This window comes from Schistocerca gregaria, chromosome 7 (assembly GCF_023897955.1).
Source record: "Schistocerca gregaria isolate iqSchGreg1 chromosome 7, iqSchGreg1.2, whole genome shotgun sequence".
NCBI lineage: Eukaryota > Metazoa > Arthropoda > Insecta > Orthoptera > Acrididae > Schistocerca > Schistocerca gregaria.
In genome coordinates this window covers 104,714,453-104,858,631 of record NC_064926.1, presented here as the reverse complement: position 1 = coordinate 104,858,631, position 144,179 = coordinate 104,714,453, and the positions used below count along the sequence as shown (strand labels likewise).

Sequence of the window (144,179 nt, the reverse complement as noted above, 5' to 3'; positions counted from 1 at the left end):
CTGGATTGCCATCTGAGCTCTTGATATTCATACACGTGGTTCTCTTCTCTCCAAAGGTCTCTTTAATTTTCCTGTAGGCAGTATCTATCTTACCCCTAGTGAGATAAGCTTCTACATCCTTACATTTGTCCTCTAGCCATCCCTGCTTAGCCATTTTGCACTTCCTGTCGATCTCATTTTTGAGATGTTTGTATTCCTTTTTGCCTGCTTCATTTACTGCATTTTTATATTTTCTCCTTTCATCAATTAAATTCAATATTTCTTCTGTTACCCAAGGATTTCTAGCAACCCTCGTCTTTTTACCTACTTTATCCTCTGCTGCCTTCACTACTTCATCCCTCAGAGCTACCCATTCTTCTTCAACTATGTTTCTTTCCCCCATTGCTGTCAATTGTTCCCTTATGCTCTCCCTGAAACTGTACAACCTCTGGTTCTTTCAGCTTATCCATATCCCATGTCCTTAAATTCCCACCTTTTTGCAGTTTCTTCAGTTTTAACCTACAGGTCATAACCAATAGATTGTGGTCAGAGTCCACATCTGCCCCTGGAAATGCCCTACAATTTAAAACCTGATTCCTAAATCTCTGTCTTACCATTATATAATCTATCTGATACCTTTTAGTATCTCCAGGATTCTTCCATGTATACAACCTTCTTTTATGATTCTTGAACCAAGTGTTAGCTATGATTAAGTTATGCTCTGTGCAAAATTCTACCAGACGGCTTCCTCTTTCATTTCTTAGCCCCAATCCATAATCACCTACTATGTTTCCTTCTCTCCCTTGTCCTACTGACGAATTCCAGTCACCCATGACTATTAAATTTTCGTCTCCCTTCACTACCTGAATAATTTCTTTTATCTCATCATACATTTCATCAATTTCTTCATCATCTGCAGAGCTAGTTGGCATATAAACTTGTACTACTGTCTGCCTCCTATGAACTGTGAAACATTGGTAATTAACAGAGCTAGTTGGCATATAAACTTGTACTACTGTCTGCCTCCTATGAACTGTGAAACTTTGGTAATGAGTGTAGCCTACTGATCTGGTTTAATTTTTCATGTAATCCTATAACTAAACATATACATCAACACAGATCTGTTGACATTATCGATGACTACTACTAACTGACTGAAACATTGTGCTACACAGCTACATAGAGATGTACATATGAATAATAATCAGACTTTGTTATTATATTTTTATTTACAACAGGAAAGCGAGCAAGGTTGTAGGATATAATTTTATGATAAGCAAAAAACAAGTCTGTTTAGCTATGATCTGGGTAACAAGAAAATTACCAAAATTACAGGAACTACCTATCAAAAATAATTTCATCTTTCACTGTAATTCAGAGTGCACCAAAAATGGCTTAAAAATGAAATTTTCCCGACAGAGTAATTGACAAACTAAGAAGACTTTGTTGTGAAAAATAGACATTTATGAAATTCAAAAAATCTGAGCTGCAAAACTATTGCAGTGGATTCTGGAAATAAACAATAGTTATGAGTCTGTTCTTGAACTTTGATTAAGAATCATTTTTGAAATAAAATGTTTATGGAAAAAAATAAGATGTTAGAATGATGCTAACGGTTACTGTAACTAACTTGAACATTTATCTCTCTTACTTGCTGGTGTCTTATGAAATAAACAGAAAACAGCTGTCCACTCTACACTATCTAAGCAATGTCTCACTGAATCAGATACCAAGTGATCTTTGCTTCCTTATCTGATACACACACAACACTTGTAATTACCCTTCTTATATCCGTTCGGTTGGTAACCACATGCACTGATGAGCAAAACTTTTCCATTACTGTGATGTCTCACATCTCTCCATTGACAACAGGCACACACACTCACATACATCAACTCATACCATAAAACAAAAATATAAATACAGAAGAATAAATTACAATAATGATAATTGCTTAAGTAAATGATATAGTATGTGTTAATTGCTAGATGTTGTCTCTGTTTAAGTTCAAGCAGAACCACAAAAAATTGACATTACAGCACAGAATTCCATAACATGAATTTACAAAGCTTAATCTGTTTTTAATCTTCCAAAATTGTCATAAATAACCTGAACATATCTAACTGCACATACAAAGAAGTAGTGTGTCAAATATCTGTGCGAGGGATCACTATTACCATGCACTCTAAGTCAGGCTGAATACTGATGACATGATTAATTTTCTATAGTTTTGAAATGTGAGTCTAATTTAATTTAGTTGCCCACTTCCTGTTTTAAAGAATTGTTTCTGATAATTCATTTATTAACTAAATTGCGCTGACATATCAGTGTTTGCATCATAGGGAATTGATGTATAATAATTTCTTTGTCATTGATTCACATGGAGTTGCTGGGAGTGGAATCAGAGTGATGTGATTCACTGACCACATCAGTGCTACTGGACCAAGATGGTGACAAGATAGCATCTGCTCCTCCTTCAGACTAAATTCACAAATAAATACTTCCTTCGAAATTGAGGCTATGATACTCCACTCAGTGATAATAAATGTAATCTCTCCAGGAAATGTCTGAATGGGAGTTAGATGTGGAATATGAGTAAAACACAATCTGTCTTTAGTAACAATGTGCTTGCACAATAGATACATTTGATGAGTGTAGTCCACTTTTATTTAAAATTCCACACAATGTACTTTGCACTCTTAGCAAATTAAGCTGATCCAGTTTACCTTGTGAACACGAAAGGCCATATAAAGTTCAACTTTTACCAAACCACAGTCTGTAAATTTGTTGCAATTCTTCTTCACTGAACACTTCAAATAAGGCTTTCCCCACTCTGAAAAATAAAGTTCATGTAACTAGAAACTACATAAAACACAGTCACTCACTTTCTGTGAGTTAGGTTTGAATCAGAGTCCAGTTAGCTACTGAGTTTTTCAAACACACGATATCTGTCATCTGAATTCTTGACCTCTTTTCTTCTTCCTATGTCTCAAACTATTTACCAGAAAGTTAATTTTATCTATTCTTCTGTCAGTTGATTCTCTTTTCTTTTTTTCTTGATCCATCTCCGTAGTTTCCTTATAATTCATTTATTTGATGTTTGATTAAACGTTTGCCAACACATTCCACCAACACACGTTACTCAGCCTCTGACATTACTCATTGAAAGCTTGCCAACACATTCCACCAACAAACATTACTCAGTCTCTGACATTAATCTTTGTTACATCTGCAGTTTCTCCAGAACTACTTCACTTTGATTTCTTCTCATAATAGTGCCTTGTTCTCCCTCTTCTCCACACATTACAGTGAAAACTTCGTTTGAAAGTAGTGGTTTTTATCCTCACCATATGAACAATTCCTCCCTCAATGTACTTCTGATTTCCCTCACCATCTTCCCACTCTCAACTGTCTTATTTTCCATTACTGGCATAGATGTTAATTTTGTCCTAACAGTCATAGTACTTCATTTACATAAATCACAACTATCTAAATTAATATTACATAAAAGCACAACAACAGAATACATTTGCAAATAAATATTCAAATATAGTCCATTTACATTTGGCATTAATAAAAATCACTAATAAAACATAAAATATTTCAACACTGAAAGCAAAGGTAACTAATGAAAATGTATAATCCTCTACGTAATCCTCTATGTAATCAAAAACATCTGGACAGCCCCACAAACATATGTTTTTCATATTAGGTGCATTGTGCTGCCACCTAATGCCAGGTTATCCACATCAGCGACCTCAGTAGTCATTAGACATTGTGAGAGAGCAGAACTGGCCGCTCCGCAGAACTCACAGACTTCGAACATTGTCAGGTGATTGGGTGTCACTTGCATCATATGTCTGTATGTGAGATTTTCACACTTCTAAGCATCCCTAGGTTCACTGTTTCTGATGTGATAGTGAAGTGGAAACGTGAAAGGAGACATGGAGAACAAAATTGTACAGGCTGACCTCATCTGTTGACTGACCAGAGGCTGCTGACAGTTGAAGAGGGTCGTAATGTGTAGTAGGCAGAGATTTATCTAGACCATCACACAGGAATTCCAAACTGCATCAGGATCCACTGCAAGTGCTATGACAGTAGGGTAGCAGGTAATAAAACTAGGATTTCATTGTCAAGTAGCTGCTCATAAGCCACACATCACGCTGGTAAATCGCAAATGATGTCTTGCTTGGTGTAAGGCGCATAAACATTGGACAACTGGACAGTGGAAAAACATTGTGTGGAGCGACAAATTATGGTACACAATGTGGCAATCCAATGACAGGGTGTGGGTTTGGCAAATAACCAGTGAACGTTATCTGCCAACATGTGTAGTGCTAACAGTAAAATTTGGTGGCGGTGGTGTTATGGTGTGGTCATGTTTTTCATGGAGGGGGCTTGCACCCCTTGTTGTTTTGCATGGCACTATCACAGCACAGGCCTACATTGATCTTTTAAGCACCTTCTTGCTTCCCACTGCTGAAGGGCAATTTGGGGGTGGTAACTACATCTTTCAACATGATGGAGCACCTGTTCATAATGCATGCCCTGTGGTGGAATGGTTGCACAACAATAACATCCCTGTAATGGACTGGCCTGAACAGAGTCCTGGCTTGAATCCTACAGAACATCTTTGGGATGTTTGTGAACACCATCTCCATGCCAGGTCTCACCGATCACCAGTGATACTTCTCCTCAGTGCAGCACTCCATGAAGAATGGGCTGCCATTCCCCAAGAAACCTTCCAGCACCTGATTGAACATATGCCTCTGTGAGTGGGAGTTGTCATCAAGGTTAAGGGTGGCTCAACACCATACTGAATTCCAGCATTACTGATGGAGGGCACCACGAACTTGTATCTCATTTTCAGCCAGGTGTCTGGATATTTTTGATCACCTAGTGTATTAGTTACATAGGAGAAAAAAAACTTGAGCATAATGTATACAGAAAGAGCAGAAGGAGGGTTTTCGAATGAGGTATATCAATTCATAAACAAACAACTATTTGCTTATGAAGAATTTGAATTCCATGTATTTCTTATGAATTTTAAATTATGGATATCTCTCTGTAAAAATTACTATCAGTTAAGCTAATTAGACTACTGTTATAAGTAATTAAGGAATTAGACACTAAGTAATAAACCTTTATAAATCCCTGCTTGAATGAGGAAATAGCTAATTTGTGTAACTGTTATATATATATGCTTTTCACAAAATAAGACCAAATAAGGAAAAAAATATATTACTGTCAGGAGTGGTACAAGAAGAAATAGGATAGTTCCACTATTCTCTGTTACATTATGCACACCCCTCCCCCATAATAATGACAACAGAAATTATGATACACAGTATGTAAAACATGTTTTTACAAAACAGACAATGCAGAAGATGAACTCAAAGCTGATTATCATGTAAAAAAAGTTCAAGAACAAATTAAAAATTTCTTACAGTTGTTTTTCACATTTTAATTATTTGCACTTTCTCCTTTCCCTAGGAGTTTTTTCTTAACTTGACCTGCAGCATTCACTAGCTATTGAGGAGACTTCTTTGTAGTCCACTATGCACTTTCGTCACACTACGCAGAGTCCATATTTGCAGACGCAAAGAAAATAAATTAAAAAACCCGGATAGTCTCAGGACCAAAGCATAATACTTAATTTCTCAAATTCACTTTTATTGTTACTGAAACCTGTTGCTAAACTCTGTCAAGTTTCCTTCCTATTTAATCAAATTAATTATCAATTAACACTTTTTCATAGTACATCACAACCTGCAATCATTAGTGCAAAAAAGCATTAACGGCTGTTTTACATCATAGGGGAGGTAAGAACATCAGTTTCTTGAGGAAAGATCTGCACCACCACTATTGTTGTTGTTTTTGTTACTCCAAAAAGTGGCAGAAAATGGGGCTCTGGTGAAGCTGTGATAGGCCTAGCCAACCAACAGTGGATCAACAATCTGAAGTGTTTCAGGTTGGCTTGGGCTACATGGTGGTTTGTTATACCTCACCTTATGCACCAAACACTTAAATACTGATGTCAGCATCTGAAATTTAAAACACATCCCAACAGTCGGGTGCTCACCACTTATCTCGACTACTCTCAGTCACAAACAGCTTTTCTCTGGTATATGTATTTAAGGCCATGGTGCCTCTCATTTAAGGAATGGGATGCATCAGTACAAACCAGCTTTCAACAAGGGAACTAACCTCAGAAGGGATGGATATAAAAGCCAACAACCTGGTGAGGCAAATGGGCTGCGCATTATAGCTTTGAACACTGTAACACTGTCAGGAAAGGTAAGGAAGATAGGGGATATGATACGATTGAGGAAGATAGATATGTTAGATATGGGAGAGACAAAATGGAATGGAGAAGGCAGTAGGGAACCGAGGAAAGGTGACAGATCATAATGGAGTGGAAACGATGAAGGAAGACAAAAGGGAGTGGAAGTAGTTATGAGGGATGGTCTAAATGAAGAGGTACAAAAAATAATCAATGGAGATCAGAATAATCACAAAGGGAAGAAGTATGGGAGTGGTTCAGGTTTACGTCCCTCAAGTTGGCTGTACATTTCAAGAGAAGAGGAGAGGGACTTCAAGAGAGAACTACAGAAACAGTTGAATGGACAGGATAATAGTCATGGGAGAGCTGAATACACATGTAGGGAGTCAAAGACAAGAGTATGAAAATGTACTGGGAGCAGGGGTATGGGAAAGCTGAAATGAAGAAGGAAAGAGCATGCTGGAATTCTGAAAGAGAAATGATTTAGTGACAGCTGGTTTCGGAAGAAAGTGATCCACAAAATAATGTGGTACAGCAATAATCAAGCAAAAAAGTCTTTGGTGGATTACATGCTCTATGACTGGGAAATGAAGAGGACTATAAATGATAAACAGGTACTACCATCTGAGCCATAGGAAAGTGTCCACTGGCTACTGGTGATGAGCATAAGAATCCTTAAAGAATGAAAGAAGGCAGAGAACCAGGAAAGAAGAATAAGAATATGGAAACTGAGGGAAGAGGAAGTCAAGGAGAGTATCAGGAGATTATAAGGGAAAGGTTAGCAAAGGATGAACCAAAAACAGGAAAAAAGTAATGGGGACAATTTAAAAGTGCTATGGTAGAAGCTGCAGTAGCTGTATGTGGAAGTACAAGTGACAGAAAATGGTGGAAGGAGACACCATGGTGGAATGAAAGAGTCAAGGAGGTATTGGGAAGAAAGAACAAGGCCTCCACACCATACTTCCAAGAGAGCATGAAATTAGCAAGAAAGGCATATCAGAAAAAGAAGAAAGAGGCAAATAAGAAAATGGCTGAGAAGAGAAGAAAGTGGATGGAAGAATGGACAAAGATAATGAATGAAGGTAGAGGAGGATGTAAGAAAGGGCTATATTGAATGTCCAAAAGTAACAGGAGAGGTCTGAGAGAGGATGCAGCGATGAAGGATAAAAATGGGAAGGAGGTTATTAACAATGTGAGAGTGAAAAAAGTGGGGAAGGAGTAGTTTGTGCACTTGCTATATTCAAACAGATATGAAGATGAGGATGGTAGATTAAAGGGTTAAAGGAGGTAGAAGTAAAATTAGGAGGGGGAGGGGGGGGGGGGAGGACCAGACATGAAAAGAAATGGAAATGGGGCACTGGATGAGGTGATTAAAGAAAAGGAGGGAAGATAACAGGTATGGATGAAGTAAGCATCAAAATGGTTAAGGCAGCAGGGTAGGTTGGGAAACGGTGCCTGTATCAGGTGGTGAAGATGTTGTGGAATAAGAAGACTGCATAAGATTGGAAGAGGTCACTAACTGTCCCTATATCCAAGAAAAGGAGTAGAAAGGATTGTAGAAACTACAGGGGCTACACTGATACCACACTGTGCAAAGGCATATGAAAAGATCCTGTATTGCAGAATCTGAACAAGGAACAGCACAGCTTCAGACCTGTGAAGTCAATTCTTGATCTTATATTTGCAGTGTAAACAACAAGCAGAGTGGAGGAGACGTACAGTGGAAGTCTGAGTTCCATGAAAGTGGGAAATGAAATGACAGGTTTCAGAAAACACATTATGTGAAACAGGGCAGTGTGTTGTCACCTCTGTTTTTCATTGTGATCTTGGATGAGATGATGACTAAGGTGACAGAAAAAACTGGAGAAAGCAAGAAAAAAGCAATGGTGGTCGCAGATAACTTAATGATCTGGGGAAAAAAGGAATAGGGGATGATTCAGGAATAGCTGGATGCTTGGGAAGAAACTGTGAGATAGTATGGAATGAAATTTCATGTAAATAAATGTGAAAAGCATCAAATAGAGATGGGGTGAGGAATGAAAGGGTAAGGGAAATAGTGAAAGAGAAACCTTGCAGAATGTGATGGAACCATCAAGGCTAAGGTGGCATGGACACTTAAAGAGAATGGAAAATTATAGGATACCCAATAGGATGCATTAAGTGGAGATGCAAAGGATACCAAGAGGGGGATAGGTGACTGAAAGGTGTGGAGGTGTGTGTTGAAAAAAGAAGCAAATATTGGACCAGAGACAAGACAGAAAGATGGTATGAAAGCAGGACTTAATAGCAAGGCTTATGTTCCAAAAATATCCAGCCTGGGCCTGAAAACTGTTTAGGATGATAATAACTATCATTTCCTATTTAACTGTTAAATAATTACTTTATCACTTTTTCATTTTCAGTTAACTTACCTGGACTCTTTCAATAGCAGACCTATCTCTACTTTTCAGAAATTACTAAACTGTTTTAACCATATTGCCATAAATCTCACATTTATTAGCAAACTATTGCCTCATATCACATAGATGTTTCACCACAGCATAGATTATCTCTTGCTCATAGTCATATTTTAACATTTATCACTATCTGTAATGTCATTTACTTATTTAATTTACTCACAATTTGCTGACTGATGAAGTGCATTCACAAAAATTAACTACTATGAAGAAAGGGCTCTGAACTAGTGTTCTAACCATTGCTGCATTATGTAATACCTCATAATTTCCATTAATAACTTCCTCATCATTTCATTATTGTATGTATTTCATATTATTTTTTAAAACATCATGATTTCATATACTTCATTATATCTCATCATTTCCTATACCTTGACGTTTCAACTTCTTCATTAATTCATTTACTTCATAATTAAAGTTTAAATCTCTGCTTTGTCTTACCTACAAATTGACTCTAAAGAATGATACTTCACAGCAACAAACAAGAATAACTCACACTGGCAACCAATAACTTCTCTTTACCTAACAGGAATACACAAGTTAATTCAAGTAATATTTCACTTTAAACTATCTGTTTCCCTTTACTTGAGCCTCAAAGGTTATACTGTCAGACATTTTACTGGAAACACACTTTCATTTAGGCAACTGAACTTAATTTCACTTGAATTTGAATACTACTATTATTAGACCCAAAGACAAAACAAAGCATTTTTCACATAATTTAGCTGACTTCACTGAAATATTCCTTTCCTTCCATTTTCTTAAACATAGTTCATAATCACTGACACAGGAATTTTTATTTTAGTTTGAACTGAGCATCTTAGAAGATGATTACATTTCTCTTGCACTTTAAAGACAGGATAGAAAAAGGGAGTTAACCAGGACATGAAGAATGCATTTACCCAGCTTGGGAGACTTTACTGAATTACTGAAAACCAGGCTCACGAATTACTTAGATGCTTAAAAACTTCTGAACTGCCATCAACATGGCTTTCGCTCAGGCCAGAGCACAGAATCAGCTGAAGAGATTGTCAGGAATCTCAACACTAAAAAATGTGTAGTGGGAATTAACTTAGATCTATCTAAAGCTTTCGATACAGTAAATATAACACATAATTATCCAAGAACTCATTTTAGGCCCCTTTTAAAACAACTACAAATACTCTCAATACCATCATTGTATATATTTAAAAGCATTCATTGTACAAGAACACATGTGAAAAATCTATGTACAAATGATAGATACAAAGCCTATGCCTACCACAGTAGTACAAGTTTATATGCCAACTAGCTCCACAGATGACGAAGAGATTGATGAAATGTATGATGAGATAAAAGAAATTATTCAGGTAGTGAAGGGAGATGAAAATTTAATAGTCATGGGTGACAGGATCTCAATAGTAGGAAAACGAAGAGAAGGAGTAGTAGGTGAAATATGGAATGGGAGGAAGGAATGAAAGAGGAAGCCGTCTGGCAGAATTTTGCACAGAGAATAACTTAATCATAGCTAACACTTGGTTCAAGAATCATGAAAGAAGGTTGTATACATGGAAGAAGCCTGGAGATACTAGAAGATTTCAGATAGATTATATAATGGTAAGGCAGAGATTTAGGAACCAGGTTTTAAATTGTAAGACATTTCCAGGGGCAGATGTGGACTCTGACCACAATCTATTGGTTATGAACTGTAGATTAAAACTGAAGAAACTGCAAAAAGGTAGGAATTTGAGGAGAAGGAACCTGGATAAACTGAAAGAACCAGAGGTTGTAGAGAGTTTCAGGGAGAGCATTAGGGAACGATTGACAAGAATGGAGGTGTGGGGATCAAAATGTTACATACGGTAATATCGGACCCAACGTTAAGTATTCACTCATTTATAATGAATTAACTTTATTTTGATCATGTCAGTACAAACACATCCACTCGAATACAGAGTTTGGAACACACAGAGATCAACAGTTTTAAAAGAAGTTTGTTCTCAAAGATGAGGCGGTCGACTCTTGCAGTCAATAACTGCCACAGAGCCCCCACCAGTAATGCGGAGCATGGTAAGGATGATGAGAGGCATGTGTGCACCTGGCCAGCTGATGGCGCAGATGTGCATGACCAATTGTGTCGTGGCAGGCGCTAGTGCGAGGCACGATCGGACAGTTTCTCGATGTCTTGATAGGCACAACCAGTGAAGGGAAGGAGACATGCAAGGCATCCACAGGTTGACCGTGCCATGCTGCTGATGGCACGGTGGAAGCAGAAGGCGGCAGCGTGTCAGTGGGGAGAACATCGTCGTGCTGAGGCCGTGCGGCGCAGTGGGGTTTTGATCTGATCGAAGGTGCAGAGTGCGTCGAAGATGCGATACGATGTATTGCCAAAGTATTTGCTGGTGAGCACCATGGTAAGTGCAACGTGTCCGGTAACAGTTTGTTATTGGCTGTATGACATAAAGTAGCAAGCATGCTGTGGCTTAACAGGTTGTGTAAGAGATGCCGGATGAGCAACACTCGCAGTAATGACAGAGTTGTAGAGGCGCTTGATGTCGCAGCAGGGGAGAAAACAGCAAGCTGCACATGTCTGACCTTGGCAGCAGATGACTTTGGTGTAGATGGAAGCATCACCTTAGAGTCTATGGACGGTGGGTGCGTTGCAGCGGTAGATGGTAGGATTTTCCAAGAGGAGTTGACAGTGTCGTTGTTTTGATGTGCGAAACAGCCATGATCGAAGGTTAGGGGGCACGGCAGTGAGCTCTGTGCATGAGGCATGGCGACAGCAAGAGGTGGTGGAAGGCAGACGTGGTCGGCTAAACCGTGGTGGGAGCAGGAAGGAGATGAGACGTAACATGAAGAAGTCGAATCGGGAGAGGAGGGGGGGGGGGGGGGGGAGGAGAACTACTGGTCCGTGGCAGGGAGGCGACACAGTTTGATGGAACTGTGTGTGTGCTGTCACTGTTGGCGCTGCAGTCGAGTCGTAAGGCTGCAAGCTGCTCGCACGAAACTGCTGCACGATCATGTGTTGGAGCGGAAAGATGCTCACTCGTTGAAGCAGAAATGGAAGATGTGTTGGTCATACATTGTGGAGGAAGTGAAGAGGGCGGCAAAGCAAGCAGCACTGGAATGCGGCTGGTTATGCCGTGACACAGAAACGAAATGTCTGGAACTACCAAGGAAAGGTGGCAGCAGTGTAAATAAGTTGCTTGTATCACATCAGTAACGTAGAATTTCCACTTGAGGTGGCGTGATGATGACAGTTGTGACATCTGTGACATAGATCCAGCGTGATTGTCAGGGTATTAGTTGTAGCTGGTAGTAACAGTGAAGGATCATCAGCAGTTGGAGGCGGAACAATGACAGGAGCATCTCGTTGCATGTTGTGCTCGGTCGGTGCCGGCTGCAGCATGTGTAACTAATCTTGTACCACCAAGTTGTATGTCGCAATTTGCTCACATAGCTGTTGCAGTTGTTCAGGCGAAAATGTATGTCATGGAGCAGTCTGCCGTGTGTCATTGAGTAAGATGGGGTTGAAATAAGAATCTGTCTCTATAAAAGGATAACCTGGCCTACAAGACAAGGTCGGCGGCACAGTATTGACATAACAGTTCGAGTAGAAGAGATCGTGTGCGCAATCGCGAATGTGAAACTCAGTACTCAGTGGTGGCAGAGTGAGAACATGTTCACTGCTATATGAAGCATCGATACGACTGAAATCGTGTTCTGGCGTGGGTGAACAAGTTGTGAGTGTGATCGAGTAGTGAACGGCCGGGTGGTAAGCATGCGTAGTGTCGGCGAGTTGTTGACAAGATGCGGGTGCGGTAGCCGTGGCGGGATCGTATGTCATACAGCTGTTTGTTTTGACTGGGTCGAGGTCAGTGAGCCAGCAGGTGGCAGCCGTGACATCGCTGTCGGTAGCGGTAGGGCAGAGTCGGTGCAGCTTGGGTGCTGTGCAGAGGGAGGCGTGGCACGTCCAGTGTTGTACTGAGAAATAGCCGGCATTGTCATCAGTGTAATTGGTGCATTTTCGTTGATTGGCAGGATGCCCTTGATGAAATTGTTCCTGTGATGTTAGTGACAGGTGCTCACTTAAAGTGGCTTTCGCTCTGGTGTACTTGTCACTCAAATTGTCACAGATAATGTCTATAATTATATAATGATAGTCCTTTAGGTGCCTGAAGAGTACAAGGTATTTTTCACTTTCATCAGTGATGCCTTAAGAGGCGAATATATACTCCATGGCCAAGAATCACACTGGAAGTTGGTCTGAGAGAAATGTTGGTAGTTGAATGCTGCAAATGAGGGACAAGCACAGAGAAGCAGTGGAAAAGTTGGCGCGAAGATTTGAACTCTGGAAGACGGGCTGTGCGGAAACCGGGTTGAACAAATTTGCATGCGGCACAAAAGATTTGTTAGCCATGACGAGCGTTTGTGAATTCGACCAGGCATGCAATTTAGCCGTAGTTTGGAGCTCGTGCGAACTGGGATTTGCAACATAGTCCTCGTTTGTTGCAGTTCATTGTTTGGCATGATTGTCCGTTGTCGAAGCACTGCACAAAGTTAATTAATTACATAAAAGCAAGTCAAAATTGTTCAAATTAATCAGTGAAGGAGCACTGCACTGCCTGGAAGTGAAATTACCGACGTGTTGAGCGGGTTTTGATGGACGACGTGTGCACCTCGGTCGCATTGTCAATGTGTGAGAAGGAGACAAAAGTTACCAAAAAGCACGATTCACACAAGAGTCAGGAATTTACACACTAATTACACTTCCTGTACACTGCATCCAGATGTGGGATGATGCGAAGTTGATGGACGTAGAAATCCAACAAAGGGTTACTGCATTGTTTGTCCATGGTGATGTTCTGTACACATTTCTGGCATCATAGGCAACGTTCGTGAGCATCGTGGTCACCAGTGTGGGGAACGAGATGTTATGTACGGTAATATCAAACCCAACATTAAGTATTGACTCATTTATAATGAATTAAATTTATTTTGATCATGTCAGTACAAACACATCCACTCGAATACAGAGTTCAGAACACACAGAGATCAACAGTTTTCAAAGAAGTTCGTTCTCAAAGATGAGGCAGTTGACTCTTGCAGTCAATAACCGCCACAGGGGAAAGAAATACAGTAGAGGAAGAATGGGTGGTTTTGAGAGATGAAATAGTGAAGGCAGCAGAGGATCACGTAGGCAAAAAGACGGTGCCTAATAGAGATCCTTGGGTAACAGAAAAGATATTGAATTTAATTGATGAAAGGAGAAAATACAAAAATGCAATAAATGAAGCAGGCAAAAAGGAATACAAACGTCCCAAAAATGAGATCAACAGGAAATGCAAAATGGCTAATCAGGGATGGCTAGAGGACAAATGTATGGATGTAGAGGTGCATATCACTAGGGGTAAGACAGGTACTGCCTACAGGAAAATTAAAGACACCTTTGGAGAATAGAGAACCACTTGCATGAATATCAAGAGCTCAAATAGCAACCCAGTTCTAAGCAAAGAAGGGAAAGCAGAGAGGTGGAAGGAGTATATAGAGGGTCTATACAAGGGTGATGTTCTTGAGGACAATATAATGGAAATGGAAGAGAATGTAGATGAAGATGAAATAGGAGATATGATACTGTGTGAAGAGTTTGACAGAGCACTGAAAGTCGAAACAAGGCCCCAGGAGTAGACAACATTCCATTAGAACTACTGACAGCCTTGGGAGAGCCACTCCTGACAAAACTCTACCATCTTTTTTTTTTGGTCATCAGTCTACTGATTGGTTTGATGTGGTCCGCCACAAATTCCTTTCCTGTGCTAACCTCTTCATCTCAGAGTAGCACTTGCAACCTACGTCCTCAATTATTTGCTTGATGTATTCCAATCTCTGTCTTCCTCTACAGTTTTTGCCCTCTACAGCTCCCCCTAGTACCATGGAAGTCATTCCCTCATGTCTTAGCAGAAGTCCTATCATCCTGTCCCTTCCCTTATCAGTGTGTTCCACATATTCCTTTCCTCTCCGATTCTGCGTAGAACCTCCTCATTTCTTACCTTATCATCCACCTAATTTTCAACATTCGTCTATAGCCCCACATCTCAAATGCTTCGATTCTCTTCTGTTCCGGTTTTCCCACAGTCCATGTTTCACTACCATATAATGCTGTACTCCAGACGTACATCCTCAGAAATTTCTTCCTCAAATTAAGGCCGGTATTTGATATTAGTAGACTTCTCTTGGCCAGAAAAGCCTTTTTTGCCATAGCGAGTCTGCTTTTGATGTCCTCCTTGCTCCATCCGTCATTGGTTATTTTACTGCCTAGGTAGCAGAATTCCATAACTTCATTGACTTCATGACCATCAATCCTGATGTTAAGTTTCTCGCTGTTCTCATTTCTACTACTTCTCATTACCTTTGTCGTTTTACTCTCAAACCATACTGTGTACTCATTAGACTTCATTCCGTTCAGCAGATCATTTAATTCTTCTTCACTTGCACTCAGGATAACAATGTCATCAGCGAATTGTGTCATTGATATCCTTTCACCTAGTATTTTAATTCCACTCCTGAACCTTTCTTTTTATTTCCATCATTGCTTCCTCGATGTTCAGATTGAAGAGTAAGAGCGAAAGGCTACAGCCTTGTCTTACTCCCTTCTTAATACGAGCACTTTGTTCTTGATCGTCCACTCTTATTATTCCCTCTTGGTTGTTGTACATACTGTATATGACCCGTCTCTCCCTATAGCTTACCCCTACTTTTTGCAGAATCTTGAACAGCTTGCACCATTTTATATTGTTGAACGCTTTTTCCAGGTCAACAAATCCTATGAATGTGTCTTGATTTTTCTTTAGGCTTGCTTCCATTATTAGCCGTAACGTCAGAATTGCCTCTCTCATGCCTTTACTTTTCCTAAAGCCAAACTGATCGTCACCTAGTACATTCTCAATTTTCTTTTCCATTCTTCTGTATATTATTCTTGTAAGCAGCTTCGATGCATGAGCTGTTAGGCTGATTGTGCAATAATTCTTGCACTTGTCAGCTTTTGCCATCTTCGGAATTGTGTGGATGATGCTTTTCCGAAAGTCAGATGGTATGTCGCCAGACTCATATATTCTACACACCAACGTGAATAGTCGTTTTGTTGCCACTTCCCCTAATGATTTTAGAAATTCTGATGGAATGTTATCTATCCCTTCTGCCTTATTTGACTGTAAGTCCTCCAAAGCTCTTTTAAATTCTGATTCTAATACTGGATCTCCTATCTCTTCTAAATCGACTCCTGTTTCTTCTTCTATCACATCAGACAAATCTTCACCCTCATAGAGGCTTTCAATGTATTCTTTCCACCTATCTGCTCTCTCCTCTGCATTTAACAGTGGAATTCCCGTTGCACTCTTAATGTTACCACGGTTGCTTTTAATGTCACCAAAGGTTGTTTTGACTTTCCTGTATGCTGAGTCTGTCCTTCCGACAATCATATCTTGTTCGATGTCTTCACATTTTTCCTGCAGCCATTTCATCTTAGCTTCCCTGCACTTCCTATTTATTTCATTCCTCAGCGACTTGTATTTCTGTATTTCTGATTTTCCCGGAACATGTTTGCACTTCCTCCTTTCATCAATCAACTGAAGTATTTCTTCTGTTACCCATGGTTTCTTCACAGCTACCTTCTTTGTACCTATGTTTTCCTTCCCAACTTCTGTGATGGCCCTTTTTGGAGACGTCCACTCCTCTTCAACTGTGTTGCCTACTGCGCTATTCCTTATTGCTGTATCTATAGCATTAGAGAACTTCAAACGTATCTTGACATTCCTTAGAACTTTCGTATCCCACTTCTTAGCGTATTGATTCTTCCTGACTAATGTCTTGAACTTCAGCCTACTCTTCATCACTACTATAATGTGATCTGAGTCTATATCTGCTCCTGGGTACTCCTTACAATCCAGTATCTGATTTCGGAATCTCTGTCTGACCATGATGTAATCTAATTGAAATCTTCCCATATCTCCCAGTCTTTTCCAAGCATACCTCCTCCTCTTGTGATTTTTGAACAGGGTATTCACTATTACTAGCCGAAACTTGTTACAGAACTCAATTAGTCTTTCTCCTCTTTCATTCCTTGTCCCAAGCCCATATTCTCCTGTAACCTTTTCTTCTACTCCTTCCCCTACAACTACTTTCCAGTCGCCCATGACTATTAGATTTTCGTCCCCTTTTACATACTGCATTACTCTTACAATATCCTCATACACTTTCTCTATCTGTTCATCTTGAGCTTGCGACGTCGGCATGTATACCTGAACTATCATTGTCGGTGTTGGTCTGCTGTCGATTCTGATTAGAACAACCCGGTCACTGAACTGTTCACAGTAACACACCCTCTGCCCTACCTTCCTATTCATAATGAATCCTACACCTGTTATACCATTTTCTGATGCTGTTGATATTATCCGATACTCATCTGACCAGAAATCCTTATCTTCCTTCCACTTCACTTCACTGACCCCTACTATATCTAGATTGAGTCTTAGCATTTCCCTTTTCAGATTTTCTAGTTTTCCTACCACATTCAAGCTTCTGCATTCCACGCCCCGACTCGTAGAACATTATCCTTTCATTGATTATTCAATCTTTTTCTCATGGTAACCTCCCCCTTGGCAGTCAGGGGACTGCCAAGGGGGAGGTTACCATGGAGATTCGAATGGGGGACTCTTTTGCCAATGGAGAGATCATCATGACACTTCTTCAACTACAGGCCACATGTCCTGTGGATACACATTACGTGTCTTTAATGCAGTGGTTTCCATTGCCTTCTGCATCCTCATGTCGTTGATCATTGCTGATTCTTCCGCCTTTAGGGGCAATTTCCCACCCTTAGGACAAGAGAGTGCCCTGAACCTCTATCCGCTCCTCCGCCCTCTTTGACAAGGCTGTTGGCAGAATGAGGCTGACTTCTTATGCCGGAAGTTTTCGGCCGTCAATGCTGATTATTTATCAAAATTTAGGCAGTGGCGGGGATTGAACCCGGGACCGTAGACGTTTTGATTATGAATCAAAGACGCTACCCCCAGTCCACGAGTACACTACCATCCGGTGAGCAAGAAATACCCTCAGACTTCAAGAAAAATATATTAATTCCAATCCCAAAGAAAGCAGGTGTTGACAGGTGTGAAAATTACTGAACCATCAGTTTAATAAGCCATCGCTGCAAAATACTAACATGAATTCTTTACAGACGAATGGAAAAACTGGTAGAAGCCGACCTCGGGGAAGATAAGTTTTGATTCCATAGAAATGTTGGAACATGTGAGGCAATACTGACCCTACCATTTATCTTAGAAAATAGATTAAGGAAAGGCAAACCCACATTTCTAGCATTTGTAGACTTAGAGAAAGCTTTTGACAATGTTGACTGGAATACTCTCTTTCAAATTCTGAAGGTGGCAGGGGTAAAATGCAGGGAGCGAAAGGCTATTTACAATTTGTACAGAAACCAGAAGGCATTTATAAGACTCAAGGGGCATGAAAGGGAAGCAGTGGTTGGGAAGGGAGTGAGACAGGGTTGTAGCCTATCCCCGTTGTTATTCAATCTGTATACTGAGCAAGCAGTAGAGGAAACAAAAGAAAAATTCGGAGTAGGAATTAAAATCCATGGAGAAGAAATAAAAACTTTGAGGTTCACTGATGACATTATAATTCTGTCAGAGACAGCACAGGACCTTGAAGAGCAGCTGAACACAATGGACAGTGTCTTGAAAGGAGGATATAAGATGAACATCAAAGATAATGTAGTATAGCATCTTTTTGCAAAGTTGATTGTGAAAGAGACTTTGAAATCTTAGCTGCTGAGTTAGTGTCTGTAAAAACTATTATTTTATGTGTGTATGGATCTACTATTAGCAACATAAGTGTTTGTTTTTTTTTTTTTTCAAAAAATTGTGCCTTGATTCAGGAAAACTTCAGAAAACCGGGAAAACAGTGTAACTATGTGGTGATTTTAATATTGACTTTCTGAGCCACAGTCCTCACAGGGAAACGTTTTTAAATATTATAAAAGCCTACAATCTTTGTCTGAGTGTCAGCTCCCCAACACATGTAACAAAAACTAGTGTCAATCTCCTTGATCAGGTATGTGTAAACATGGACAAGTGTACATCAGAAAACTGATACCGCCTAAAGCAACTACCTTTCGCTATTACTGACCAAACCTGTAAATCACAATTCGACCAGTATAGAAAATGTCATCCATAAAAGAATCTATAGTAGGAAAAATACTGAATACTTCCAGTACCTAATTAGCAAAGAACCTTGGAGAGAAGTATATGATACCTCTATTACCAACGAAAAGATGGAAAATTTTTTGAACGTTTTCAAGTTTAACTTTGACATAGTTTTTCCACGAAGGAAATTTATTTCCAAAAGCACAGATAGATTCAAAAACTGGATTACATCAGGCATTAGAGTATCTTGTAAAAGGAAGTGGGAACTTTTTCTGCAGTCAAAAACTCACAGCAGTCCAGAATTTAATAATTATTTCAAAAAATACAAGTTAGTTTTGAAATGGGTTATAAAAGAGGCAGAAATTATGGAAAGTGACAAATATATTGTGAAGTCATCCAATAAAACTAAGTTCATGTGGAAAGCTGTGCAGGATCTTACGGGGAAGAAGACAAATCACAAAATTATTGTGATATTACATGATGGCAAGAATGTCACTGACCCTAGGGCAGTTGCAAACAGTTTCAATTCTTATTATGCAACTGTAGCTGGAAAATTAGTGATGGAACAATTTGGAAATCCACCTGATACAACATGGAAAGAACTTTCGTCTATCTAAATAAATAAGAGATCCATGTTCCTCAGTCCAGTAAGCCCAACAGAGTTCGTAAATACCATTAATTCACTGAAGAGTAAGTGTTCAACTGGTATTGATGATATTCCAGATTATATTATACAAATAATATTAAGACAAATACTTTAACCTTTATTGGACATATGCAATTCATCTTTATCATGTGGTGTCTTCCCTCAGCAAATGAAAATGACAAAAGTAATACCCCTATATAAAAAAGGTGATCATCAATGTATGGGTAACCATAGGCCTGTGTCTCTATCATCAGGGTTTTTGAAAATTATTGAAAAAGTGTTCCTTTCAAAACTAATTACATTCTTTGACAAGAAGAATATTATTTCTGATTGTGAACATGGCTTCAGACCACAGTGATCAATTGAAACAGCCACTTTCAATCTGATAAACCATGTCTTAAATGCAGTGGACAACCACAGGAATATCTTAGGTTTATTCTTGAACTTAACAAAAGCTTTTGATGTGATCAATAATTCTATACTCCTGGGGAAGCTTGAAGGGTATGGGATTCATATCCAGGATCATCTTAAATGGAGCACTCATATCACATCACTAAATTCAAAACTAGCAAAAATGAGCTATGTAGTAAGAATTATCTGCAACAGTTAGGACTGTATACTTTGCTTGTGTACATTTAATACTGAAGTATGGTACCATTTTCTGGGAAAATGTACACCAAGCCATAACAATTTTCAGGAAACAAAAGGCAATTATAAGTATAATGAAATGAATGAAAGCGCAGTAAAACATGCAAGAGGAGGGTAAAAATTGTAGAGGGTGACCAAGAGATGGATACACTAAGCAGATTCAGAAGGATGTAGGTTGCAGCAAGTACTGGGAGATGATGAAGCTTGCACAGGATAGAGTAGCATGGAGAGCTGCATCAAACCAGTCTCTGGACTGAAGACCACAACAAAAACATGTACAAATGAGGACTGCCACAATTATAATACAAGAAATCATAAGAATTTGTATGTAGAAAGGGTAAGGACAACACAAACCCAAAAGCATGTAAGTTATTTTGGAAAAAACTTTACAATGCTCTGCCAGTGTACATGAAGGAAATAACAGATGAAGTAAAATTTAAGAATGAGTTTAAAAATTACCTTTTAAGAAAAACCTTCTATGACATAGATGAGTATTTTGATTGTGTCTAAATTTGTTACCAAAAATTTTAATTTATGTGTCTAAATTTGTACTTTTAAAAAATGCCTTGAAAGCAATATTCCATTGTTATATTTGTAGCAGTTGTACTTGTATGATAACTTTGTTGTGACAATTCCTACATCATTGATGATTTACAGGAAGATAATAAAATGAAATGAAAATGAAATGAAATACTCACCTAGTAGTATTGATCACTAAAGAACAATGTGTATATTCATTTATTCATAGTTCATCTGACCTCCACCTACCCAGGCTTGTCTTACAGCATTGGATGAAACCTAACATTTTCCAGCCAAATCAATTGCAAATCCAACCATATCCAAATCAAACTCCTTGAACCTATTACAATTTATACAGGGTTTGTATCAAAAGTAGTGTGACTGAGCTTGTGAATAAAAATTTATTGTAGATGACCCTTGAGAATCAATCTGTATATTGAGCAGGCAGTAAAGGAAACAAAAGAAAAATTTCGAGTAGGAATTAAAATCCAAGGGGAAGATATTAAAACTTTGAGGTTCACCAATGTCATCGTAATTCTGTCAGAGACAGCAAAGGGCCTGGAAGAGCAGCTGAATGGAATGGACAGTGTCTTGAAAGGAGGATATAAGATGAACATCAACAAAAGCAAAACGAGGATCATGGAATGTAGTTGAATTAAGTCGGGTGATGCTGTGGGAATTATATTAGGAAATGAGACCCTCGAAGTAGTAAATGAGTTTTGCTGTTTGGGGAGCAAAATAACTGATGATGGTCAAAGAAGAGAGGATATAAAATTTAGACTGTCAATGGCAAGGAAAGCATTTCTGAGGAAGAGAAATTTGTTAACATCTAATATAGATTTAAGTGTCAGGAAGTCTTTTCTGAAAGTATTTGTATGGAGTGTAGACATGTATGGAAGTGAAAAATAGACGATAAATAGTTTAGACAAAAACAGAATAGAAGCTTTCAAAATGTGATGCTACAGAAGGATGCTGAAGATTAGATGGCTAGATCACATAACTCATGAGGAGGTATTGAACAGAATTGTGCAGAAGAGGAATTTGTGGCGCAACTTGACTAGAAGAAGGGATCAGTTGGTAGGACATATTCTGAGGAATAAAGGGATCACCAATTTAGTATGGGAGGGCAGCACAGAGGGTAAAAATCATAGAGGGAGACCAAGAAATGAATACACTAAACAGATTTAGAATGATGTAGGCTGCAGTAGGTACTAGGAGATGAAGAAGCTTTCACAGAGCTGCATCAAACCAGTCTCTGGACTGAAGACCACAACAACAACAATGAGAGTCAACAACCAACAGCATGTGAGATTTCCACACTTAAAATGCTGCCACAAATGCTGAGTCTGGAATGGCCTTCAATGCCCTCATCATGGCGGCTTGGAACTCCACCAGGGTCCCATGACGGTGTCCTTTCAGGGATGTTTTTAGTTTGGGGAACAAAACAGATGTCTGCTGGGGCCACATCAGGATTCTAGGGGGGCCAGGGAATCATTGGAATCCCTTTCTTGGCCATGCAGCTTCGAATCATCAGCAATGTCTGGCCTCACATGATGGACCCTGGCTTTCAGTCTCTTGAGCACTTCACAATAAAAGCACCCTTGACAGTTCGTACTTGGGGCACAAACTCATGATGAACCATGCCCCTGATGTTGAAAACCATAATCGGCATGGCTTTCACCTTCGATTTGCTCATGTGGGCCTTTTTGGGACGCGGGAATGCTGTGGTGTGCCATTCAGCACTCATGCACTTCATCTCCGGGTCATACTGACACACCCAGATTTTATCTCTGGTGGTAGTGTTGTCTAAAAATTCCAGATCAATTTCAAGGCTCTGGAGATTGTCTTGGCAGGCATCCACACATGCTTGCTTTTGAATGTCTGACAAAATCTTCGGGACCATTTTGGTGCAGATCTTACTCATCGACAATTCCTTAGTGATGATGTTGTCCTCTGTTGTCATTTTATCATGTTCAAGGTCATCTGCTATCATCCTGACACTCATCCAATGGTCAGTGTTCATTAAAACGTGAACACAGTCGATGTTTTCGTTAGTTTTGATGGTTGACGGGTGTCCGGAGTTGTCCTCGTCCTCAACGCTGTCCTGGCCCCCTTTAAAGCTCTTCCCCTACCTGAAAACCTGGTTTTTTGACAGCAAATCATTGCTGTAGGCTTGCTGACACATATCCAATGCATCCATATCTGATTTTCCTAGTTTCATACAAAATTTGATGGCCCAACGTTGCTCTATCATTTATTGCATATTGTGCCACAACCGACGACTTTGTGATGTGCCCCGACAATGCTGCCAAGACAATAACCCACAGGTGCCTGGCATCCCATGCGTTTTTGGCCAGACAGGCCCCACCACCAATCCCCCCGGCCCCGGGCGAGCGCACAGTCGCGTCAGCAAAAAGTCAGTCTCATTACTTTTTATACAAACTCTGCAGATACAATTCCATTAAAAAAACTGTCCTCACAATGAAAGCTACATAATGCACACTGATTACTTTGCTGTTACTTTCAAAAATCTAGGATATATTTACTGATGGTAATTTTGTGACATTTTCATTGACTTTATCAACATTATCATTTCCTATATACATACATTTCATTAGAACTTTACGTACATTATCTTCAGTTACTTACAGCTTAGTTAACTTACTGAAAATTTCAAGTGTTGTATACATCTCTTCAACCTGACATTCTGTCACAACATTATCAAATGTATCAATCTTTTTGTTAACTATTTCATCAGCTCCCTCCACATTCTTTACATCAACAATATGTATTGGCTCTGTCTAGAAAATAATGTCATTACTGTTATTACAGATCATGACTATTTCTAAATTAAACTGATGAGAATTGATAGCAATTTCTATTTGCTAATTGCAACAGTTCCTAATTTCATTTTTACTAGATAACCTATCAATACCAAAAAAATTCTCTTGAACATCTTCAGTTTTCCGCTCCAAACAAAACTGCACTGAATCTAAGTTGTTATTTACTTTGAAATTAAATGAATCCATTTACTAAACTAATTCAGTTTTAAGTCGAGCAATATCACTGCTTCAATCTGACTTTAAACTAAAAAACTAACTTCTGCAATCACTACTATTTTGATCTAATTCTGCATTTCAAATACAAAAGGTTTTGGTTTCCACTCTAAAACTGTCAGTGTCACTTTCAAAACCACAACTATTGTTGTCTGTGTTTTAAATTTAAGCTCCTGATACCATTTCTGATGTCACTAAATATCTATTTCACACACTTTTTCATTACTTCAGATTTATCCTCATGAATCGACTTTTGATTAAACAGACCCCACCAATATGAGTGAAATTCCTTTTTAATCATGATGTGATTCTGAACTTTGTTAGTCAATTTGGCAATATGTACTGAACAATTAATAAACCAAACACTTTTACAATATCATATTTTTCATATGGGTTGCTACCATAAATTATTTCATTTCCTATCACAAAATTGATTTGTTGACCTCAGTCTGGGTACTTATTGTCTGATAGCCATTCCAATATGACAACAACATGCTCAACTTTCCATAAGCTAATTGCTACCAATATGGCAGCCATCTCCTCATTTTCCATTGGCTGGTTTTCAACATGACACTGTCCTTGTGTAGGCCTTCTGCAATGCATTGAATTTACCCTTGTTTCCTTTATTATATTTGTTGGTGCACTGTTCAATCTTATCACTATGTAAAGTTACTATGTGTCATCAAACACTGAAATAGTCTTAAGTTGTTTTCACTGTCAGTATGCTGAGTCTCTAAATAATAGTTATTCACTTTGGCACCTGCAGTTAGGTCTACATAAAGATCTAATGGCATTGTCCCTCTATATTTGACTGCCACCTGAAAACCTAACCAATTTTATGACAATGAATTCTTTTCAAAGTGCCAGGTGGGAAACTTGTGCTCAGCAAAGTTGCACAATTTGCAACTTACAGTATCTGATATGCTTACTGATCTTCAGTTGTCTCAGTCTGTAGTCTTGAATTACTCACCTGCTGGGTTTGACTGATATTTGTTAACCAACATACACTATACTACAGTAGACACTTTTCTTTTTAATCATATTTGTTGCAACACAGTATTGTTCAACAATGACCAGCTTTTTAACAGTCAAGACTGTCAATATTTCAACCACATCAATAAGAGATTTACTGTAATGCCAGTATGTACTTTAACTTGTAACTGACTACATGATGCTGTTCACATTATGGACTGTTCTCTGACTGTTCTTTAATATAGACACAGAGTTGTTGACATTAGACATGATGATTTTCTGGGTATTCATGGGACCTGCCAAAAATTGGCTAGAAAATGAAATTTCCACACCAAATAATTGGCAAGTTGACTGTTGTAGAACATGATAACTTTGATTATGTATAATTCATTAAACAGAAAATTTAAAAAAAAAGTTTACGGAGAAGCGGAAAATGAGGATTTTTGGATGCAGTATATCACCAAATAAGTATTTGATCATCTAGAATTTCAACTCCATGCATTCCTTATGAATCTTCAATGACTGACATCTCTTTCTAAAAATAAAGTATTATTGTCATTAGTGACTGGAAAAGCACACAGTGAGTACAAAACTTCATGACTTTCTGACTGAGTAAGAAAGTGGCTAATTTGGGCCATTCATAGAACTAGATCAAATAAAGAAAAACGTTATATCACTGTCAGGAGTGATACAATAAAAAGTAGGATTGTTCCAACTAGCTACGCCATACATGATATCTGTCTGCCTGCTACCATCATGCAGCACTACTACTCAGTTGCTGTTGAAGTACTAGATATTCTTTTTGTTTTTTGTCCCTGTTGACACACAATGTTACACCACATAATCTACCAAACAAATCTGGGACCATTCCATCAAATGTTCATATAAAATTCAACTTTTTGATACCATTCCTCACAAGTGTCTTCTACATCTACATCTACATGGATACTATGCAAATCACATTTAAGTGCCTGGAAGAGGGTTCACTGAACCACCTTCACAAATCTGTATTATTCCAATCTCGTATAGTGCGCGGAAAGAATGAACACCTATATCTTTCCATACGAGCTATGATTTCCCTTATTTTATCATTGTGATCATCCCACCCTATGTAGGTTGGTGTCAACAAAATATTTTCGCATTCGGAGGAGAAAGTTGGTCATTGGAATTTTGTGAGAAAATTCTGTCACAACAGAAAACGCTTTTCCTTTAATGATTTCCAGCCAAAATCCCATATCATTTCTGTGACACTCTCTCCCATATTTCACGATAATACAAAACATGCTGCCTTTTTTTGAACTTTTTTGATGTACTACCTGGTAAGGATTCCACACTGCGCAGCAGTGTTCTAAAAGAGGACGGACAAGTGTAATGTAGGCAGTCTCCTTAGTAGCCCTGTACATTTTTTTAAGTGTCCTGCCAATAAAACGCAGCCTTTGGTTAGCCTTCCCCACAAGCTGCCATTTTTCACCAACATGGGCATCATATGAAACATGTGATTAGCAGTATTTCTTTGGGCTTGTGGGAATAGTGCCCTGCAGAGTAACATGACTGGCAGTCAACCTTAGTCCTGTGCACGAAAATCAGTGACCTGTAGTCAGTCTGATGAATTCGTCACATTTAGTTTTTCGTACAGTGCATGTTAATATCATCAATAAAAGTGTTATACAGAGTATATGGTTCAAGTGATTATCTGTTGTAATTGTCTCCTGTACCATGTAGATTTACATTGGTAACTCCCGATGGTTATGGTTGCTTGCAAAATCAACATTCTGGACAGCAGTGCAACAACAATACTGCCAGTGTGCCCACTTTGTGTGGTGTAATTTTCCTCAAGCCACAACATCAGCCATTACATGAACACATGAACACTCCACATGCAGCTCTTATGGTGAGAAGTGACAGTAACAGTCTCCTGGACAGTGCTAAGTTAATATGTAGCACTGCCAAACAATGACAGACAACAAAAAGCAGCGTACTTTGCAGTCTCATGAAGGTCCTGTTCTCTTACCAAATGAGGCTACTCTTGAGGCACAACAATCCAAGTGGCTGGGTTCATGCTTAATTGATTTTGAAGAAACAACTGTGCAACACATGGACAGGGTCACTGTGGAATGCATGCAGCTGGCTGCATTGTCCCTGCACATCGCGCCGTGGTGTTCGTGGACAATACTTGCTGAGCTGTTCTTCCACTACAAACACTGCCCTTTCAATCTTCCAGCCACAGGACATACCTCAAACTATTGCCTTCTGGCCAGACCAACCTACTTTATCATCCTCATGTCCCTCAAGTATGACATAAAAACATGAAACATTTGAATATAATACTTACTATGCTCGTCATTTGTCAGGAGACAGTCGAAAATAAGTTAATACACTCCTGGAAATGGAAAAAAGAACACATTGACACCGGTGTGTCAGACCCACCATACTTGCTCCGGACACTGTGAGAGGGCTGTACAAGCAATGATCACACGCACGGCACAGCGGACACACCAGGAACCGAGGTGTTGGCCGTCGAATGGCGCTAGCTGCGCAGCATTTGTGCACCGCCGCCGTCAGTGTCAGTCAGTTTGCCGTGGCATACGGAGCTCCATCGCAGTCTTTAACACTGGTAGCATGCCGCAACAGCGTGGACGTGAACCGTATGTGCAGTTGACGGACTTTGAGCGAGGGCGTATAGTGGGCATGCGGGAGGCCGGGTAGACGTACCGCCGAATTGCTCAACACGTGGGGCGTGAGGTCTCCACAGTACATCGATGTTGTCGCCAGTGGTCGGCAGAAGGTGCACGTGCCCGTCGACCTTGGACCGCACTGCAGCGACGCACGGATGCACGCCAAGACCGTAGGGGACCGCACCGCCACTTCCAGGCAAATTAGGGACACTGTTGCTCCTGGGGTATCGGCGAGGACCATTCGCAACCATCTCCATGAAGCTGGGCTATGGTCCCGCACAGCGTTAGGCCATCTTCCGCTCACGCCCCAACATCGTGCAGCCCGCCTCCAGTGGTGTCGCGACAGGCGTGAATGGAGGGACGAATGGAGACATGTCGTCTTCAGCGATGAGAGTCGCTTCTGCCTTGGTGCCAATGATGGTCGTATGCGTGTTTGGCACCATGCAGGTGAGCGCCACAATCAGGACTGCATACGACCGAGGCACATAGAGCCAACACCCGGCATCATGGTGTGGGGAGCGATCTCCTACACTGGCCGTACACCTCTGGTGATTGTCGAGGGGACACTGAATAGTGCACGGTTCATCCAAACCATCATCGAACCCATCGTTCTACCATTCCTAGACCGGCAAGGGAACTTGCTGTTCCAACAGGACAATGCACGTCTGCATGTATTACGTGCCACCCAACGTGCTCTAGAAAGTGTAAGTCAACTACCCTGGCCAGCAAGATCTCCGGATCTGTCCCCCATTGAGTATGTTTGGCACTGGATGAAGCGTCGTCTCACGCGGTCTGCACGTCCAGCACGAAAGCTGGTCCAACAGAGGCGCCAGGTGGAAATGGCTTGGCAAGCCGTTCCAGAGGACTACATCCAGCGTCTCTACGATCGTCTCCATGGGAGAATAGCAGCCTGCATTGCTGCGAAAAGTGGATATACACTGTACTAGTGCCGACATTGTGCATGCTCTGTTGCCTGTGTCTATGTGCCTGTGGTTCTGTCAGTGTGATCATGTGATGTATCTGACACCAGGAATGTGTCAATAAAGTTTCCCCTTCCTGGGACAATGAATTCACGGTGTTCTTATTTCAATTTCCAGGAGTGTACAATGCAGTAACCTGGGACAGCTAATATTTACAGAATTAACAAACTGTCAGAATGAAAGACTGTTATCCACTATTAATGAATTTATCATATGCAAAATGCCTAATCTTGACTGTTGTGACCACGTGCTGTCAAAACTGAAATCTAACAGACATTTTTACTTAAGCTGACGTAACAGTGTCTGTTAAAATATTCATCTATGGAGCAGAAGGAATTTCCTATCAAAAAGTCTTTCAAACACTGTTTAAACCATGATTTATCTGAAACCAAATATTTAATGGTTGCTGGCAATTTCCTGAATATTGGACTCCTTTTTAGACCACAGTAAGTGATTTTAGTCCTTTATGTAGATTCATCTTATTCCTAGTATTGATACTGTGTACTGAGATATTGATTGGAAATAGAGATGTATTACTTGCAACAAATTTCATTAAGGAGTAAATATACTGAGAAGCAGTGGTTAGAATACAAAGGTCCTTGAACAGATTTCTACAAGATGTTCTTGAATTTGCACCACAAATGATCCTTATCACATGCTTTTGCCCCATAAAAACTTTTGCTCGGTTTTGTGAGTTGCATCAGAATATGATCCCATACGACAAAATATGCAAGTTTATTCATATTTATATCTCCTACATCTGACACCATTCTCACAGCAAATATAGACTTGTTTAGGAGATTAAGCACTTCTGTGGCATGCCCTTTCCAATTGAATTTATTATTAAGTTGTAAACCCAGAAATTTAACATTGTCAACCTCTTCAATCTGCATGTCTTCATACAAAGGAAATCTCTTACAGATTCTGAACTGCATATAGTGGGTCTTTTCAAAGTTTAATGACAAAGAATTAGCTTTAAACCATTTATTAATGTCAGTGAAAATTTGATTAGCAGCTGTTTCTAAATCTGTACTTGACTTGCTACTTATTGCAATGTTTGTATCATCTGCAAACAAAACAAGCATCTGGCAGTGTAACAGATGAGAGGTCATTAAAATACACAAGAAAAAGTAATGGACCAAAAATGGAACCTTGAGGAACACCACATGTAATTAATTCCTAGTCAGATGAAGACTGACTGCTTACTGCAGAGGTATTTCGCAATGACACCCTTTGTTTCCTGTTAGACAGATAAGAGTTAAACCATTTCGCAGCTGCCGGTTACACCATAATACTCTAATTTACTTAGGAGAATGCTGTGGTTCACACCGTCAAAGTCTTTTGACAGATCACAGAAAATGAAAGTAGCCTGTAATTTATTATCTAATAAATTAAGTAGATTCTCACTGTAAGTGTAAATAGCTTTCTCTATAGCAGGACCCTTCAGAAATCCAAAGTGTGACTTGGACAGTATATCATCTGCAGTCAGATGTTTAAGTAGACGCCTTGAACACAACATTTTCAAATATTTTTGAGAAAGCCGGCGAAAGTGAAATTGGTCGATAGTTTGATGGTATCGATTTATCCCCCTTCTTGTAAAGAGGCTTAACTTCAGCATATTTTAGCCATTCTGGAAATGATCTCTTAATAAGAGATTGATTACACAAATAACTTATTATAGAAAGATTAAAATTCTAACCTCAGAGCTGTTCCTAGATAGTTGATAGAGTCTCCTTTTTGTCCCACATGATATCTTTATTCCTTGTGTAATTCACAGTTTATTTTTTGATTTGTGTGTGATTTGAGTAACCTTTAGGGGGAAACAATTCTCAAAAGTGGAGGCAACTTTATTAATGCTTATTTATTACCCTCCTGTACTCATATTTAATAGATTTTTTTTTATCCTGACAAGTTTCAACATTTAACATGAGATTCTGCATGTCATAATCAGATAATCCATTTACTATTTATTTTGTAATATGACTTTTTCCCCCAGATTTGTCTACAAAGATATTATCTATAGCAGTCTCAGAGCATTTACATATCCCAGTATCAAAGTTCACAGTAGGAACTAAATTGAATGATAGTGTTACTGAGTGAAATAATTGTTCACTGACAGAGCTTTTCAATAAAACCACATTAAAATCTCCAGCAAACACTATTTCCTTGTTTTTTGCTATGAGCTTCCATATTTTTTGATAAAGAAGTTAAAATTTCCCGAAGGAGATCTGTATATATCTACTATTGTAAAGGACTTACTATGAAATACTTCTTCTGTTGCACAAGCTTCTAAGTGCTGTTCTGAGCAAAATTTTTTAATATCAATATTCTTGAAATCAAAATAGTTTCTGACAAATATGGCAACTCCTCCTTTTCCATATTTCCTCTACAGAAATAAGAAGCTAACTTGATTCCTGTAACATTGAACATATCTGTACCAGTGGTCACATGATGTTCAGAGAGGCAGCTTATATCAACTGGTTTGCTCAACTCTAATTCTTCAACACAAATAAGCAACTCATTAAGCTTACCCCTTAGTGCTTGGATATTCTGATGCAATATTAATAGCTGATTTTGTGCACTGGCTGCATTACAACTGGATGAACCTAATTTCCCTGCCAATTTTTGAGTATCTTTAGTTTCAATTGGAGGCTGTCTGTGTGAATTGTATACATTAACATTTGCTTTCTGGTTGCCTGTTTTATAAATGTGAATGTCATTTTCAGCCTGTCTCTGAACAACTTTTGTTTCTGCCCTTCCTACCCTAAAAAACTCCTGATCTGTCACTTGTAACCACTGGTACTTTACCACTTGTGACAGTGCCCCCCCTGCCATGCCCCTTATTTGCTATTAGCCCAAACAGTTTTCCATTCCCTTTCCTGTTCAGGTGAAGGCCATGCGTAGTATAGTCCCACCTTATGATAGAGTCAACAGGAACCACACTGATATGAGATCCCATGCCCGGTCCAAGCAGCCATTCCACCTCTAAATTAACTCTCCAAACAGAAGAATATAAATGTGGCCGGTCATGGTGACTCAGAACAGACACAACTATCTTAACCAGGTCACTCTCAATTGAATAATTTCAGTTCCTATCTATGCTGTTGCCCGGCCCACCCACTATTACCACAATGTCTTCCTTTTTGAAGTGTTTACAAAGTGAACCTACATCCTCTATCACCTGGCCTAGACTTGCACTGGGTTTAAAAAAGCTTGTGACCTGGTAATCTGGCCCTAGTTCATCCTGCAACAGTTAGCCAACACCTCTACCAGGTGAATTACCTAACAACAAAACTTTCTTCTTCTTCGCAGCTTTTTCTGAGTCCTTACTTTTCAAACACTTTTGTTGTGCCCTGTCTACTCTTACATCTATTTGTGGCTCATCAGTTTCCAACTGTGAGAACAGATCTAACCTGTTTTCCACATTCACAACCACACTGTCTGAAAATGTCTTATTCCTATTTCTTCTATAACCTGTTGTCACTTCCCACCTCTCTTTTCCCTTCTCCCCTCTTAACCTTTCCAGATCTAGTTTCACTTTATCTAGTTCTGCCTGAAGGGCAGCAATCTTCTCCTCCTGTTCCACTATCTTCATATCTCTACAGCAAATCCTGCACAACCAATGAGCCTTGTTTATTTCCCCAGTTCCCATGCCGCTATAGTCACCAACATGAAAGAAACAACAACAACCCTCACACCACACCCCAGAGCTTACAATCCTATGACAAGTCATACACTTCTCACTCATGGCAAACAAATATTAGCTTTAGTCCGAGTTAAAACAAGAATAATTTCATAGACTACTCAATAAATATTTTTAATGTCTCAGAATGTTTAGACCCAAAGTTTGGGAACTAATTCAAAACTTCTGGAGAAACAAAAACAATATAACCTGTATTGTTTACATGATGAAATGAAAAGTAAACCAAGAACTAAGCCTACACTGTATAAAGTTTCCACTCATTTTGGTATTTTTCACTTTGACTACCTACTAGAGAATCAAATGAATAGCATATAAGAATACACTAACAACACAGCTTTACTTTACTGAAATAGTCACGTAACTGACTGGATGAATAAATACATCACTTCATTTACTGTTATGTTTTAAGTGACAAGATCCCACACAACTATACCAGCCACAGAATGACAACCATCTTATGCCCAAACACACGTTACATACTCTGTAATTTGTGAAATTCTCCGTGCAGGTTCAAATGGCAATAGTTGCCTGTGAACAGGAAACATCCCTTAAGCTCACTGATTGTGTATATTCAATCATACAACACAGACAGTACCTCAGTTGTAACAGCAACAAAAGTACAAGCAACAGACAACCAACTACTTGCTGAGAAGACCCTGCCTGACTTCTGTCAATGCTGACATCACTGGCCCTGTTAAGGCAATGACCTTTGTACAGAATCAACGAACCCCCACTTACCTGTCATTGGTGCCTGTGTGGAACACAGTCAACTGTGTTCAGTCCATGACTCCACAACATACTGCTGATCACCTGTGTATAATTGACTTTTTTCTCCACAGCTGACATCCTCTATGCAATTTCCCAAACTATGTGCACTATTCACCAGAGGTGCATTGGACCATGTAGGATTTTTAAGTCACCTTGATCCCCATGATGACAAAGATGGATAGCATCTGCCCCACCACTTCCTCCATAAGACTTTTTGATATATGTAAATTGAAGCTGGAGGAGGGGAGAAAAGAAAGGAAAGGAACTATCTTGGCATTTGCCTGAAGTGATTTAGGGAAATCATGGAAAACCTAAATCAGGATGGCCAGACATGGGTTTGAATCATAATCTTCCTGAGTGTGAGTCCAGTGTGCTAACCATTGCACACCTTGCTCAGTGAAAGGGAAGGGAAGGGATTACTGATGTCAGCTGCATTGGGACATTATGCAGAATCAGTGATGACGAGTGAAAACGTGTACCAGACCAGGATTCAAAACTGGGATCTCCTGCTTATTAGGTAGGTGCATTAACCATGGGACTGTGGGTTGGCTGGAGGCATGCTGAGATAGTCTGTGAAATTGCGATAATGATGTGTCACAGATGGCACAGTGGTTAATGCTCCTGCCTAGTAAGCAGGAGATCCTGGGTTCAAATCCCAGTCCAGTACACATTTTCAGTTGTTGCTGTTGATTCTGTGTAATGTGCTGATGCAGCTGATACCAGTAATCCCTTCCCTTTCCTTTCTCCTCTCTTCCACCTTCAATTTACATAAAATATACCACCAGATTTTGATTTCACATGTTATCTGTTCTTTCAGTAACATTCAAAAGAACAGGACTTTTTGTACTTGACCGCTTCAGTGGTGGATTATACCTTGCTGACATAGGTTCAGAGGTCAGCACTTTGCCTCCCACCTCGACAGATCAAACACCATCCCATGCATTAGTTCAACTCTGTGCAGCCAATAATGCTACAATCTAAGTCTACGGCACACAAGTTTGCACACTAGACCTCAGCCTCAATGTAAAATTCTCCCAGCCATTGACAATTGTGGATGTAGCAGAACCAGTTATCAGTGCCAGCACTTCCACTTGGTTCCAGACTTGACAAATGGTTAACTCATATTGCCAGCACCTGCATTACTGCAGATTCTGTCAGCCATGCCCCTTCAGTGGCCTATCATGACAGCATGGCCTACTCCTTGTGCCAACACCTGCTCCTTGTTGACAAATCTTAAGGACAATGGTTCCTTAAGGAACAGTTCAACATCATCCACTGTATTCAACACATTCAACAACTCTACCCTGACAAGCATTAAACAAACTTCCACTTTTGAACACATTATCCGAAAACTGTCTTGAGCACCTAAATCGACAGCCAACGCATAATGGAAATATTTTAGATCTGGTAGCCACGAACAGACCAGGCCTCATGAATGGTGTCAGTGTTGAGACAGGGATTGATGTTGTCATTACGACTACAGTTACGAAAGTTAAAAAGTCAGTCAAGAAGGCTAGGAGAATATTCTTACTAGAAAGGATAGATAAGCAGTTTTTAGCATCCTACTTAGTAAATGAATCGACTTCATTTACTTCTGGTATGAAGGACGTAGAAGAATTATGGGCAAATTTTAAACACGTTGTAAATCACGCATTGGACAAGTATGTGCTGAAAAAGTGGGTTACGGACAGAAAAAACCCACCATGGTTTAACAGCGCGATTCGGAGAATGCTCAGGAAGCAAAGACAGTTGCACTCGCAGTACAAGAAAGATCAGGAGAATGAGGACAGGTAAAAGTTAGTGTTGCTGTAAAAAGAGCGATGCCCAAAGCATACAACCACTACCACCCTCATACCTTAGCAATAGATCTTGCTGAAAACCCAAGGAAATTCTGGTCCTATGTAAAATCGGTAAGCGGGTCAAAGGCTTCCATCCAGTCACTCACTGATCAGTCTGGCCTGGCAATGGAAGACAGTAAAACTAAAGCTGAAATTTTAAATTTAGCATTTGAGAAATCTTTCTTGTGGGAGGATCATACAAACATACCACTGTTTGAGTCTCATACAGATTCCCATATGGAGGACATAGTGATAGACATCCCTGGGGTTGTGAAGCAGCTGAATGGGTTGAAAATAAATTGCCAGGACATGATGGTATTCCAATTTGGTTTTACAGAGAGTACTCTACTGCATTGTCTCCTTACTTAGCTTGCATTTATCTCGAATCTCTAGCCCAACGTAAAGTCGTGAGTGACTGGAAAAAAGCGCAGGTGACACCTGTATATAAGAAGGTTAGAAGGACGGATCCTCAAAATTACAGACCAATATCCTTAACATTGATTTGTTGCAGGATTCTCGAACATATTCTCAGTTCGAATATAATAAATTTCCTTGAGACAGAGAAGTTGCTGTCCATGCATCAGCACGGCATTAGAAAGAATTGCTCCTGCAAAACACAACTCCCCCTTTTTTCACATGATATCTTGCAAACCATGAATGAAGGGTATCAGACGGATGCCATATTCCTTGACTTCAGGAAAGTGTTTGACTTGGTGCCCCACTGCAGACTCCTAACTAAGGTACGAGCATATGGGATTGGTTCCCAATTATGTGAATGGCTCAGAGACTTCTTAAGTAATAGAACCCAGTACGTTGTCCTCGATGGTGAGTGTTCATCAGAGGTGAGGATATCATCTGGAGTGTCCCAGGGAAGTGTGGTAGGTCCACTGTTCTTTCTTATCTACATAAATGATCTTTTGGACAGAGTGGATAGCAATGTGTGGCTGTTTGCTGATGATGCTGTGGTACACGGGAAGGTGTTGTCATTGAGTGACTGTAAGAGGATACAAGATGACTTGGACAGGATTTGTGATTGGTGTAAAGAATGGCAGCTAACTCTAAATATATATAAATGTAAATTAATGCAGAAGAATCAGAAAAAGAATCCCATAACATTAGAATAATCCATTAGTAGTATAGCGCTCGACACAGTCATGTCGATTAAATATTTGGGCATAACATTGCAGAGTAATATGAAGTGGGACAAGCATGTAATGGCAGTTGTGGGGAAGGCGTGTAGTCGTCTTTGGTTCATTGGTAGAATTTTGGGAAGGTGTCGTTCATCTTTAAAGGAGACAACTTATAAAACACTAATACAGCCTATTCTTGAGTACTGCTCAAGCCTTTGGGATCCCTATCAGGTCAGATTGAGGGAGGACATAGAAGCAATTCAGAGGCGGGCTGCTAGATTTGTTACTGGTAGGTTTGATCATCATGCAAGTGTTATGGAAATGCTTCAGGAACTCGGATGGGAGTCTCTGGAGGAAAGGAGGCGTTCTTTTCATGAATTGCTACTGAGGCAACTTAGAGAACCAGCATTTGAGGCTGACTGCAGTACAATTTTACTGCCGCCAATTTATATTTCACGGAAAGACCACAAAGATAAGATAAGAGAAATTAGTGTTTGTACAGATGCATATAGGCAGTCATTTTTCCCTCGTTCTGTTTGGGAGTGGAACAGGGAGAGAAGATGTTAGTTGTGGTACGAGGTACCCTCCGCCACGCACCGTATTGGATTGTGAAGTATGTATGTAGATGTAGATTTAGATGTACTATGGAGAAGTGCTGTCATTGGATGTGAGGATGAGGAGGAAGGGTATTAAGAGTTCATTTTCTTTTGCTTTGCATTGCGTATTCTCATTGGCGAAAATGGGCATTTTCTATTGGAGTTTAGTTTACTGCTTGCCATTGATGGAAATTGGAAAATAAGAGACTGAGCAGCGAATACAGCATAGCGTTGTTTACTAACTGCCTAGTATCGACTAGGCTGCATCGGTGCTCTTTGAACCCTCTGCCGCTGTGGCCCACCGCGCGCCTGTTGCTCTGCAAGAGTTGTCCTTTCGCGAAGCTGTCACTGCTGACAGCCAAGACACTGAAAGTCAGTGCCTGTCTTCTCTATCCATATTGTTGGGTCACTTGGCTATTTCTATGGCTATTTCTTCTCAAACTAAACAGCTGTTTTGCCAGTACACGGGCCTCTTGAAATACGATCATCATCCTGCACTGTTCCTGATGTTCTACCACCACTGATCTGTTGTATTGTTTGAGGCAGATATATCTATCATGTTAAGGTGCTTATTGGACGCCCAGTCTCACCTACATGCACCAGTCCACATTCGCACCTGATTTCATAAACTCCGGTGGCATGAAGCAGTCAACTGCATCTTTTGTTGAGCCAAGAATGTCTTTTATTTTGTTGTTGCTACAAAAAATTGGCTTAATGCCTGCCTGACAGAGAATTTTGCCCAGACATTCAGTAACCCCTTGTACACATGGTATAATGACAGTGTTCTGTATTTCATTCTGCATTTCCCTGTTGCCCTCCTCCTTCAGTGCTATGGTTTTGTGTATCATCCTCATGTCATAGCCATTAGCTCCAAAAATGGACGTGAGGTTCTGTAGTTCAGCTTGCAGGTTGAGTTCATCACTGATCCTGTAGGCTCTCTTAGTTAAAGTTTACAGAGACAAATTCTTGTGCGTAAGATAGTAGTGGGAGGATGCATGCAGGTACCTGTCCGTGTTGGTGGGCTTCCTATAAACTCTGTGTCCAAGCTCCCCTCTGGCTTACAGTAAACTTCCACATCGAGAAAAGGCAATACCCCATTCTTTCCTATCTCCATGGTAAAGTGAATTTTGCTGTGCTGCTGGTTGAGTTGTTCGTGAAAGTTCTGAAGCTCTGCTTCTCCGTATGGCCAGATAACAAAAGTGTCATCAACATATTGGAGCCAGCATTCTGGGCATAATGGTGCAGACTGGATTGCTGTTTCTTCGAATGCTTGCATAAAAATGTCTGCTGTGACTGACATAAGAGGGGAACCCATAGCTACACCATCCGTCTGCTCATGAAAATCCCCTTTCCACTTGATAAAGGTGGTCATCAAACAGTGGTGCACTAGATCGCAGATATCAGGTGCCATACGTTCCTCTAAGATGTTCATGGTGACCGTCATGGCTACATTTGTGAACAAAGACTTCACGTAAAAACTGACATCAGGTCCATCTCTGATACACGCTTTTCTTTCAAAAGTGCTATAAAATTGGTGGAGTCCTTGACGTATGAATCTGTATGGCTCACTAAACATAGAAAAGGCTTCTTTGTGGATCTTTAGTACACTATATATTCCTGGTGCCTGTGGCACTTGTGGAATGAGTCTCCAGGCCATGTCAAAAATCATCCTGGTTTGCTTCAGCAGCGATTTCATCGATTTCATTATCTTGGCTGACAGATCTCCCTTAAGTTTATGGTAAATGGGTTCATTAAAAAGATCCTCCATCTGCTTGTCGTAATCTACTGTGTCCAACACTATGTTGGAATGATGTTCCTCCTTACTGATGGTTTGCTTTGGAGGCTTTGCATGAGCCAAGACTTGAACTGTTTCTTGTCAGATCTTCTCTGCTTCTGGTTGTGGCAGATGGCAAATTGAGGCCTCTACTGATTCGATAATGTCTTCTTTCGGTACTAGTTTTGGTGCGATTGCATAGTTCATCACTTTGGCGAAAATTTTGTGGTGTGTCACTCAAGGTGTGGCTATATAGGTTCACTACTGTTCATCGCTTGTCCAGAATTGGTCATTCATCTGTTGTTTCCCATTTCAATTTGTCGAACTTCATAACCTGGCGACTAGTGGTACTTTCACTTGACCTTGTGGCTTTTTAGAAGGTTAACCTGTTGACCTTCTGCCAGTCATCCTTATCCAGTTTCACACTCAGAAAGAGGTGCAGTTCACACAGTTTTATGTTATTTGCATCAAGACTACCAAGAATATGGCGGATCCCTGCCCTGCACCAAAGCTTTGGTAGCCTGTACACAGATATTCCTGGCCTTGTACGATTTTATGTGGGATGTTAGCTGTAAAAATGTTGATACTTCATTGGCATCCCTACATTTCTTCAGGGTTGCAAGATAATTCAGCAGTTTACCTCTTTTGAGTCTCAGTGATTTGAGCTATTTGTGTAGATCTCCTGCCCATACAGGTTCGTTAAATATAAACATTGGCTTCTGCGGCCATTGTCAAAGTCAATAAAATTCTCTGGGTTTGAGGCCACATTGTCATCTGTGTTCTGACATTTTGGTGACTATTGCAAGGCGCCTCCCTCAATGTGTATTCCTAACTGCTGAATGAGCACTAGTTTGGACACTTATATACTATGGAGCTGTTAGAAGGTGGCTGGTTTGCTCCTCCGACAGTTCCTGGGATTCCCCCATACAATTGGTCTGTCAGGTTGTGCAGTTATTACAGAAGCCACAACACGCATACCATTATCAACAGCCACCTAGTATTAAACATACAGGACCTCACAAATTATTTAGCAAACACCACTGTTTTTAGTGTCACTGCCTGTAATATCGTGTACCTATAAATAACCTCGTGTCCAGGCGACACTAAAAAAATGGCTGTTGTCATGCCTTTAGGTCTGTGTGAATTTATGTTCGTGCTGTACAAACTTAAGAGCATGGCACAAACATAGCAATGCTTTATTGACGGTTTTCTCTACTGTTACACATATTCCCATGACATTTTAATTTTATTCTCAGATGAGGAATCTCACAGTGGCCACTTCAGATAAGTTTTTGTTGCCCTCTGTCATGTTGACATTGTAATCAATGAACCCAAATGTCCACTTCAACTCAAAGTAGTTGTCTTTCTCAGAAACAGTGTCAATGCATTGGATATCTGTCCTACACCTCGGGGTATTGAAACTATCCAACAACTGCCTCAACCACAAGACTATCAAGAACTACATTGGTTCTTAGGCATGATAAACTTCTACATAGGACATATTGTATGGGCAGCCTCCCTGCAAGCAAACACCCCTAATGCAAACCCTCACCAGCAATAATACCACCAGCAACAAAAACACATGTAGACAAACAAGATGAAGTCTGCTTTTGAAAGCATTAAGGACTGCCTTATCGAGGCCATCATCTAGGCAAATTCACTCTCTTGTGCACAGTTCAACATAACAGTAGATGTGAGAGTCACCGCTAATGGAGCTGTGCTGCAGCAAAAAGTGGGGGATAGACAGCAGCTATTCCATTTCTTTTCATGCAAGCTCATGTCAACACATGGTCTACATATGACAGGGAGTTATGGTGCTCTATGAATCAGTACACTACTTTGGACAGAATGTATTGTCATTATCTTCATGATCATCGCTCACTTACTGACTCTATTCAAACTCTACCCAAAGACACCTGTTCTGATAATTAGATTATGTTGCCCAGTTTACTGCAGGCCACCTCAAAGCCATGGAGAACATTGTGGCAAATTATTTTTCATGCACCAGCGCATTGTCATCCATCCTCAACTACGATCAGTTTGGTGAGGCACAATAACATGATGAACAGTTACAAGCCATCATTCATGACCCATCCATGAACCTACAGACTGAATTCCATCATATCCTGTGGTAGTGCACCCTATGGCTCTGTGATGTCTCACAAAACTGGACATGCCCCATAGTACTTCAACAATTCTGCCACATCATATTCAACCAGCCCCACAATTTGGCACACATGTACATTTTAACGACCACTTGACTGGGGATGGGCAGGTTCTTGTGACTTAATGTAAAGAAAGGCTGTACACTTTGGGCTCATGCCTGCATCATGTGTCAAAGGAACAAAATCGCATCACATGCAACCTCCCATAGGCCGTTTCCAAATCCTGAAAGGGCACTTTAAACATGTACATACTAATCTTGTCAGCCCACTACCTCCCTCTGACAGCTACTGCTACATTCTCTCACTGATTGACTATGTCACATGATGGGTTGAAGCATGATGGCCAAATCTACTGCCAAAGCATTTACTCATGCTTCAGCTGTCCCGTGTCCATCACAATAGACCTGGCCAAGCAGTTCATATTCGCTGTCTTCCTCAAACTGTTCAATATGGCAGGCACTCAGCACTTCAGAACTACAAAATATCATTTTCAAAGAAATTGTTTGTTCAAGTGGTGGCACTGCACATCAAAAGTGGCCTTGTGTCACAGAGGAACATGCACTGAGGTGCTACCTTAGGTTCTGCTGGAAGTTTGCATAACACAGTGAGATGCTGTGTCTTCCACTAGACTCCATGCTCAAAGAACTGTCACCTACACTTCCAGACCTTCCAGATTTAGTTATGTATTTTAAGAGTCACACAGAACACCTCCATATATCACTATCTCTCCCACACTCAGTGCCTACTGTCATTGTTCACAAAGCACTCACAGACTGTGACTTCATAATGTTACCTAAAAACCTACGCCAGTCTGTGTCAACTAACTCAAACCCAAATGGACACTTCAAGACGCCTCACCAGACTACAACCCTTCCCAAGGACCTCCACATTAACCTCCTTATTAAACGTCTGCATGCCAACCACCAGACTGCAGATAGATCCATTACAGTGCACTTCCGAAAGACCATCAAATTTCCAAAGAACATTGACACCATTTCCTTCACATCCCACATTTCCAGTGAAGCTATCATCACAATGACAGTGCCATATTTACTTCTGATGACCCCTGCACCATCGCCGGCACCACCCGACACTGGCTACACACTCTCTGCTCTATCTGCCCCCTGAGATCACAATACACTCATGTTATAACTGGTCCCCCTGCCTACTGGCCTGCCTCCACAATTATTACCTGTGTGTCATCAAGTGTACTTCACCATCTGACATCCTCAACAAGCAGATGAAAATGCATCAAGACATACCCAGCCCCACGAAATCTCTCTGTGTCGACAGTTTGTGGAGCATCCCTCACTGTGTTCTGCTTGGGGTGGTGGGTGGGGAACGAGGGGAGTATAGTGAGGGGAGGCCCCACAAGGTAATATCACTGGTGGTCAATGGAGGTCCCGCACAGGAAACTCTTTGACTGGCAGTTGGTCTGATGGCTTTGTTGCATTTGGTTGCTTGTACACTGAATGTTTGTATCATCTATAAAAGCACTATACAGCATGTACGGATTGACTGGTTATTCATCATAATTGTCTCCTAAACCCTGTGGATCTGCAGGCTCCTTACATCCAAACACTGCCATTACGAGAGTGCAAATACCCCACCAGAGAAAATGTGTTGGACAACTCCTAGGAGAAACATCCTTTATACAGTAAACAAGAAGTACCATAATTATCAATGTGAGTAAAAAAGCACTAGCAATGTTATTGTTGTTGTCTTCAGTCCTGAGACTGGTTTGATGCAGCTCTCCATGCTACTCTATCCTGTGCAAGCTTCTTTATCTCCCAGTACTTACTGTAACCTACATCCTTCTGAATCTGCTTAGTGTATACATCTCTTGGTCTCCCTCTACGATTTTTACCCTCCACCCTGCCCTCCAATGCTAAATTTGTGATCCCTTGATGCCTCAGAACATGCCCTACCAACCGGTCCCTTCTTCTTGTCAAGTTATGCCACAAACTTCTCTTCTCTCCAATTCTATTCAATACTTCCTCATTAGTTATGTGATCTACCCATCTAATCTTCAGCATTCTTCTGTAGCACCACATTTCGAAAGCTTCTATTCTCTTCTTGTCCAAACTATTTATTGTCCATGTTTCACTTCCATACATAGCTACACTCCATATAAATACTTTCAGAAACGACTTCCTGACACTTAAATCTATACTCGATGTTAACAAATTTCTCTTCTTCAGAAACGCTTTCCTTGCCATTGCCAGTCTACATTTTATATCCTCTCTACTTCGACCATCATCAGTTATTTTGCTCCCCAAATACCAAAACTTTTTTATTACTTTAAGTGTCTCAATTTCTAATCTAATTCCCTCAGCATCACCCAACTTAATTCGACTACATTCCATTATTCTCGATTTGCTTTTGTTGATGTTCATCTTATACCCTCCTTTCAAGACACTGTCCATTCCGTTCAAATGCTCTTCCAAGTCCTTTACTCTCTCTGACAGAATTACAATGTCATCAGAGAACCTCAATGTTTTTATTTCTTCTCCATGGACTTTAATACCTACTCCGAATTTTTCTTTTGTTTCCTTTACTGCTTGCTCAATATAAACATTGGGGATAGGCTACAACCCTGTCTCACTCCCTTCCCAACTGCTGCCTCCCTTTCATCATTATTATGGGAGGTTCATATGATGTAGCAAGAAATCAAGCAAATGATGCAATTAGACATATGAAAATGGTATTGGGTAAGTTAAATGACACTAAAACAATTGTTGTCAACATTCCACAGAGGCATGATCTTATGAAACAGTCTATTGTGAACCGGGAAGTTCATAAAACAAAAGACAGGATTAAAGCTCTATGTAGTAAATTTCAGAATGTGTCTCTAGTAGATGTCAGCTATCTAGAAAGGGAGCTGCACACATCTCATGGTCTTCACATGAACAGAAGAGGCAAAAAGATTGTTAGTAGCAAAATTATTGAGGCAGTCAGGCGACATTGTTCACAAAGTGATGAAAAGAAGTCCATTGCCATGGGGTGGTACAACCCACCTCAACAAAATCTGCCACAACACCAGCCACCGCTGGCAAGCCAGGGAAACTTGTAAAGCCTGCTGGCCTCACTGCTTGTCCAAAATTATCCTCTAAGGTCCAGCAGGTAAAACTCAGCCTTAAAATCATACACCAGAATCTTGGTAGTCTTAGAAATAAGCATAATGATCTAGATGTAATTTTACAGATTGACAAACCCGATATATTAGTTGTAACTGAACATTGGTACAATGAATCTCTGATTAGCATTAATCAACCATTGTGTATGAAATTCTGCACAGTCTTCAGTAGAAAAGACAAGACTGGGGAAGGTGTAGCGATTTTCACTGTAAATGAAAGTAATTTTAATGTTATTGATGTGAGTTTCGTCTGCTTGGAAGGAGTCTCAGAATTTGCTGCAATAAACCTAAAATGGGGTAGAGATAACATAACAGTTATCGGTGTTTACAGGCCACCTGCAGCAAATACAGATACCTTTTTTTGTAAATCTTTCTGACTTGCTTGTATATATAGACACAACATTTTCTGGGCCAAATGGTCATGTAAATATTATAGTTACAGGGGATATAAATATAGATTTATTAACAAATGATGTCAGCACCAAAAAGTCACATTGCCTGTGTGATGAATTTAACCTGACCCCACTCATTCGGGAACCCACTAGAAAAATTGGAAATAGTAAAACATGTCTTGACAACATAATAACAAACATGACCCACCTATCCCACAGTGCATCGGTTTTAAAACTAGCCATCTCAGATCACCATGCAGTACAGCTTAAATTGGAGCTCCATGAGGCCCCCACTGTCACTACAAAGCAACAGTTTGTAACTAAAAGAATAATGTATAATGACAGTATAAACAGACTAAACTGCATGCTAGCACAAATAAAATGGTTTGAAAATAGTAGCTTTTCATATGATACCTTTGCTGCTGACTTCTATTACTGCCTTGATACCACTTGCCCAGTTGTAATCACAAAAATGAAACAAACAAAAAATATAAACAAAAATATTTGGGTAAATAGCAATGTCACTGAAGCGAGGGAAAAATTAAAAATACTCCACAGTGCAGTGCTGAATAATAGAGAGATTCCTGAGGTAAAGGAAGCCTTCAAAATATATCAAGCACACTATAAGGACTTACTCTCACAGACCAGGATCAAATATGTTGCAAATAAGCTTCAAAACTCACACAACGTAACTGCTGGCATCTGAGCAGTCATAAACAGTTTTAGAACCTGCAATGACAAATCCTCCATGGACTTTACTATTAACCACAATGGTATGCTCATAAAAGACCAACTGGAAATTGCAATTATTTTTAATCAATATTTTTCTTCCATAGGGGAAGCCATAAATGGCAAACATAAAAACATGCACTACAGTTTTAAAGGTAATACATGTGACCATAGTATATATCTAGCCCCCACAAACTGTGCAGAAATAATGGGCATCAGTAGCTCTCTAAAACCCTCTAATTCAGCTGGGCATGATGGCCTAAATACTAATGTTTTAAAAGCCTGTAGCCAAAAGTCTCTGTACCTCTGTCTGCAGCAGTCAACAATATAATAGAATCAGGCACCTTTCCAGACAGACTCAAAATAGCACAGGTAACACCATTTTTAAGAAAGGTGACAACAACAAAATAGAAAACTACAGACCAGTCTCAATCCTTCCTGTCTTTTCCAAAATAATTGAGAAAGTTATATACAACAGGATTATAAACTTTCTTAACAAACACAACCTGATGTTCGAAAATCAAAATGGCTTCCTAAAAGGTAAATCAACTAGCACTGCAGCTGCTCAACTAATTGAAGAAGTGATAGGGGATATCGAAAGCAAGGAACATGTGGCAGGTGCATACCTAGACCTGGAAAAAGCCTTTGATTGTGTGAATGTTGACATCCTATTAGACAAGCTATGGAAAATGGGCATTAGAGGCACTGCTTATGACCTAATAAAGTGTTATATGAGCAATAGAAAACAATTTGTTCTACTTAAAACGGAAAGTGGTGTCTACAAATCTGAGATCACGTGCATAAAATATGGTTTGCCCCAGGGCTCGGTGTTGAGCTCCCTTCTGTTCTTGATCTATGTAAATGATATTAAATACTGTACTATAAATTCCAAAATTGTTCTGTATGCCGATGACACGTCCATTGTATGTAAAAAGGAATCATGTAATGAACTAGAGGCTGAGTGCAATAATGTGACAAAAGAAATTGTTCAGTTTTTAAATGAAAGCCATTTAAATGTAAGCACCAGTAAAACATGTTTGATGGAGTTTAACAAAAGTAGTTTGAATACTGAAATTAAATTATACATGGGCAACGAATTGGTAAAGAAAATGTCTAGTGTAAAATTCCTTGGCATAACAATCCAAAGCAACCTGTAATGGGACACACATATTGACTCCCTAGCAACTAAGTTGTCAAAAAATATATTTGCAATCAGTACTATTAGCAAGTTCTGTAGAGACTCCGTAGTCCTAAAGACTGCATACCATGCTCTTTTCTCCTCTCACTTGAACTACGGTATTGAAATTTGGGGGGCAACAACCAAAGCTAATCTACATAAGCTACTCATTCTTCAAAAAAAGGGGTGTGAGAATAATCTGTGGAGCAAAATATAGGGAATCTTGTCGCAACTTGTTTCCAAAAACAGAGGTGTTAACTGTTATAAACACATACATTCTAAAAGCTATAGTGCTTGTGAAAAGACTGCACCCAAACACTTATTCAGATTTCCACCAGTACAATACTAGAAATAAAGAAAGATTTTACATTGGCAGCCACAGAACAGCGCATTACGAAAGGGGGCCTCCGTACGCAGGTATAAAATTAGCTAATGCACTGCCTAGTGCAGTCATGGATCTTCCTACAATTAAACTGAAACATCAACTTAAGAAATTTTTAGTAAAACACCCTTTCTACTCATTAGAAGAGTACCATACTTATATGAAGAACAACAAATGCTTTGTGAAATTATGTGAATAGAAATCAGTAAACATCTTATTGTAATTTTGTTGTAAATTAATGCCGTATTCAGAAGAATGTGTCTTGCGTATTGTACAAATAACTTTAATCAGTACTGTTTCTTTGTACATGTGCAGTGTACCATTCGATGTTGAATAAAGCTATTATTATTATTGTTATTATTATTATTATTATTATTATTATTATTATTATTACTATTATGCCCCTCGACTCTTATAACTGCCATCTGGTTTCTGTACAAATTGTAAATAGCCTTTCGCTCCCTGTATTTTACCCCTGCCACCTTTACAATTTGAAAGAGAGTATTCCAGTCAACATTGTCAAAAGCTTTCTCTAAGTCTGCAAATGTTAGAAATGTAAGTGTGCCTTTCCTTAACCTATTTTCTAAGATAAGTCATACAGTCAGTATTGCCTCACGTGTTCCAATATTTCTACGGAATCCAAACTAATCTTCGCCGAGGTCGGCTTCTACCAGTTTTTCCACTCGTCTGTAAAGAATTTGCGTTAGTATTTTGCAGCTGCAACTTATTAAACTGATTGTTTGATAATTTTTGCATCTGTCAACACCTGCTGTCTTTGGGATTATACTCGATTTAACTTGCCAGACATAGCCTGCAGTAGCTGTTCCCATTAATGTATGACTTGATGCCTTGCACTTCCCTGAGAGATATATTTCATGATGGGCTTTATGGAACACTGTGTAACTGAATGAATCAATGAAAAATAAATGATATCAATAATTTTATATTTGAAATAGTTACTGTCAGTTTTAAGCAACAAAAATTGTTTCATTTTGTTCGTATAAGATTTTATAAACATGTAACCAGGCCCTACAATCTCCAGATCCATAGATTATGAAGCAATTTGATTATGTTTACTGCTGTGTCATTCTGGTACTGAAATATCTAACTGTGTTTACTTACAAATGCCATTAACTTTCTCATCCATCTTAGAAAACAAAGGTAAAATGAAATTGGCAAATATTTTTAAAGTCTATGTTTTTCACCTTCCTTTTAAATTGGGGTTACTGGAACTACTGCTGTAATTATGGCATTAGACATATATTCTGTGTATTTACCTTCTTGTTGTTACTTAGTGCTAATCATACTCAGCATTTAATTCTAATACCCTTATTCATTGGATATAGCTAATTTGATGCTACTCATACTCTGCATTTAATTCTAATGCCCTTATTCATTGGAGATAGCTAATTTGGTCATTGATAGATTTTTCAACAGAAAAACTTAATCATATGACTGTTGTGATTGATGGTACGGTTACTAGATGGTTTATGCTTATCATCTTTTAAGCTATTTATTACTTTCTGTTCATGAATGCCAGTGTTAACTGGATCCCTTGACACTGTATCTATATTTTCACACCTAGTTTTTAATAATAAGTCTTTGTAATATTAATTTTGAGTCGTAAGTTCTACCTTTAGTCTGTGGCTATTGCTATTCTTCCACAAGAAACAGCTTTAATAAGGTTTGGTAGGCTTAAATGGAAAGGAAATCATTGTTTGTGGAGACTTTAATGTTGAATTTCTGTCAGTTAGTACTGACCAACAGAACCAGGAGTTGTTAATATGCAGCTCTGGATTATTATCCACAGTAAAATTCCCTATGAGAATTTAAGCACATACTGCAAAAGCATGTTGACAGCTTGTTTTTTGAACCAACAACATGCAGCGATTTAGCTGTAAAGTCAACAGTCGTTGATTTATGTGATGATGACAGATAAATGTTAAAAAGAAAATGTACTGCCCAATTAGTATAGTATCAATAAATCATAAACAATGCCTCAGTCACTGTGTATAGAGAGATATTACAAGAGCACTGAGGAGCAATTTAGAAAGGAAACACTGTTGGTGGGAAATTTATCTCTTCTTAATCATATTCATACACGACTTTGAAGATGGACAAAGTTGAACAGAAGCAAGGATAAGATGTGGGTAGGCCTTGGATTAAAGGAACTTGTGCTAGGGTAAAAGTGCTACAAGTACTTCAGAAAAGCAACCAAGCAGTAGTTAAGTTTTGAATTCGATAATCACAAGTGTAGTTGAGTCCTTCATCCTGTTATTAAAAAAACTGAAATAATGCACTGTGCTCAAAAAAATAAAATACTCTAAGAATAAGAAAGAATCTATTCAGAAAATTATTAAACAAGAATAAAATAATAAAACTAGTATTCCACACTAAATTGGGCCTCCATAAAACAATTCTAGCAGAAATAGTGACAATTTTGCAGAAACACTGCAAGCAGTAATGAATAACAAAGCACAGGTATGTCATATTTACTTGTATTGGCACTGCATGTACCACCAAAAGACATTAGTTTGAAAACACAACCCCAATGAGATTAAAGAATTTCTATGGTCACCAAATAATAGTTTTTTGCTGGTTATGGTGGTGTTTCTAGCAAAATATTAAAATACTGAACTAACCTGAAAGATTACCATTAAGTGATCTTCATCATGAATCCATGACTTGAGGCACATTTCCTTACAAGCTTAAATATTCTGTAGTAGCACCCATTTACAAAACTGGAGATAAGCAAATGAAGGGTAATTACAGACCTATATCACTTCAACTCTTTCCAAAAGTATTCAAGGAAGTGGCATATGATAGCATTTAACTGAGCAAAACTTGATAATCAACTCTCAGTTTGGCTTTCATAAAGGATTCTCCACACAGAAAGCACTACAAGACCTTACAAATGATATGCTAGCAGGTCTAAACAAGAATAATTAACCTCTTGGTATATTTTGACTTTGCCAAAGCCTTTGATTGTGTTGATCACAAAGTTCTACTTAGCAACTGAAATATTATGGCATTAATGGCACTGATGGAAAGTTACCGACTTAACAGAAAGCAGATGGTCAAATTAACAAACTGTTCCTCAGGCATGAAAACCCAAGAATTGGGGAACAAAACAAATAAAGTGCCACATGGATTAGTACTGGATGCACTCCTATTTCTAACCCACATGAATGAACCTCCAGTGACTTTAAAGGGCAGATCAAAAACGATGTTTGCTGATGATACATGCATACTAATCAAGAGTCCAGACTCAACAACAAGAGATACACATAAGATGATTGTGGAACAGGCGTACAAGTGGTTCCAAGCTAACAATTTAAATTTTAATCTCACAGCCACTCATAATAAGAAATTTCAAACAACCAGTAATGAATGACCTTTTAGCACCAGAAGCAGACATTAACCATCATATACTGAAATAAGCATATTGTGTAAAATTCCTGGGGATCCAGCTGAATTGCAAGTCAACACATGGATAAACTAACCAAGAAGCCAGTTCAGCTTGAGAAACATTTCCCATTGTGCTGACACAAAGACACGACTGTTGCATATTTTCACTCTCTGTTGCCCTATGGGTCAGTACATGTGAAGTAAATAAAGTGTTTCTTCAGCAGAAGTGAGCAATAAGACAATTGTTTAAAATAGATAATCATATATCTTGCAGAATCCTTTTTATGACACTGGCCTTTGCTTCCTTGTCCAGGGTTCAGAGTGGAGTCACGTACTTTGGTGGGAAGATATTCAATAATCTATCATCTAAAAAAGCAAGAAATTGACATTCCTACCAATTCAAAAAAATTAAAACCATACTCATTCACGACTTTCTACAAATAAAATGAATATCTAGATTCAGGGACTGAAGTTTTTTAACTGCATCGCAAGTAGCAGTGTTTGCAGTGGTAGCTGGTGCCTAAAATGACAGGGGGTTCACTACTTTTACTGCATTGCGAAATTTACCTTTCCAAATAATTTAATTTTTTAATTGCTTAAAATATTTCTGTAGCTCCAAAATTACCTTAAAATAAGCCTGATGACATTTATGGGGTTTAATCTCTTGTAGGGGCATATTTATAGAGAAAGTCCATCCTCCTTTCCTTTTTCACGACAAATCTGTCTGTGACTCTCTTGTTGAAATCTAGCAACCTGTGGATCAGCGGCCTTGCCATGCTGTCTTCATCCATGGTGCTTCTAAGAAATGTTTTGATCCATGACACAGTGGAGAAACATCTTGTTCTTCACATGTTGTCATTGAGATAGTTAGTAGCTTCTAATGTCAACAATTTCACGTCACCAAAAGGTTCTTGCAGGATATTTTCAAGTAAAAACTTCAGAAGAGCTATTCTACATTACATTTCTCAAAAATAATAATGAGAATAAATGACCTGTTGTTCTGTTTTTAGCTTAGTGTTTTTAGCTTAGCTTTATTTGAAAAGGAGCATGACTATACAAAAAAATTTCAGGAAATTTATTTTACTGTGATAGGAAGTTGTGCTAGTCAACTAAATAAGAGACCAATAAGTGGCTGAAGAATTCAAAATTCTGTTTACTCTGCTGAATTTTTATATTGCATACTTTCTTTGCCACTACATTCCTTGTTGTATATATGCTCTCACATCATCTCACTGCTATGTTTTATTCTTCCTCAATTATGAAATGAATTACTTTGTCTCTCATTTACAAAATTTCATTTCGAATGATGCTATTACTCAGTTCGAGATGGGGTCAGTGGTGCCATTTTGTAATTGGCTGTACAAGATGTCCACATGGGGAATTATTTTATAAAATACCTCTAATCAAAATGAAAATTTTGCAGTTTCAACCTTAGAACGTATGCCTGATTTGTAGTTGCTGTCTGATTGATGGTATCTTCAGTGTGTTGATAACATTCTAGAATGATCTCTATTCTCATCAACTGTAAGGGCTGTTCTTGTTTTTAAGTTGTGGATGATGCATGAGGGACTTTTCATTTCAAAACTGCACCTAGAACAGCCTCTCTTTGCAGAATGAAATTTTCACTCTGCAGCGGAGTGTGCGCTGATATGAAACTATTTCAGCCTCTCTTTGAGCTGAATGGGAGAAGAATATTGGAACTTCTGCAAAACAGTATTGCTTGTTTATTTTGACTTATAGCTTGGACAGGAATTAAGTTCAGTCGGCATGCATAATAATACACATTCTCTTACAATTGTTTGGACCCCTACATATTGCCTGCATATGATGCAACCACCATACTAACTTTGAAATGTTACATTTTCTTTCTGTTGTTGGACAACATTCATGAAGACTTTTTAATGAAAGCTGTTAAGGAGGAGGCCTCGCTACCAGAGGGATTTAAAAATGTCCAAAATCTTTCAATGAGCTCTCTGGTAGATAACATATGACTGAAATTTACAAGATACTCAGAAGTTTTATCTGCTATTTCTACATTAATTTCTCATGACACACATGTAACAGACGCTCTAGTAAATCATTCTGTATATCCTTGAATGTACCCTTAAAGACTCTAGCACTGTTCATCTGCCCTTTTACAACTGCATCTGAAGCTTAAGATAAATTTATTATCAATGTGAATATTCCAGCCTTATTAGATACTGCTCTTTCCCCTCATACATGTGAATCAAGTTCAAACTCACAACAGAGCTTATTAGTCAACTATTCTGAATTGAACATGATGATTTTTCCTTAAATTGTCATTATCTCTATATTCTGTCTGAAGGCTGAGCTAAACTGCTGCCTAATTTCTGTTTTACCAAGGACTGATAAATCTAAATAAGATTTCTTACATGCAACAGATTCTTCATGCTTCTTAAAGGTCTGTGTTAGATGACTTATATCTGACACACCAGTGCATGTCTAGCTGAGCAAGCAGCAAGCATGGAAAACAATGTAGTGCATTAGCAGAAATGCAGGTGCAGAAGCCAGCAATTTCTTTTATATATATTTGCATTGAAAGCCCTGAAAAATGTCTTATCTCAGCTTTTTGCCCTTATTTTGCTTTGAGTTGATGCATTGACCTTCCAAACTGCTTTATTTTGCACTACTTGTCCAATTTTGAAGCTGAGCAATTCTGAAAGACATTGCATACTGTTTTTTATTCTCCGAAAGCAAATCCAACGACAGATGAATATGCATATGAACATTAAGCACAATAAATAACTGACTAGACCATTAAGGCAATTGTAAGAAAATCATTCCATTAAAACGAAGACACACTTGCTAACTGCTTCAGTTGTGTGCCTTTCTGTTTGGGTCAACTTGTGCATTTCCATCAGAGTTTGACTTTAATTCAAGTTGTTTCTTCCACTAGTGCAAATGCACATATTACTAGCAATGCTTCCTCTTGCCTCTCCCTGCTGAAGGAACACCCATAATCTTGCTCATGGTGATTATGAAGAGAGATTGAACCATGGCAATGCCTAGGCAACACTTCAGCACATGTGCATGCTATCTGAACAACTTGAAAGTTTTTTGTATCAAAAAAGTATTTTGTAAATGAAGAGAAAGAAACAAAGAGTAATTGGTTAAATGTATACATTTATAATTTGCACAGTCAAGTTTTTGCCAGGTCTTCACTGAACCATTGAAAGTAGCATGAGCTGCCACTAAATGTTTGTTATAAAGCTGCAAGGCAAGTAATAACATATTATAAGGAAGATTCATTATTTATAGATATCAGAGCTGACGAGATAGCTTTCTTAAGTTGCAAAATACTGAAGCAACAGTAAATTTCAGATGAAAATTCAATGAAACATACTGTTCAGATTTTAGTATTAGTCTCTCTTGTAGGCTCTTATTGATAAATCAAAACTTACATTTACTTAAGGAAAAAACAAAAAAAAAAAAAAAAAAACCTAGAGTCAGTAAGAAACAAATAATTCTTGATGGGTCCAGTTGATATACTGTTTACACAGCCATTTTTGTTTTACACTCGTTTACAACAAGCACATCATTACAATTTTTGAAGGAAATGTCTAGGCCTATGCAAGGTAACATATAATTAATTTATTATCTTTTTTTCTACTTGTGATTAGTTTATTGGTATAATTTCTATAATACCCTCAAATGCAACAAATACTTACTTCTGTCATATTATAGTTGTTACACTTTAAACAAAAATTTCTACCTGCTACTACTTTCTCTTTATTTCTTAAGGTAAAAGTATACATCTTGGGGAGTAGTGTATCCACACTATCTCATTAATATACCAATGTTCACTTATAAATGTCACAGCAGGGGCCATCTGGTCCAAAGGTGAGCTACACAAAACACTCAAATGTTACTCCTAAATGCTGCATTCTTTGTCCATCCTAAAGTTCTGAGACATTTTATTCCTGGCGTGTAAGTAGCATCAGTGGTTCAAATGGCTCTGAGCACTATGGGACTTAACATCTATGATCATCAGTCCCCTAGAACTACTTAAACCTAACTAACCTAAGGCCAGCACACAACACCCAGTCATCACGAGGCAGAGAAAATCCCTGACCCCGCCGGGAATCGAACCCGGGCGTGGGAAGCAAGAACGCTACCGCACGACCACGAGCTGCGGACTAGCATCAGTGCTGCAACTATGGTGGCAGTTTGGACTAACAATTGTAAGCAACATACAGTATATGCATTCAACCAGTCAGTTAACGAGTAGGCAGTGTCCAGCAGTGTAAGTGCGACCGAAGTGCATCAACATCGTCGAGTCACAAAACACAATGAAGCAACAAACTGAACTTTTCTAAATCAAGTGTTTGAGACATTCTCTAGGAAGTTTTGAAGAAGAGAAAAGTGTTTTAAAGTCGGTCCCACACAAATTTACTCCCAAACAAAAAAGACAATGTGCAAGTTGTTGCCACGACTCAAGAGAAAAATAAATAAGGGGTAATTCTTTTCTGGAATAAATCATCATGGGTGACCCAAGACTATATGTTATCTAATCAAATCTACTTCAAATCAACAAAGTTCAGAATGGATCTCTGATGGTCCGCCAAGATGCAAATGTGAAGTGTAAGTAACAGCATACCAAACCAGGATTTTTCTTACAGGTTCACACAGTTGCATGAGCATTCTGTGTGTTGCACTCAAGGGGGCACTATGTAGAACTTCTAAAGCATTAAAACCATCATGTTTATTTTTCTCTATTAATGCAGTCTCCAAACTTTTTGGACTAACAGGACATGGTGGTAGACACTGTACCTAACTGGTATTGGAGACAGGTGTGCATTGAACATGGCAACGTGTCACCCATTAACAGGTTTTGTTCATGGTATGATAACTGACACTAGACACACAGGTCATATCAGATTTATATAAGAATTTGAGTTTGTGATGTCAAAAGTTCCTGCAATGGATTTTCAATAACCCAGAGACTTTTCCACGTGTGTAAACTGCTGCACAGGACTGGTCAGAATGATATCTCCACAAAGCCATATGCGTCAACACCAATCTGTGATTCAGAGACCCACCAATTTGGATATGGGGCACACAATCCATTTCAACCACTGCCTGAAGACAAATGCACTGTGTAGGTTCCAGCAGCCACCTTGTGTCCCTTTGTTGACAAGACACAGAGCTCAATGACACACAGACCTGCAAACATTGACAGTGGACCATGGAACAGTGACAGCATGCAGCACAGTCTGATGACTCTCAGTTTAAGTTGGAGCGAGCTGATGGGTGTGTGAGAGAGGCCTATGCTCCATAAAGCTATGGGTCCCACCTATAAACGAAGTTCTATCCAGGCAGGTGGCCGCTCAGTTATGGTCTGAGTTGTCTTCACAGTGTTGTAATTAGGGTCCACTGCCTGGAAGCAGTGACTAATGTATACTGCTAATATCCATACAGATTTTAATGTATTTTGGTAAGCATTATTGATTGTTGTAATTGTTGTTGTTGTTGTGGTCTTCAGTCCTGAGACTCGTTTGATGTAGCTCTCCATGCTACTCTATCCTGTGCAAGCTTCTTCATCTCCCAGTACCTACTGCAACCTACATCCTTCTGAATCTGCTTGGTGTATTAACCTCTTGGTCTCCCTCTACGATTTTTACCCTCCATGCTGCCCTCCAATACTAAATTGGTGATCACTTGATGCCTCAGAACATGCCCTACCAACCGATCCCTTCTTCTTGTCAAGTTGTGCCACAAACTCCTCTTCTCCCCAATCCTCTTCAACACCTCCTCATTAGTTATGTGATCTACCCATCTAATCTTCAGAATTCTTCTGTAGCACCACATTTCGAAAGCTTCTATTCTCTTCTTGTCTAAACTATTTATCATCCATGTTTCACTTCCATACATGGCTACACTCCATACAAATACTTTGAGAAACGACTTCCTGACACTTAAATCTATACTCGATGTTAACAAATTTCTCTTCTTGAGAAACGCTTTCCTTGCCATTGCCAGTCTACATTTTATATCCTCTCTACTTCGACCATCATCAGTTATTTTGCTCCCCAAATAACAAAACTCCTTTACTACTTTAAGTGTCTCATTTCCTAATCTAATACCCTCGGCATCACCTGATTTAATTCGGCTACATTCCATTAGCCTTGTTTCGCTTTTGTTGATGTTCATCTTATGTTCTCCTTTCAAGACCCTATCCATTCCATTCAACTGGTCTTCCAAGTCCTTTGCTGTCTCTGACAGAATTACGATGTCATAGGCAAACCTCAAAGTTTTTATTTCTTCTCCATGGATTTTAATACCTACTCCGAATTTTTCTTTTGTTTCCTTCACTGCTTGCTCAATATACAGATTGAATAACATCGGGGAGAGGCTACAACCGTGTCTTACTCCCTTCCCAACAACTGCTTCCCTTTCAAGTCTCTCGACTCTTATAACTGCCATTTGGATTCTGTACAAATTGTAAATAGCCTTTCACTCCCTGTATTTTACCCCTGCCACCTTCAGAATTTGAAAGAGAGTATTCCAGTCAATATTGTCAAAAGCTTTCTCTAAGTCTACAAATGCTAGAAATGTGGGGTTTGCCTTTCCTTAATCTAGCTTCTAAGATAAGTCGTAGGGTCAGTATTGCCTCATGTGTTCCAATATTTCTACGGAATCCAAACTGATCTTCCCCGAGGTCGGCTTCTACTAGTTTTTCCAATCGTCTGTAAAGAATTCGCATTAGTATTTTGCAGCGGTGACTTATGAAACTGATAGTTCGGTAATTTTCACATTGTCAACGCCTGCTTTCTTTGGGATTGGAATTATTATATTCTTCTTGAGGTCTGAGGGTATTTCGCCTGTCTCTTACATTTTGCTCACCAGATGGTAGAGTTTTGTCAGGACTGGCTCTTCCAAGGCTGTCAGTAGTTCTAATGGAATGTTGTCTACTCCCAGGGCCTTGTTTCAACTCAGGTCTTTCAGTGCTCTGTCAAACTCTTCACACAGTATCATATCTCCCATTTATCTTCATCTACATCCTCTTCCATTTCCATAATGTTATCCTCAAGTGCATCGCCCTTGTATAGACCCTCTGTATACTCCTTCCACCTTTCTGCTTTCCCTTCTTTGCTTAGAACTGGGTTTCCATCTGAGCTCTTAATATTCATACAAGTGGTTCTCTTTTCTCCAAAGGTCTCTTTAATTTTCCTGTAGGCAGTGTCTATCTTACCCCTAGTGAGATAAACCTCTACATCCTTACGTTTATCCTCTAGCCATCCCTGCTTAGCCATTTTGCATTTCCTGTCGATCTCATTTTTGAGATGTTTGTATTCCTTTTTGCCTGCTTCATTTACTGCATTTTTATATTTTCTCCTTTCATCAATTAAATTCAATATTTCTTCTGTTACCCAAGGATTTCTACTAGCCCTCGTCTTTTTACCTACTTGATCCTCTGCTGCCTTCACTACTTCATCCCTCAAAGTTACCCATTCTTCTTCTACTGTATTTCTTTCCCCCATTCCTGCCATTTGTTCCCTTACACACTCCCTGAAACTCTGTAAAACCTCTGGTTTAGTCAGTTTATCAAGATCCCATCTCCTTAAATTCCCACCTTTTTGCAGTTTCTTCAGTTTTAATCTACAGTTCATAACCAATACATTGTGGTCAGAGTCCACATCTGCCCCTGGAAATGTCTTAAAATTTAAAATATGGTCTCTGTCTTACCACTATATAATCTATCTGAAATCTGTCAGTATCTCCAGGCTCCTTCCATGTATACAACCTTCTTTTATGATTCTTGAACCAAGTGTTAGCTATGATTAAGTTGTGCTCTGTGTAAAATTCTATCAGGCGGCTTCCTCTTTCATTTCTTACCCCCAATCCATATTCACCTACTATGTTTCCTTCTCTCCCTTTTCCTACTACCGAATTCCAATCACCCATGACTATTAAATTTTCATCTCCCTTCACTATCTGAAGAATTTCTTTTATTTCGTCATACATTTCTTCAATTTCTTCGTCATCTGCAGAGGTAGTTGGCATATAAACTTGTACTACTGTAGTAGGCGTGGGCTTTGTGTCTATCTTGGCCACAATAATGCGTTCACTATGCTGTTTGTAGTAGCTTACCCGCATTCCTATTTTTTTATTCATTATTAAACCTACTCCTGCATTACCCCTATTGGATTTCGTATTTATAACACTGTATTCACCTGACCAAAAATCTTGTTCCTCCTGCCACCGAACTTCACTAATTCCTGCTATATCTATCTTTAAACTATCCATTTCCCTTTTTAAATTTTCTAACCTACCTGCCCGATTAAGGGATCTGACATTCCACGCTCCGATCCGTAGAACGCCAGATTTCTTTCTCCTGATATAGACATCCTCTTGAGTAGTCCCCGCCCGGAGATCCAAATGGGGGACTATTTTACCTCTGGAATATTTCACCCGAGAGGACGCCATCATCATTAACCATACAGTAAAGCTGCATGCCCTCGGGAAAAATTACAGCTGTAGTTTCCCCTTGCTTCAACCGTTCGCAGTACCAGCACAGCAAGGCTGTTTTGGTTTGTGTTACAAGGCCATATCAGCCAATCATCCAGACTGTTGCCCCTGCAACTACTGAAAAGGCTGCTGCCCGTCTTCAGGAACCACACGTTTGTCTGGCCTCTCAACAGATACCCCTCCATTGTGGTTGCACCTACGGTACGGCTATCTGTATCACTGAGGAACGCAAGCCTCCCCACCAACGGCAAGGTCCGTGGTTTATTGGAGGTGGGAGGGGGGTTGTTGTAATTACTACCAGCAATATTCAGAACTATATGTATCTGACATTTTCAAAAGCAGTCATATTTATGGTACAGACTTCACCAACATTCCAACAGCTCTGCATACAAACATTATGACCAGGATACTATCCCAGAAGCCAAACATGCCCTCCAGCAGGTCCACAATGCCTTAGGTCCATCCTATTTCCCTCCTCACAGTAGCAACAAGCCTACTCCCTAAACCCAAAAGTCTCCCTTGTCATTAGCTACTATGATCCCAGAGTGCAAACACCTGTCTTTGCTAAGCAAAAACGCCTAATTATTGCCCATACCCATCCTACATTCAATACACTTTTCACTTTCTTCACCACCCCTCCACAGTTCTTGTCGCATTACCACCAAACTGCTTACTAATGAATGTGAATGTAACGACTCAATTTTAGAGACTTTACTGGTCTCACACAGATACAATTGTTATGTATATCGACTGAAATGGGGAGTGAAAATTTGTACTAAAGCCGGGAATCAAACTTGGGTCTCCTGTATACTAGGCAGGCGAGTTAGCCACTAAGCCACCTTGGCAGTTGTGTGAACTGCTGTGCCAAAGTGGCTAACTCAACTGCCTAGTAAGCAGGAGACTTGATTCTTGACCTTGGTACAACTTTTCACCCGCTACTCCAGTCTATATACATAAAAAACAATGTGAATGTGAAGGCCTCGCACTGCAACATCCTTCATGCCCAAGAACTTGACACCATGACGCATTACCTTCCCCAACATCTTCCTGATACCAAATCCCCCCACCGCTTACCTAGTCCTCCAAGCCAATCACATTCTAATCCACAATTATTGCACTTTTGAAGGCCAAACCTATAGTACTGCTGTGGGTACTCGCATGGCACAGTTCTATGCCAACTTATTTTTGGGCCTTCTGGAATAATCCTTCTCATCTAGGGAAGACCTAAATCCCTTGCCTAGTTCAGATTCACTGATATTTTCACAATTTGGACTCATGGAAAGGCCAACCTCTGCTCTTTCCTCCATAACCTCAACACCAAATCCCATATATGTTTCACCTGGTCCTTGTGAACTCAGCAAGCCACCATTCTAGATGGCAATCTCCACCTCTCAGATGGCTCCCTAAATACATCTGTTCGTATCAAGTGCACTAACCACCAACAAGTATCCATCCTGATAGCTGTCACCTGTGCCATGTGAAAAAGTCTCTTCCTTATAGCTTCACCACCTGTTCATGCTGCATCTGAGTGGAAAGCAGGAGTTGTCGATAATACAGGTAACCTTACCAGAGCCTTTATCCATCCATGAACAGATCTACCCTGCAATCTCCTCTGACACCAGTAAACCTGTTAACCAGCTAACGACTAGCATGCCTCCGAACACCTAGTATCACCCTGACTTTGAAAAGCTCAGCCACGTCCATCACCAGGGCTTCAACTCCCACTTGTCATTATGCAAAATGAGGGATATCCTTCCCAAAATCTTACTCTCATCACCAAATGTAGCGTTCCATTGCTCACCCAACAATCCTGCACACCATGGGTCATTCTCTTGTAATTCGAACAGGTGAAAGACCTCACCCATATACTCACCTACCACATCCTATCACACTCCCATCAGAGATGTTTACTACTCAATAAAAGACAGGGCCATGTCTGAAAGCAAACATGTTATATCACAACTATGCTGCAATTACTGTAAAGCTTTCTCAGTGGGCATGACAAGTAATCAACTACCTTCTTAAATGAATGGCTACCACCAAACTGTGGCAAACTTGACCATCCAGTTGCCGAATATTCTGCACACTCCAAATGACTTCACCAGCTGCTTCACTACATGGACGATTTTGATACTCCCTTCCAGTACGAGTTTCTCTGAACTACACAGGTGAGAATTCTCTCTCCAGAATATCATACATTCTCACAATCCACCTTTCCCCATCCATATCACGTGCTTCCTTCTTCCCCCTGTGTGAGCATGCACGCATTCCCTCCCCTCTTTTTGTCTTGCTGTCCACCCACTGGGCCCTTTAGTGGCAGATCTGCCTTTCTTGCAGTACCTCCTCCAATCTTCATCAGCCCAACTTGAATGGTTGGCTTTTCTTTATTTTACATTTTGTTCCATCCAGAAATTTACACTAGTGTAATAAATAAAGGTGCAGATAACATGAAGCATTCTTGCAGATCATGTGGTTCCCTTTCTAGCAGAAAAGTGTATCCTGATGAACATGTGTTTCAACGGGACAATGCAATATGTCATCACACAATGGTTACATGCCGGTGATGAACATTCCAGTAAATTCACGAGCATTGCTTGACCCCCTTCCCCCCAAACAATCTTAATTTGACGAAGCATTTATTGAAATCTGTCAGTATCAACATATGCTCAATGTACGCAGAACAAAGTTCACAAAAACAACTATAGGCAACATTCTAAGATTTGTGGACTAATCTCACTCCATAACATTTCCAACACCTCATAGAGCTGCTGCCTCAATGTGTTACAGCAATTTTGAGGGCTTGAGAAGGAGCAACAAGCTATCATCACATTCCTCCTCACCATAAGTTTTGGCCACTCAGTGTAACTAAAAGGTTAAGGTGTTGTCTGGTGACTGGCAGTTACATGGGATAAATGTCTGAATCAGATATTGTGATCTGACTGGTTGCCTTAATTCTCACAGCCACAGGCACCATACAGACTGGTCTTTTTCAATAGTCTTCATATTTACAGCATCAGAAGATCAGAGCCAGAACAACAGTTTTCCAAAGCAGTGTAATACATTTCTCATAAAAACTCGACAAATTTCCTTTGAAGATTTCCGAGTGCTTCAGAGCAGAAATATTTTGAGTATTTTGTCAGAGCCACAAGTAGTGAAGTGTGTAGTGCACTATTCTTACAGTGCATAATTCTTATACTTGTAAAGTTGTTCGTTTGATTCTTACTGGTGTACCTTTTTTTACCTTAATTTCAATTATATAAAACAAAATTTGTTAATTAACAAATACATAAACTCAATTAAGTAACATTTTTATTTTTAAATGCTAATAACTAAAATAACTACTAATTACTAATAAGATGCGAGATCAAATAAAATCTGCCCGATCTGACAAAATTCGATAATTGCCTGTGACAACTGGAAAAGATTTCATGAGCATATAGATAGAGTGGTGGTTGAAGGCTACTACAGAAGTTTGTACTCTCAAAACCTGACACTTTGACAGCATAAAACAAGGTTGTCTTTGCTGCCACAATTGCTGGGTGGCGGTGAGATGATGGTTTGGCAAGATATTAGGGTTTGTTGTTTAGGGATATCTTTAATTGCTTCCTCCACAAACCCATTCCACCCAGGAGTACCTGGCAGCTGAGTGACTGTGGCCTACTACCATAGCATGTCTGCTGAGGAAGGAATAACAATATCCACTGACATCGATGATGACTGCAAGCACTCTTGAATAATGTTAATTTTCATGGATCCCAAACCTGTAGCATTATTTTTCTCAAAATGTTTCAATTTTACGGAGCTGAACTGGCCAGTCACCTCTGCTGTAATTATTTTTACTAATTGTGGAACAGGGTCCTGCGAAAATGTGACACACTGGTGTGGTACATTGGATTCCCTAATTATATGGAAAATCTTTTTTCCATCAAACGTTCAGGTGTTTTAGTCAGCTTCGTTGGAGAAATTGAAAAGAATGAATGATCACATTCCACTTCCTTTGACAACATTGCTGAAACATCAAAACATACTTCTGTATAGGAGGCACTGTATCCTCCACCAGACATCACATCAACTAACTTCAGAGTGTCATCATTCTTGTAGACGGGTGCAGCCAGGCCACCAACTTGCAATGGTGACAAAGAGGTGTGTGTGACAGCTGCCAACAAGCTGTGTGCTATAGCCACACTTTTGGTTTTCCAATTATTCAAGTTTCCTCATGTATTTATCACTAATCGATTAATTAAATTTGGGAAAGTATCAGGGATGATTTACTACCTTCCTAACTGTACTTGCAATTATTTTAAGCAAAGACTGTAATTGTATGGTAAAACAATATATTAAAGAATTAATTGCAGATATTCACATTTGCTTGAAAAAGAGAGATTGTGAATCAGTCGGCAGGATCTGCGTAGTGCTATATGGACCAGGTATCTGAGCTCTTAGCTTGTTGTGAAAGCTATAACTTGTTGCAGGGGCTATAATCATGCATAGACTCCCTAGAGAAGACTAACATGGTGTTCAAGCTCCTTACCACTCCGTCCCTATGTACTGCAATCCATTACAGATGACTAAGGGAATAAAAAGTCAAGAGAATTCATGTTGCCTCACCAATTTTGTGGGTCTGGCTTTTTTATTCTAAACTTCCCAGTACGCCAAGTATTGCTTGTCACAGCATACAATAAAGACATAATGATTTTTCTCAATAACTAACAACTCAATCATCTATTGGTACTGAATACTCTACTGTATCATGTCTTTACTAAAATACACTCGGAGTGATACTTCTCTACAGAGTTAATAAATCACAATAGACAAGGAGTAAATGCATAGTGCATATCAAAGCTACTTGTAGTAACATATGAGGCACTACCCAAGATATTTGAGCATTTCAGAGTAGTGGTCAAACCAGCAGCAGTGCGACATTCTGCTGCTAGATAGTTCAAGGTTAAAGACGAAGAAAACTGCAGCCAAAACCCACCACATTCTGACACAGGCATTTGATGAGGGTGCACCGAGTCAAGCAAGAAAATTTGAGTGACTGAAGTATTTCAAGGAAGGTCAAGAATGTGTGGAAGATGACAAACACTCTGGTTGACCATCAACATGAACAACACTGGAAATTATCACTTAAGTGTGTGACGTTATTCACACAGACTGAAGGCAGACAAATCATGATGTTTGTAAGAGACTTGGGCTTTCATATAGTACATGCCAACAAATTGTAGTTGATGTACTGAACATGAGAAACTGCAGCGAAGTTTTTTCCTCACCTTCTCAACATCGACCAATGAAACCTCAGCATTCAGATGTGCAATGAGCTGCAACAAAAAGTTCAAAAGTGTCTAAAATTCTTAACCAGAGTAATAATAGGTGATGAATCTTGGCTCTACAGATATGACCTTGAAACAAAGCAGCAATCATCACAATGGAAAACATCTTCTCCAAGGCCTATCAAAGATTGACAAGTTTGCAGCAGCATTAAAATTTCATTTTTCTCAACATCCAAGAAATAGTGCACAAGGAGTTTGTTCCACCTGGTCAGACTGTCAATGGGCAGTTTTGCTGCAAGGTTTTGAAGTGACTGAGGGAAAATGGTTGACACAAATTGCCATAGTTGTGAAAAATGAAAGACTGGTTGGAGAACCACAACAATGCAACCGCACACACCTCACTCGTAAAGGAGTTCCTGTCCAAAAACCAACATGGCAACAGTCCTCCATCCTAACTACTCACCAGACCTAGCTCATGTGACTGCTACCTATTCCCAAATATGAAAATCGATGTTTTGACTCTATTAAAGACATTCACGTGGAATTGCAACAGTTCTTGAACACTCATCACCCTATGGACTTTCAGCAGTGCTTCCAAAATTGGAAGCAATGCTGGGATGATTACATTCATGCCTGAGTTGACTCTGAAGGTGACAGAGGACTTTAGGATGTAATTATAATTTTCTGATTTTTTACAATGAAAATCTCGGATGTTTTGGGTAGCATCTCATATAGTCTTAGGTCCACACAGTAGTGTGTTTAAAACAAGATTTAATTTTAGGGTGTAGTCACTTCTCGCACTCAGGACCAACATCTTATCAGTTCATAAATCTTTTACTACAATGAGGACCTCATCCACTGTAAGAACCTCTTTGACAGGGACTACTATGTTGCATTGTAAACCTGCAGTTGATCTTCAGGAAGCATGTCTGCAGCTATTTCAACTACACGTCGGCACACTTCTGGAGATGGACTTTTTGACTGACAATAACCATCTGAAAGTATCCTTTGCAATGTTTTTGAAGTAAATAGCAATGGATTTCTTTACAGGTAGGCAATCACTGTATCTTCCATGTTTCGTCAACAATTTAGAATCGGCATCGTGACATCAGGATTGTTTTCACTGTCTGGTCTATTAACTACTGAAGTGAAAATTGACATTTTAATTGAGGTAGTTGAAAATTTTCTGCATAGCACCCGTTTCAGTGGCAGATGGATCTAGTTTCTTTTTTCTACCTGCTTTGGACTGCCATGCGGGACCTTCATGCATTTGATGTAGAACTGGGCATCTGTTCCACCCATGTCAGAACCTGGTCCAATTTGATTTATTATTGAGCATCCTAGTTCATTTTTTATTTCTCAAAAAGGTTCAGCAGTCTCTCTCAGCCAAAGCTTATGTGAACGATACACTAAGTACCATCAATTAATTGGCTGGAAGCCAGTAATTCTGGTATGACAGCTGACCCATACAAAAAACAATTGGTTTTGAAATAAACATCCAGCTGAGCAGATCAAGTTTCTTTTCTGCTGCAACCAGTCACCACCTCTTAGCCTCCACAGCACAAATTTTTTGCTGAAATAGGTTTTTCAACATGGTTCACCAATCTTTACAACTCTTTTGCCATCCAAAACAGCAGCCAACCCACCCTCGCATCTTTGGTTCCCGTTTGCTAGTTGCCCACTTGGTTGCAAAGCACACCTAATATATAGCAGGTCATTGTGCGAAAACTATGCCTATGTGGCCACAACAGCCGGAGGCAATGACCACATGTGTGCAAAAGAAGGAATTTGCCCAAAAGCTTCAGCGTTTTGCAGTCTTTTTGTTGTGTTTGCATGGTTCAACATCATCCCTACATAGTAGTACTCTATCTTTTTCATAATGTTATTCCATCATGGGCTTTCCATTGTTTGATTTCACCACTGATAGTGGAAGTTATTACAGCGGATCACTGTTTATAGCAGTTTGGTGCATTATACCATACCAGATTCACAATGGTCTGCAATTTGATATTCAACGTATAATGTATCAGTAGACATGCGGCAGCACATACTGCTTAACATATTCCAAAATGCTGCGCATAAAAATGGAATTCTTTTAGGGTACATACCTTGGGTTCTATCAATGATGGTAAGGTGGGGTCAAGTGTTTTGGATAGCGCTTGGGCTACAACCCATTTGTATAGCCGACAAAGGGACTGTCCCATTGTCACTATCCTATAGTACAGAGTCAAAGTATGGATAATACACACATCCTCCTGCTTAGGCAATTTGCTTCTTTTTGCATCTGATGTGCTCTACAGTGGGCCTTACGATACTTGTGGAGGCATCAATGGTTTATGAGCCTTTCCTTAGAAAACCTACAAGCTGCCAATTCCAAGACAGGTGAGCACCCTAGTTTCCACGATATAGTCCCGAGGATCCCGATCTCTAACGACCTTGAAAATTTTACTCATTTCTTTATCCATTTCCAAGATATATATGTTAAAGTTACACTACTTGTACACGCAAAATCCAGTGCGAGGCGGAAATGATGTTTATAAAACTATATTGTATCGAGAAATTTGATATAAACTGCCTGCATTATCATCAAATGGGTTCTGGGAACCTGATGTAGTACTGAAGGTCATACAAAAATGTTTGTGCACCTAAGAACTGGCTTCAGGCGTTCTGTGTTTTTTCAATTTCACGTAAGTAAACTATCAAAACTTTACTTACCCATAAAGTTCTTTTCATGTATGTGACTTGCCTTGCTGCAGCAGGGAAAATAAGGGAACTAGTGGAAAAATGCTATCTGAGCACAAAAAATGACAAATATGCTCCAGTTTAAAAGACTGGCTGAAAATTGGTATACCAGCTGCCTCATTCTAATGTCCTTGGCTCCTTTAGAAAACTTTCCCAAAAATTTTGACATGTAAATATACTTTGACTTTTTTATGGGAGGAGACACAAAAGTAATAAATACTGGAAGATAGTAGACAGTGATTATGGTACAAAAAGAATGAAGAACAATGACAGTGTGAGAAAATGAGGCCACAGTGGCAGTGAAACACAGCCGACAGTGACAGGAATGGGGTGTGGAGAGGAATAAAAAGGAGAAAGTGGAAGTGAGTGAGGGCCAGTGATAATGAGAGTCTATGACTGTCTGTGTGTGTGTGTGTGTGTGTGTGTGTGTGTGTGTGTGTGTGTGTGTGTGTGTGTGTGTGTGTGAGGAGAGAGAGAGAGAGAGAGAGAGAGAGAGAGAGAGAGAGAGAGAGAGAGAGAGAGAGAGAGAGAGAGAGGGGGGGGGGGCAGCAGCTGTGAGAAGGAATAAATGAGACAGTTGCAGTAAGAGAGAGTAAAAAGGGAGACAGTGACAGTGAGACAAGACAGTAGTAATAGTAGTAGGACAGAATAAAGGAGCCTGTGGCTGTTTGAGAGGAGACAGTGACAAAGAGATAATGACCTTGAACTGGGCTGAATAAGAGAATGAGAGCTGACAAGTGGGAGTGGATACATATGAGCAACTTCCATTGACACACTAGTCGGTGTGAGCAGTTTACAGTAATGGGAGTGCAAGGTAAGTTGCACATTAAAAGGAGCACAAATGTTTGTCCATGCCAAAATTTTTGGGAATTTTTTCAAAGGTGCTGAGGAAGCAGAATGAGGCAGCTGGTACCAAACTTTTCAGTCAGAGTCTTATGTAAACAGGAACATACATTCTTTGTACTCTGATTGGAGCATGTTTCTGCTGGTAATGTGACAATTGCTCAAAAGAGCGTGTCTCATTAGTTGCATTATACAGTGTGTCCCAGTTCTGTTAGGACTGCAGCTATGAAAAACAGAAGTCACAGATTATGCTCACAATATCATGTATTTATTGAAAAGTCTCCCCCTGAATCAACACACAGCTGAAACCTCTTTCAGTGTTCTGAAATGGTTACTGTAGTCCCTTTCTTGCAGTCGCATTCAGTACCATAGTACAATTTTCTTAGATGTTCTTAATTGCAACATAACTGTTCTTTCATTGCCAGCTTCACAGTGATATATATTGATAAAATTCTCCTGAGTTGCAGAAAGTTAGCTTTCGGCCAAAAAGGCCTTTGTCAAAATTACACACTCTCTCGCTCTCTCTCTGGCTGCTGGAGCCAGCTGCCAGAGACTGGGCTCATGTATTTGTGAGAGTTGCATTTACATGTGCGCGTGCGCGCGTGCGTGCGTGCGCGCGCGCTATGTTTTGCTAAAGCCTTGTTGGCTGCAAGCTAACTTTCCGACAGTCTTTTTGTTGTGCCTTTCTGTGACTCAGCTACTCCACTATATGGTGAGTAGCAACTATCCTTTTAATGATATTGTTGCATTCTATCCTGGATTTTCCATTGTTTAATCAGGACAGATGGCAATACACAAAACTAATTCAATGTGATCAAAAAATAAACATACATTACAAACGATTGTATAAGGAGATACCTTGGTAGAACTACAAGGAAAGAAAGAACACAGATTGGATAATATAATGGCTAGGCCTGCTCTCATGTACAGCAGTGGAGGTTCTTTTTTGGATAAACATTAAGAGAGAGATTGCAAAGTGAAGACAAGACAGCAAGTAGACTTGAAAGCAGCTCCTGCCATGGCAGGCATGTTACATTTTAATCAAACTGGATGGCAGTACATGGGATAAGCAATTAAGAGATGGAGGAAACAATTCTGTTAAATGCCTTTGGTTTCAGAAGTGGGCTACACACACTCCCCTGAAATAAAGAAGAAGAAGAAGACCTACTGACACCACCATGAAGCTCAATACTTTTAATACAGAAAGACAAAAAAGTCCGAAAGGCAAAAACAATGCTTAACTCTCAAAGCTGTTAAATAACCTCTAAAAACCACACCACCAAAAATGCTGCTGGAACAAAAGACACTGTCCTTTGTGTACGTTAAAAGTACACAATGATATCTGAAAATCATGCTGCTCCTTCTCGTTGAAGATTAGCGTATGCTAAAAACAGACATCGTCAAAACAATGATTAGACAGACACATTTAGCATCACATCTGACTATTAGTAACTCTTCATTTTTAGTACAAAGTTTACTACCAGAAAAGTAAAAAAAGGTAACTATTTAAAAAATAATAATATTTATTCACACAACTCTGGGCTTTATTCAACATAGTTTGTCTTTAATGCCATCACTGTGGCACAGGACATGACTAACAGTTTTTGGCATTAATGTCTTACAATTATAAAAGACAGACTAGTAATTAAATAAATAACACTTGAGAATTTGCAGTTTCCTACAACAATAAATAAATATTACTAAGCTGTTCATTTACAATTCAAACTCTTTACAAACTATCAACAATATAGTTGATTAACAAGTGGGTTTTATTGTCTTCGTTAACATTTTCTAATGTGAAGCTTCAATTTTGCGACAGATTTCATTAGTAAATTCCGAGCACTTTGCTGGGCCGCCCAAATCCCCTGTGCGATACTTTTCTTCTTTGATAGTATCAAAGCAAGCTTGCTCTATTCGTGCTGCATAGTCATTGAGTTCCATGTAGCGTAACATCATAACAGCAGAAAGCAGAAGTGCAGTAGGATTGGCTTTGTCTTGTCCTGCTATGTCTGGAGCAGTACCGTGCACCTACAAGACAAACATTTTCATAAATATCTTAATTTTACAACCAACTTGTGAAAACAATGCACATAATTTTCAAATAAATTTATGAGTGAAGTTCTCTTTCAAACACTCTCCATTCAATGAAAAATACAGGAAAAAGTTGATATCACTTTTCAAAAGACATGGTCACAAATCCATGTGAAATTTAAGAAAAATACGAATGTGGTGATCAGAAATTGTCAGCAAAGGCTCACAGATGGAACGGGTGACTGGAAGAAAATGGCATGCACCACAAGCATTGAGATTAGTATGAAGGAAAAGGTTAAACTAATGTAATTTAATCACACCTATGAATATCATCATCGTCATCGTCATCAGCAGCAGCAGCAGAAGAAGAAGAGGTGATGGTCAGTAATTTTCATATCATAAGGAGGAGATAAATTACTACTAAAAATTCAATAACATAGATTCATCAGTAAGTGTTAGATTTGACTTCCGGGTACCAAATACATTAAGATATTCTTCCCACAGAAACAACTCCATGAAGATTGTATACGCACTTAAATGGATTATGTCCACATACTGATGTATGGCTGACCTCAATTCAACATGGTTATCTACAGCAGAAATGCCAAGTTCCCTAAAAGCAAATACTCTATTCTAAAGAAAATTACTACCAAGATCCTCTCAAATACTCCCTCTTCTCCTAATAAAGTCTATTCTTTTAGGCAAGATATTTCCCTCAGGCTTCTTAACAGGTTAATTTGTACCCAGTACTTGTAGCAGTACATATGAACATGACAGAGCCAAACTCTCACTGTTCAATGCCAAGGTCATATCATCATCACAAGCAGGTGACCCTATTTGATAATTACACTTATGGAAAATCTGAGAAGTAGAGAGTGCCACTCGTCCACACAGAGGAGGCACTGAGTGACTGATGGGCACATTGAAAAGAAGAGGTGTGGGGAAAGGAATGGGAGAGAGAGTGGGGTAAGGGTGGGGCTGGAAATGGGGGAGGTTTTAGTGATGCCTGTGGTAACGTGCAGGGGTGTGGTGGGAACAGGCTTTGGGCTTCATGCAGCATCAATAGGCTATGCTGGGGGAGGTGAGGAGCAGCAGAGGCGAGAGGAGAATACTGAGAAGGGGAAAGGACTACACACATTTGCTGGTGGGACGAATAGATTGTGTAACGGTGGAGTCGGATTGTAACACGGAAAGGATACAGAGTAGAGAAGGATAGGTGGACTACAGGGACTAGCAAAGGATGAGGCTCAGGGGAAGGGGGTGGGAGAATCCAGATTCTGAAGCAGTCTACGTCAAGCAATGATGTTTGATGGATAGATGGATAGAGTAACGAGTTAAAGGAACCAAATTACAAGGTCTTTGGTCCTTTAATCTTTCCGATTCATTTTTGGACTATGTGCAATATTATCTGCTTCTGCTTTGACATTTCCATTACTGTGCTTTCCGTTCACATCATTGTTGTAATTCGCTAGGTGCAGGGCAGCACTTAGCACGTAGACCTGACAACTCAAAGCATGTTGCGTTCAAATGTTTCTAGTAGGATAATGGCTGGTACAAAAACTTGTTAAGTTGTCATGATACTGCCATGTGGCTTCTTGAAGACACTGAAGACATAGGGGAATTTGCTGATGAAAGTGGCCTAGAAGATACTTCCACTGTGTGCAGTGAATCAAAATCTACTGATGGAATGGACAGTGATGAACCGAGAACCTGTAGGCAGATACAGGGAAAGTTTATTGCAATAATGATGGTGATCTCATTAGGTTTTCTTTTTCTGTCACACAATAGGGTTTAACCATTTCTCATAGTATCTGACCAAAGTCTGAACTTGAATATTTACAATTCCTCTCCACTGACAGTTTTATTAGTGAAACTGTGAATGCTACGAATATTTATTCTAAGGAATAGATAGTACTCCACTTTCAACACACTTAATGCGGCACTTGTGGAGAGATGTTTAATTAGAAGTCTTGAAGGCTTTTTTTTGGCGTAAAATGGAACATGGCCTTGAATTTGAAGGCAGAATTAGTTAATTTTACAGAAGACTGGCAAGAACAAACTCCATTTTTCAAGCATGTTTTTCTCATCTCTATTCTTTTCTCAAATATTTTGGATACTGCATTCAGTTCCACTTGTCACAGCTCAGGGACGTCAATGTCCGAGAGAGAGCGAGGTGAAGGACATTGGTGAATATATTTACAGTGAATGTAAAGAACTTTATGTACCAAAATGCAATGTGGCTCTGGACGAGAGCACAGTAGGATTCAAAGGAAGAATTCAAGTGCTACAATCTAAAAAAAGTCTTAAAAGTGAGGTTTACAAGCTTTCTGTCCGTATCATTCAAAAAATGTGTGTGTTTTTCTCGCATCCCATTTTATAAAAAGACAACTACAGAGACTCTCACGGATAAAAATGTGAAAGCAAAGCATCTGCTTTGGTGTCATCCACTAGCACCAGAGTTAGAATGTCAGCAAGTTTAAGGTTTCACTGTAGGGTGGCCAAATCGGGGAAGTCCAGTGGGAAATGGCGCACGGAGAGATGGGCACCACACTGACAGTGGGTTGGATCCTCACATTGGAGGATGTGGCCTTGGGTCAGCCAAGAGTGGCCAACAGAGGACAGCCGATTCACTGCAAGATGCACAAAGTGAAAACTGCCACACAGTCAGAGTCTCCTTTATGGTTTGCAGTTTATTTCGAGCAAACAGGGCACAACAATCCATGTTTCAGGCCTCCAACAATTGTCTGTAGAGTCGACCAATGGTCCAATTCCAGTACCCTAATTCCAAAGTCGGCATCCTGGTAGCGAACTTTGCCAACTGGTGAGTGTATTTTTCCCCCAAGATCCCAATGTGATAAGGAGTCCATACAAAAACAACCAACCAAGCATACAGAATGGTGAAGGTCATCCAAGAGACAGTGCATCATTAAAACCAATGGGTGTCTAGGGGGTCTTGGATAGCAATGGTTGACAGTCTGAAGAGTACTTAAGGAGTCAATACCAATTAAGAATGACTCACCAGTGCAAAAATGAAGGTGGCTGAGGGACTGAGTACACCAGCCAATTCTGCAGTGAATATACTGCATCTTTCTGGCAGGGAGCGTAGTTCACTGTGTCTTGCATGTGTGTAGAGAAAACCAGTTCATCCATCAACAGAGCCTTCAGTGCATACCACTTCTGAGCCCAGGAATGCATCATGGACATTCAGACATAGGCTGCACAAAAAACCATAAGGTTTACTAGTCTTTCAGTCTAAAGGTGAGGTCGAGGCCAATCTGGGGATGGGGTAAACACCATAGGGGTCATCTGTCTGCAGACTGCGATCATGCCTTCAGACCGTGACCACTGTTGTTGGAGGCAGATCCCCCTACAAGTAAAAAAGGACGTGGTAGTTTGGATGCTCAGGAGACCAGTGAATGTGTACTGCACAGATGAGAAATAGTTATCACCTGATCTGTAGGGGAGGGCCACCAGCCTCCACAAGTGTAGACTGTTCTAAGAGCTGGTCTGAAAGACCCCTGCCAGCCACAAAAGTGTAGAGGGGACTATACCCCAGCTGGTGTTATTGTGATAGCAAAGAGAATGACCAGCAGGTTTGCTTAAGTTGGAGAAGATAGGGAAGCCACGTCATGTGGGTGTCAAACACCAACCCAGGAAACGACAAGGCTCCACTAGAATGAGCATATGGTCGTCTAGCTAGAGTTCTGGTTAGGGATGGGCAGTACAACAGTAACAGAGGTGCCTGACATGTCTGGCAGCAGAAAACCAGAAGCAATGAGAGAGAGCCTGGGACTGCCCCTTTTATATGGCATCCTGCAGTCAGTGTTCAGCAAAACACACACACACACACACACACACACACACACACACACACACACACACACACAAAAGAAGAGCACTAGTAAAAGCAAAACTACAGAAGGACAGGAAGTTGCAGACAAAAATCAAGAATTGCCCCCAGAGACCCCACTCACGGAAGGTAACGAGGATCAGACACCATGTGCTGTCATAAGCCATATGCAAGCTGAAGAAGATAAGTGATCAGATGTTAACATCGAGCAAAATCTGACTGAATAGAGACTCCAGGCAGATCAAATTACCAGCAGCGGAATGGCCTTGGTGAAAACCACTCTGGGACAGGTACTAAAACAGCCATGAGCTCACCCATGCATTTGAGCAATTTGCAGAGAACATTAGTGAGGCCAATAGGGTGATAGCTGTCCATTTCCAGGGGGTGTTTATCTGGTTTCAGTACTGGGATGACCAAGCCTTCTCACCACTGAGATGGAAACTCACCCTCTCTCCTGATATGGTGGAAAATGGCAACCGTATGATGTTGGCAATCCACTGATAAGGGCTTTGAATATTTGGCTCTGGATGCAGTCTGGCCCTGGAGCTGTACCAGTGCAAAGGGCTGGAGCACTGAGGAATTCCCACTCACCGAATGGAGCATTATAAGGTACCAGGTGACACATAGTAAACAGCAAATGATGTCCCTCTACCCACTGTTTGATAACACAAAATGCATGCTGATAATCCTCTGATGCAGAAGCTGGAGCATAGTGAAAAGCAAAACGTTCGGCAACCGTTTCCAGATCAATGTAAACATAACCATTTACAGAGATACCTGGGACAAGTGCAGGGTACTGGTGTCTGTAGAGGCTTTCAGTCTGCCTCGAAACCTGCAATGGAATGGTATGTGGTCCAATAGCAGCAACATATCACTCCCAGCATTCTTGTTTCTGTCGTTTTATATGTGGTGGGGGCAGGCATGAATCTGTTTAAAGGCAATAGTCTAAAGCTAACTCCAGGAGGTAGCAGAAAAGAGGGACATGCTCAATACTGGCAGTCAAACGGTTCATCGGAAAAGAAGGCACAGAATGGGTGGCAAGGCACGTGTATCTGCTGAGAAGAGCATCAAGCCAGTATGACAGTGGTAATTCATCAGCTTCTGCATACAGACTCTCAACCACACTAGTGTAAAGGCGCCAGTGACCAAACAGATTCTACGATGGTGGATTGTATTTAGACGGCATAAAATGGACGGACATGCTGATGCGTAAATGAAACACCCCTCATCTAGTTTTGAACAGACAAGAGGTTGGTACAAACGAAGAAGGGTGGTCCGATATGCTACCCAGGAGGTACCATTGAGGATACGCAGGAGACTGAGGGACTGGGTGCACCGGGAAGCCAGGTAAGACACCTGGGAGAATCAAGACACTGCTCAATCAAGCATGAGCCCCAGGAATTTTGTAGTTTCAGCGAACAGAAGAGCAACAAGCCCAAGATGTAAAGATACAGGAAGAAACCAAATGTGCTGCCAGAAATTCATACAAGGGGTTTTGTCAGTGGAAAATTAAGCCACTGTCGATGATCAACAAGTAAAGACAATCGAAAAGTCACTGGAGACACTGCTCAAGGAGACAAGTATGTGGGGAACTGCAATAGATAACAAAATTGTCAATGAAAAGGGAGTGGGAGATGCCCGGCAGGAGACAGACCATAATACGGTTAATGGCTATTGCGAAGAAGATGACACTCAGGATGGAGCCCTGAGGTACCCCGTTTTCCTGGATAAACGTGTCCGACACGGAAGAACCCACCTTACCTTGAAAACTCTGTCTTAAAAATTCCTGAAGGAAACAGGTCAGGCGACATCGGACATGCAGAAGGTATGGAGAATAGAAGTCCTCCAGCATGTGTTGCAGACTTTTCCCAAATCAAGAAACACGTCCACAGTCCGGTATTTAAAAAAAGTTCACGACATGGGTTGACGAGATGGTCAACCACATTGTGCAGTGGTTGGTAAATTGTGAGACTGGAGCCAGCATACCAGCCGGGCACGTATCATACATTCCATCACCTTGCAAACACTGGTGAGAGAAATGAGACGGTAGCTAGAAGGAAGGTATTTGCCCTCACCAGGCTTAGATTTGGGTAGGACAGTGGCTCCACACCAGTGTCTGGGAAACAAGTCATCTGCCCCGATGTGAATGTACATATGAAGGAGAAAGCGCTTGCCTGCAAGATGACGTTGCAACATCTGAATGAGGTGGAAGATATGGATGAAGTGAGCACATGATCTAGCTCCCTCATAGTAAAGGCAGCATTGTAGCATTCAATATTCTGAAAGGAGAAGGGTATTACCAGAGCTGCCTCCAGTCATTTCCTGTGGAGAAAGGTAGGGTGATAGTGGGTGGAGCTCGAAATCTCCGCAAAATAGGGGCCTAAGTTGTTGGAGATAGCAATGGGGTCCACAATGACATCATCTGCTATGGTCAAGGATGGAAACTGGAGAATGGACCTCGGTCCCAGAGAGCCATCGGAGGTTGGCCCACGCAACAGAAGGAGTGGAATTGTCAAAAGAACTAATAAATGAAATCCAGTTAGCTTCTTTGCTATCCTAAAGAATGCAAAAACACTGTGCACACAATTTTTTATACCAAATCCAGTTCGTCATTGTAGGATGACGGTTAGACCTGCGAAGAGCAGTTCTCCACACACGAACTGCGTAGTGGCACGCTTCAGTCCACCAGGAGAGGGGAGAGGGGGGGGGGGGGGGGGTGAGGGAGTTGCCCAATAAGATGGAGAAAAGTCTGCTCTGGTGACACTGAATGACAAAGGGAGGTAAATGTTGCAAAGAGAAAAGGTGAAGTGAGGAAGGATAATGCAGACTGCAACAGCTTGCAGCCAGTTATGCAGTGAGATGGTTTAACTACGAGCGTAATCCAACTATTAATGTAAACCGAGATGAGCAATGTGACTCCTCCATGAGAACAGAATGGCATCCCAGGGAGAGGGTCAGGGGCGAGTGGGGCAGAGGCAAAGAGGAGGTCAAAGGAGGCAGTATCTCACATGCCTACAATTGCAGTAATACCTTTCTGGATTAGAAACAGATTAACGTAAGCAAAGGACTGACCATCTTCAGTATTTGATACCACGAAAAATCAAGGTGCAGCTGGGAGTTTCTTGGAATCTTTAGCCTCATTCTGTTTACATTTAGTGGATGTAGTCTGATATGGTGATTGCATGTGTGTCCTATGCCCTGCTCCTTCCAATTAGGGGGGGGGGGGGGGCACCAGGTGGTTGTTCACACCTCAGACCACACTTTCTGAGCTTCCGAGAGAGAGAAATTGGGAAATTGGGAAGGTAACTACTCTGTCGATCACTCCTCTCTGGGCCTGGTCCCTACCTGGGATACATGCAAACCCTACTCGATGAAGAGTCTGGAGATTACTTGTTACCCAGTCATGTTACATGTCAGGGGTGTGGGCTGGTCATTGGGAGTGCACAGGGAGGAAGAAGGGAAAGAGGAACCTCAAATGCCGAAGTGCAGGAAGGTTAGGCGAAAGAGAGAAGAGGAGGAAGAGGATAGATTTGCAGCTTGGAAAAGGAAAAGTTGCTGCAAGGCTGGAGCTCCATGGTAGCCAAGCCCCAACTCACCAAAGAATGGTGAGCCCCCTGAGGGGACCCCACTAAGGGTTGTGGGCACTCAAGTCACCCTGTACTTAGAAAGATGGGGCAGTTGCGAGAATAGTGTAGACAATGCATTCTGGGACACTTCAGACATGTCTTGACAAGAACAGTCTCCAAATAACAAATCAGTGGCATGTGTTTGCTGTAGAGTCCAGAAGATATGTGCAAACACTGCCAGTGCTCTTTCATAGTCTGTGCAATTTTTAAAATAGCCCAGACAACTGCAGAGGACAGGAGTCTGCACTGCTGGGAAATAAGTTTCCTGGAGGGCAATGCGAGAAACGGGGGAAATGCATAAAAAATGCCACAGCACAGTCAAGTGGGAAAAAAACCACTACAGTTCCTTTGGAGGATTGTGCTATTAGTATCCTCCCGGGGTGTGAAGGGACCAAGAAGGCAGGCCATGCCTCAGGGCCACCTGCTGTCAATAATTTTGAAGATACGCCCATCAACAAACATTTTCACCAAATCAAGGTGTGCTGGGAGGTTAAGAACAATAGGAGCCGCCAGGAACACTGCCTTGGATACAACAGACATCTGGCAGCATGGAGACTACCAGAATCTACCACTTTTTGGAGTACTACTATTTGTTTTTACACAATTTAGACTTCTGTGACGGCATATCTGCCTGAGATTCTGGGACAGACGTGGAACACTAAGTCCTATGACCTGCAAACTGCTGCACCTTCAGCCGTTGGCTGGCATCCTATAGCAGGCCAGCAGAGTCCTGGCAACAGAGAGACCCCGTCCTGGTAAGGTTTGCTGGAGGATGGAGCTGCTTCTCTGGCTCAGTGCTTGGGACTGACATCCCCAGTGGATAGGGAATCAACATTTCCAAAAAGAGGAGTGAATGGAACAGTAGGAGGAGGACACACACCACCAAGGGATCTGTTCGAATAGAGTAGCCCTGAGGGCCCAACACAGAAGAGACAGTGGGTGATGGCACAATCATTAAAGACGATGATGTCGTCATAGCAGTAGCATATGTAATCATCACAAGTGTATGATGCAGGCGGTTGTATTCCTTCTTGGCCTCTTGATATATGAGGTGTTGAAGGGTCTTGCATTCCTGGATTTTCTTTTATCATCTGAAAATGGTGCAGTCTGGTGAACAGGGGTAATGGTGCTCCCTGCAGCAGACACAGATGGGGGAGGGCACAAGGAATGTTGGTGTGCAACCAACTGCCACAATCCCTACAGATGGGGTTGGCATTGCAACACGAAGAGGTGTCAAAATCACATGTGTTTGTGGCAAAGCATGGGAGGAGGAATGTACGGCTTGACATCACAGTGACGTACCATCACCTTGGCCTCCTCGGGCACATGACATCTCCAATACAAAGATGAAACCTCCAGTATCCATTCTGGTATCTATCTAGACATGACAGACGAAATGCTCACCTCATAGCTCCACATTAGCATGCAACTTGTCCTCAGTCTGTAAAAGGAGGTCTCTGTGGCAAATGATATCCTGTACCATATTCATGACTTTTGGAGGGGTTATATTGACAAAAGTCACCCAGTTTGTCAGAGGTGAGCGGCCCCCATGACTGAACAGGTGAGGCCGTTATAAGCAGAACAGAGATACTTTTCATTTTCGAAATCACTGCCACTTCTCCAAACATGACCTCGAGGTATTCAACGAAGAATGGTGGTTTTGTAGTAAAAACAATCTCCATCTGTCCTACAACAAACCAAGTACTGTGAGGAGTATTTTTTGTCTTGCCTGTGAGTCTTATATGTTTCTCACATTACATAGCCAGGGAAGGGGACTTTTGGGGGTAGTATCTCACCACATTGTCATCTCCTCATCATAATACATCAGCTTTAGAAGAGACTGGGGCTATGCGGCCACCAGCCGAAGAAAATTTAATTCTGCTTCACTGCAAATCTTCCACAGGGTATCACCCACTCTGAACAGGGGCTCCCTCAACAGGTGCCACCCAGTCACAACAATGGTTACCTGGCCCACACCCCAGCATGTGGGTACATGCTCCTTGGCTTGCCTGGTGAGTTTCCACCCGAGGCACGAACAGTGCAATCACAGTGTGGTCACGGCATACAGGTACTAAACAACCAGACTTCCCCACCCCGCCCACAACGACAGAATGGCTACTGCACTAGGTTTTGAGTATAGCACCGTTGCAAGGAACAAGGGTGCAAAGAAAGAAACATACAAAACATGGAATGTACACCATGCTCAGTGACCTTCCCTGCATGATCTACACTTCTGTAAAATTTAGAAAAGTAGCTAATCAAACCCAACAAAAGCTGTAGAGGGCCAGAAGGTCAACCCAAACCAGATACAAGCGCAATCGGCATCAAGAAGACCATCCAAAGAAAAGGCAGAGGGGGGGGGGGGGGGGAGGGGGGGGGGAGAGAAATAGGAGAAAGATAGATTTGCAGCACAGAACGGACTGGGGTCCTGCAGTGGCCAAGCATGTACTCACAAAAGAGATGCTAGCTCCATGGAGGGCACATGGGCAGCAGTCAGCAGCTGGGTGATCCAGCTGTCTCTTTGTCACTATTCGGCAGTGGTCATTCTTCTGTACAGATAGCTTGTCAGTTGTCATGCCCACACAGAACGTGGCTCATTGGTTGCAGCGTAGTTGGTAGGTCACATGGCTGGCTGCTTTCACAGGCCTTTTGATGATTATGGCGAGACTGTAGTAGGGGGTGTTGGGAGGATATAAGGGACAAATTTGCACCTACATCTACTGCTGGGACAATGGGCAAGGAGTAGGCATGGAGTAGAGGCAGACACGGATAATCCATATTCTATCATTTTTCAGCAGTGTGAACATTATATTATTAATTATGTAAATAAAATAGAAAGAAACATTCCACATGGGAAAAATATATTAAAAACAAAGATTCCATGACTTACCAAGCGGTAAAGTGCCGGTAGATAGGCACAGTAAAAAACATACAAACAAGCACACAAAATTTCGAGCTTTCGCAACCGGCAGTTGCTTCTTCAGGAAAGAGGGAAGGAGAGGGAAAGATGAACGGATGTGGGTTTTAAGGGAGAGGGTAAGGAGTTATTCCAATCCCGGGAGCGGAAAGACTTACCTTAAGGGGAAAAAAAGGACAGGAATACACTCGCACAGAAACAAGCAGACATTGTCCTTTTTCCCCCCTAAGGTAAGTCTTTCCACTCCCAGGATTGGAATGACTCCTTACCCTCTCCCTTAAAACCCACATCCTTTCATCTTTCCCTCTCCTTCCGTCTTCCCTGACGAAGCAACCGCCGGTTGCAAAAGCTCGAAATTGTGTGTGTGTGTGTGTGTGTGTGTGTGTGTGTGTGTGTGTGTGTGTGTGTGTGTGTGTGTGTGTGTGTGTTTTAATTGTGCCTATCAACCGGCACTTTCCCACTTGGTAAGTCATGGAATCTTTGTTTTTATTATATTATTAATTCTTATACTGATATTTCAGCTGATAACTTTTCAGCCATTCTCAAGGCAAGTCACTTGCAGGATTTTAAAAGTACTTTACACTGTTGAGTAAACATGCATATGTCAGAGATAACACTGTTGGTAACAAGCATGTCAGTCATAGATAAAACTTAATGCATTAACCTTGATTTGTTTCACCCTTAGACTCACAGTTTGGAAAGGCAATCAAAAGCATGAGGGTAGAGGTGAAAAGGATGTGGTGGTGGTGGTGATATTTCTCATTCCAGGGCATAATGAGAGAGTCTACACCCTGGCAGAGAATATGTTGCTGCTATAGCTCTGGATGGCACTGAGTCACGGCATTCCTTTTCTGGCTGGACAGTGGATATATGGGGGCTGGTAGGTGACCGGGAAGGATAGGTGTGAGAGATCTGTTTCTGGACTAAGTATAGAGCATAATCTTGGGTGTGAAGGCCAGCAAGCCTCTTAACCATATCTGGAGGACTGCTCATCACTATAGGTGTGACAACCACGAGTCGTTAGGCTGTACAGAAAGAAATCCACGGTGCAGATTGTGTGGCAGCTATCGAAGTAGAGGCTTTATTGGCGGTAAGTTTGATGTGGACAAGAGTACTGATACAGACATTCTTGAAGAGGAGGTTGACATCAAAGAAGGCGGCTTGCTGGGTTGATGAAGACAAAATGAAATAAATGGTGGATATACTGTTCAAGGTCTGGAGGTTTGTGGATAAGGTATCCTCATACTCAGTCCATATCATGAAGATGTCATCAACGAATCTTAACCAGGTGTGGGGTTTGGAATTCTGGGTGGTTAAGTATGGATTTCTCTTGACAGCCCACAAACAGATTGGCACAGGATGGTGGCATGCTTCCTATTCACTTCACCTGGCCCTCCTCAGCCCAACAAGCTGCCTTCCTTGATGTCAAGCTCCATCTCAAAGATGGCTGTATCAGTACCTCAATTCATATCAAACATACTAACCAACAAAAATACCTTCAATCAACCCACTGCCATTCATTCCACACCACAAAGTATCTTCCATACAGCCTAGCAATATATTGTGGTCCCATCTGTAGTGACGAGTAGTCATCCTCCAAATACGCCAAGAGTGTCACTAAGGACTTTACATAATTACTTCCCCCACATTGTCCAGAAATGGATTTCTAAGTCACCTACACTCACTCACTAAACCACTCCAGCCAGAAAGTAGCATCCCGTCATGTGTGACAAGCACATTCTCTGCCAGGGTTCCTATTACTTCCTGTTGTGCCCTGCAGCAAGTAATATTCTCCCACCACTCTCTTCACCTCTCCCATTATAGTATTCCACCGCCCATCCAAACTACACACTATCCTGGCCTGTCCCTATTCCTATTTTTTTTCACAGCACTGTCGTATTTTGTCATTAAAATTTTAAATGTGAGGTACATATTTTACAGTAAATCTCAGATGGGAGCTTCACAAAATTATATGAAGGATACAGCCATTGTGTCTTGAAATATGGGATACAAAAGAATAATTCTTTTTTGCGATATTGATTTTAATCGAGTAGTGTCAGGTTTAATCCTCACAGTCCTAGAAGGCTTATCTGTCAATTCTTTCAACTGTGGCAATGTTTGTTAATGTTAGAAATGCAGAATCATGGTTCAGAATCGATGTCACAGTGTAGGTCCCCACAACAGGCTGGATTAAGTCTGTTCAAAGACAAAATGAAGGCAACAGCATGCAACCTCCAACTAAGGCGCACCTCACAAAACACTGTGGTGTTCAAGCCAAAATCTTTAAAATCATTTGAGAAAGACTGCACATCAGCTGGCTTGTGTGACTTGCTTTTCATGCAGTCAACCTAGCCCGACAGGTTCTACACCAAGTAGGCCTGGTGTTACCGTCACCTGATAGTGCACTCAGCACATGCTCGCAAAAAGGCTTTCCTTCACTCTGTACCAAACTAATTTTAAAAGTACTATAGTCATAATGAGAGCATTACAGAAATACTTAACAAGCTCCAGTGGTAGATGCAACAAAAGAGGCGTTGTGCATCATGGAGTGGTTCACTGTTGACATTTTGAGGTAGTACATTTCGGAAGGACTCAGAAAACTTAATTTCTCCCATATATGTCTCAGGAAATGACCACGAGAAAATACGAGGAATTAGATACATAGGTTTACCAATAATCATTCTTCTTACACGCCATTAGCGAACAGAACAGGGAAGGGGGGGATCAAAAAGTGGTACCAGAAATACCCTCCACCACACACCATCAGCTGCCTTGCAGAGTACAAGATGAAGATGATGATATGAATTTTTACATATTTAATTTTCCTGCAAACTATACTTGTTGAATCTGAAATGACAAATCATTTTATGTCGAATTAGGAATATGACATATATATAAACTCACCGATTCAAAAAGAGCACCGTTCAGGCCAATATTTCCACTTGGTGTAAGGCCAAGTCCACCGACCAAACCTGCACACATATCTGACAAGATATCACCATACAGATTGGGCATCACCAAAACATCATATTTATTGGGATCCTGAACCATTGTCAGGCATACCGTGTCCAAATATTTCTCTTCAAATTTTACTTCAGGGTGATTTTCAGCTGCTTCACGGCAACAACGCAGGAAAAGACCATCTGACATTCGCCTGCAACGCAATACTGACAGCTAAGCTTCAATACTTTAATTAGAAACATTACATGATAAAAATGTGTAACAGTTAGCAAGAACAGTAGTTATTAAATACATTACAATCTAAAATCTACTCTTGACATAGCACTTTAATGGCAATTTGTTTTGACTGATTATGGTGCATTCAAAGGGAATTTACAAAGTAAGAATTTTTTCATTAAGCAATTATAAAATTTTATATTTGCAAGTAAATGGTGGAATACTCATTTGGAAAGTAAGGATTTTCTGACTGACACACACACACACACACACACACACACACACACACACACACAAACAAACAAACAAGAGAGAGAGAGAGAGAGAGAGAGAGAGAGAGAGAGAGAGAGAGAGAGAAACTATTCAGTTATATTTTATTGGTAAGCACAGTACCTGTGCATAGTTTTTATGGTTTTGAACTTGTTACTGACAAGGTAAACTCCCCATCGCAACCCCTCAGATTTAGTGGTAAAATGGCCTAGTGATAGCCTGTCAAAAACTAAACACAGATCAAGCATGGAAACAGGAAGAAGTGTACTGAACTGTGAAAAAGGAAGCCAAATACAAACAGTTAACAGTCCAAGATCAAGATGTGCAACACAGCCCGAACTGCATGAGCCATGGCCTTGTGATTATGTGGTAACAGTGTTGGAATACAGAGCGGAAGATCAGTGTTCATCTCCCTCGTGCCCCATTCCCCCTCCCCACAAAATTATGAGCTTTTCATCTGGCCATTGACATGTCTGTTCTCCTCCTGTAGTCTTGTCAATAGCCATACTACACATTGGCTGCAGAATATGAGTTGTGTTGGTACGAATATATTATCATTGCAAGTAAATGTGATGAATTGTGAGAATAGGCATGAGGCTGCAAAGACCTCTTACGGAAATGAGAACAACAAACGAGTGTTAAGTACATTGTTACAATGGAGGAATTCAAGAGTCAAAACTTCCAAAACTGAATGCAAGGGTCTTAACATGTGCTACTTATGTATAACAAGTAGGAGGAACACACAACTGGAGGCTCCTCCTTTACACATTGCTGTTACAAACATATTGTACACCCCAACATAGGCACAAATTTAAATCCAATGAACAGACATGTCAATGACTGGATAGACAGTTCATAATTGTGTGTGTGTGTGTGGGGGGGGGGGGGGGGGGGTGGAGGGGGGGGGCGAGTGAAATCTGAGCACGGATCTCCCACTTCACAGTCCAGCACCATGACCACACAACCATGATACAGTGATCACTCGAATTCGCTCTATGTTGCACATCATCAGCTTGGACCATTCACTGTTTCTATTTTGCTTCTTTTTTCGTAGTTCAGTACACCTTCTTCCTGTTTTCATGCTTAATCTGTATTCAGTTTTTTATGGGCTGTCCACTGGGATATCTTACAAGTAAATTAGAGGGAGGTGCTATGGGGAGTTTCCCTTTTAACGTGCAAAAATTATATATATTAAAACTGTCAAACCATTAGTTTTTATTTCATTTACAGTCTATTATTACATTATTAGAAATATACACTTAAATTTAATTCACATTTAGCTTTCCCATCTCAACTGCCAAGGTATTATAAAACACCTTAAGGGGGGGGGGGGGGGGGGGGGGGGAGACAAAGAGACTGAATATTTTACAAATCAATATTACTAATTAAACAGTGACATAGCTGTTATTATTTAACAATGTGTTATTTGAGTGCCTAGCATCACACCATAGTTTAGTATAATTTTTAAATGTTAAAGCAAAGTGTGCACTTAATTAGTACTCAATTACATTGCAACAACAGATAAAATATCTACTCACCAAGTGGTGCAGAACCCCCCCCCCCCCCCCCCCCCCCCCACACACACACACACACACACACACACACAAAGAGGGCTGTAATTAGGCAAGCTTTTGGAGCCAGTGGCTCATTCAGGCATAAGGGTTGAAGAGGAAGAAAGAGGGATGAAGGAAGATGACTGGAGAGGTCTAGGAAAAGGGGTAGATTTTGGGAAAGTCAACCAGAACCAAAGGTCAGGGAAGACTTACCGCACAGAATGAGAATGGAAGACTGATTATTGGGGACTGCATAAGACGATATTTGAGGTTAAAGGTGGAAGATATGGTAATATGCAAGACAGAGATTGCTGCTTAAACATCAGGCACGAGATAATAAAGAGTGAAATGCTAAGTGCATTGTACGAAACAGAGGTGGGTGGGGGAGAAGACAATGAAAGATGTAGAAAACTGTAACAGAGTAAAGATAAGAAAGGACATGTCGTAGCACTAGTTGCTGCCTGTGAAGTTCTGAGAAACTTGTCTCTGGGGAAAGAATCCAGAAAGCGCCTATGGTGAAACAGACACCTGCGGCTCTGGATGACTATCCCAAAATTTACTTTTCCCAGACTTCTCCAGTCATATTCCTTCATCCCTTATCCTTCCCCTTCAACCTTTCTGCCTGAAGAAGACACTCACTCCGAAAGCTTGCCTAATTACAACACTCTTATGTGTGTGTCCTGCTGTCGCATGCTGAGTAGATTATTTATCTATCAATTAAATTATTTTGTCAAAATTGATTGTTTTTGTTATTGTTACAGCAGTAGTTTTATGAACCAGCTTCCAAACCAAATGCAGCTGAGATACAGTTGGCAATAAGAATAGCAGTAAACATTTATTGTACCCTTTGAAATACCATCATGGAATTTGACACACACATTAATAAACAATGTATGACTAACATACATTTTTTCTAAAAAGATCAGATATTGAAATTTTCAAATTTAAAAAACTTTTGGTTTGGGAAAATTTTACATTTTTAACGAATTCAGTCAAGCAGTACATACTTTCAAATCCTACAATATATTGAATAAAATGCTACAAATTTCAAGTCTGAACATCAAATATTTTGGAGATATGGCCATATTAAGGTTTCGAAACTTGGTAAAAAACATACAGAATGTTTCAATATTAATAACTCAAAAATTAAATGACCAAAGAACCTTTACTTTTGGATTTTATCTTAATTTGATAAAGAAATTACAAAATTGTAAATCATCAAGGCTCATTTATTTTCTATATTGCTGATTTCACCTGCAATGACTCTTAGACATAATCAAACTCAACATTGTAAAGAGAGACAAATAAATGATTACACCATTAAAGTACATACATGATGTTAGCTTTATGTACTGCAGTAACCTTCTTGCGGCCATTCTCTTTTGCGTACTGGAAGGCAAATTCCGCTACTCGTCGAGATGCTTCCTCTGTAATAAGCTTTATACTTTGTACAACCCCATCCACAATTTCATGTTCAATACCAGAGTATTCACCCTCTGTATTTTCACGAATGGTAATAACATTAACATCATCATAAAGTGTCCGATAGCCTTCCAGCGACCTACAAGGCCGCACATTTGCATACAAGTTAAATTCTCTGGAAATAAAAATGTGCAAGTAATCAAAATTTAATTAATAAAATATTATAACACTTTTAAAGTAATACAGTATAAAATGAAAGGCATAAAAATAAAAACACCTTTAATTAATGTGCTACATTGTTACAAATCATCACTGTATTAAATAGCTACAATATTATTTCTCAATGAAATCAATAGGAAGTTTACTGCAAGTACTGCACATTAAAAAGAAATCTGATGTGATGCAGAAAAAGGAAACTGCTGCCATGGTTCTTGGGAGTACTGCCAAGATCCAATCTCCAAAATATCCGAAAGTGAACTTTTAACAACTCGATTTGGCAATACACCCGAGGACTGTGGAAGCAACATACATGCCGAGAAAGTTTCAGGAAAAAAAAAAAACTGTTCCAATGGAAATTACTGTACCAAGTTGAGCAGCAAGATACAGACAGGTGAACTGTGTCATTAAGGAAATCAGTATCCCATATTCAACTCCACAGTGAAAAATTGACACTTTTCAGAATAACTACAAAGTCCACTAATTCACCCCACCTCCAGTTTTAAAAATGGATGGGTTATTATCGATCATTTTTCTTTTATGAAACACTATTCATAGTTACTGGCAAACACAGAACTGAAATGGTTGTAACACACTAAGGCAAATTATCTATGGGTGAATGGAGCAACATGTAGAAACCAGCCTGGATGAAGACCAGTTTGGATTCCAGAGAAATTTTCCATGGAGTGGTTGCAAAACCCCTCGCAGATGCCAGGCACACTATTTCCTAACTACTGTTCAACAGATACACCAGTGTACTTGCGTTGTATGTACCTTCCAGTTAACTAGATGCAAACACACCTTATTCATTGACATCACATTGGTTTAAATACAGTGTTGGAGGGAAGAGTTAGTTCCAACACTGCATCACAGGATTCTACCAGGCACTGCACAACCTAACCTTTGCCATTACTGAAGATGAATATTTTATTTTTTAATTACTCTAGCAGTTTTAAATATCTGTTAGTAACAGCGCTGCTAAAAGACAAATAATCATTATCAGATCCTATTTGACCTCACAAGGGTTCTGCTATCTAGTAAATGCACTTTACAGCAAACTGTACTCTAGCTGCAGGGCAATGACAACGAATCGGGCAATGACTTTTGTATTTATAGTGATATGGAAAGAGGCAGTGTGTAAACAAGAGAAGAAAATACTGATACTGAGCAAGAAGGGTACTCCAGTGATGGTGATAATTATGTTGGTGAATGTTTGCTACTGAGGAAAACTTGTACAATATGGTCAAAACGTGTCCACCAAAAAATGTTCAAACTTAACAAAAAAAACGTTATTTACCGGGAGTGAAACATGCCACGAAGAATTGCAGAACAACAATGGAATGTTGGGAACACTTTTTCGACACTTAGCTGCTTCCTAGCATTGTTGAGTACACAAATAATGAGAGATCTGGCATACAGGGTTATCACTTGAGAGAAAGGAATGCTCATCTGACAGATGTAACTCAAATAAAGGCTTTAATAAATTAAAAACAAAGATTCCAAGACTTACCAAGCGGGAAAGCGTCGGTAGATAGGCACAATAAATAAAACACACACACACACACACACACACACACACACACACACACACACACACACACACACACACACACACACACACACAAGCAGACATTTGAAGGCTTTATTAGAAATACTGTATTTGTGTGCGACAATAAATGACAACCGTACACACACCCATGATATATGGGTCATCAATAAAATGCGAACTGAGTAACAGCATCTGATAAAAGACGCTAAGATAATTTAGGTGCCTCTCATTCTGTATGAGGTTCAACAAAAGGGATACGCAAGAAGAAGGAAAGAAGGTTGATAATTTAGCACCTATGCATGAACTGTTTGTTTACTTTGTGGAAAATGGTAAAAACGCTTATTCAGTACTGCACTATTGATGAAAAGCTAGGAGCTTTCAGAGGCAAGTCTTTCTTCAGGCGGTACATCCATAACAAACCAAATATATATGGGCTAAAAATATTTGCTCTGGTGGATGGTAGGATATATTCATCGCCAACATGGAAATATATGCTGGTAAATAGCCTGCAGGGTCATTTGCCATTATCAACAAACCAACAAATGTTGTAAAATACCTCACTTCCTCAGGAACTTGGCATCAACACCACCTGGACTTCAGAAAAACAACACTAATACCAATGTCACTAAGAGAACCAACACTGTTTTTATAGTCTCCATAACGCATCATGATAATGCAACTGATGCTACATCTGGTGGTAAGAAGAAAACAGAAATTACAATCTCTTATAATGCAACCAAATTAGGAGCAGATTCTGTATGAGCTGTGCACTATGTGTAATGTATCCAGAAAGACCAACACATGACCTACAACGATTTTCATAGCATGATAAACACTGCAGCAATAAATGCACAAATAATATATTATGCACATAATACTGATGCTAACACCAAGTGTAGTGAATTTCTGAAACTCCTTGCAAGTAATCTAACAGACTATTATTTGCATCAATGTTCCCAGTGTTCATTATTGACAAGAAATCTCACACAAGGTAGACACTAAGGTGTTGATAACAGGTAGTAAGATGAACATAAAAGTTAAACAATGATAATGAAACGCAGTTAAGTAAATCAGGTGGTAGGGGCAGCAGATTACAAAATGGCACACTAACACTAGGTGAGTCCTGTAATTTGGGCAGCAAAATAACTGCAGATGGCCAAAATGCAGAGAAAATAAATTGTAGATGCAATAAACATGGAGCTTCTCTCAAAGTATTTGGAATGTTGCATTATATAGAAACCAAACCAATGGAACATTTTTAAATTCCCTCCAATGATATTTTATGAAAAATCATAATGAAAACTGCCTTATTTATACATCAGTTTACATGAAGGGAAAATAAAAGCTAAATCCCTAACCTGCAACATAATATAATACAAACAGACAATAATCAGAGGATTAAAAGAGGCGCATCAAACAGTTACAAAAACATATGTTCTGGTGCTGTGTACTTTAAGTCCAATCGCACATTCACAGCCTGTTAGCTTCACATGTAGTTACCTGTTGTGCAGATGTTCATACACTGTGCTCCCATATGAGAGATCTGATTCCACTTTAACACAACAACACTCCAGGAGAGGATGGTACACCATCAAATACGGGACTAACTAATCTGGTAAAATCGTGATATCTTGTTGAGCCCTAGTGTCTTCCAATTTGACTAGTGTACATGTGTTAAAGCCATTACGGGAAGTTAACACTGCATCTGCATTAATCAGAATTTCTGAAGATTATGCACCCAGGAACTACTCCCAATTGCATCAGCCCTTCCACTTCCAACGAAATAGAAATATAGCTGCACAAGTGTGTGCCGTACAGTTTCTGCTACCTGCCTCACAAGCTCTACTCTGTGGCACACTGGACTTAGAAATGATACATCAGGATAGTTTTGGATCTGCTCACAATAAGTCACGTTCTCTGAAACAAAATAATCTGAATCCACATTTGCTGCCAGAAAGCCATCAGTGACGTTATTGACAACGCTTAGATAGTATAGAACTAAATAAACAACTTCTCGCAACTTATTGACAGTAGTCTGAGCAATGGCATATTATGCAACATGAGCTTTGTATACCACACTATCTTTGTTCAAGTCTGCCAAATATTCTCACTATCAAAACACAATTCCATCAACAACAATTAAAAGCACTTCTTACTTATACACATTTTATCATACACTTAATTTAAAATGAGCAAAGAAAATGCTTGTTACACAAGTGAGGTGGAACTGCCAGATGTCAGCCAACAGGCACTACCAGGGTGTATAGAAGGACAAGGAAAAAAAATCCTGGATTTTTCTCAGATTTCCCAGTTAAAAATACACTTTCTCCCAGGTGATAGTATATTTTCCCTTATCAATCCACAGGCGTACAATTTCCTGGCACTTTAGAAAACGAAAATCAGGGAAAAAGATACGTTCTGGAAGTATCTTTGATGTGCAGCAACATGTACACTGTGTATTTTCGTATTACGAAAGCAAACATTGGAATTCCATCAAACACCGCATGTTAATTTATGAGTCATTGAAATCGAGATTTCTATGTGCTTTTGTAAGCTGTTCGTAGCTCATGTTACATGATCTCGCCAACCGATGACAGCGGATATTCATAGCATAAGACACGTGATGCAGTCAGTCAACAGCAACATCACTTAAGTTGCATGAACACACAAACAGGGAAAGTTAATAGTTTTAATTAATATTCATAGTGTTGCTACAAGAAAAGCAAAGCTTTCACATATAATATTGGTTTCAAGCTGCAAGAGAAGCTAAGCTTTCACATATACTGTTGATCTTTTTTGTGTGTGTGTGTTACACTTTAAGATATATCACATAAATGTGCCAGTAAAATTTTTAATTGACATAAATGTCTGATCTTCAGGGTTCGAAATTCTTCTAAATGGCTCTTCATCAAAGAATTGATTTTTAAATGAGAGTCTAACACACTGTGATTTAATAAATTCATGGTACATTCTTGCACATAGTTCAACTTAAGTAAAAGGATATTTACTTTGAAAGTAACGCTTTTCAAACCACTATTCGCAATATTTTTCTGAGACCTGTTAGAAATAGGTTCGTTTCAGCAGTTGCCGGAGCGCAGATAACAGGCGACACCAGGCGTGGGTAGCTATCATGACGTAGGAAGCCTGAATGTACGTACGTGTAAAACATTGAAAGATCCTACATTATGTCATAAAAGAAACAAGACATCGGAGGATACTGCAAGAGCCTCGGAATTTCGTGAACCATATTAAAATGTGCACATTCACATGTCTAGATTCCCAATGAAGTAGACTTTGACCTGATATTAAGCTTTTCAGTGTGGGTTTCGAGATGTAAATTTTCTTGGACTGTACTGTATTATATCATGTTTGTTTCTCTATTATGTCAATGTCATACATACTAGAAAATGAAAACATGCACTTGCAAACAGTTGAAACTAGCCAGTACTGTGGAATTAAACATTTCGTTTCAAATACATTGACTGCCTCTGCGGAAAAGGTTAACAGAAGTCAAATTTCTTTAGCAAACAGATAAAAATAACTTCATTGTTCCGCAAGACGATTAATGCTTGACTATCAGAAACATGGAAATAAAATAAAATCTGAAACTAATGACATATTTCAGCCTTCCGTAATTATGTGAGTATTTTAATTCACTTGATAGCTCCCGACCACAGATATCCATTTTGCTTTTATTTCATGTGAGAGTAAATGAAGGGGAAATAGCAAACTCACTAAATGTAAACAAGGGTCACGTGGAGACTACCCACTATAACTCAAACTGCTCTGCGCATCAGCCCCGGATCTACGACATTTGCGAACCGGGTAAAAAAAAAAAAAGAGTTCATCTTGTAGGGCATATCTTTCTGAAAAGTCTGGAACATAAAACATATGTATTCGAGGAAATGTAAGACATATTATTTTGTCTTAAGTATGCTAAAGTGCAGTGCCACGCCTCTTCACAAAGCATTTTTCTACCGCACGTCCAAACTGTATTCAGGAGAGTGGAAATTGAAATGTTCTGTAGTGTCTCTTCTGCTCCCAGTCTGCCCCCCCCCCCCCCTCCCTCTCTTTTTGAAAGAATCTTGCAATTAATAGCGGATGGGATTATTTGTAATTGAGAGAACAAGAACTCTTCAGAAAATGTGAGCTCTTTATTGCCTATTAGTTAATAACTTGCTGTTTTTGGTGACATAAAATTAAATATAGGATATATAAAACCAATACTGACAAGAGATAAGCAAGAAATTAACAATTTCTTCAAACCTTAGCTCCTAGCATTTTTTCTCTCAAACGTTTTGCTACACGAAAAATCGAAATGTCGTTATCTAATACTGAAAAAGCTGTTAATAGAAATAAATACCCAATACTGGTGAGAAATAAATACCCAATACTGGTGAGAAATAAATACCCAATACTGGTGAGAAATAAATACCCAATAATGGTGTGGTTTCTCGATCTGATTACGTCTATTTTGTCACTGTCTGCTAGATAAAACAAAATAGGCCTTTCTAATATGGCAGCAATTTTGTTACACACCAAATAAACGAGACTGTTTTGGCACAAATGGCCATTTTTATAACACGACAATATTATCCATGAAGTACCAATATCAAATGCCAATTAGGCCTACTACAAGCAAAAAGCTTTATGTTAGGAAATAGTTTCACATTTCATTCATACACACCAGCTTCTCGAGCATGAGATCGAAAAGTAGCGTTACGAAATTTTTATATAAATTTGGAACCATCTTATTCTTCCATAATTTGTGCAATGTCCCCGTTTCTTCTCCTTCCTCGTTCTAACAAACAATCTTGCCATCACCAATTCTGTAACTATTGCTGCCATTGTCAAAATTTGTTCGCTGATTAACTTCACTAACCCTGCCAGAATCACAGGTTTAGTTATACCGCGATTATTTTCCGGTTAGGCGTTATTACGTGTTCGAACAACACTTTTTCTGCGTTACTTCCAGAATAGAAATTCTGCGGCTGCTAGCCGGGGACTGTACTGCTTGGTCCTTATTAATGTACAAACTGGCCAAAAATTTTCTGTCAAAATTTCATTTTCTTCTATACACCGAGAAGATGTGTGTGTGAAATCTTATGGGACTTAACTGCTAAGGCCATCAGTCCCTAAGCTTACACACTACTTTAACTTAAATTATCCTAAGGACAAAAACACACATCCATGCCCGAGGGAGGACTCTAACCCCTGTTGAGAAGATAATACGTAATCTCTCTCACCTATTATTCCTGTCGGCGTCTACTTCCAATTCTGGTAGTCTTAATCTATGGATTTCACAAGTGATTATAACACTGCTGATCATTCGTAAACCCGATCAACCACATAGACTACGATTGGCATTCATCCATTCGGCTTTACTCCCTCAGCTCGTATAGCCCCGTCCCCTTTTGTATGCAGAAAGTTACTTATGATTAATTCAGGAATCAACTTAAAATGTGTTCAAAAATCAACAGGGAAGCGTTTAAGACTCATGTGAATAATCGATACACAAAAGTGCGCTAGATGCTAGGTGTTTTGCGAAACAAGTTTTTCTTTCTTCGAAACTTTAGTTCTTGTTTCTTTTCTATTCTTACGTCAGTCTTCCTTCCAACATCATGTTCCAACACCACCATATTCCCACACTATTTTGACACACACTGTCATCCCACAATGTGGCAATGACTGCATGGGGCCACTGCCCACTACTATCAATTCTGATTATAAGACTCAATCAAAATTCAAAATCTTGTGATCTTAAGTTCAGATCACAACACAGTTCGCACAACTCTCTCAAATAAAAACCTGTACCCAAACAGCTTACATTTCTAAACTGTTTATCTTAATTAACTGCTGCAATTCCAAAACTTAGAAGCTTTAAAATGAGTGGGTCAGTGAGAGGACATCACTGTAGCATCTCACATGGACAAACTGTACAGACCAAAGAACAAAGTTTTTGAAAAAAGGCATTACATAAGAATATTGAAAATTAGAAAGGGAGATCATAACCAGTGAATAAGGGTTGAACCAAATTTGTGAGAAATGGCACATCTGCACCAATAGAATAGTATTTCAAACAGGCACTCACTACATTTGCAGCCCTGTTTGTTATAGCAATTACGTGCTATTGTCATTTCAACAGATGATCAATTTTTCTTGTTTCAGCATGATCACAATATGGACTCATTTCAAAAGGCTAAACAGTAAAATGTAACTACATTCTGTTTTCACTGTTGGTGGTAACTCAGACTGTCTACAGAGCCGCATTAAGAAAATTGCCTGTGAGCAGAAACTGACACACAATCTTCAAGTTTTCTTCTTTAAAAATACCAAGCAGTAAACATATCTACCACACACTATCCTGTAACAGGATGAATGTATATGGTTAACAGACAAATACAGAAGTGGTGAACAGAGTTGAATTGCTGAATGCTATTTTGCTTGTCTTGATTGGTTCCAATTTCTTTTGGGCCTAGATACATTCATTTGTTGACACAATATAGGTTTACACTGCAGTGGATGGTTGCTATACATTTCAATTCAGTTTACATAGCTCTGAGGCGCTTCCAAAGCCTCAAGCCATGTAGTCATGAAAAAGTCTGTGCCTACAAGGTTTGACTCCAGGAATAATAGCACAAGGACAGCAAACAACAGTGCTGATTACCATTAGACGCTTCCGCATTGCTGCTCTGGGGTCAAATGGCATGAGTATTTGGAGTGACGTTAAAGAACAATCATTACTGGTTTATCAGACAATCTGGTTAAGTCTTGCTCTGATAAAACACTACCATCTCAGCTTGACAGATTATGTCACAGTCAAATGGGCCAGAGCAGGAAAATAAGGGAGGAATTACCTTATCACCCCCACACATCACACAAACACACGAGTACACACAGTTGCAACTCCCACTAATCATCATACACCCACTGCCTCAATTTAAATCACCAATTAGGTTAGTAAACTAATACTTACTTCCTAAGAGCTAGATTGAGAGACCTATGGCCCTTGCCAACAGGTGTCATGAGTGGGCCTTTGAGGCCCACTTTGTTTCTATTGACGGAATCAATAGCTGCTTGTGGAATGCCAAATTTCCCATCAGGACCTCTAACAGGTGTCACATCAACTGACTCCCATTCAATAGGAACCTGCACAAACAAAATATAAATTAGGTAAGAAACTGTATTACCATAATCTTATTTCCTACTTATTACACTAACACATGGGGACCTGGGTGGGATGGTCGAACACCCTTCATATGGACGTGTGCCCTAATCCAAATGGTTTTCAAGATAAAACAAATTTAAAGTATTACTTGCAAACCATAACTTGATATCTCGAGAGGGTATGTAGAAGGGTGAGGTGGGGGGGGGGGGGGGGGGGGCAGTTGGCTGAGGAGAGAAGCAGGGTATGAAGAGGAATGGGCTCTGCATCCCTACACTGTCAACAAACAGTGCAGCCAACACAAACCTCTATTTTGAGCTTCTACAAAAGCAGCTGTATGTACGATGGAGCTAATAAGTTACGTACTTTGCAGAATAGAAATTGAGACAACTGTACTGACAAGTTAAATAAAGGCATTAACTTCTGAAAATTACGTATCAGTTATCAAAATACAAAATTAGAAGTAGAAGAAAGTACAACTTATGACACAAGCAATGAAAGAGTACTTACTGCTTTTCTAATTTACTGATGCCCCACAATTCAACAAAAATACAATAATATTAAATACAGATGAAGAAATAAAAGAAGACTGAAACAGACCAGTTTTCTGAAGCTTCTGCTGCACTAGCAGTTTCACTGTTGCACCGAATTGTTTTCAGAATTGTCACTGGTATCTGAAATGCTGATGTCGACAGTGAGATTTTCGATGGCTATTTCCATGACACTGTCATTCCTCCAGTACTTCTGCTCAAGCAGTAGCCCCTTTCTGCAACAGCTTTTCCAGTCTTCCTCAGTAACAGCCTAAAAACAAGGGCTTGCAAGATTCAACAAATTTTCAGATGATACATCATCCGCAATGTTGTGGTCCCCCAATTAGTCTTTATTTTTGTCTATTTTAATTACAATTTTGTAGCGACAAACAAATTACTCTGTGGCCCTTGCTTATCACCACTCTGTCAACTACAAAGGACTTCACAGATCTGTTCTCCCAAGTCAGTGAGTCATAGATACTTTCCTATCACATTTCGGGGGCAGTTTCTTGGCATGCCTGTTGTAAGAAGGTGCATTGTCCATGATTATTACAGAGCGGAGAGGAAGATCTGGGAGTACTAGAACTTTCAACCATTTTTCAAATTAGTGGAATTCATGTGCCAATGATAGGCTTCCTGGGTTGATATGGACCAGAACTTCAGTTCTTGCCTAACAAATCCATTTTTGGAATCCAAACTTCCAACTATTAGTATTCCCAAGATACTTTTCCACACAGTAACACCCACATCTTTTTCTGACAGCATTTTCTGCATGTTAAATTACTGTTCCTTCAAGATTTCTCGAAATAAAACATTTCTGTGACAGCCTACCTAACATTTTTCATCTCGGTAAGAAACCAGTGCCAATGCACAATCCTGCCACATATCTTCTCATTTCCAACCTTTCTCCACACAAAACCAATGGACTTCAACACATTTCTCAGGAAGATACTTCTCCGTGTCTAGCCAACTCCTATTCAAGACCTGGCAAAAGTTGTCATACACCAGGCACTACCTTTTCACTTTGTACTATTATGTTCCTGATGACATGTGCAGAAACAAAGTGCTCCGTCAGAAATGGAGCATAAAATTTCAAGTAAATAGAGCCAAATGCAGAGCTATTCTGAATTACTCTCTAATAGAATTAGACCTGAAGCTTAACCCTTGCCAGAGATTCCTGGAGGCACATCTGGGTAATTCCTGGCAAACACTAATTCTAGCAATGCTATGCCATCTCTTTCCGGTGTATGTCACAATCCTGATGGAAAACTGCATACTCAGATGCAACAGTTCTTTTTAGTTTTGTCTGCATTGCAGCACTTCATCATATTAAAGATCACTTTATGCCACTCGCTCCTGATAACTGACTTTCTTTTCGGAACTGGAGTAGAATGTAACTCCTGCATGGGCCATCTACAATAATTTTTGAAAAATTCACTATGAAAACAACACAAAAAACACAGACTGCAACAGCTCTGCTAAGTGACAAGGTAGAAAACAATGCAGTCAACACCAACTAATAGTAAGCTGCACAGTTGGCAACATATATCTGCAAATCACTACAGAATGAAATCTTCCAACTCCTGCTTAGAACCACTAATCAGGAACTGGGAGCCCACGTGCCACATAGAACATTGATATTTATTTCCTATATTATATGCATTGTCAGGTTTACACAGGTACAACAGTCAGTAACCATTACAATATGTGTTTTACAAAGCATTAATTGAAAAATATTTTTAGCACATTCACCTCTAAGCATTGTCAGACATGTCACATTACGGATTTTATATAGTTCACAGTAACTGTTCGAATATCCCATCATCAACTTCAATGCATTTGTGCACTCTTAGGACAATCTGTTTCATTGCTTGTCTGCCTCTGAACATTCTCCTAATGAGTGCAGCAGTGTCCACGATGTGGCCAAAGCAATTCATCTATCTGGTCACTTTTCATTTGTACCCTTCAGACATCATCCAACCCCACGAACAAAATTCGAATGGTGTAAAGTCTGGCAATCTTAATGGTCAGTTAATTGTATTACCACGACCAATCCAACAAATAAGGGCAGCAGAGATGTTTCTTCAGATTGTGTGGCTAAATGTGGAGCAGCTCCATCATGCTACAAGTACACTGCACTCCATGTTCAAAGGAACATTCTCAAGGTGCCCAACAACTGAATTTTGCAAAAAAATAGAAGTAATTCTGTCCTATCACTACTCTTCTAAAATGATTGGATCTATCAACATGTTACCTTTGTTACACTTGTTCCTCTTTACATTCTGTATAAACATGGCTTCATCAGTAATTAGTATGAATGGAACAGAATGTACTGAAATCATTCAGAATAGGGCATATGTCCACATGAAGTTTTTGATTCATGTCAGCATTCCTGTCATACTACTTTCCTCCCGTACCATCCGTATATAAAGCACACAGCATATAGCTCTGCTGTTAGATAAATTTCTAAGAGCAATAACAAAATGTGGTAAAACATCTGCACATTAAATGTTATTTTGGTCCTAATAAGAATAAACAGTTAAGGAAAATTATTATTGTTAAATCAGCATAGCAGATTGATCCACTAATGTTCGAAGTGATAATTTTGGCAACCATATCAGTTACCTAAAATAATATGTTTTATAATGTTTCCAATTGAACACATTCAAATCTGTTCATTGTCAATATGAAAATAAGGCATGACACAGCACATGTCCATCGTAACCTCACAGCTACAGCACACCACAGTGTATGTTTGTCAAAAAGTTGACACTACATTGGAGTGACTGCTTTTCAATTATTTTTTCTTGAAATTCGTTTCATCCTGGGTACTGACATGATACTGAACAAGCACCAGCACGTGTCTATCAATGTAAACATTACTATTATAGTCCATCTAAAACACTCTGGAAATATTATCTTTGGGCTGTAAGATGACTGACACAATTCGAAACTTAGTAAAAACAGACCTGGCGACTATCATTAAAGTTTCAATCTAGCTTCTAGAGCCCCAAGAATATCATTCATTAGAGTGACTTAATTTGCTAAACTTGATGCTACAAACACAGCATTAAGAACAATCATAGTCAACTGGAGTACATTTTGGTGATGAATATTTGAAGCTCAGTATCAATTAGGAACAATTAGGTTACAGGTTAAGTGTCCCAGACCCACACACCCCAATAAAAAAGAAAAAATTAGATCTATAAAACATTTTGCACATAATGTTGTTGTTGTTGTGGTCTTCAGTCCTGAGACTGGTTTGATGCAGCTCTCCATGCTACTCTATCCTGTGCAAGCTTCTTCATCTCCCAGTACCTACTGCAACCTACATCCTTCTGAATCTGCTTAGTGTACTCATCTCTCGGTCTCCCTCTACGATTTTTACCCTCCACACTGCCCTCCAATGCTAAATTTGTGATCCCTTGATGCCTCAAAACATGTCCTACCAACCGATCCCTTCTTCTAGTCAAGTTGTGCCACAAACTTCTCTTCTCCCCAATCCTATTCAATACCTCCTCATTAGTTACGTGATCTATCCACCTTATCTTCAGTATTCTTCTGTAGCACCACATTTCGAAAGCTTCTATTCTTTTCTTGTCCAAACTAGTTATCGTCCATGTTTCACTTCCATACATGGCTACACTCCAAACAAATATTTTCAGAAATGACTTCCTGACACTTAAATCTATACTCGATGTTAACAAATTTCTCTTCTTCAGAAACGCTTTCCTTGCCATTGCCAGTCTACATTTTATATCCTCTCTACTTCGACCATCATCAGTTATTTTACTTCCTAAATAGCAAAACTCCTTTACTACTTTAAGTGTCTCATTTCCTAATCTAATTCCCTCAGCATCACCCGATTTAATTGGACTACATTCCATTATCCTCGTTTTGCTTTTGTTGATGTTCATCTTATATCCTCCTTTCAAGACACTGTCCATTCCGTTCAACTGCTCTTCCAAGTCCTTTGCCGTCTCTGACAGAATTACGATGTCATCGGCGAACCTCAAAGTTTTTACTTCGTCTCCATGAATTTTAATACCTACTCCAAATTTTTCTTTTGTTTCCTTTACTGCTTGCTCAATATACAGATTGAATAACATCGGGGAGAGGCTACAACCCTGTCTCACTCCTTTCCCAACCACTGCTTCCCTTTCATGCCCCTCGACTCTTATGACTGCCATCTGGTTTCTGTACAAATTGTAAATAGCCTTTCGCTCCCTGTATTTTACCCCCGCCACCTTTAGAATTTGAAAAAGAGTATTCCAGTCAACATTGTCAAAAGCTTTCTCTAAGTCTACAAATGCTAGAAACGTAGGTTTGCCTTTTCTTAATCTTTCTTCTAAGATAAGTCGTAAGGTCAGTATTGCCTCACGTGTTCCAACATTTCGACGGAATCCAAACTGATCCTCCCCGAGGTCCGCATCTACCAGTTTTTCCATTCGTCTGTAAAGAATTCGCGTTAGTATTTTGCAGCTGTGACTTATTAAACTGATAGTTCGGTAATTTTCACATCTGTCAGCACCTGCTTTCTTTGGGATTGGAATTATTATATTCTTCTTGAAGTCTGAGGGTATTTCGCCTGTCTCATACATCTTGCTCACCAGCTGGTAAAGTTTTGTCATGACTGGCTCTCCCAAGGCCGTCAGTAGTACTAATGGAATGTTGTCTACTCCGGGGGTCTTGTTTCGACTCAGGTCTTTCAGTGCTCTGTCAAACTCTTCACGCAGTATCGTATCACCCATTTCGTCTTCATCTACATCCTCTTCCATTTCCATAATATTGTCCTCAAGTACATCACCCTTGTATAAACCTTCTATATACTCCTTCCACCTTTCTGCCTTCCCTTCTTTGCTTAGAACTGGGTTGCCATCTGAGCTCTTGATATTCATACACGTGGTTCTCTTCTCTCTTTAATTTTCCTGTAGGCAGTATCTATCTTACCCCTAGTGAGATAAGCTTCTACATCCTTACATTTGTCCTCTAGCCATCCCTGTTTAGCCATTTTGCACTTCCTGTAGATCTCATTTTTGAGACGTTTGTATTCCTTTTTGCCTGCTTCATTTACTGCATTTTTATATTTTCTCCTTTCATCAATTAAGTTCAATATTTCTTCTGTTACCCAAGGATTTCTAGCAGCCCTCGTCTTTTTACCTACCTTGTCCTCTGCTGCCTTCACTACTTCATCCCTCAAAGCTACCCATTCTTCTTCTACTGTATTTCTTTCCCCCATTCCTGTCAATTGCTCCCTTATGCTCTCCCTGAAACTCTGTACAACCTCTGGTTCTTTCAGTTTATCCAGGTCCCATCTCCTTAATTTCCCACATTTTTGCAGTTTCTTCAGTTTTAATCTACAGGTCATAACCAATAGATTGTGGTCAGAGTCCACATCTGCCCCTGGAAATGTCTTACAACTTAAAACCTGGTTCCTAAATCTCTGTCTTACCATTATATAATCTATCTGATACCTTTTAGTATCTCCAGGGTTCTTCCACGTATACAACCTTCTTTCATGATTCTTAAACCAAGTGTTACCTATGACTAAGTTGTGCTCTGTACAAAATTCTACTAGGCGGCTTCCTCTTTCATTTCTTAGCCCCAATCCATATTCACCTACTATGTTTCCTTCTCTCCCTTTTCCTACACTCGAATTCCAGTCACCCATTACTATTAAATTTTCGTCTCCCTTCACTATCTGAATAATTTCTTTTATTTCATCGTACATTTCTTCAATTTCTTCGTCATCTGCAGTGCTAGTTGGCATATAAACTTGTACTACTGTAGTAGGTGTGGGCGTCGTATCTATCTTGGCCACAATAATGCGTTCACTATGCTGTTTGTAGTAGCTTACCCGCATTCCTATTTTCCTATTCATTATTAAACCTACTCCTGCATTACCCCTATTTGATTTTGTGTTTACAACCCTGTAATCACCTGACCAGAAGTCTTGTTCCTCCTGCCACCGAACTTCGCTAATTCCCACTATATCTAACTTTAACCTATCCATTTCCCTTTTTAAATTTTCTAACCTACCTGCCCGATTAAGGGATCTGACATTCCACGCTCCGATCCGTAGAACGCCAGTTTTCTTTTTCCTGATAACGACATCCTCCTGAGTAGTCCCCGCCCGGAGATCCGAAAGGGGGACTATTTTACCTCCGGAATATTTTACCCAAGAGGTTGCCATCATCATTTAATCATACAGTAAAGCTGCATGTCCTCGGGAAAAATTACGGCTGTAGTTTCCCCTTGCTTTCAGCCGTTCGCAGTACCAGCACAGCAACGCCGTTTTGGTTAATGTTGCAAGGCCAGATCAGTCAATCATCCAGACTGTTGCCCCTGCAACTACTGAAAAGGCTGCTGCCCCTCTTCAGGAACCACACGTTTGTCTGGCCTCTCAACAGATACCCCTCCGTTGTGGTTGCACCTACGGTGCGGCCATCTGTATCGCTGAGGCGCGCAAGCCTCCCCACCAACGGCAAGGTCCATGGTTCATGGGGGGGTTGCACATAATACATCTTGCAAAATCCAAAATACATTTTGCACATATAGCTAAAAGCCATAAAGCTATAAACAACCATTTTACTATTCACCAATAACAGACTCATCCATTAACTATATCAGATACAGGGGGGATACTGCTAAGCTGCTTCATTGATAAATGTTTGGAATCAGAAATGGTTCTACTGCAGATAGTAGTCTTTTGTATGTTATTGCCCACATCAAAAGTGCCAACTGCTTGTGGCAGCCATCAAAAATAGTGTACTTAAGCTTTGAAACCACTGTTTTCTTAACTTGAGAGATAAATGGACAACATAAGCAGAACAATGAAGACAATATTTGGGGGTGGGGGAGCAATGGGAGAAATCCTACTGTCACAACTGCACACTTCCATACTGGAACAGCAGATTTACTGACCCTTAAAGTCTTCAGCAAAGTGTTCTACAGCAATGTTTTACAGTATCATATAAAAGATATTTTATCTGAAATTAATGGAAACTTACTTTCTCCACTGTAAAACGAATGCCCTAAATTTATTTTATTTCAGTAGCTGTACCATCCGTATGTAAAGTTAATAAGTTCATCATCTTTGTCGTCTACATCCAGCCCTTGGCTTCTGCATGTTTTCCTATCCTCCCATTGTATTTCTCTCTCCACTCTATCCTAGTCTTCTTTCACTCCAATGATCCAACTATCTTAATCTTCCTCTAGGTTGCTTGACTCCTACTGTCAGTCCATCACCCAGACTCAGTATCCCGCCAACCCTCATTTCTTTGAAATGCTCATACCATTTTAATCTTGCCCCTTTCCTATTGTTTCTAGTATTAGCTTCTCTCACTACATCTTACACTGCCTCATTCCATGTTCTATCACGGCAGGAAGTCCTATTCTGCTTTTTTGAAATTTCATCTCACCAGTCTGTCTCCTGTTCACCTGCCTTTTCTTCATTATCTGTGAGAAAGCCATTACTAGATTAAAAAATGCCTTGTAACATGGAGCAAGCACTGGAGCACAATATGCTCAGAATAAAACTACTTCCACTTTGGTGGCACACCTTTGCTCCACACCCAGCTGCTTACACTCTGCAGGAAACCATATGCTTGCTTTCCCCTTTCATTAATCTGCACATTGTTCCTCCCTTTGTCTTCCATTATGCTTCCCAGGCATTTGAAACTTTTCACTTTCTTTAGCACTTGGCCTATAATACTTTTATCTTATTCCTTGTTGTAACCATCACTTTAAACTTTTTCTATCCATACTGTTCCATCACTTCCTCCCATACAATTAAACTTTCTTGTCCCTCTCCTCCTCCTTTTCTCCACACCACTGAATCATTGCAAACACCATTGCTTTCATATTTTAACCTCCTATCTGCATTGACAGCCTGTCATTATCTCATCCTTAAAGGCAATGGAAGCTAGAGAAAATAATGTACTCCCTTGCTTCAATCAGTTTTCTCCTCCAACTTTTACACAACTCATACTTCCTTGATACACTTTCTTTATTCTTCTAATAATCAACCTTCCAATTCCTCTTTTCTGCAGGGTTACTACATCTTGCTTTTTTCTCAGTACTATATACATTTTGGATGTCCAGGTACACCATTACTAAATCTTTACCATATATGTAGTACGTCTCTTGGACCTATCTTACACAGAGAATTAGATCCATGGTTTACCATTCTGGTGTAAACCCATATTGCTCCCATCTCTGTCCTCCTCCAACTATCTACTGTGCTATTTTCCACAATCTTTTCAAATACCTTGGCAGCATGAAATATCAAAGTAACTCCTTATAATTATGACACAGTTTCCTGGAACCTTGCTTAAAATTTGGTACTATGATGCCCTTTTTTCCAGTCTTCAGGTGTCATTCCTTTCCATACTATTCACATGACTTGATAGAGCCACTGCATTCTAGCAATGTGAGCTGCTTTTCCCAATTTCATGGTCTTTATCCCTTCCTCTACTGTCCAGGTTACGTTCATACAACATCCTCTACATTCCCTGGCTTCTCATTATTCTCTTTCTTATCTCCAACATGGTTTTAATAACTCTTTCAAAATATTCATATTCAAAGGAGCCTTACCCCTATAGAGTGCATCCCCAGGTACCGGACTGGCAAATGCTCGCCAGCAGCTCCTGGCTGTTTAAGGGTAGGAGTGAAATAAAATAACCCCCTGAGGACTAAAAGTCCAGAGGGAAAATTCTGCTAAATCCAACTATGATAGGCCAAGAAAGCCAATAGTAAATAAAGAACATGCTTTAAAACATGGAACAAGCCAAAACTTTGTTCAATGCTTTAAAACTTTTGTTTTCAACTATATTTCCTGTATTTTATTTTCCCAATCTATTGAAAGCACAGAAAACACAAGAGGATGGAAGTGCTTGCTGTATTTGCATCAATATACACTTTTTTGCTTCACAACTGTAGCTGCTCAATAGTGTAAAAACTGACAAAGGCATCAACAGATTGGAACTATTTAGGCAAATGTTGCAGTTCATTCAATAAATGTATAGAGCAAAGAAGTTCAAGTGGCAAATAATTCTAATTTTCCACTATTTGTAGGAAATTCTGTGCATTTAAATGGGTAAAGAAATTGGACATTTATTTAACATCAGTTTTGCCTGAGAAACAACTCTACTTCAAGTATCTCTCTACTGACAGTTCCAGTTTCACTGAAAACCATTGACATTGTACCAATTGAGAAGAATATAGGTTGACATAAAATCAAATAAAGCTGTTGACCTGCATTCCATTATCATAAGATTTTCTTTTTCAACAATTTTACAATGATGTTATTTTGCAACAAAGAATCCAAAACTGACTTATGTAATTTCTGTTGGTAAGTACGAGTTGTGTTTTCAGTAAAATTAATTGACAATACTGCTGATTACCTATGTGATAATTATATAATCTCACAGCAAGCCACACACAAAATTAACACAAGACAATAAATAATTGATAGAATTTTACCACAAATAGCTGTGCAGTGTCACAGTCTGAATCAAATAACTGAGAATTAATGCATAAGGATGTGTGAGACAATGTTTTACTGCTACACTGCCGTAATGCTCTTGCAAATGCTGCAGTAACTGATGACATACTGGAAAACTTAGGTCTGTCAAGCAAACCAGTTGGCATGGAAGATTCTTGGCATGCACAGATAGTCTTGACCCTGTTGTTCATCCACTCATCAGATCGGACTTTGTCAAATAGCCTTTTGCAGGCCTCCACCAAATACATCTTATGAATTAGAAGACCCAGATGATGAGTCTGACACTTACACACTACTGATGACAAACATCCAGAGAATTGTGTGTTGATTTGGTTCTGCTTACCAGCTTTGACCATTACTGGAGCTCAACTGCCCCTCAGACTTCAGCATCAGTACAAAAATCTACAGTTCATCATACAGACCCAAAACACAGATAGGCAATAGGTAAGATCCTGTCAATTGGCTCAGAAAAGTTTTGCAGAGTAAGAAGGTTCCTTATATCTACCTAAGGAATCTGCCATTCCTTGGACAAAAGCACTTATAAAATTGTAAATGATAGATTAGCAGCCCTGTGTTTATTACCAAACAACCAACATCCAAACAGTTTGATGATTACCTGTCCTACACATTGAGAACTTGTCAATAACCATTCATAGGAGGCCCATTTGACCTTTCTGAATTCAGTCCCTTGCCACTTAGCCTTCATGATGTAATACAGAATTTCAAGATTATGGGTTAGTCAAACCTATTGATTTGTAACATGTATTGATGACTTCAGCATGTAGTGCAATGAAGCAAAGCACTTTAACCACCTGCAACGTATATTTACACAATTGCGAGAACATGGATGGGTGATTAATCCCTGTAACTAAATCTTTGGAGCAACAGATGTGCATTTACGCATATATGTTAAATTTATCACAACAAGACAACACAGAAGTGACCTTTGCACTACTGAAATACCAGCATACAAACTGTGGTAATGTTTAGGCTTAATTTTGCTCACACATTCATTAAATCAAGCTCTCTTAGTACAAGTGTGTGTGTGTGTGTGTGTGTGTGTGTGTGTGTGTGTGTGTGTGTGTCTCCACTAAGGAGGATGCTAAAGTGAACGACAGAAAGAGATTGCCTTAATGAAAAGGACCTGTTGCGGAAATGACACTTATCTCAGTCCACATTGCTGACACCTACAGAGCTTATGGCAAATGATCTATTTACTTTGACTGGAACTGCTTCCCAGCAATGTGCAATTTGTCAGTGGCAGCCCTTTGCATTCTTTAATTGGAAATTGTCACCCCTACACAGAAACTTTGTTGACACACAACAGCACTGTAAGTTGCTTACACTTCTGTCAAAAGTTTCGATATGTAATGCACTTTTCACACGTTTGATTGCCCACAAGCGGTAACATCTTGTCTATACCAGAAGCTATAGAGAGGGTCACCGTGTCAAGTATACCTCGACTTCTTCAATCTGTTTCTCATGGACATAAAACCAACTGATAGTGATAAAAAAAGTGCTGGCAACAATGGTGCCACACCACTTCGTTGATTCATTAGAGGGGACCAAATGGTGAGGTCATCTGCCCCATCAGATTGGGGAAGTCAGCTGGGCCCTTTCAAAGGAACCATCCCAGCACTCGCCTCATGTGATTTAGGGAAATCAAGAAAATTTAAATCAGGATGGCCGGATGCGGGTTTGAACCGTCATGCTTCCGAATGAGAGTCCAGTGTGCTAACCAGTGCACCACCTCGCTTAGTGCCACACCAATGCTACAGCTCAAAAGTATGTGTTGAAGCTGTTTGCATTACTCATTACGTACGTGAAGAACTAAAAGAATATCTCACTAATATCTTGCTTGCACAGATGTTCCACATAAAAATTCAGAACTGTAAAGGGCAGTTTCAACATGTTGTACATCGCAAAGGTAAGTCACATAAAGCTATTGGTCAACAACAATATCCATTCGAAAAAGTGTATCTTCGCCTCTAATAATAAAAATTTATGGATCACTTTTGAATAATTCATTGTGTTTGACATTTCAAATCTTTAACCTCAATGGTCACAATTACTTGAAACTGAGTATCTGAAGATGGTTGGTTGCTTGTGGTTAAGGGACTTAATAGGAAGATCATTAGTCTCTCGGTCCAGGGATAGTTTATCCGGAGTTTACAATGTCACCAGGAACGTGTTCTGATGATTAAAGTACATAGCAGCAGTAAAATCGAGGCATTTAAAGCAATCCAGATGTTGGAGCTGAGAAACAATTTATGCAGAAGTAACTGGATCAAGCCCAATACATAGGTCAGAGCAGATGAGGGGTTTCCCATGGCTCATTCATGGTGAGAAAAACCAGACTGACATCAACAAACAGACTCTCAACAATGCCTTGTGTGCAAAGACAAATTCAGAGCAAAATAAGCCTTCTAGTTGGGAGATTCAGAACAATCAAAGTTAAAAGTCTAAAAACGTAATGGCCATCAGTTGGGCAATCAGCAATAAAGACAAGACGAGAGAAATAGGTGAGGCAGCAGGTGGGTGATCTTGGGGCTCCGCATACGATGGGAGCCATCCTCCTGACCCATTATAGTCAAGGCATTAAAGAGCACCCACTAAGCAATCCCTACCATGGAAAATATGGTGTGGCAGAAAAAGAGGCAAATGCTTCTAAAAGTTATTAAAATTTAAAAGAGAGTAAAAGAGATACAAAACTGGTATGAAAGAGGCAACTGGAAAATAATATAGGGCTGGGGATCCCCAAACCCAGCATGAAGTAGATTACCCAAACCCAATCACCCCACCACGAATGTACATTGTAACCGAGAAGAAAAAACCAATTTCACGGAGAAAGTGGAGAACCATGTCAACTGTTCATGAATCATCAATCAACACCAGAGGCAATGATTTGGAAGAAAATGCTTAACATGGAGGACTGGAAGAGGGGATGTGCCATCAGGATCTGAGCTGTCTGTAAGGCTCTGTAACCGCAATTTGGAAGAGACTCAGTATACAAAATGAATTTAACTAGGATAAGTCTGGTACCACTGATACAGAGATGACATGGACATGTAATTGCTTCTGGGTCAAACAGGAGGAGGAGGAGGAGGAGGAGGAGGAGGAGGAGGAGTTCCATGCAGCACTAATCTCCTCCATAGTTCAGATTTTCTTAGAGGGGTAGGAGCTTAGCATACATTCTTCCATCTGGGAGTCAGGAGAGGCATTATTTGCACCAGCAAATCCACACTCTGGGATTGTCAAAGCGAATGTGGGATAAGTAATTGCTCCTCTAGCCAAACAGTTGGCCAGTTCATTTCCTGGGATACCCACAAGCCCTGGGACCTAGTGAAAACTATGCAAGCTGTATGACTGAGGTCAGAGAGGTGGTCACGAATAGCATATATCACAGGATGATATGAGTAACAGCGATCAGAGGGCTGGGAGACTGCTCATTGACTCCCTGCATATTAAAACGCTGTCAAGGGAAGCTTTATGTACGGCTATGCTAATGGCCATTAGCTACATGTTCCTGGCAACAAATGTTGTTCCTGACAGGTGTGTGACATAAAAGCATGCCCCGTCCTATCCATGGTTCTAGAGCCATCAGTATAATTGATGGTAGTACCCTGATACTCTTCAAGAAATAAAAGGAACAGATGCCAGAAGGTCATAAGGGGTGACATCCTTCAGGACAGGTATTGATCGGTCCTAATTTATGGCCTGGGTGCTAACCAGGGGGGGGGGGGGAACCACCAGGGGGGGGGGGAACCACCAGGGGGGGGGGGAACCACCAGGGGGGGGGGGAACCACCAGGGGGGGGGAACCACCAGGGGGGGGGAACCACCAGGGGGGGGGAACCACCAGGGGGGGGGAACCACCAGGGGGGGGGAACCACCGGGGGGGGAACCACCGGGGGGGAACCACGGGGGGGGGGGGGGCGGAACACCGGGGGGGGGGGGGAACACCGGGGGGGGGAACACCGGGGGGGGGAACACCGGGGGGGGGGAACACCGGGGGGGGGGAACACCGGGGGGGGGGAACACCGGCGGGGGGGGGGGGGAACACCGGCGGGGGGGGGGGGAACACCGGCGGGGGGGGGGGGGAACACCGGCGGGGGGGGGGGGGAACACCGGCGGGGGGGAACACCGGGGGGGGGGGAACACCGGGGGGGGGGGGAACACCGGCGGGGGGGAACACCGGGGGGGGGAACACCGGGGGGGGGAACACCGGGGGGGGCGAACACCGGGGGGGCGAACACCGGGGGGGGCGAACACCGGGGGGGGCGAACACCGGGGGGGGCGAACACCGGGGGGGCGAACACCGGGGGGGCGAACACCGGGGGGCGAACACCGGGGGGCGAACACCGGGGGGGCGAACACCGGGGGGCGAACACCGGGGGGCGAACACCGGGGGGCGAACACCGGGGGGGCGAACACCGGGGGGGCGAACACCGGGGGGGCGAACACCGGGGGGGGCGAACACCGGGGGGGCGAACACCGGGGGGGCGAACACCGGGGGGGGGGGGGGGAACACCGGGGGGGGGGGGGGAACACCGGGGGGGGGGAACACCGGGGGGGGAACACCGGGGGGGGAACACCGGGGGGGGGAACACCGGGGGGGGAACACCGGGGGGGGGGGAACACCGGGGGGGGGAACACCGGGGGGGGGAACACCGGGGGGGGGAACACCGGGGGGGGGGGAACACCGGGGGGGAACACCGGGGGGGGGGGGGGAACACCGGGGGGGAACACCGGGGGGGGAACACCGGGGGGGGAACACCGGGGGGGAACACCGGGGGGGGGAACACCGGGGGGGAACACCGGGGGGGGGAACACCGGGGGGGGGGGGAACACCGGGGGGGGGGGGAACACCGGGGGGGGGAACACCGGGGGGGGGGAACACCGGGGGGGGGGAACACCGGGGGGGGGGAACACCGGGGGGGGGGAACACCGGGGGGGGGAACACCGGGGGGGGAACACCGGGGGGGGGGGGAACACCGGGGGGGAACACCGGGGGGGGGGAACACCGGGGGGGGGGGGAACACCGGGGGGGGGGGAACACCGGGGGGGGGGGGGAACACCGGGGGGGGGGGAACACCGGGGTGGGGGAACACCGGGGTGGGGGAACACCAGGGGATACATTCTATGGAGGTTAGGAGTCAGGAGGTCGATGCCAATTGTTAAAAAAATAATGTGGTAAATTGGATGACAAAAAAATCGTCAGATAGTGACTAAGTAAATGAGCAACAGTTAGTAACATCAGAGCAAAAAAAGGAAAGATTATTGCTTATGTAAAGAAACTCCCTACAGGCCAAGTCCAAATGTGCCAGAGACTTGTCAATTGCAATGATGATGGGCCGGGTCTACAATTTCAAAGCTGAAGGTGGTTCTGAGCATTAACCTGGCAACTATAGTCCAGCTGGGATGATACCAGGGCCTGGTAAATATGGAGTAGCATATCTTCACTTGAAGAGTTGTGGGCAAAGAAGCAGGCTGTTAAGCTTCCACATGCAAGTAGCCTTTAGTTGACAGATATGAAGCAGCCAAGTCAGCATTCATCAAACATATAGGGGGGAAAAAAAGAATGAAACAACATCCAAGCACTGACTAACCAAGCAGAGCTCTGGGTCAGGACAGACTGTGATATAATGACAAACACACAACACACATTTCTGCATGAGAAAATAGTAACCACATGAAACAGACCAAGCAGCAACCCTACAGATGACATCTTGGAGGCAGCATTCAGCCAAGACTACAGACTGGGAACTGTACCAGTTGCAAAAGCTATTATATACACTGCTGCGTTGAGCAGTGGCCCATTAGAGGTAACGAGCCCATTGACAGTGTTTAAGATTGTGACACTCAGAACACAGCCCAGAGGTACACCATTCTCTTGGACATGTGGAGAGCTGACTCAAGTACCAGCTCTAAACAGGAACAACTGGTGGTATCAAAACTGACAAATACAAACTTGTAGAGAGTCTCAATTCTCTGATTTCATTGCATAATTACATGAGTAATTGGTTATTTTTGAGAATTTAGACATTTGGAATTCAGACATTTAGAAAACTATACTTTCGTAAGTTATCACCAGAGTGTTTTGGGTATGTAATTTATTTTGCAGGAAATCAGTGTTTGTGGTTCACAGTTACTTCCAAAGAAAACATCACCCCTGAATTTTATTGTACATAATTGCAAATAAACATTAATTTTTTAGAATTTTCGGAAGCTACCACTGTCCTCTACACAATATATTAGCAATCTGTACTAAATTGGCATTTGTGATTTAGCTGCTGCAGCTGATATTCTAACATATTGTGCTACGTCTAGTTTTCTCTTAAAGAGTAATCGTATATATTATCCACATTTATCATAAATTAACTGTATTTTCAAGTTTGCCAACAACTATAATTAACCTCTCAAAATAATTTAGGAAACCAGTAACTTTTACCACAGGTTTTTTGACTTAATCGAGATCTAGTTTAGTGTATTTGGCTCAATTCTTGTAGGGAATTAGCAAACTTTTACCTCAAAAGATTAAAACATAATCGGTGGTCTTCATTTAAAGTTAGTTCTTCACTTCCCAGTGTGCACCATACAAACCAAAATACAGCCCTACTGTTACTGCTGTTCTCAAACACATGATAATTTTTTGACACCTGTAAGCAGCTGAAAATCACTACTGACTACTGTCAAACTACTGGCAGCTGCTGCAAATCTGTGTTGAAAGAGTTCCTGTGAACCTTTGATACCAGTACCAGAGGTATCTGAAATATCATCTCCTGTGGACCCTGTCTCCTCTGCAGAAAGTACAATATCTGTCATTAGTCATCCATTTGACTGTGAGTGGCTAGTCAATGGTAGATCTACACATTCTATACAGGGTGGTGGGGACTAGGCAGGACTCAGGGTGTTGCAGCAATCCCCCCTAACCTACAAATTAGAGGTGCTGTCTTTCACCAAAGCTAGAACTGAGCCAGTGGCACACACTACACTTGTTTTGGGGAAACCTGTTTTGTCTGGTGTCAAGTAGAGGCAAATGCAAAAGGGTAGGGGTCTATTTATCATCGGCAGTTCAAACAGATGGCAAACGATGGAACTCCTTAGCGAAATCACAGTAAGGGACAGGAAAAGGGACAAAGTGCACACAATGTGTATGCCTGGGGGCCTCATTCAACAAGCTGAAGGGGGTATTCCAGCAGCCATTAAGGGAATGTGGTGCAACCAATTGAAGGTTGTGGTGCACGTTGGAATAAATGATTTCTGTCATATGCGCTCTGAAGTCATACTTGGGCCACTCAAGTGATGCAGCGAAGGTTGAGAAGCTAAGTCTTGATTTGGAGTAGGCCTATCAATGAAACTCACAATTTGCAGCATTGCCCCCATAACTGATTGTGGCCCTTTGATTCTAAGCCTTGTGAAAGGACTGAACCAGAGACTTCAAAGGTTCTGTGACAATCTATGCTGTGACTTCCTAGACTTGTGCTATAGGGTTGAGAACTGCAGAGTCCCCCTAAATGGGTCAGGCATGCACTACATGGCAGAGACTGTTACTCAGATAGCTGACTGTGTATGGGGCACATACAATGGATTTTTTAGATTGTGGGACACTCCATACATTCCAGGTAACGATAGCTATAGGAAACCCAGAAGCATCAGTATGATCAAAAGAAATGCCTCCCACAGGTAAGAGTATTGAAATACTAATGGTTAACTGCCAAAGCATTCGCAACACAGTGCCAGAGTTCAAAAGCGCCCCTGAAAAGCAGTGACGCTTGGATAACAGCAGGTACAGAATGCTGGTTGAAACCTGAAGCTGATAGCAGTGAGATTTTTCGGGAATTTTGAGAATATTGAGAGGATAGGCAAATGGACAGGAGATGGTGTATTTGTCACAGTAGACACGAGACTAATCACCTACATACAAATTGAAGCTGCATACGACATTGTTTGGGCAAGTGGGCATAAAATGATAACAGGATCCTTCTATCACCCACCAGACTCATCTGATGTAACTGGAAATTATCTGATGTACCTGGAAATTAGAGAAACCCTCAGTTCACTTGTACTAAGTTCCCTAACATAATGTAATCTACGCTGTAGACGAGACATCCAACAAATAATTGGGAAAATTACAGTATTGTTAGTGTTGGGTGTGATAAGACATCCTGTGAAACATCACTAAATGCCTGCTCTGAAAACTGCCAACAACAGATAGGTAGGAACCTCACTCACGATGAGATCTAATGGCAACAAATAATCCTGACCTCTTTGAGGATGTCCACATCAAAACTGGTATCAGTGACCATGAACTGGTTGTCAAACAATGATTACCAAACTTCACTTCAAAGGACAACTAAAATGAGCAGAAAGATATACATGTCCAGTGAACTAGATAAAGTCAAATGTCAAATCTCAATGAGGAACTTAAAACTTTTAGCACAGGGCAGGAGCATGTAGAACAACTAGGGCTCAAGCTTGAAAGAATAGCTGACCATGTAACCAGTTGAACAGTTTATAATGGGAGGTACCCTCCATGGTACACAGTCACTGTAAAGAAACTTCTAAAGAGACAGAGATTACTGCATTAACAGCTATAAAACAAAGCACAGGGCTGTAGACAGAGATGTTGAATGAAATGCATTTCGCTGTCAGCAGAGCAATGAGTTATGCCTTCAATGACTACCTAGGCAGAATATTGTCAAATGATATTTCACAAACCCCATAGAAATTCTGGTCATGTGTAAAGGCTGTTAGTGGCACCAAAATTAGTGTCCAGTCCCTGGTGAACAAGACAGAAACTGAAACTGAGGGTAGCAAAGTAAAAGCTTTAATGCTTAACTCAATTTTCAAACGTTCCTTTTAGAAAAGAAAATGCAGGAGAACTGCCCCAATTTAATCATCATACCACAGAAAAGATGAATAAAATAAGTATTATTGTCTGCGTTGTTGCGAAACAGCTGAAATCATTAAAACTGAACAATGCACCAGGACCCATTGGAATCCCTATAAGATTTTATACAGAATTTGCATCTTAGCTGGCCCCACTTCTAACTATAACCTATCGTAGATCCCATGCACAAAACGCAGTACCCAGTTCCTGGAAAAAAGCGTAGGCCACATTCATCTACAAGAGGGATAGTAGAAGTGATCCACAAAACTACCATCCAATATTCTTGACACTGATTTGTAACAGATTATTAGAACACATTCTGAACTCAAACATAATTAGATACCTTGAACAGAATGACCTACTCACTGCCAACCAGCAGGGATTCTGAAAACACGGATCACATAAAACCCAACTAGCACATTTCTCATATGACACATTGAAAGCTTTGGATCACAGCAGTCAAGATAGATGCACTATTCCTTGATTTCTGAAAGTACTTGACTCAGTACCATACCTATACTTGTCAACAGTACAATCTTATGGAGTATCAAGTGAGACTGGATTGAGGACTTTTTGGCATGGAGGACACAGCAGGTTTTCTTGGATGGTGTGTCACCATCAGACGTAGAAGTAATTTCAGGTGTGTCCCAGGAAAGTGTGTTGGGACCATTGCTGTTCATGTTGTATATCAATGACCTTTCAGACAACATTAATAGTAATCTCAGACTTTTTTCAGATGGTGCTATTATCTATATGAAGTACTGTATGAAAGAAGCTGTGTAAATATTCAGTCATATCTTGATACAATTTCAAGCTGTTGCAAAGATTCGCAACCTGCTTTAACTGTTCAGAAATGTAAAATAGTAAACCTCAGAAACAGAAAACTGTTGTATCCTATTACTACAATATCAATGAGTCACTATCTGAATCAGCAAACTCATACAAATATCTAGATGTAACACTTTGTAGGGATATGAAATGATCACTTAGGCTCAGTTGTGGGTAAAGCATGTGGTAAACTTCGGTTTACTGGTAGAATACTGGAGAAGTGTAATCAGACTACAAAGGAGACTGCTTGCAAATCACTCGTGCGAATGTTTCTAGAATATAACTCAAACAGGACTAACAGGGATATTGAATATATACAGAGAGGGGCAGCACAATTGGTCACAGGTTCGTTTGATCCATCAGAAAGTGCCACAAAGATACTGAAGGAACCGAACTGGTAACCTCTAAGACAAACGTAAACGATCATGTGAAGTCTGTTAAAGTTTCAAGAATTAGTTTTAAATGACGACTCTAGGAATATACTACAACCTTCTACATATCACTCACTCACATATGGATAAGATTAGAATGATTACTACCCCCCCCCCCCCACCACTCTTCCCAAGCTCCATATGTGAACGGAATGGGAAGAAACTCTAATAACTGGTACAATGGGATGTATCCTACGCTACGCAACTCACAATGGTTTGCAGAACATAGATGCAGATGCGGAAGACACCAGGCATGGAGGGTACATAAAATATGACGAGACCAAGTGATGTTTTATGCCTTATGTAGGTAAAAAAAAGGCAGAAATGAGGTGCTGACATTTAGAAAAATGCCTACTGGACTTCCACTTCGAACTTAATCAGATGGTCAGTTGTGTATTATTCCTTGGAAATCACATTAATAGAGAGACAAAAGGCTGCAAGGTTCGAGAATCCAGTATAATTTGCCAGCAATCATCCCCGTTTCTGCATCAGAAAAGTAACCAGGTAAGATGAGGATACAATCACTGTTGCGGAGTGGGTCACAACGTATTCAGTTGCAAAGCATGTTGGTGGGGTTCATCAGTCAGCACATGCCAAAAGACGATGTTTTGACTGGCTTAAGGATTGTGTCAATGACACTATCTCACCATTACAAAGGGAAGACACCTTCAAGGCAAATACAGTTAAATATTCTGAGCAGATGTAGACTTCTGAATAACACTTGCATTATCTGATAATGGATTGGGGCTGTACCTTTCAAAAAGGCAAGATGCTAAAACAGTTCCTTGTCAGTGAAAGGTTCATTCTATCATCCTTTGCAGGAGGAGTGGGGGTGCAACATAGAAGTATGCCTTCAACTTCTTTTCGCATTAGAATGGTGGCCAGGTAAGATGCGGACACCATTGCTGTTGCAAAGTCAGTAACAAGCTATTCAGCACGAACCAATGCATCAGTACGAAGACTATATAAGGACAAGACCTGGCACAGTTGTTCTTTGGTAGCCCAGAAGACAATGGAGCTAGGCTCTCACTTGTGAGGAAGAAGCAAGAGTTATCAAGAATATGGAGTGCTCCCACCATTTCTTATTACAGTAATTAATAGTGATCCACACTGGAAAGAGTGGAAGGCAGCCTATGAAAGATGTTACTTGAGGCATTCCAGGGCCTTTAAGACTATTCTTAATAGCTGTTACGTCTTTGGTCCACAATGGGACTGGCCAGTGGTGAAGTGTGCCTGTAAAGAGGAATGGCAGTTTCAGTGATGAGGATGACTGTGTCAGAGATCTCTCCCACAACCCTGTCAATGCAATTTGACAGAGGAGGTGACACCAGAGGTATACCACTGCCAGTTGGCTTTCTGAAGAGCTCACTGTGTTAACTGGTCTGTCGAGCGGTGATACAGTGATAGGATCACTGGGAAGTGGTCACCATTGTGAAGCTCATTACAGATTAGCTAATGTAGTGAAGCCACAACACTGCGGGAAGAGATCATAAGGTCAGCAGCTGAGAAGATTGTGGGAATGGCACTGAACTGGATTAGAGTACCGTCAATGAGCATGTCCAGATCAAGACTGGAAGGAAGCTGGTCAACCAGAAGGCCCCTATCAGATGAAGTATTTCTCCCCTACAAGAGAAGTTGCACGGTAAAATCCCTAAAAAGGTGAGAAGGGGGAGGGTAGGGAGCTGTCGGATTAAGATGTCACCTCATGGGAAGTAAGTTCCCTGCCTGGAGGTAAAGAAATGTTAGAAAAGGTGATCAGTGGGGCAGTCTACACTGCACATGCTACTGCCTCCCATGCCGAATGAAGAGGAATCCACTTGCTGACAAAATCTGTGCAAACCAAAGTACAGACCTCTCCAGTTGTCCCCCTGGGGCCAGTACGATTCCACTGGAATGCACAGTATCCTTTAAGTATTGGAAAATGGTCACAGTGAAGTGAGTTCCTTGAAGGGAATACAGACTTGAATAAGAGGAAATTAGTTGAGGCTATTCCACTGTATCATCTCATGGAGGGTGTCCTGGTGAGGTGTGAGGACCAGTCATGTCCCAGGACAACTGACATGGTTGCAGGTGGGATAACATCAATTAACAATGGGTTGGAATCTGACGGCATGGGGGGTATCTAGTGCTTCCAGGGTCACCAGAGTAATCTTCTATTTCACATCTTTTAGTGCCCAAGATTCTTGGAAGGGCATTTCTATAGGTACAGGCAAATTTTGTACAAGCAGCAACACAATAATGAAAAATTGGTAGATTTTAACAAAATAACTAACTTAAATTTCACAAAATAGAATGAAAATTTATCACCTTTTTGTATTGAAAATGTTATAAATCTGAGGACAAATATTGTAAATACTCTGAACTGAAGTTGCGTTTTGCCTTCTTTTTCCACAAGGCTGAGATTCGTGTGTAATCTTAAAATGAGAAAGTTCATTTCCTTCTGTGAGTTTCTAGGAAGACTGGTCCCGAAAGGGTTCCCTACCACTAGCTGATGCTGGAAGAGGAAGCTGCTTCTCCAGCTGAGTGGGGGAACTGCTCCCCAAAGACGGAGTTGCAGGAACCATGAATGGGGACAGCAGTTGTAGGTGCCATCGAAAATATTACAAAAAAAAACCATGAATCACTAAAATTGCAAAATAATAGCAAATTTGGCAACAGACATACTGATATTAGAAAAAAAATACCAGCAAAAGTGGCAAAAAACACCAAATGCTGCAAAAATTGCACCACATTTGGAACAAAAGGTAACACTGAATCTTTAAAAAAAAACAGCTGCAAGCTTGGCAGAAAAAGAAGCCACAATCGCAAAAAATCATTACACTAATATTGATTAAAACATATAAAAGGAAACAAATAACATCAAAAACAGTAACAGGGAAGTTCACAACAAACCAATTTGACAACAAAATAGAACTGAATTTGGCAAAAATAGTACCAAAATTGGCAATAAGTAACACAAAAACTAGCAAAGTAACACTGAAACTGGAAAAAAAATGCACAGACTTTGGCCAAAACTAACACCAATTTTAACCATAAAATAAAATACTTTTTCTCATATCTACTTATCTGCTGTAGGCTAACAGATGGATGAAGGGTGGGTAGTGCTGGGACCCACAGGCCACAACTCCTTCAGCCATGGCTGGTGTCAGGCCTTTGATATGTGGGTTTCCAGGAACATGGGTCTCAGAAGGGAGCCCTGATATCAATTGATGCTGGAAGAGAAAGACGTTTCTCCTGTTGGGTGGGGGAAGTGTTTCCCAAAGATGGAGTTACAGGAACCATGAGTGTGGAGAGCAGTGGTAGATATGCTTTGGAAAAACTGAAGTATGGGGGATGGGTGTGACAGCAATGACTTATGCAACTAACATCAACATGATGGAGGTGTTAATATTTTTTGTTGCCTCAGTACATTGCAGATATAGAAGGCAGTCAAATGATTTCTATTCATGTATTTCTTCCTTTTTTTTCAAATAGTGTGCAAACCAGAGAAAGTGGTGAATGCTGTTCAGTACAACTGATACACAAAAGGTGGTTGTTCATAAGGATGACCATGGAGTCGATCGCCACAAGGTCTGCTGTGCAGTGGGGTGACATTACCACAATTTACACACTGGAGACATGACCAAAGTGTACACATCAGAGATCAGATTTCGTATCACACTTCTACACCATAACTTCAACTTTTCTGGGAGAAAATTTCCTTCAATGGAAAAGATGAAAGTACCTGTTCAATTATTGTTGGAGTCTTCTTGCATAAGCCTTGTCATTCAAGATCAGCTCATATCGTCTTTTCTGTCTGGAGTTAAACATCTCTGTCAAAGATAACTCTTTACACTATATTCAAAGTTTTACTTGACGGAATAGTCACTGGTATGTAGCCCAGTCATTCAAATGCCCGAAGAGCTCGAGAATGTGCAGCACATGAGGTTTTAATCAACAGTGAACCACAGAAAATTTTTCCCAATAAGTCAACTTCTCCATATTTGTCTTCTGTGTGTTCCTCAAAAAATAACTGTTTTGCCACCACAAACATAGCTCCACCTTTTCTAGTACAAACCATGAACTGAGAAAAATGCTTCAGTCCCAGTATGGCTTGTCCCTCTTCCCATGCACTGAAAAGGGCAGGGAAATTAGTATGACTAACTGTCCATGCTGAATAACTAGATGGCTGAGTAAGAACAGCCATTGTGTTGGTTCAATTTGATACAGTTTCACGTGCTATAGCAGTTGCCCTGATGCCATCTACCCCGATCCAAGGCTCTCCTCACAGGTGCCACCGAGCCACAGCAAAGCTCATTGGGCACGACAGCCACTGCCACGAGTCCTAATGCCTCAGGGAGATGGGCATGCATCAGGAGCTAGCAGCTAGCAGCTCAGACAGCAGAAGAGTGAGGACTGCATTGTTGGAAAGATCTACCACAAGGGCATATAACCTGACCACTGAATATAGTGTACTGTAGATTAATACTGGATGGATTACATATACACCCATTGTCAAATTGTTACTCATTTGGACATCCTGAAGGTAGAACATAGGGAATAACATCTATAAACACAATAAATACAATGGACTGTGATCACTTCCAGAACTGAACAGCTCCATCTATCTAATCTACTCTGTATAAAAAGAAGTAAAGAAACCTATTAACCATCTAACATAGGTGCTTCTCACAGAAGCCTTCTAAAGCAAGTATTCCACATGAAGGCTTAATTCTGCATTCTCAGACTGGTTTAATAAGGCCAGTGTTACCATGGCCAGAACAAAACATCGCCATTAAGAAACTCAAAATACAATATCAGCAAACCATCTATCACTAAATATTTCCATAAAAAAATTGTGCCCAACTGCAACTTTTGTCAAAAAACATTTAAAAGTTTTATGGAAGGATAAGGACAAAATTTACTCAATTTATTATCGGCATAAGCACTTTTGTATATCTACATTCAATTTTCTTCTTAGCTCCTAGATTTTAATTCTCGCAAATATCTTGTGCACTAACACTTGCGGTAAAGCAAATACGCTTCAAATGTTAAGCACTGCGGTGAAGTTTCAAAACTCCAGTTTGGGCACTGACAGCTTATTCAAATTAGCAAAAGACAATTCTATTGTGTAAGCTTCTATGGTGTATTGCTAATTATATACTTACGTCAATAATGCCATCATGCAATCTCAGTGAAACTGAGCACTGTGTGTCTTCCTGGGAGCACATACAGGATAACTATCAGACAAAATTTTGTAGGTGGCCCCAACTGATATGTACATGGCATTGCAACTGCAGAGTTTGCCCTACAGATTTCTGCTTCAAGTATGTGTACACAAATCCAACTTTAATACTAGTGTACACTTTTCAGAACATTAAAATACTCAATACCTGTTAAGTACAGATAATTATCTTATCCACAATCATTTTTATATGAAGTAAAATATAGTCATAACTACCTGCTTACTTTTCTTCGTGACATTTGTGTGTCATGCATTACATGTGATTCTGTCTTGGTGACTGAAAATGTGTTAAGTTTTTAAAGCACTTTCAGTACACGAGTATGAAACTGCTAACATAGGGTTAGAGCAAGATAGTGTTATCGAGCAAGATACTGATTGTTGTGTCAGACTTATTTCTAGCATGACCTGAAGTATAGGACAGGTTCAAAGTGACAATTCGGTTGTAAGTTTGTGAAGCCAATGAATGTGAGTACAAAATAAATGTTGTAGTAACAGACTAATTTGAGCAGAGCCCAAGATCTATGTTCAATCTTTATACGACTTTTCAATAAAAACAAGTCACAAGGTAAATTCAAGAAACCTGCATTATACAATACACACAATCTCCAATGAATATTAGGTACAAAACTAAGCAACTGTTGATGCAAACAGGACACTTTCATGGTGTCACCAATTTCACATATATTAATTTGAGTTACTATAGACAGAGAACCTTAAACCTGTTGAGAACTTTCTCTTGTGAAAACAATATTCTTTAAAAGTGATACATGTGGTTTGGCAACAGATTCTCCAAGTCTATGAACTGTAGGCGATGCAAAGTTCAGAACAAACTCTGCCCAAGTTCATATATCTTTCCAACATTTGCATGATAAATTCTAGCATATTAACACCATACAATAACAAATTGTGAACAATAACTGTGGTAAGCAAGGAATCCACGAATAAGAAAGGAATCCACCCACGAATAAGAAAGGAATCCACGAATAAGAAAGGAATCCACGAATAAGAAAGGAATCCACGAATAAGAAAGGAATCCACGAATAAGAAAGGAATCCACGAATAAGAAAGGAATCCACGAATAAGAAAGGAATCCACGAATAAGAAAGGAATCCACGAATAAGAAAGGAATCGAGGAGTATACTTCACGATTATTACCATGACATTTGCTACCAATAAAGGTAAGGACACGCCTTCTCAACTATTATTACTAGTAGTGATTTTGATGAGAAAGAATACCGAGTCTATACTTCAACTGTTCATAACTACCAAACCGCTGATCCCCTAAAACAAAGTTCTGCACCAAGGTATTTAAATAACATAATGGAAGGTCTGCTTGTAAGATCAACATTACTACTACATGGGTAATCCACTGACAACATGCACATATGTATTTTTAAAGCACAGAAATGTCTACTCAAACCCACCATTTAACTATATCAACATACAATGAAAAACTGGTTTTGCTTCGTCTTTCATGTGCATGATAGTTTTTCTTAAATGAATGTAATGAAATAGCATGAATTCAAATTAATGCACTAATCACCAATAAGGTCCGGTTATTAAAATGACCAACAGTTCTTGCTCCAAGAGTTCAAGCAAGAAAAATTTATTTCACACTGTTCCAAAAAACTCATTTTTAGAATTCTGCATTGTAAATCAAATGGCATTAAATTAAGCAAAATTTAGTACATAGCAGATTCAATTAAAAGAAATCAGATCTGGAAAAAAAAGAACGTTCAGCTCATCTGGGCGACAAATTGTGTGAAGAAAGTGGCCAGAATACAGACAGAATAGCGTGTGATTAGAAATGCCAAATTATTTCAAGGAGTAGGCCCTACAATAGAATCTACCACAAAATTAGTAAAGATGCACAGGTAACATCAGATTTAAAACAAGCACCAAGCCAGTGGCAAAAAGTATAAGCCTAAACCTGGAAAATTGAGACGTATCTTATATAATCTTAGTAACTAACACCATTAAGAAGTACTTTAGCAGAATAGCAAATGATCTTATCCGAAGCAACTTTCAGACTCCTAATGTGCATCACATTAAAAATGACACAATGTCTCACTTCAAAAACAAAATGAAACTAACGGGATACTCGTAGAAAACTGGATGTTTAAGATGGGGGACAAGTTAGATTACAACAATAAAAAAAAACAACCCAAAACAAATAGTTAAAAAAATTAAATTACTGCATTCTGCCACAAAAACAAAACCACAAGAACTGGACATTTCCCTTGACCTACAGAGCTCAACCACAGCTCCTGATACAAAAAAAAAAAACACCACCTACAACTCCGAAACGTGGAACCACCCCCCCCCCCCCCACTCAAACCCAAATACCTCAACCTCATATTCACTACATCAATTAAAACACAACCAACCTACCATAAATAGCAACACAAAACATCACAATAATTATACAATAAAACCAACACACACACACACACACACACACACACACACACACACACACCAACAATGCCACACCACAAATGTGACACCTAACACATTCAGCAATAAGACCGAACATATGCAGAAACTGTAATCATCACCTATCTCAGAACATAATGATACACTTGTTAACTTCACCGTCATATCCACAGCTAATGAAATAGCAATAAAAAAAAAAAAATTAGACATTTCCGCAGGACAGCCTTATCAGACCTAGTAAAAATACCAAAGATAAAAACGAAAAAGAACCTTAATAACTCACTGAAAACACAAACAACGCACATCTGCACCAACTACCTAAACTTAAAACCACCTTAGCACAATGACAAGCAAAACTCAAATGAATGCAATACCACAAGTTAAACTAAACACAAGCTGTAACAGAAACTATAATACAGGAATAGCATGCACATTTCCAGTCCGCAATCAGATACTGAATAATATTCTGGGGGAATGCACCTTTTAGTCAATTTGCATTCAAGAAGCTATCAGAACTGCAAGCAACATAAGCAGACAAGATTTGTGCTGCCCTCCTTTTCCTGGCACTACAGATAAGGACCTTCCATGCCTGTAAATATTTGAAACAATAGTCTTTACAAGATAATATTTAGGAACCTCCTGTGTATACCATAAAAAAATCTCAGTGCACAGCACAGAACAAAAAGTGGCAACAACATCCATGTCTCCTATGTGAGAACCTCAACCTACCAGAAAAGTGTTCCTAAGATACACAGTTACACGATCACACATGTAACATCGAATTATTAAAGGACGAAAACTAGCTCAAAAAACAGCTTAAGTCATTTCTCACTGGACAAAGTTTCTACTCAGTAAATGAATTATTTAACAATTAACATGGAATCTTATAAAGTAAAATTACCAAACACATTACAGCAATCGTGTGGTAAATTGCACAACGCTGTCACTTGTGAAAAATTCTATTATGGTTGTTATATACACATAATCTATATTCATTCTGTATTTTTTAAATTAAAATTGAGACTGTGCTATCTCACTACCTACTATGGGTGGGCGAAAAATGGTATGTCCGACAATTTTCCTCTCACACACTTCCCAGAAAAAAAGAACTTACAGCTTCCAGCGGCTAGTAAATTAATTAAAACGAAACTATACCATAAGGCCACTTGGAGAGAGTGATTAAGTTTTCGTCGACCCGTTACACATACGATGCGAAATTTTTTTCCTGTACTTGAACTTACTTGAGCAGCAGCAAATATCTTCTGTACCGACGCTGAAATTTCTGGTCCAATACCGTCACCAGGAATGAGGGTCACTTTTTTCGGCCCTGAGCTACTGTATCGTCGCAGCGGAGCCGCCACCACTCCGTTAACCTGAAAATCAAATTGCTACATAGTACTTTCACATTGACACCGATTCGCCGCTACTTGCTAACTACAGTGTATCTGCGTTTTCATACGTCATAATGAAGATAACTCGTTTTACCAACACAAATCCCTATACCTATTAAGGATGTGAATTAACACGCCACAAGATATGTACCAAAACTGAATTTTAGAGGCGAATTAGAATTCTTATGCTATAGGATGAACGAAACAAATTGCAATAACGTTGAAAAACAATGTAGTTCATAAAACTTCACGACCTTACCAAGTGCCTTAGTACTCTGCCAGCCATTTTCCTTGTGGAGGCAGATCTTCACCGAAACCTCGGTGAAAATAGATTGCAACATCTAATAGGTCTCGCAAGACGCCAAGTTCTTTGGAAGAGGCCGCGCGACGTCGTCTGCAAGCAATAGGCGCCAACTTGAAAGTCCGGTGTATACCATTATCAACTGTAAACAAAGCAGGGTGAAGATTCATAGCAACTAAAATTTTCCATTGCTGTGCTCGAATTTGGATGAACCAAAAATATGTCTCTATCGTTTGTTACTAAGACTAAGGATGAAACAACGGACGCGCAGTAAAGAGATTACTTGAAATTACTGCAAGAGGTACCTCTAGAAGGAGGTATTTCACATACATAATAACTCTCGCGTGAAGGTCAATGAATAGAGACACCTAATACAATTTTTGCACGATGTAAAAGCAGGTGGACTGCAGCATCGGCGCCATTATGAGACGTTGACATTTTTACTCGTTTTAACAGTTACTGCTTGGAGGAAAAGATTTGCTTCTATTTTCAAAATGCTATTGACAGAAGAGAGGAAAAAAAAATAACCTTCTACAAAGACTAGTTTAGTTGGCTACTGAAGGAAAACAAATGTATTTGGCCTTATCAATGGCATGATCCCTTCATTCACCGTAACTGATTTCCGTAAATTACGGAAACCAAAGTCCAATTAGTCGGAAAGATAAGCTAAACCAAGCCTGGTACTTTATATGCTGCATTTAAACCAATTAATGAGCACACACAGACTTGAAGGGCGCCTATATACATATATCAGTAATAGTACTTACGTCTACACGATTGATACCTTGTTCGCTTATTATATAATACGGAAGTTGACTTTAAAGAGATGCTCGATACACTACAATAGCAGCCGACAGGAACCTTGTCTCGTGGCTCATTAGTAAAGATGAATGGAACGTAGTGCTATTTCTTACTTGCAAACCAGACAGACACACAGATTATTATAAATAACAGAATTTATACGACAAATCGAACGAACCAACTTACATCACGTAACAATTACATCCAAGTAACAATCACTGAACTCCTTTCTTCGGCGTGTGAAAGCGCTGTGACACTAAATTCTCAAATAGTCAGTACCTGTGTCTGCTGTAAAGCACATGGTGAAACTGAAGGTACATCCACTCACATTATTGTAAGACTGGCGAAAGTTGTCTCCGTAGAGTGAAGTGAGGGGTTGACATAGCGACACTATAATAGAAAAATTGTGCCTGAAGTCCAATATCACACTGGCTAAGTACTGTATATATTTTGTCTATGTACATGTGTTCGTATATAATCTTACGATCCGCGAAGTCTCTTTAGGTTTCTTAGCCATTATTTGAACCTCAGTTGCGGTAAGTAAATGCATTCTTTCAAAATGAATTGAAACACACTTCTGCGAATAATCATTCTTCTCGGTAACTGAATGATGTTAAGAATATGATCAGTTCTCAGCAGATTTCGTAAGTTGGTTATATGCCAGTAAAATAATTCAAGCATATTACTCGCGCCAAGTTGACATTCGGCGCTGTGGCTGATGGGGGCGACTGTAAATGGAAAGAAATGCCTTTAATAGTTATCCCAAATTAATCTGTTTCTATATACACAAATGATGAAGGGGATCAATAAAATAATACAATATACTCTACCTCTACAACATCTTGCCAATCTCTGAGTTTAATTTCCCTGTAATAAATTGCGAATCTTGACTATTTTTTACCATGTATCCCATTTGCAAGTAGTGAACGCCATTAAGCATTAAAGGGGACAAGTAACGCGATGCAGACTTCACTTTTTTCAGTATTATTATCGCTGACAAGTAAATATCTACAAATTGCAGTTCTGTTGTATCACCACAGTCTAATATGTATGCCTGTCCAAAGGACCTTAACATCGTAATTCGGAATAACACAGGCACTGCAATATCGTATTCATCCGCCGCCATCGAGCAAACTACTTTCACGTACTCGTAAAATGTCTCACCTTTACTGGAATGGAAGTTGGGATCTGGCCGTGGATCGGATACCGCTCGCTAGAAGCGGTAAATCCAGGTTCGAGTCCCGGTCGGGCTCAAATTTTCATTGTCGTCACCCCAATCTACAGCTGTATTTTCCAATAGGCGAAGTGACTCTCACATGCTCAGTTTGGGTTTCAGTGGAACACACCACCTCGAACTCGTTGGTTAGGGGGATGGATGTCACATAATATGTTCTTCCTGCTCCCTTTCTTTTTTGTATAGGACGCCTCGGGCTACCACTGACATAACGCTCGCAGGTAAACGGACGAATATTGATAAGTCTCTTTACTTCCTACAGAAGAGACACTATTCACAGGAGAGAATAGTACTTGCGATTTCCTTGCTATCCTTGATACATGGCTCTCGGTTGTCCTCCCAACACACCAGTTCGCAACAGCTTCAGATCGCTTGGCAGTAGTCAGGACGATTTGCAACTGCTTTCAAAGAGCAAATAACTCGTCCGGTGCATGAGACTTCAGCATACCCAGCGGGCTGCCATGTGCTTGGCGCAGTATTTTACAGAACAGTAAATAAATAACGTTAAAATAAGCTTGTCCATTATCTTTTAATTTAAAGTTCTGATACACTACAAATATTACCAGCGCCCTATTAGAACTAAAGAGATACTAATTACTCATTACGGGCTATTTTTACAAGACTAATTTCACGCACAGAGCTTGTGGCGTGTAAGATGTCACAGGATGTACAAAACCACGGCGACAATGTGGGTTTTTATGGGTTTATGGGCTGCATGAACCACAGAAATTATGTTTGTCCGTTAGCCATTAGCAAACGATGGCTTTCCCTGAACACTTGGCTTTGGGAGAAGTTACAAGCGTTGTCAGCATACAAATAAAAGTGTGTCTGGGGTAGCCTCAATGCCAGAGGGATTTCTGTGGCGTACAAAAAAGGCAATTAGTGGAAAAGGGACCACAGCTAAGGGGAAGGAGTGTTACTGACATAAAAGGCTTTCTTTGAGCAATAGCGTTTTCCAGAAAGACTGAACGTTGAACAGCCGTTTTCTGGGAATTTAACGGAAATAAACTCACGCGCAGATATTCTTCAGATATAATTGTTAGTTTTACACATCAGCGAAAACTTTGTTACACAGATTTTTATCAATAACGAACGACATTGATAAGTAATCATAATATTTGAAACAAACACGAATAGAAAAACGAGAATTGTGGTTATCTTATCCAGTAGTTTGTGGTCATATCTATATTTCAATGTTACCACCTACCAGCTCAATGGGATTTGTAGCATACGTTTAGAATTTATGGTGGATACGATAATTTTAATGTCAAATTTTTGAGAGTGGCTAAATATTTGTTGCATACTGCACAAAGAATAATAATTTGAAAACAGTCCTGACATTTATAATTGCGTAGCCATATGCTGCCAGCATCATTTCAGAGTTCCCGAGTATCGTCCCGCGTCACAATGTAAAAAACCATACTGGAGAGACCAGCGTTTGGGCCACAATTATAGTGGCCTTCCACTGGGTCTACTGATCAGTAGACCCAGAAGACGGCCACTATAACTGTGGTCCAAACGTTGGTCTCTCCAGTATGGTTTTTTACATTATGACGTGGAACGATGCTCAGAGAAAACTTTCCTCTCAGCAATACTGAGATTACTTGTTTTATGGCACTTAGCAGAATTGGTGCCATACATTGATAGATATTTTAGTAGCAGTTTCTCTCGCGAGACAATATTTAAGGTCATTAATTTTACATATATTGTGCTTGTTGCAAAAGTGAGTGGGAACATAACAAATGCAATCATAATCATTTGTGAGTAACTACAATTAAAGTGTTCAAACTAGCGTAGAGGGATCTTATTGTTTCAAAATTATTATCCAGCCCTTTACGTGGATAAATACAGAATCGAAATGAAGCTTCTGACACCTGCATTTGACAGTTCAGACTCAAGTCTGAGTTTGTGAGTGGAAGGACATTTATGATTCATTATTAGACTGTCAGCGACTTTAAGGATGGTTGAAAATGCGAAACTTTGGTATTGGGTCCGTGGTAAGGAACGAACTGTGTTACAAAGAAGGGATACATTACATAACTCGTCATCGAAAAATTGTAACTGATCTTTTCACTGGCAAAAAGATTCCGGATGAGTCCCTCCTTCGGATTTCCGGTTGGGGACTGTTGGAAGGGTAGTGACCAGAGGAGAAGTACTGAATAGTCGACGAAAGGGTAACATTATACGGATCAGATCGTGGAATGTCAGAAATATGGATGTAGTAGGAAGGGCACACAGCCTGAAAATGAAAATGCTCAGTCTAGGAATAATGGGGGTCATTGAAGTACAATGGAAAGAAGATAGAGATCTTTGGTCAGACGAATATAGCGTAATATCAACAGCAGCAGAAAACAGTGCAACGGGAGTAGAAGTCGTCAAGAACAGTAACTCACCACGAAGGAATTACCCAAGTGGGACGGAAATCGCTAGACATGACGTTCTCGTATAGTTAAACAAATGATTAAAACTTCAGAAAAAGTGCATGTTTTATCCAAGAGAAAGAGCTTCACGAACTGAACAGATCAATAATGCGTTGGTCCACCTCTGGCTCTTATGGATGCATTGTTAGGTTGGTTGGTTGGTTTGAGGGAGGGGACCGAATAGCAAGGTAATCGGTCCCATCTGATTGGGGAAGGATTTGTCTGTAGTGATTTAGGGATATTACGTAAAACCTAAATCAGAACGGGGGGACGTGGGTTTGAACTGTCGTTCTCCCGAATGCGAGTCCAGTGTACTAACAACTGCGGTACCTCACTCGGTGCAGTTATTCGGCTTGGCGTTGATTGATCGAGTTGTTCGATATCTCCCTGAGGGATAGCGTGCCAAATTGTGTCCAATTGGCGCGTTAGATCGTCAAATCCCGAGACGGTAGTTGGGTCCTTCCTATAATACTCCAGACGTTCTCAATAGGAGAGGGACCTGGCGACGTTGCTGGGCAAGGAAGGGTTTGGCATGCACGAAGACAAGCAGTAGAAACTCTCGAAGTGTGCGAGTGGGCGTTATCTTGCTGATAAGCACAGGGTGGCTTGCCGTGGAGGGTAACAAAACAGGACGTGGAATATCGTCGATGTACTGGTGTGCTGTAAGGGCACTTCGCATGACACAACCAAAACGGTCCTGCTATGAACAGAAATGACACTCCAGACCACCACTCCAGGTTGTCGGGCCGTATGGCGAACGACAGTCACGCCGATATCCTGCTGCTGCCTGGGATGTCTCCAGACACATCTTGGTTGCTCATCTTCGCTCCGTTCGTAGAGAGACTCACATCTGAAGACAATGCTACTGCAGTCATTGAGACTCGAGGCTCCGATGACCAGTGAAGACGTGTCTGGAGACCCCCGGACAGCGATGGAGTACCACCATAACTGTCGCCCGCCAATGGCCTGAGAACCAGGTGTGATGGTCTGGGGTGCCAGGACGCCTTTGGTTGTCATCCTCGGCACCCTTGTAGCACAGCAGTACATCGACGATATGCTACGCTCCTTTTTGTTGCCCTTTAGGGAAAGCTATCCTGGGTTTATATTTCAGCAAGATAATGACCGCCCGCACACGGCGACAGTTTCCACTGGTTGTGTTCGTGCTTGTCAAACCCTACCTTGGTCAGCAAGATCGCCAGATTTCTCCCCTATTGAGAACGTTTGGAGTTTTATGGACAGCGCCCTCTAGCCAGCTCGGGACTTTTGACTATCTAACGCTCCAGTTGCACAGAATTTGGCATGAATATCGCTCAGGAGAACAGCTTACAACTCTGTCAATCGATATCAACTGGTTGCATAAGGGCCAGAGGAGGAGCAACGCATTTTTGTCTTGCTCACTCTGTGAAGCCCTTTCCCTTGAATAAATCATCCAGTTTTTCTGAAACTGTAATTATTTTTTGGTCTGTACACGTTCGTCCAATCTAGCGATTTCCGTCCCATTTGGGTAATTCCTTTGAGCCACGCTGCGGTTCGCATTGGTGCTGTTTGTAGGTTTCCGTCCTCTGTTGGAGGCCAGACCATATCATTTAGTTGACATGGTTGCGGCTGTTCGTCTTCTTCTCGTGTTGACTGGTGCCACTTGGTTTCTCAAGTATTGCCTGTCCACTAGTGGCAGCAGCAGCGGTTATCGATATGTAGTAACTGTGGCCCTATCTTTGGGGAGACGTCGTGCTTCTTCTGGGTCGTGTCAGTGTGCAGTTCGCTTGGGGACTCACGAGGAGCCAGGTCCACGCAGTGCGAGAACATGTCGGGACCGCTGGCAGCGCACATGGGCTGCCGGATTGAAGGCCTGTGCTCACGAGGATGCACGACCTCGTCGTAAACTGGATCCTGCAAGCTTTAAGGTGAGTGCATTTGGATTCAAGTTGAGAAACCTCCACCAAGGTGAGATCTTGCGATTCTCCAGTGACTTGGATTCGTGTTGCTGCTCGTAGTGCTGCTGAGGTGAAGAGCAGCGAGTGAAGTGCTTGGGGAAGGTGGATCTGATTAGCTTTCCTGGACTTCTAATTACTATTTATTGCGTTCAGTTTGTTACTATTTGTTAAGTTCAACTAGCAGTATGTTTACCCTCTCGTGGCCGCTAACGCCCCAGTTACTTGCCCTGGGGGTCAATGTATGTAACGGCAGTGTACGGTTCCTCGCCTTGCCGCTGCTATCCGGTGAGGCGTGTGGTTTTGGCAGCTTTCTTAATTGTAGGTTGGTTGGCGATTCTTCTACTCTGGTGGTGGTGATTCCTTTCTTGTTCCGGGCTCTCTAACCACAGCATTCTGCAGACGGAGTCCAGACCGCCGGTTCCGTCTTTGGCGTATTTTTAAATCTTTGCGTTTGGTTTATTGGACGTCAGATAGCCTCAGCAAGATTATCATTATCATTCGTTAGACTGCCACTAGTCTGAGGTACCATCTTGTGAAGTGAATGCAATTCTTGGCTGCCTATCTCACCTCTCGTAAAAGTGTTTTTGACGGAGCTACTCAGAGGATTCCTGGTGCACCGTCTGAGACTGGCCCTTGTGTTTTACTGTTGTATTTTCTGTTTTACTGTATGTTTCTAAAATTTTTATATAATTGCCATTCTTCGCGTTACAGCAGGTTTAAATGTTTGTGCTACCAAGTTTCCAATCATTTTGTCTCACTCGTTTGGTCCTCAGTTGCCTGTCTTTTTAAATTAACCTTTGCTATTCCATTGCTGTCTTACAGTGTGTTAGTTAATTTTTTTTTTTATAATTGCCGTTCTTGGCGTTGAAGACCTTCAGCCGTGACTGTGGTTACTTACCTTAAAATTCTAACTGGGATCACATTGACTTAAAACATTATTTGCTGTGTCTGTATTTTATGCTCATTCGGTAAATTGTAACACACTGAAAGCACTATTAATTACACAGTTTTTTGCTCTCTTAGTAATAACGTGTGATATCTTTATTTATTGCTGAGTCCTGAATTACCGTTTTAAACCAAATGTGTGTAAATGCAAAAGGGATCCAATAGTAACTGATTACGACCCCGTCCACAATCGTAACCGAATCCTACCTTCCTTGACTACCAGGTTTCAACCTCTGTGGTGCGTGTGTTTTTTTCGTTTGTTTTGTCTTAGAGCGTATATGAGGAAATTGAAAGTGTAATTCAGTATGTAAAGGGAGGTAAAAACCTTATAATCATGGGAGATTGGAACGTGGTTGTTGGGTAAGGTATAGAAGAAAGGGTTATGGGGGAATATGGATTTGCAGTAGGAATGAAAGAGCGGAAAGACTGTTTCAGTTCTGCAATAATTTTCAGCTAGTAACAGCAAATACACAGTTCGCAAATCGCAAGAATAGGAGGTGTACTTGGAAAGGGCTTGGAGATCCGGGGGGATTAAAGCTGAATTACATTAGGGTCAGAGAGAGATTCCGAAATCAGATGTTGGATTGTAAGGCGTATCCAGGAGCTGATATCGACTCAGATCAAAATTTAGTAATTGTGAAGACTAGACTAGGGTTTAAGAGCATCATCACGAAAAACCAATGTAATTTGAAGTGAGATACTACAATAATGAATACCGCAGTAGTGAGTTCAATCGAAAAGGACTGGACATATCTAAAAAGTGCAATCACGTAATTTGGGTTGGTAAATATAGATACAAGAAAGCTAACTGCAGAGAAATACTGGGAAACAGAAGAAATATTTCATTTCATCGGGGAATGGAGGAGGTACAAAAATGTTCACGGAAAGACGGGAATGAAGCGTCACTTAGCAATGAAATAAACAAGAAGTGCAGGCAAGCTGAGACGAAATGGCTGTAGGAAAAATGCTAGGAAATCGAAAATTAAATGGTTATTGGAAGGACTGATCAGCATATAGACAGTCAAAACAACCTTCGATATAATTAAAAGAAAAGCTTTAACATTAAGCACGCAAGAAGAATTCCGCTAAAACGCATAGGAGAGTGCAGATAGATGGGAAGAGTACACTGAAGGCCTCTACGAGGGATGGGAACTGTCTCATAACGAGATAGCAGAACAAATGGGCGGCGATGTCGGAAATATAGGGGATTCAGTATTAGAGGTATAGTTTTATGGAGCTTTGGAAGATGTGATGAAATAAGCCAGCTCACATAAAATTACTCCACAATTTCTTAAATAAATGCAGAAAGTGGCTGCCAAAAGACTATTCAAGTAGGTTTGTAGAGTGTATTACTCTGGAGTGATACCATCAGGCTTTAGAAAAATACCATCCAAACAATACCAGAAAATAGCAATGTTATATAAATGCGAGAACTATCGCACAATCAGCTTGACATATCATGCTGGCAAGAATAACTTACGGAAAAATAGCGATGACAGTTGAGGATCTTTTAGTTGACGATCAATTTGGCTTTAGGAAATATAACGGCACCAAAGAGGCAATTCTGACGTTGTGCTGATAATGGAAGCAAGACTTAAGAAAAATCAAGATCCGTTCATGTTATTTGTCGAACTAGGAAAAACCTTCGACAGTGTAAACTGGTGCTAGAATTTGGCACAGGAGAGGAATTCGCGACCGACTGCACAAAATCAGTCAGGAGACACAAAAAAGTAAAAAAAAAATAGAAAATCACGAAAGAAGCAATGCAGAATGATGAAGATGACGATCGAGGCTGTAATAAAGTAGAATGTCAAAAGTTTTGGTTTTTCTAGAAATACGTACTTTCAACAATGTGACGATTATTTACCACGTCAATTCTGAACCTGCGTATGCTACTGTTGGATACCTCAGTACTTGGCAATTGTCATTCTTCCCTGATATGTACCCGATTTTCCTCTACGGCATTTAGTTAAACAGCAGTGTACACTAAGGTATATAGCAGTCAGCTAGTCTAAACACAAATTCGGTATGAGGAAAAGGGTATGTAAATGAACAGTTGTTCACCTGCTGTCAACTTGCTTTCACATACCACTTTGTTTCCAGTCGTACGCTATGCGCAGTGATTGCTGTCTTGTAGCCACTGTGTTTGTTCTTCCTGTCTGTTACACGTATATGTTTTAGTCCCCTGAAAATGTATTACCACTAGTTGAATACCAGGCGTTGCCTGGATATGCATTTATTACAACTCTATTAGTCATCTGCCCCTTCCCCGTCGATCTCCTCCGCCCCCTCTCAGTCCATCTCCTTCATTCCCCACTCTCTGTCCATCTTCTCCTTCCCCTCTCTCTGTCCATCTGCTACTCCCCACTTGTCCATCTGCTTCTTCCCTTCTGTACATCTCTTATTCGCTCTAAGTCCATCTCATCATGTCCCCCCTATGTCCTCCTCACCCCTCTATCCCCTCATCCTCCTCCTCCTACTCCCCTCTCTCCATCTCCTCCTCTTTTCTCCCTCTGTCCATCTCCTTCTCCCCCTCTCACTGCCTATCTTTTCCTCTGCCCTTTCCTTGCGCATTTTTTCCTCCTCCACTACATCTGTGTCCATTTCCAGCTTCCCCCTCTGTCTACTCATCTCCTCCTCCCCCCATTTTCTTTCCATGTTATCACCCCCACATCAGTAGGAGGGTAGCTGTCTCTTACCCCCACAGTTTTTCTCTTTCCACATAGTAAGTAATACACTATGTGCTCAAAAAAATCTGGACACCTTGCTGAAAATGACGTACAAGTTCGTAGGACCCTCCATCATGGCCGACCCTTAGCCTTGATGACAGCTTCCACTCTCGCAGGCATACGTTCAGTCAGGTGCTGGCAGGTTTCTTGAGGAATGGCAGCCCATTCTTCACGGAGTGCTGCACTGAGGAGAGGTATCGATGTCAGTCGGTGAGGCCTGGCACGAAGTCGGTGTTCCAAAACATCCCAAAGGTGTCCTGTAGGATTCAGGCCAGGACTCTGTGCAGACCAGTCCATTACAGGGATGTTGTTGTCGTGAAACGACTCCGCCACAGCATGTGCATTATGAACAGGTGCTCAATCGTGTTGAAAGATGTAATCGCCTTCCCCGAATTGCTCTTCAACAGTGGGAGCAAGAATGTGCTTAAAACATCAGTGTAGGCCTGTGCTGTGATAGTTCCACGCAAAGCAACAAGGGCTACAAGTCCACTTCATGAAAAACACAACAACACCCTAACACCACCGCCTCCGAATTTTACTGTTGGCACTGCACAAGCTGGTAGATGACGTTCACTGGGCATTCGCCATACCCACATCCTGCCATCAGATCGCCACATTGTGTACCGTGATTCGTCACTCCACTCAACGTTTTTCCACTGTTCAATCGTCCAATGCTTACGCTCCTTACACCAAGCGATAGGTCGTTTTGTATTTACCGGTGGTGTGTGGCTTATGAGCAGCTGCTCGATTATGAAATACAAGGTTTCTCACCTCCCACCTAACTTGTCATACTGTTTGGAATTCCTGTGTGATGGTCTGGATAGATGTCTGCCTGTTACACATTACGACCCTCTTCAACTGTCGGCCTCTCCGTCAGTCAGCAGATGAGTCCGGCCTGTACGCTTTTGTCCTGTACGTGTCTCTTCACGTTCCCATTTTACTATCATATTGTAAACAGTGGACCTAGGGATGTTTTGGAGTGTGGAAATCTCGCATACATATGTATGACACAAGTGACACCCAGTCACCTGACCACGTTCGAAGTCCGTGAGTTCCGCCGAGCACCCTATTCTACTCTCTCACGATGTCTAATGACAACTGAGGTCGCTGATATGGAGTACGTGGCAGTAGGTAGCAGAACAATGCACCTAATATGAAAAAAATGTATGTTTTTGTGGGTGTCTGGATACTTTTGATCACATAGTGTATGTGTACCAAGCTTGGTTGAAATCGATCCAGGGGTTTAGCAGGACTTTTTTTTATCAGTGGCTTTTCCACATGTCAAATACATTTCATATTTATGTAACATCTTTCGCAGGTGTTTGTACACATATTAACATGTATCCCTAGCGAATTTCACCCTGCTGTTCCGTTTTGACACAGCTCATTGTTTATGACGTCATATCCCCTGAAGTATGTGTTGTACAATGATATAATTTTGTAGGTACATTCAGCGGTGTATACGAATACTGTCTGCAAAGTGCGTCTCGAATGAGTTCAATAGCAAAGAAATAATCAATTAAAACGTCGCGCTGTTGCGGCAGTTTTACTGCATGAACAGCGAAAATGTAGAAAGTGATTTTCTTTCATTGTTTCATAAAAGTTTCAGATCGTGTGTGGAGTTTGTTGCGAGTCACTAAGTGTTCTCATTGTCAAATATTGGACAAATAAAATCTGAGAATTTGCCCAACATAGGCTACACTCTATTTTCCTCCCTACCACCACCCCTTTGATAGGTATTAGGTTATTACCCTCATGGCAATTCTTTCCAGATGGCAAGTGAAATGTGAATAGTGCAACAAAGCCGCTAGGGCCCCACTCTGCATTGTTGCCAGATTTATACAAGATGGCGGATTCAAGATGGCGACCATAGATGCGGCAATCTCGCACTGACATCAAGGGGAGAAGTTCAAGTTTTGGTGGAAAATAGGTCAAATGCACTACCTCCAATGACCTAATTCCCTCCCCCTCCCCATCCTCCTCACTCCCCCATCTGGAAATTAGTGGGAACGGGACTCAGTCTGCGCTGGGCTGCCAGATGGGATGGACGTAAGTCTTTATTTTGTGTGCATTGCAGTGTATTGTTTATTTCAGCAATTTGATTTGTCATAGACTGTAGGTCCATCCAGTATGTTCATCTTGAGGTTCGTAGTCCAACAGCTGGTTCACAACACCACCACCAGAGAGCGCTGTTGGCCCTCCCTTTTCCCCTCCTCATACCTCTCCTGTGACGTAATCCAACATGGCGGAATATTCACACAGTATCTGCTGAGCTTCCCAAGAAGAAGGATGTAATTGTTTACTGTGTACCGTGTTAAATGGATGAGATGTCTGTTCTGGAGAAGGAGGACTTTAACAGGTATGTTAGCTGTAATCATGCAGCTGAGGACTGTGTCCATAGCCACCTGCACAATGTTTAGAAAGAAATGATATTTGGTAAATGTATGAAGAAGGCAAATATGCTTCATCAAATAATAAAGATGCAGAAGGATTGGGCTAAGCTGCTCTTCACAACTCACGCTAATCAATGCGTGTGCAGTAATTGTAGATCATTCAGTAAAAGTCCAGTCAGTCTTCCGAAGTGCAAGAGGTAAGACGTTCACCCACTTCAGTGCGTGGCCTCTTCCAGGGGATGCGAAGACTCTGGGGAGAGGGAATGTGCTGGGCTCATAGCACCGGCAAGTGCTAGCTGCAGGGCAGCCGCGCACTAAGTACTCCCTGTTGCCTTGGAAATACCTGCATGATTCCACCTCACTTCTGTGCGCAGCCCGTGGTCGTGCGGTAGCGTTCTCACTTCCCGCGCCCGGGTTCCTGGGTTCGATTCCCGGCGGGGTCAGGGATTTTCTCTGCCTCGTGATGACTGGGTGTTGTGTGATGTCCTTAGGTTAGTTAGGTTTAAGTAGTTCTAAGTTCTAGGGGACTGATGACCATAGATGTTAAGTCCCATAGTGGTCAAAGCCATTTTGAACCACCTAACTTCTGGCCCACGGAGACCCTCTGCTGATGAGCATGCAGTGCATCAGGAGTTATTAAATCTGGTGTATAAGCATAGTGCGGAATATTGCCACATACATAATGCGAAGATGTCACAGGAACTAAATGTACCCCTGCACAAAGAAAGAGAGAGCTTTCCAAATGATGCAAGAATATTTAAACGGTTTGCTATGTAATTACACGTTTTATTCTGAGGAATACCACCATCGCACTTGAACATGGATTCTAAAAAAAGATTGCTGCACACTTGTGAAACCATCCCTGAGACACTCCGTGCATTTTTGTGGGAAATACCATATCCTTTCCTTGTCTTTGAGCATGAGCTGCTTCAGGAGTTACTAAATTCAATTGAATATGTCCCTAAACACACTTTCAAAAAGATCGCTGCACAGTAGTTTGCTTCAATTTTGCGGTGCATACCGCAACACTAGAACACAGACTCTAAAAGGATTGCGGAACACTTGCGAAAACTCCCTGAGACACTTGTCACATGTTTCTATGAAATAGATCCCGAAACTGATATCGGCTGCAATATCCGATTTTACACGCCAAAACGGCGATATCTGGAAGTCGAAATGAATATCTCGGTAACTCTAAACAGGGCTCTAACCACTTTTCGAGTTTTTGCTGCTTGTTTGAAGAAATGCCAGCGAGAGCAAAATTTGTGAGTCCTGTATCTGCTACGGTCTCCACTACTTTTCTGAAACGCTGACTGGGCTTAGTTTATATTTGTTACTGGAGTCAGGGACGTTGTTTTCTTCACTTCTCGAAGCACAATTACAAGTTCATGACATATTTCTAATCCCACAACAAATCGTGAAAAAAAAACACAAGCAGAATTCGAAACACTGTCCTACAGACGAGAAAAATTGCTGGAATTTTCGGTGAACTTTCAATGTCCCACAATGGCGGGCAGGGGACAACATCCCCCCTGTCCAAACCAGAGAAGGATGGTCTGCTCGGATTTGGCTCTGAACGCTCGAACACGAAGACACCACATGACAGTCAGATGTCACAAAAATTTCTGTAGATACCTTGTCCCCACCTTTTTTGAACTAGTGTGTAGAGGTTCCTATGCCCCCCCCCCCCCCCCCCCACAAAGGATGTTCAAAAATGGTTCAAATGACTCTGAGCGCTATGGGACTTAACTTCTGAGGTCATCAGTCCCCTAGAACTTAGAACTACTTAAACCTAACTAACCTAAGGACATCACACACATCCATGCCCGAGGCAGGATTAGCACCTGCGACCGTAGCGGTCGCGCGCTTCCAGACTAAAGCGCCAGGCCACCACGGCCGGCACAAAGAATGTCTTTTGACTCTGACGTAGTGGAACTTTCTGTGAATGGAGCATTCTGATTGGTTCTTACTAAATTTACCTGTCAAACTGCTGCTGATGCTGGTGTTCGAGCACTTCCGCCATTTTCTGCAGGCAGACAAATTACGAGACTTGAGCGGCAAAACTATTTTGTACAGAACCAAAGGACATACAGCAGTATTATTGCACTGACACTCAAACCCTTACAAAAGTTGTCTACTGATCATGAGATACTGAAACAACAGCCAAAGGCATTTCATCAATTACACTGCTTTGCTACTGTCGAGGAAAGCTCGAATTTTTTTGCTTGAAACCGATCTACAACCGGTCTATATCACCACAAACGGTTACCATATCGACGTGGTAAACACATTTCATATCCTGCGCCACACAAAATCATCACTTCTGCATCCTGCGTGTAGCTATCGACCTCCAGACACTCGTAGATTTACCGCAAAGACAGACAGATCCCAAAAAAACATAAGCACATGCACCATATATATGGTCGCAGCACTAGATATTTCCCACGAGATTAGTCCATCAGCCACCGTGGCCAACCGTGATGAGTTAACCGCCCACTGTACACAGTGGCCTGGTGCGTGATCAGAGCGCCCTCCACAGCAGTCACTATCTGAACTGGTGTGCAAAGGCTGGGCTGTTTCTCCCTGCACAAAGGCGTTATTGTTCCTGGCGCCGCTGCTTTCTGCCATGCTTTTACAGCCATCTCAAGACTCTGGGTTTACAAGAAAATTAAGTACTTTCACATGATTTGCCAGAATATCATCCATTTACACGATAGTTCTCGATATCAGCTGCATACTGTAACTGTATGATACAGATCACTTGGACAGTATAGTTCCAAAGTGTGAAAATTATATCTCTAGAAACCCGAAACTTTTGCGAGGTGGGACATGCTGCAAACCACTGAGTAACTAGAAACTTATCTCGTTTGCAAAGATCTTTACTTGAAAACTCGAAAAAATAGAGGAAACTGATAGTTCCACTACTGATGTCAATGATCTAACAGATTCCAAATCATGCTTGTACTTTATAAAGTCAACTAAGGTGTATCTCATGTCTATAGAACCAGCAACCATCTCTTTCACATGTTTTTCACCATCTAGATGCACACAAAACACGCCAGAATCGATGTTCTCTCAACCAAATGAAGATGGGATATGTGTAGAAGCAGTCAACCAGGCAATTTACATGGGAGGGAGTAATTATCCAACACAAATACACGGCAATATTGAATCTTCTCAAATTTCCACAGAGAACACACGTGATCACGATGGCTGCCCAATGCATACTGAGTATTAGTTCGCTATTCAGCCGTCTAGAGGGCGACACAGTTAGGCCCACTGCATGCATCTTGTACTCCACCCTGTCCAGTTTGGACAGCTCCCACCGTAAGCCGGAAATGTCAATCGTTCTGGCCACAGGCTACTGCCGCCACGTGTCCTCCACTCCAGACAGAATCGTCATAGGAAACCAGCCATATATATTTTATCACTGTAGTTACAATTAAATATTACGATTGCAGCCTCAATCTGATGACATTGGACAATAGGCAAAGTATCATAAATACCCCCTCCTGACAACTGTGGCTCTGGAAATATCAATATCTGTAGCATTCTTACGACTGGACATAATCTTCCACATACAAAAATCTTTCACCTCCCCCCCCCCCCCTCCCCTTACGGTTATCACAATTTTCCACATCAGATCCATAGTTCCCCTTATGGCAGAGCATAATCTTCTTCTATGCACTTGTTGGAACACTGACCATAGTACACACATTTTATAAACCTGCGGATCACATCGGAACATTGACCATAGTACACATATTTTATAAACCTGCTGATCACAGCGAATCTATCACATGTCCCCTACTACTAACTATAATACCCCACTTCACCGATAACTGAATGCTCGCGATACCAAACAATACTGAGCAAAAATCCGCGATGGATGGACATGCCTTATTTGTTTCTCTTGCGAGTGGTACCAGAGTGACTTAGGAAGAGAGATGTAATCGTCTTATACGCGACCAGGTATTAAAAAAAAATACCACTGTCGCCCTATGTAAGTAGCGGTCTTGGTTCCACCGGCGCACAAAGTGTCTCTAACGATACCCAAGTTAAAAACTAACGATACCCATGTTAAAAACTATACAAGCTTTATAAATGGAGATACGGTATTGCCTCTGAATGAACTGGTTTTCCTCACAAATACTGCGACATTGAATATAAACAGTGATCGCCCGGGTGCGAGTTAAGAGACTGAAAGCGCGGGTACACATGCCGGCTGTGTAAGCTCGTAATAAAATCTCCGCATTTGGAAAGTGATTCGGCTAAGGAACGTGGTATGAAGCTGGTATTTGTAACTCCCTCACGTCGCGGCTAGATATTTCTCACTGTAACAGCATTTGTAACGCATTCCATCCCAGTGCCATGTCAGAGGTTCTGCAATATATCCAGTGGGTTACAGGCAAGGGAGGGTGACGGTTTATTGAAAGTGGTCACATAGAGTAGATGGTGTGTTATGTGAGGAATCCAGATGGGGGGGGGGGTGGATGAGAGGGAGGGAGGGGGCTAGAATTACGTTAGTGGAGGTGGCCCAATTGAACTTCCCGCCATGGCGTCAGTGCAACATGCCACATCTATAGCCGCCATCTTCGATCCGCCATCTCCAATAAATTTGGTAACAATGCAGAGAGGGGCCATAGCGGCTTTGTGCCACCAGTAATGTGTACCAAGTCTGGTTGAAATTGGTCCAGCGCTTTAGGAAGAGATGTGGAACGAATTTTCATCCAATTGTAATCCATTTTTACAGTATGTATAAATTAACGGTTACCACCACACTCTTCCTACTGCTTATGAATCCATGTGGCTATAATCAAGGTAATATGATGACTGCACAATACTGGTCTCATAAATTATTAGAATAGTGAGTGCAACTCTTTTAGCATGTTGTATGAAAGCTCTTACCTAGACAATCGATACATCTATAAGGAATTTACAGCAGAACTGCAGGTTAAAATGACTATGACAGATAGCGATGCAGCTGACGGGGATAAACTGCATCTGAAAGAAAGAGACCGTTGCAGTGTCTTAACAAGGAACCATACAAATTCGTTCATGAGAAGATACTTTGAACTGGCGTTTGGAGCAGAGCTAAGTGCAAGGTACCGCAGTTCCCGCATGTCTACAGAGATGCGTGGTTATAGCAGGAGGAAGAACACCTACACCTGTATGTAATCACGCTATGTGATGACTCGTATTCCTGCCTGAGCGGGGTGATGCGCGGTGTCGTATAGAGGGTGGATCTGAGCAAGCATTCTGGGAGAAACGCGCATACTCTGCAGGAGCGTCTGTGTTCTGCTGAAGACGTTTTCATTGCACTGGAACTTGCATCGGAGCTGCTACACAGAACTACTGAATGGCCAGAAGTTGTTCCGTCACTACAAACGGAGCATAAGCTCAGATTGGGGAAGGAACCACCCCGTGTTCTTTTCAAAACGCCCATCTTCAGAACGATGAAAACCCTGGTCCTGATGGACGGACAGGATCTCGAATCTCCATCGTTAGAATCGCGAGTTCATCATCCAAACCATCGCGCCATTTCGCTTGTTCATCTTAACTAGGAACCTAACGTTAGTAACCGTGCCTTTAGTGAGGGCTCCACTCATCACGAGAAGGCTGCGATTGATACGCATGATAAATGCTGAAAATAAATCACATATCCCGTAGATCCCTAGAACAAAGTACAGTGCTGAGACGCTGGAAGATCGCACAGGTCACACCCGTCTACAGGAAAGGTAACAGAAGTGTCCCCCAAAACTACCATCCAGTAATATCGACATCCTGCTGCCGCAGAAGCTTAGAACGTAGCCCGAGATATCTCGAAGCGGTGGGTCTCTAAGATGGCAACCATAATAGACAAGCGAGCGAGGTGGCGCAGTGGTTAGCACACTGGACTCGCATTCGGGAGGACGAGGTTCAATCCCGCGTCCGGCCATCCAGATTTAGGTTTTCAGTGATTTCCCTAAATCGCCTCAGGCAGATGCCGGCATGGTTCCTTTGAAAGGGCACGGCCGACTTCCTTCCCCATGCTTCCCTATCCGATGATACCGATGACCTCGTAGTTTGGTCTCCTCCGCCCAACCATAATGGACTCCGAAAGCAACGGTCACGCGAAACCCAGTTCGAGGTTCTGTCACACGACATCGTGAAAGTCATGAACCACTACAGTAAATGTGGACGCAGTATTTCTTAATTTCCGAAAATAATTTGATTCAGTACGACACTAACGGTTCCTAATGAAATTAAGACCATACAGGGCATCAAACGACATTTATAACAAAATGGAAGATTTCTTGCTAGGGAGGTGCAGTAAGTTATCTTGGAGCGAGAGTCATTAACAGACGTAGAAGTAAGTTGAGACGTGCGACAGAGACGTGTGTTGTCAACTTACTATTCGAAACATATCTTGGGCGTCCGTGGAAGTTTATGAAGGGGGGACAAGATTCGGAAATTATCAGGTTTTATATCAGAGGACTTAATTGCTGTGATTATTAAGAAAATAACTAGCAAAAATGTCAGTGATTAATCCTGCTTAGAATGAAGAAACGGGAAAAACCTTTTAAAACACTAATTTAACTTATGCCACCTGTTTGCTCACAAAATTTCAAATCAGATCATGTTAATGCATTTTATTGCGATATTTTCATACCTTCTAGTTTTTAAAGTTAACTGGCATAAATAAAGGTTAATAAAGTATATTTTGAAAGTTATATTTCTTAAGTAATTTGACAAAGGCCAGTATTCGACAAAATGAGTGTGGGCAACTTTCCAAAACAATCACGAGTTGTCTGGTACAATTGACCCTTAAGAACCTAGCCGCCTTGAACTGAACCAAGATGACTGTGAGTCTTCTTCCTTTGACCCCTCCCCCCCTCCTCCCACACCAGTTTGACAAGTTATTGTGTAGCCACGTCAAGTGGACTACTGCATTCGTAATTCTGTGATTGTGGCCGGCCGGTGTTGCCGAGCTGTTCTAGGCGCTTCAGTTTGGAACAGCGCGACCGCTACGGTCACAAGTTCAAATCCTGCGTCGGGCATGGATGTGTTGTGATGTCCTTAGGTTAGTTAAGTTTAAGTAGTTCTAAGTTCTAGGGGACTGATGACCTCAGATGTTCCCATAGTGCTCAGAACCATTTGAAGCATTTGTCATTGTGTTTAAGTAGATCGAACTTTTCGAGACGGAGAATTGGTGATCTTTTCGATCTAGGAGGAGAAGAGAGTGTCATTATGGGAGCCAGGGAAGGATACTGGACAGCTATACTGCAAATGTGTCTATTTATGCTAAGAATAGGCGCACGAATTCGCACGCTGGCGTCTTGGGATGGCCCATTTTTGGAGCTCGATAAAAAGAGTGCGAGGAGGGGACAGAGAGTATTTGTGGACTATACTTTTCCAATGTTCTGTAAATCGTCACATGTGCCTTGAAACCATCACCACATCGAAG

General features: G+C 40.8%; 1 protein-coding gene across 4 annotated transcripts; it reads right to left on the bottom strand.

Annotated features, from left to right (window-relative positions):
- Window positions 1-68,465: 68,465 nt before the first annotated feature.
- LOC126281432 (probable isocitrate dehydrogenase [NAD] subunit alpha, mitochondrial) lies at window positions 68,466-126,711 on the bottom strand. 4 transcript variants are annotated; one of them, XM_049980391.1, is made up of 7 exons: window positions 126,242-126,711; window positions 124,235-124,418; window positions 123,826-123,957; window positions 94,550-94,722; window positions 85,720-85,983; window positions 82,291-82,540; window positions 68,466-68,990 (listed from the first exon to the last, which is right to left on the bottom strand). In XM_049980391.1, the coding sequence occupies exons 2-7, from the start codon at window positions 124,259-124,261 to the stop codon at window positions 68,754-68,756; spliced, it is 1,083 nt and encodes a 360-aa protein (XP_049836348.1). In that variant the 5' UTR covers window positions 124,262-124,418; window positions 126,242-126,711; the 3' UTR covers window positions 68,466-68,753. The 4 variants fall into 4 exon arrangements, with proteins under 4 accessions (XP_049836348.1, XP_049836349.1, XP_049836351.1 ...); XM_049980392.1 differs by having other exon boundaries at window positions 126,605-126,706; XM_049980394.1 differs by having other exon boundaries at window positions 124,235-124,369; window positions 126,242-126,699.
- Window positions 126,712-144,179: the final 17,468 nt, after the last annotated feature.

Coding starts and splice junctions, on each gene's coding strand:
- LOC126281432 (XM_049980391.1), bottom strand. CDS start 124,261: ATGGCTGGCAGAGTACTAAGGCACTTG. Junction 123,958..124,234: donor GCAGAGTACTAAGGCACTTG/GTAAGGTCGTGA, acceptor TTTGATTTTCAG/GTTAACGGAGTGGTGGCGGC. Junction 82,541..85,719: donor GTACATAAAGCTAACATCAT/GTATGTACTTTA, acceptor ATTGCGTTGCAG/GCGAATGTCAGATGGTCTTT.